The 137637-nt window shown below is 36.7% G+C and overlaps 1 long non-coding RNA gene across 5 annotated transcripts; it reads left to right on the forward strand.

Annotated features, from left to right (window-relative positions):
* Nucleotides 1-36155: 36155 nt before the first annotated feature.
* LOC106557600 lies at nt 36156-111540 on the forward strand. Of its 5 annotated transcripts, none has more exons than XR_005377235.1 (8): nt 36156-36374; nt 50269-50380; nt 70370-70438; nt 86961-87112; nt 87542-87631; nt 98523-98675; nt 107039-107168; nt 110996-111540. It is a non-coding gene; the product is annotated as an uncharacterized LOC106557600 (long non-coding RNA). The 5 variants fall into 5 exon arrangements; XR_005377234.1 differs by lacking the exon at nt 110996-111540 and adding an exon at nt 107503-107887; XR_005377237.1 differs by lacking the exons at nt 36156-36374; nt 110996-111540 and adding exons at nt 38118-38181; nt 107503-107887.
* The last annotated feature ends 26097 nt before the right edge of the window (nt 111541-137637 follow it).

The following is a 137637-nucleotide window of genomic DNA, read 5'->3' on the forward strand; positions in this document are numbered from 1 at the left end:
GTAAGTTTGAAAAACATTTTATAGAGGATCAAATAATCACTAGAACTCACAAGAATTTGAATAAAACATTCCTAATATTACTTACACAATGTGTGTTGGAAAGTGAGTTTATATCTCTTCAGAAATGTTTTACATATATGTAAATGTGATCATGTAAGTTTGTGTATGGTCTCAGAAAACAATGTCCTACAATACCTATTCTTTTGAACCTAGCTTTTTATCTGATAGTATTACTAAGACATTTTTTCATACCATTTTATGGATCTACATTTCTCTGTTAAATTCTGCATTATGCTCCATAATTTATTTAACCAATTCTCAACATTTTGGTTGTTTTAAGTTTTTGTTATTATGTGCAATGTTTCAGTATACATCTATGTATACATATATTTTTCTGTTCTTGTGTAAGTATAATAGTAAAATTTCTAAATAGCTCATTGTACTAAAATAATATTAACTTTAGGGGCACCTGGGTGGCTCAGCAGCTGAACGTCTGTCTTTGGCTCAGGGCGTGATCCCCGGGGTCTGGGATCAAGTCCCATTTCAGGCTCCCTGCAAGGGACCTTCTTCTCTCTCTGTCTGTGTCTGCCTCTCTCTGTGATCTTTCATGAATAAGTAAATAAAATATTTTTAAAAAAAGAATATTAACTTTAATAAACAAAGCCAAATTCCTCTTCAGTTTGTACTCCATTCCTGTGTATGAAAGTGCCTGCTTCATCATATTTTGTCCAATTATTTAATATTTGCAAACTTTTTTGCTTATCTTAGTTATAAGCAAACATCTTTTTATCTTTTATTAATTTTTGAATTATCACTTGCTCACTCTTCTGTTGAGTCTATTTTTTTCTTCTTGATTTCACTCAGAATTGAATTGACGAATATTTACTTATAGCATATACTGTTCCAGGCTCAATTAGAAGCGTAGCATTCAACAAAAACAGATGATACCTTTTCTTTAAGGTATTCAACTCCTGGCTAACTTGTGTAATGATTTCCTTTGGAAAGTGATAGCATATGCAGGAGAAGACATCCATCTTTACTTTTATTTGAAATGTGTATTTCAGTTTGGTTTTTACTGAGAAGAGACAATTTCTCTTCAAGAGAATAAGAGATGACCTTTAAAATATGATGACAGAAGGACTATGTGTACTCGATGAAATTTCCATAATTTAATATTCAGAGATTAATTCAAGGAAGAATTTCTAAGTCTTTAAACCTTCTAGTTTGCCTTTGAGAGCCCAAGGGTGGATTATTGGGAAGTATATCCCAAGCAAAATAGTAAGAGGAGATTTTTATTTATTAACCTTTACAGAATCTGATAAATTGCCCAAGCTCTTCTCTGTTCCTTTTTCTGTTCAACTTTGTCTTATCCTTTAAAATACCAGCTCAAATCTCTTGTCTTCTAACTTCTCCAGGCCTTTGGCATTTACTTCCCCTCTGGATACCTACAGTCTGCACCAAATATCTTAACTTTTAATTCCATTGATTCTGTTTATGACTTTAATCTTCTCACCTGAATTAGATCAAAAGTTCTTGTAGTTCAAAATCATAATGCGTAGTTATTTTCTTGTTCCACATTGCTTAACGTGGTGATGAGTACATGGTTGGTAAATATGTGTTGCTTACTTTTAAACTTTTTATTGTAAAAAATTTCAAAGTAATATGAGGAAGCCATCAATTAATCCATTGCCAGTTGCAATTATCAACTCATTTCCAATTTTATTACATTGTTGTCTCTACATATTTTCCATCTTGGATCATTTTGAAGTTACTGTATAACAACTTATTGTTTATTTTTAAATATTTCATTGTATATCTCTAAATATAAGAATACTTTTAAAAACATAGATGACTATAAGATTATTATACCTAAAAATAAATATAATTACATAACAATATACAACATTTAATCAGTGTTAAAAATTTCCACGAGTGTCTCATTTTATTTTACCGTTTTCTAAAATCGGTATAGAAGATTCATTGATACAAGTTTCTTAAGTCTTTAATAATCTCTAGGTTATTTTCTTCCCATCTCTTTTCTTCTACTTCTTGATATATTTCTTAAAGAAAGTGAATGGTTTGTCCTAGAACCGCCAACATTTGGATTTTGTTAATTATACTCTCATGGTGTCATTTAACAAATTTTTCTTTATATATCCCAAAATATCATAGTTAGATTTAGAACATTAATAAGACTGCCCCCTCCTCCTTTTACCAGAATAATTCAAAGGTGAAAGATATGTTCTTCAACCTGGAGATATAAAATAACTAATTGACAGGGTTGTTTTTTTTTTTTTTTTTTAAGATTTTATGTATTTATTTGACAGAGAGAGAGAGAGCACACAAGCAGGGGGACAGGAGAGGGAAAAGCAGGGTCTTCCTTGAGCAAGGAGCCCAGGACACCAGGATCATGACCTGAGCGAAAGGCAGACATTTAACGTTTAACCCAGGCACCTCTGGCTGACCATTTTTGTGATTTTAGCAGCCTTTGGTATTCATTGTGTAAATCCATTCATTCACTAGAGTAGTAACAATCTATATCTATCATTTATCAGTTGAAAACCATATATAAAAGAAATTTCCTGACAACAACCTGCCCTTAACAAGGTTCCTGACTTCGATTGGATGAGATTGTGTGAAAATTATTCTTTAAATGGAATAATTAGCTAGCAATTAGGTGAGGCTAAAGGTGAAGGAAACCAATCAGAAACTAAATGGGGAGACCAGGGAAAGAGATAGTCAAGGAAAGCAAGTTAAAACCACAGTCATGCCCTGGTGTTCAGGAAGACTACGTGTGGGGCCCACATTACACTGCATCAAGAGTGATGTCAGAGGAACGCCTGGGTGTTCAGTGGTTGATCTTCTGCTTTTGGTCAGGTCACGATCCCAGGACGCTGGGATCAAGTCCCACATCGGCCTCCCTGAAAGAAGTCTGGTCCTCCCTATGTCTGTGTGTGTGTGTCTCTCTCTCTATGTCTCTCATGAATAAATAAATAAAATCTTAAAAAAAAAAAAGAGTGATGTCAGAGACTGAATACTCTGGAGAAAAAAAACTTCATCAAAGTAGTGCAGTCAAGTCACTAAAAAACAACCAAACAATATCAACAAACATGGAAGATGGGCATCAGTATTCAGAGTGGCTTTAATATATTATCAAAGATTTCCTGCTTTTGGCAGAAGATTATGAGATGTGAAAAGAAAAAGGACAGTGTGACTCATACTCAAAAACAAAATCAGGTAATAGAAACTACCTATGAAGAGGTCTAAATATTGTACCTATCAGACAAAGACTTTAAAGAAGCTATAGAAATATGTTTAAAACTAAAGGAAACAATGTTTGATTATAGATAGATATAATGACAATGTCATGTCAAATGGTAAAAATTATTTTAAAAAGAACCATATGAAAATTCTAGATTTGGAAAACACAATAACTGAAATAAAAAGATCACTAGAGGGTTCAAGAGAAGATTTGAGTTTAGAGAAGAAAATCTGTGAACTTGAGGATAGATAAATAAAGATTATGCAATCTAAAGAATAGAGAGGAAAAATAAAGAGAACCTCAATGGTTGCCTTAAAATATGTATAGTGGAAATACCAGAAGAGGGGATCCCTGGGTGGCACAGTGGTTTAGTGCCTGCCTTTGGCCCGGGGTGTGATCCTGGAGACCTAGGATGGAGTCCCGTGTCAGGGCCCCCTGCAAGGAGCCTCCTTCTCCTTCTGCCTGTCTCTCTCTCTCTCTCTCTCTCTCTGTGTGTGTCTCCCATGAATAAATAAATAAAATCTAAATAAATAAATAAATAAATAAATAAATAAATAAATAAATAAATAAAACTGCAAGAGAAAGTGTCTTATCATATCCAAGGAAACACCAATAAGGTTAACAGCTGACTTCTTTCCAAAACTATGTGTTGAGTTGAGAGGAAGATGGCAGAGTAGAAGGACTCTAAGCTCACCTCATCCCATGGATACAACCAGATAACACCCACGTCAGTGTAAATAACCCAGAAAATGACCCAAAGACCCAAAGAACATATTCTCTAAGCTAAATGTATAGAAGAGGGAACATTGAGGAGGGTAGGAAGTGTGGAAAACTGGCCAGAACCTAAATGGACCCATCAGACTGTCCACCAGAGGGAGGGAGGTTGTAGACATAGGGAGGGGAGAGCAACAGACTCTCACACTAGGGAGCTTGCACAGGGAAAACAAATCCCTATAATATACGGCTTTGCAAACCAGAGAGGCATAATTTTGTGAGTTCTTAGGATTAGCAGGGCTTAACCTGGAACTCTAAAACTCAGGTGGCTCAGCTCTGGGAGAGCCAGAAGAGTGAAAGGAAACTGAGTCCCCACCCTTGGAGATAGAACACAACAGACAGCCCTTGGAGATACAGCATAGAAGCAGCAATTTGAAAAATGACTAGGGTGTGCAGGAGGGGGATTTGTTCAATAATTTCAGAGTGTGTCCTGGAAAGGCAGAGATTTGGAGACTTCTCTAGGAACAAAGAACTGGCAGATGCTCTTTCCTTCCCCTTCCCCTGCTCCTCCCTCCCCACCCTAGATACATGGGCACCTGCAGGAACCAGTACAGGGTCTACCCAATTTGCTAACAAAGCAGTCACCTAGGTTCTCCTAGAGACACACCCCTCCATCTAGGCCTCTATCCCAGGTCCCTTCCCAGAGGAGACCTGTGCAAACCTTGCCAACAACCCATGCCCTGCCCCCATGTTCTCCTGCAGATCCGTTCCTTGCAGAATGCCCTTAGCCAGAGCCCATCCAAAGCAGTGCCATAGCCTGGCAGGCTGCAAGCAGCCCTGACAGGAACCAGACCACTCCAGAGTGACTCCTACCCTGGGGAAAGGGTAACCACACATACTAGTCTGACTAAAGCCCCAACTGTGAGTTGGGGGCAGATATCTGGTCTGACTGCAGGCCCCACCCACTGATGGAGCTTCTTGGGAGACAACACAGGGAAAGCACCTACCATTTCGGTGCTACCACATCTCTAGCAAGTGCATGGTTTGACTCAACTCAAGCCTGAGGCGGCCCCAGACTAACCCACTAATGAAACAAGGACCAGACCCCAGGCCCATGAAAGAGCAGCACAAATCACAGCAAGACAGCTAAATGAAACAGAAATCAGTAATTTTCCTGAGAGAATTTAAAGTAATGGTCATAAGATACTGGACTTGAGAAGAGATTAGAGGACCTCATTGAGATGTTTAATAAAGAGATAGAAAATATAAAAAAGAACTAATCAAAGATGAAGAAACTCAATAACTGAAATTAAAATACACTAGATGGAATAAATAGACTAGAGGAAGCAGAAGAATTGATCAGTGACTGGAGGGAGGACAGAGTAATGAAAGTCAATCAAGCTGAACAAGAGAGGAAAAAGCAATAATAAATGAAAATGGACTTAAAGAACTCAGTAAAACCATCAAGCATAATAACATTTGCATTATAAGGATCCCATAAAGAGAAGAGAGAGGAAAGGGGGCAGAAAATTTATTTGAAGAAAAAAATAACTGAAAACTTCTCAGATCTGGGAAAGGAAACAGAAATTCAGATTTGGAGGCACAGAGAACCCCCAACAAAATCAACCTGAGGCTCATACCCAAAAGACAAAGTAATTAAAATGGCAAAAAGTAGTAATAAAGAGAGACTTTTCAAAGCATCAAGAGAAAAGAAAATGATTGCATATAAGGGAAACCCCAAAAAGCTATCAGATAATTTTTCAGCAGAAACTTTGCAAGTCAGAAGAGAATGGCATGACATATTTAAAGCACTGGAAGAAAAAAACCTTCAGCCAAGAATACTCTATCCAGCAAAACTATAATTCAGAATAGGAAAGCTAAAGGGTTTCCAACAAAAAAAGTTGAAGAAATTCATGACCAGTAAACTGGTACTACAAGAAATGCAAAAGAAAACTGAGTAGAAAGGAAAGATCATAAGCAAGAGTAAGAAAAATAGGAAGCAGAAAAGCAGTGAAATTAAGTATATCTATAAAGATAAGTCAAGGGATTCACAAAACAAAAGGATGAAAATTACGACATCATATATCTAAAACATGGAAAGGAGAGAGGCAAGGAATGGGTTCAAACTTAAGCAACCATCAACTTAATATAGACTGCCATATGCGTAAGACCTAATGAGAACGACAAATCAAAAACCAGTAATAGAGATGCAAAAAATAAAGAAAAGGGAATCCAAGAGACTTCTGACAATGATTGTTGGAATAATATTTTTAATAATCCATGAAGATTGGCACAGCATGTGTGTATTAATGGAAGTAGTAAGACTGTCTTCCTTTAATTAACTGGAACAGTTCTAATGATGTTATGGAGGGATACCTGACCTGGTTATAAATGTATAAATTTTTTTCTGCAAAATGTCCAGGTTGTTTGGATAGTAACCAATATTAATTGGTTTAGACACAAGGTTTTCCCTCAGGCTTTGGCTCTTCTAGTATAAAATTTCCCCCCACAGTGTCCCTCTTTGTCATTCTTCTTGTTTCCTTGGAAGTATTGCTATAAAGACACATGCATATGAGCAGATGCATATTTCTATCAGTATTTAATTGTGGTATAGTAGAATGTATAGGCCTTGAAATCATGAAAAGCCAAATTCAAATTTTGGCTTTATTGTTTGTTAACTGAATGACTTGGGCAAATCTTTTGAGTTGTCTGAATGTCAGTTTCTTCATAGGCCAATTACCCAGGTAATTTCTTCAACTACAAATTGATGGTTATAACATCTATGTCGACAAGTTAATGCCTTCTAATTTCCTAACACAGTGCTAGACATAGAGGAATAATGCAGAGTTGTTATCTACATTATTGTTGAGTCATTATGTGTCATAATCACATTATTGTTGAGTCATTATGTGTCGTAATCTGAAATTAAGTGACTAGCTTCCCTGGAAGGATATAGGGGTGGTAGTTGCTATGTGTATGTCTCCTTCAGGAAGTCGTTTGGTAGAGAGAAAACCAGGTTTCTTCCTTCTAATTTGTCACAGACTTCCAATGTTAGTCACTGGTTCATCCTCACACCTCAAATCAGCACTTCCCACAGCTGATCTCTCATCCTGGAAACATTTCTGCACATACCTTCTAGGAGGCTGGTCTAATTATATGTCTAGGTGATCCTTCTCAGCGTCCTTGTTTGCAATGCTCCAAGGCTTAGATTTTTTTTTTTTAATCTGACTTATTTATTCATGAGAGACACAGAAAGAGAGAGAGAGAGAGAAGCAGAGACACAGGAAGAGGGAGAAGCAGGCTCCATGCAGGGAGCCCCATGTGAGACTCAATCCAGGGTCTCCAGGATCACACCCTGGGCTGAGGGCGGCGCTAAACAGCTGAGCCCCCTGGGCAGCCCTACAAGGCTTAGATCTTGACTTCCCTTCTTCCTAACACTCATTCCTTTATGATCCTTTCATCTTTCGCAGCTTTAAGTACCATGTTAATGCTGATCACTTCCCATCTTAAGGCTTAGCCCAGAACTCACTCCCGAGTCTCACCCACAAATATCCAGCTGCTTACTTATCTCTGTACTTTCATTCATAAAATGAGTTTTGCAAAACCATTCCATCTGTTCTCTGACTCATTTTTTGATGATGAAAATGAATTTGTGAATGATACTAGAAAACTCCAAAGGTGACTCAAATATGGGGCTGTAATTATCTTGTAACATTTTAAATATATGCAATATATTATTTAAACATCATAATAACTATACTTTGTAACTCAAAACTAAACAACTAACCTACCAACTAGCATTTTTTCAGTAGCTTTATCTTTAGATGCACTATAGTCATTAAATTGTAAGCTTTAGGCATGATTTAAAGGCTCCTCCAAAGATGTTATTTTTGGTCATAGTTGGTAGGCAAACCATGTTAGCATGTTTTTTTGTCATTACATTTATTTACTTTATTTCCTTTTGGTAATTCACTATAATACAAATGAGTAAGGTTTCCTTATTAAAAGTTAAGAATGTCAGATTGAGTAAAAACAAGATAAAAATAGGATGAGCCATGAAAGTGACTTAAAAATAAAACAAATGACATACAGATATAAAAAAAAATAAAATGCCAACAGAAGGAGAGCAGGATAGCAAGGGACAGGCACTGCAGAGGAGATTCTCGATAATCAGGTGGACAAGGGGACCCATTACATGGATGAGAATCAGGAATATAGATCAGTATAGATCAATCTACTTGCTCAGTAGATTTTAAGTAAAAGATTTGGATAAATATTTTGCATGGCCGAGACTATGGGAATTTCCCTTCACCAAGGCTAATTTGAATAACATCTCTGCAGAGTGCCTACTGCCAACTGCAGAGTCTGGTATTGAGACTTCAGTATGGTACCAATTCCCCCAGGAGTACCAGCCAATCATCTGATACAGGTTGATTGCACTGAGCCATTCTCTAATGAAGAGAACAGTAAATTGGCTTCCCTGGAATAGATAGTTGCTATAGATAAAGGGTTGCTTTTTCTATTTGTCATGTTCTTGCCATCAGTATCATCACAGCAAGGATATTGGCACTGATATAATCAAGATACAGAATATTTTTATCACACAAAGATCCCTTATGTTGCCCTTTTGTAGTCGTACCTACGTCTCTTCCACCCTCTATCCCTGATTCCTGAAATAATCACTAATCTCTCTCCCATTTTTATAATTTTATTTCAAAAATGTGATATAAATGAAATGATATATTCTATGACTTTCTGAGAGTAGCTTTTTCACTTAGCATGGTTCCCTGGGAATTAATACAAATTATTGCATAATTCAGTATTTCATTCCTCTTTATAGCTGAATAATATTCTGTGGTATGGATTCACCACAGTTCCTTTAATGGTTCAGCTATTGAGAGACATCTGCATTGCTTCCATTTTGGGGCTACGAGCAGTCCTGTATAGATTATGTGAATGTGAATGTAAGTTTTTATTTCTCTGGGATAAGTGCCCAAGAATGCAGTTGCTGGGTCACATGGGAATTGCATGTTTAATTTTATAGGAAACTCCCAGACTGTCTTCCAAAGTGGCTATATCATTTTCCATTTCATCAAAAATATATGACAGATTGAGTTTCTCTGCACTCTCCACAGAATTTGGAGTTATCACTACTTTTTATTTTAGCCATTTTGATAAATGCAGAATGATATCTCATTATGATTTTAATTTGTATTTCCCCACTGGTTATTGATGTTGAATATATTGTCATGTCCCTCTTGCTATCTGTATATTTTATTATGTGAAATGTCTGTTCATGGCTTTTGGCCTTTTTCTTTTCTTTTTTCTTTTTTCCTCTTTTTTTTCAACTGTTGAGTTTTGAGAGTTCTTTATATTTTGAAAGTTTGAGATACTAGTCTTTTGTCAGGTATGTGGTTTATAAATTTTTTCTCCCAGAATATAGCTTTTAGTTTTTGTCCTTTTAATAGGGTGTTTCAGAGCAAATAGGATGTTTTTAATTTTCACGGGGTCCAATTGTTCAGTTTTTCCTCCTCTGGTTCATGCTTTAGGGGTCAAGTCTAAAAACTCTTTGCCTAGACTTAGATCCCAAAGAGTTTTTTTCTACTATGTTATTTTTCTAAAAGTCTTATCCTTTTTATTGTACATTTAAGCCTGTGATCTATTTTGAGTTAATTTTTATATAACGTATAATGAGGTTCACTTTCTCTTAATATGAGGTTAACTTTTCTATATGATATTTGTGTATATTAACTAATCTGTATCATCTCTTCTTTCCCTACAATATAATATAAGGTGAATTGGTAGTTGTGAATCTAATAATCTTGAAGTCAAAGGTATCAAAGGGGAATTATGGTTTTACTGGAAGAGGAATGCACATTGCTTCAAGATAGAAAGAGTAACTTGTGGGATTTGGGGTCTTCCCTTTTTGGGAGATGATGAGTGTATCTGATACAAGAGATAGTTGCATTAGGTAGGTGGACCCATAGTTTCTGTTTCAGTTTGTAAGTTGCAATATGGCTGAAGAGTATATGTGAATGCTGAGTGGCTATCAAGGCACTGGCATTCATTATGGGCCTTCTCTTTTCTTACCTTTTTTTATTTGTTAATCCTGAGAGGTTCTTTCCAATTAGTGAAATGGGATGAAGGTAAAGACAATGTTATGGCATTTGATCTTATTTCCTGCCTATCCAGCTCAGTGAAGCCCTGCCTGCTTGTGACCTTTCCCCATTTAAGCCTTCTCTAGGACCTGAAGATGGGCTCATTTTTCTGCTTCCTCACTTGTCAGCATATGGAACTGTAACGGTAGCATAAGTCTGAGCCAGTCTGTGGTGGGGTAGGTCTGGGACCAATCCCAGTGAAAGCTCAGGTTTGTAGATTCAATGAGCCTCGTTAAAAAAAGAGAGAGAGCGAGGTTTTCTGGAGGGCTCTATCCGTTTAGGGAATTAATTTCAGTGTATTGTTTAACCTACCAGTGACTTGGTTTCTGATTCCTTATTTGACTGCCATAGGCGAGCATTGACTCTACAGCTAGAGAAGAAGGAAGCTAGCACAGTTGACAGTTACAGACAGTGGCTGTATGATAATGCAGTGAAATACAGGTGGGCAGCATTCTGTTTTGTCTCTTTATCTTCACCTGGTGATCCTTCTCATCTAAGCTCATAGATGGGAGCCTCTATCTCCTGGAAGGAGGACAGAATCAGAAACTAAAGGAAGTCACATTATTGCCTTAGAAATTAAAAATGAATAGTCTGGAAAAGATTTGAATGGTGATGGGATTCGACAAAACTCGTTTTTAACTTATCCTTCAAATATGTAAGTGTCCTTTGAGCTGGGAAGAAGACAAGCCTATAAGGTCTGTGTATGGAGGGCAAAGGAGGGGACTGCCCCTCCCCTCCTTGGGACTGAAATAAAGAATAAAAAACAGTGTATGGATCTGAGCATTAAAAGAACAAGTATCTTGATCTCCTTGGTTTCCTTCTCCTCGGTGGGTAGAAGAGTAGAACTGGCTGTATAAAAGCAATCTAGATGGAGGTCTGGGTACACCCTCCAAGTCCAAAGAGTCCAAGTCCCCTAAAGTGCTAGTTAAACAGCCAAAGACTTTCTGGTAAGACCAAAGGTGGCCCAGATTTGACAGTCAGTGCTGGAGGGTGAAAGGGACTCTGGGAAGTGGCTAATGGGGTGGTGTGGGCTGTGAGCTGCAGGCCAGGTGGTAGATGCTGCTTCCCCATGGATTCCAGTGTGGGGAAGTTTAAAAACTAAGACATGCATATCTCACCCATTAATTTCACACCACTGAATACACTCATAGCAGAGAATTAGCCTCAGGAAGAATCCTCCATGACTGAGTTTCAAATTTAAATGACTAAAAGAATGGTAGTTTACTACAAGTGACTAGATGAATTTTTCTACCTTCAGGTAGAAATGGAGACTCAAAATAGAAACCAAGTTCATATATGAAAAAACAAAATTAAATATCTGCAGACCTGATACATCAGTGAATATATGCTGTGCTTAGGACAGTTGTATCCTGTTGCAATCATTCTGATGGACTTCTTGGTTTAGAGGGAAGTTGGCAGAAGTTAATATTCTTATTTTCAACAAATGTAAAAGTTACGTTAGTGGTGATGGGCCTGGAAGGGTATTGAGTTTTAAGTCTTTTGAATAGACCTTCCCCAAATGTTAGAATAACATGCATTTGTAATGAGGCATACAACTATTTTAAAAGAGGTTTTGTAATTAGCCCCTTGCAGTGTTTCACATATTTTAATCCACATGCATTATTCAGCAGAGATTTTTACTTCATAATTGGTTTACCTCAATTCTTCAGCTCCTCCATAAGGAGCTTATAAAAATGCTAACATTAATTATATATATTTATATTTTTATGTAATTTAATATATAAAATATATAATTTAATATATAAATATATATTTATATATTTATATTATATATTAACTTGGTTTTTTAGACAAGAAAATTTCTTTTATAAATCATGTTATTTTTGCTATTACAGTTATTAATATTCTCCTGATTTTCCTTTTATTTCAAGAGAGAATGAGGTTATTATAGAGTTCAAATTCTTTCTTTGCAAGAAACTTTTTATTAAAAAAATCATATGGTGAATTTAGCAAAATAAAACAATAACTAACATTTCCCAAGTGATTTGTAGAGCAGAAGTTTCACTTCAAATGTTGTTTCCACAGATGACTTAAAAGTAGTTGGCTTTTTTCAGCTTCTATTTTTTTTCATAAGCAAAATTATGCAAATATTTTATTGTATTATTTTAACTCCTTTCTTCACTAAAAAAACATCTTCTTAAGTTTCTTTTTCCCTTCAAAGGATATGTGATTCTAGAATGCCTAGAGAGGTTCGGGTTCTGCATTATTCTTTGTTTATAAATTGTTAGCTGAAAAGACTTTCTTGCAGAGAACATCACACAGCACTTTCTCTGGAAGAAGAAAGTTTGCCTGCAAAGCAACTTGTAGTTGCCGGAAACCACATCTGTCCCTACAGTGTAGATTCAGTCCGACATTCCAAAATTACAGTCCGTTGAGACCATATTCATTTTACCAGGGAAATATTTTTTTTACTTTAATTCATATTAAAGCCTCATTCTATGTCAGAAAAACAATTATAATAATGGACAACATCTCATCTGCCCCTTGATCATTTCAGTAGTATATGTAAGCACATACACTACACCAGCTCCTGATTAGTCTGCCTACGGATGAGGTTCTTTCCCATTTTTCAATCATTTAGAGACATAAATTGCACATAATACTCAGTACAAAGGAAGAAGATAAGCCGTGTTAGATCCATTTTTAACCATTAAGGAGGGTTATTTATAAAATGGTGGCTAGTGAGGGAGAATAAATGATCTTTATTAAAATGAAGGAAATTGCATGCTCCTAAAAAATCTTAAAATAAATAATTCCAACAGTGGAGGAAGCAAAATCACCCCTTGGCGAATCTTGATAGATTATTTATGCTTTTGGAATAGAGTCATTCAGGCATATGACCATCCTTGATTAATAATGAATGTGGTTTCAGGATGATCATACCACTGTATTGTGTTACAAAGCCAGCACTAATCATTTGGAATAGAAGCAGCAAATGTGATTACTCCGTAATCTGACTAGATCAGCCAATGGTAGCTCATCAAAGGAAAGTGTATAGTATAACTATAATTCTATAAAATAGCTTTATGTAATAAAACATAAAATATAACCAGACTAGCTTCTGCAAATAGCTTTATGTAATAAAACATAAAATATAACCAGACTAGGTTCTGCTCATTGGTTCAGAGATAACCTTAATGTTATCCTCTCAAAGAGGCAACCATGTTGGAGGAACTTCAAAAGGGTTGCAGGACTGAAGGGATGAAGAAATGAGCTCAACAGAATCAGTCAATGTGAGTGGATATTTTGAACCTAAGTTGGATTGCATTCTTCTCTTCTTTGCTCCCCTAAAGGATGCTGTAGCATCTTGCTCTCTAACACCTTGCATCCTTTATCAGTGGATCACAGAGAATACATAAAACTGACTTTGGTGTTTGGGTTTGCATTCATCTTCTCTTCTGTTCACATGGACAATTCATATGCCATAGACAGTACCATCTCTCATATCTTGTGTTCTCTTAGTTTTTTGAGGCAGAGGGTATGTTTTGATAGAGCTGAAAATCTTTACATTTTATGCATGATTTTGCAGGCTTGGTGAATCCTCATCTATTGATGTGGGTCAAGTTCAGAGATGTGGGGTCACCTATCCTGGTACCCATACACAAAGAGCTCAACTGTACCTTGATGGAAAGAAAGAATACACATACACATTGGCCAGTTCATATCAAAGGACCACAAGTTTGGTGGAGAGATCCTTGAGAAGAAAAAAAAAAGACTACTGACCTTCAGGAAAATGTTGAATTTTCTATTTCCCATCTTCCATCTTTTTTTTTTTTTTTTTTTACAATGGCCCTGCAACTATTATACATGGAGGTTAATTCTGGCTCTGAGAACTACTAGAGACCTTACCGTGGGAGAGTCTCTCACCATTCTGTGCTTCCATTTCCTCCTCTATAAGATGGAGAGAATAATAAATCTTATCTTCAATATTGAGGGTGAATTAAGCTAATATAGGTAAACAGTAAGTAGTGCTAGGCATTTACTAAGCATTCATCAATATCAAGTGTAGATATCAGAGCCAATGTTCCAGTTCTATTCTTATTATGTTTTCTTTCGGCAACCAAATTTCAACACTTTCATGCATAAGTGCATATAAACCTTTTTGAAACACCATCCATTTTCTCTTTCTACCACTGGCAAAAGGAACAAGTGCCTCAGTTTCACTATGCTTAATTGTTTATTTGTAGTGCCTTCCAAAATCAAGACACTCCTCTTGTTCTTAGTACTTAGTATGTAGTCCACCATTTGCTAAGTATCCATCTAGTCTAATGTCCTAGTCACTTCTTTGCATGTCCTCAAATGAAAGTTCCTTACTGCTTGCTTGTGCATTTACCCTTTCTCATGTCATGTCTATGTAATACCATCAACCGTGAAATGCATGCTCAGCAAATAGCATATGATTCCATATATGAATGTCCCAATGCCTTGTGGGAATTGATTTTAAGTTTTGTCAAAAGGCAGAAAAGATCTTCATGCACAGCTTTTGAAAAATGTAGCAGTTAAGGCCCAATTCTAATCTCAAGGGACTGAAATTTAGTATTATTGCTTTTTCTTATAGAATGTGCAGATATCTTTCAGGACTACACAATAAATGTCCGGAAAGATCAGAACATTGAAAAGTAGAATTGAGTTTCTTTCCTCTCTTTCATTTAATGTACAGCTAAGGCATTATTTTTCAGTTTATTAAATCACTAGTGTCTACTGAACTTAGAACCATCCAGAGAAAACACTCTAAAAAAATCTTCTGGAATCATCCCATGTTTGAAATTGACTTTATTTCTAGGGTTTTCTCAAACGCACAAATTAAAGTTAGAGGATTTTTAAAAATATGTCAGAAAAAAAGATTTTTTTACCTGTACAAAAGATAGCTATGCCATGCAGATCAGCAACAAACCATACAATACAGTGTCACCATCCAGACAATGGATGAGATTAATAGATTCCTACAATGTAACATGCCACAATCGAGGTTTTCAATATTTGTGTCACATTATGGCCTACGTATCTATTGGCCATTATTTGTAATATGTTTATATGTATGTAATATGCCTTATAAAGCATGGAAAAATATTCCACGACAGTTTATTTTTTTTTTATTTTTTTTTTCCACGACAGTTTAAATCTTAATCAAGTCAGAGGATAAGTCCTAGTATGCAGAAACTCAAGCAAATTGAGTTTAAACAAACAAACTGTAAAGTGGTATTAAAAAAGAATTCCTGAGTAGAACCAGTACTCAAAGAATGCCAACTATTATAGAAAATATAGAACACCTATAGGAAATAATACTTAAGACAGAAGATGAAAGTGTCATAAAAGACAGTTACCCAAATGTTAGGGAAATTCAGATTGGAGAAAGGTTGTGAGGAGATATTTTGATAAAGAAGTATTGTAAGACTCCTTGAGGGGAGGGAACGACATGGATGTGGATTTGGAGAGTGTGAAGGGCACTGAACACAGAAGAGGAGCATCCCCAAAGGTAAGGAGAACTTGTAGTTCTTTTTGAGAAGAGTGGCAGGCAATAACTGTCACCATATGTAAAGGGTCCTGAATGCCATAGGAAAGAGCTTGAGCAGGATCCTCTAGTTAGTGGGAAGCCACTGAAGACCACCTTTGATGAGTGAAAAGGTGGGTGAAAAGATGCGAAAAGATGGGTGATCAGTCTAGCCATGGTATTTGGAATGGATTGGATAAGCAAGGGGCAGGAAGGAAAGAGAATATTTAGGATGAATAGAGAAAGAGACGATAACTCTTATTGAGTATTTACGCTTCCTACTTTCACATCATCTTGTTTCCTATTTAACACAACATATTTACTACCTGGGAAATTACAGGATCAGCACAAGTCCCTCCATGAGAAAATTAAAGTTGGGCCTTGAGAAGTAGTTTGACCAAGGGTGAAGCTTTGCAGAATGTTAGATTTTGAAGTCCTGAGGAAGCTGAGTTCACAGTGTGGCTTAGTCTGACTAACTAGGTTGGTGAAATTGTGGGATTTCTCGCATCAGTGACCTTCCGATCCCCGCCCGCCCCCCATCCCTTCCCCTACCCTCTCGCCAATCTGGAAAAACCTGCTTGTGGAGTTATTGTGAGGATTAATTGAGAAAAGGTGAATTAAAGCCACCAATACATTTTAGAAGCCCAACAAATAACTTCTCCAAGGTCACACAATTAGAACGAAGTGGAGCCAGAAGTCAGACCTGCATCTTTTGCTACTAAACCAAGGTCTCTTGATTTTACCAACCTATCTGGGGAAGCACTAGTGGGTCAGAGATGAGAAAGTGGACCAGAGGAGGAGGAATTGCAAAGAGGACAGACACATTGATATTACAAAGGTAGGATCGCAAGGAATTAACAACGGAGTCTGTGAAACTGCAGTGTGCCTTTTCCATGGACTTTTGGAGGAAACGTTCTAGAATTTGTAAAGGGCATAATATTGATGGCAGGCCACCCTGGCACTCTGTGAGCACTGTGTATCCACATCAGAATGTTCAATGATGACCTCAAGGCCACAGGGGCTATTTGGTTTCTAGTTCATTCAGCCCTCAGTGTTACTTCATGTAACTATGGAACTTTCTATTTCATTTGTGACAAAATTTTGAAGGATACATTTTTAGAGGGTGGGATGACTTCTATCCTGCAGATTCCTCCCTGCTAGGAATCTGCAGTGTCTCCTGTACTTCCTATGAAAGTCAGATGAAGAAAAATGATTTTCTTCTAACAATACATGGCATCTGATTATATTAAAGTTAATAATGAAGAATTGATATTTAATATGAATAACACCACAAAACAATTTGATAATATACTGGCTATGATGTCAAGGGCAATCACTCTCTCTCTCCTCCTATCTTATCTCCTCTTTTTTTAAAGCACCAAACTTCGCTTGTTATTATTAAGGTAAATTAGCCTGCACATTCAAATTAATGAATTCTTCAATCACTATGCTTTGCTCAAAGGAGTTAAGATGCAGCATATTATGTGGTAATTTGGCATACTTTGGCATGATGACAGTTTTCTCTTCTTGTCACCACTCCTTTATACAAGCAGTACTGCTCTCATTGTACCAAGGAAGAGGATCCCCTACACTTCCCACCACTGAGGTGGCCCCTGAAGGTTCCAGCTGCACTGTGCAAGCTGACAGGGGCTAGAATAAGCAGATCCAGAATAAGAAGCAGAATGGGCTGAAATCCTCCCCTCTTTCACATGGATGCCTCCAAAGGCAGAGACTTAGCTTGACTCTTAAGAGAGTTTAATTATGTCTATTGCATCTTTGTTTGTACTATAGGATTATTTAAGAAAGAAAAGAAGGAGGTGAGAGAGAGAGGAAGAGAAAGAGGAAGGACGGAAGAAAAGGAAGGGAGGGAGGGCAGGAGGGAGGTAAGGAAGAAGAAAGAGAAAGTAAGAGAAAGAAGAGAAAGGAAGAAAAGAAAGAAAAGAAAAAAAAAAAAAGGAAAGGAAAAGGGACAACTAGATGGTAGACTGGCACTCCACCTGCAAACTTCATTAAAGAAATTGAATTTCCTACCCTGAGTTGAGTCTCTCCATTAGCAGAATAGAGCAATTTTATTGAGCACAATTTGAAGGCTTTTTTGATACTAACAATGACTGACATTTTACATTTTCTTCCTTGAGAAAAACAAATGCTGATGACATGTTTTTCATTGACTAGAATTTATCTTAGGAATATAGATATTATAGCAAGTCTTCTCATAAGTAACAAATTCACCTTTCAAGAAGGACCTTTAATTCAGTGGCTCTGCAAATTAGGTGTGTAAGGCAAAATATGAATTGTATGTGTTCTAATAACAGGGATACACTTTAATAGTTTTCAGTTATGAGACTAGTAACATTATTCACAATAGCCAAGATCATGGAAATAATCTAAGTATCCACTGGCAGATGAGTACATAAAAAACATTAAATATAAATATTATTTTAAAAATAAATATATTTATTAACATACAATGTTTATATATGTAAAATATTATTCAGCCATAAAAAGGAAAGTCCAAAAAAAAAAAAAAAAAAGAAAGTGCTGCCATTTACAACAACATAGAATGAAACCGGAGGGCATTGAGATAAATGAAATAAGGCAGACAGAGAAAGACATACTATATGATCTCATTTGCATGTAGAATAGTAAAATAAGAAAAGAGTCAAACTCCTAAACAGAGATTATAATAATGGTTGCCAGGGGCTGAAGGTGGGAGGGGGAATGGAATGGGAAAGTGCTGGTCAAAGGGCACAAACTACCTCAAGTTCTGAGGAGGTAATTACAGGATGACTACAGTTAACAGTGCTTTATTATATACTTCAAAGTTGCTAAGAGAGCAGATCCTAAGCATTCTCAACACACACACACACACACACACACACACACACACACAGATACTACGGGGGGGGGTGATGGATATATTAATTAACTTGATTGTGATAACAATTTCGCAGTGTGTCTATACATCAAATCATCACACACGCTTTAAATATAAGTAATTTTATTTGCCAATTTTATGTCACTAAAGCTGGAAAAAATAGAGGCTGGTGAAAATTCCCTTTAGTCTTTAAAAATCAGCAAACTTTAAAAATGTACCTAGCATCTCGCCATCCCAAGTGACCTGAAGCAAATACCACAAATCCAACCTCTCCCATCTCCAGGAATGATTTCTTTGAAAAATGAGTAAAAGCAGATGTGGAGTACATTTAAATGTAACTCGACCAACAATGCACCATTTTAGGTGGGCTCCTTTCTTGATTACCAACAGGATGTTTTTGTTTTCAGGTAGGCCCCAGATTTTTGAGAATTGTTTAATTTCCGTGTTCTCTTTACAGTAAATGGACTCATCATTTACTTCTTAAGTGGTGGATAGTGTACTTAACATCACATGCTGTTGTGATAAATTATGAGTCTCCCGTGCACGTGTTTTCATGCATGTGTACACACAAACACGTATATATTTACATAGGCACACATATATTTTCACATAGATGTATTTCTTCTTGGAAACTTTGTTATTCTGGCTGGTATATTTGAGCTTGAAAGTCCACATAATAGATTATGAAAAGAATCCCCATTTCACCTTTTTATTTTTATTTATTTATTTTTTTAGAGAGGGAGAGGAAGAAAGGTAGAGGGAGAAAGAATATTAAGCAGGCTTGATGCCCAGTGCAGAGCCTGATGCGGGGCTTATCTCACAACCCTGAGATCATGACCTGGGCCGAAATCAAGACTTGAATGCTTAACCGACTGAGCCACCCAGGTGTCCCTCCACGGTTTAAAATCAAGGCCACCTTCATCTTTTGTTTCTGTAAGATGATGCCACTGCAGTATGTTGTATACCTGAAACTAATGTAACATTGTGTCCTAACTATACTTCAATTAAAAAAAAAAAAAAGGATATTAAGATAATTTTACCAAACCTACTGAAAAATCAAAAGAGGTGTTATTTAACAAATAAGACCGTGAAGCTTATGAGTGATTGCAGCTAAAAGATTATCCACTGTAAATGTGAAATCTCTGCTGTGTAATTTTTGCTGTTTTAAAAGAAATAATTTCCATGTTAGAAAGTTCCCTTTAGAAAGAGACTTTCAAAGGGGGGAAAATCGAATAACTTAGGCAGTTAGCGTCATAGAGAAGTACTTCTTGAAATTCAAGGAGAGAATGAGTAACATTTGCTATGCACAGTTCTGGTTACCATAGACATACCAATTCAAGGTTATTTAAAAATAAACAACATGAAAAATTGACAAAAAGCAATGAAGAACATAAATGATTCTAGATATACTTTGTATGTCTGGCATCCTTTACTGAGGACCTATTATAATGTCTTCGGCTTTGTTTTGACCTTCAGAATAATTATGCATATGTAAGCATGTATTAGGGCAGTTTGTAGGTTGCTGCTAAATTGCTCAGAAGATCACAAAAACTCCTAACCGCTGTGTTTGTAAAATTCCTCCTCGATTTGTTTAAATATGAATGACAATAAGATAAAGAGTTAATACTGTCACAATCATGGCATTAACTTTTATGTGAATTTATTCTTTATTCAGTTAATTAATACACACTGAATACCTAGCAGGTGTGGTAAGTACCTTAAAAGTACCTTTTAAATATGAAATCTTCAGAGGCGCCTGGGTGGCTCTGTTGATTAAGCATCTGCCTTTGGTTCAGTTCATGATCCCAGGGTCTTGGGTTTGAGCCCAAGTCACTGGGCTCCCTCCTCAGTGGGGAGGGAGCCTGCTTCTCCCTCTCCCTGCCCCCTGCTCGTGCTCTCTCTTGCCGTCTCTCTCCCTCAAATAAATAAAATCATAAACATTTTAAAGATATGAAATTTTCAAATATAAATAAAGCATGTTACGTAATCTTCAGAAACTAGTCTAGTGGAGGAAGGGATGTATGAAATAAAAACGATGTGATGAATGCTATGAGAGATCTGCACAGAGAGCTGTACAACACAAAGGATTACTTGATTTGGGCAAGGGAGGGAGGAAGGGATAGGGTACTGCAGGCTTTCCATAGGAGGTGCCATTTAATCTAGGCTCCCTCCGATGGGTTTGTAGCAAGAAAAAAAGAGGGATAAAGAGGTCTCAGAGAGAAAAGTCAATCTAAGCAAATTATGGACACCAAGTTTGAGATACAGCAATATTTTGATGTAACCAGAGTGTGTAACATGAAAGAAGCAATCAGGAAAAATAAATTGGTTAAGGCTAGACTATAAAGTGGAGTTTGTTTTTTGTTTTTGTTTTTGTTTTTGTTTTTGTTTTTGTTTTTGTTTTTGTTTTTTGTGCCACACTATGGAATACATTTTTTGATCTTGTGGATAAGCAGAAGCTAGTGAATATTTTAAAAAGAAAATAAACATCGATACAGATATGTACTTACTTACTTTAAAGTAAGATTACCTTACTTTAGAAAGGTAAACAGAATCTGTGTGGATTAAAACTGAAAGACATTGAAAGCAGGGAAATGAGTCAGGAGTGCCAAGTTCAAGTGAGGGATGATGAGAGCTGGAGACAGGTGCTCTAGGTTGATAGAAAGCAGGAGATACTGTAGAGCCTTCCTGGTGCCTAACTATGACGAGAAGAAGAAAGGCAGTCATAGATCAACATAGTTCCTAATACCATACAGATACAATGTCTTTCTTAAATACAGTCTGTAATTTTTATCCAAGAAAGTTATGTGGGCAATTGGAAAAAAATTACTAAGAAAATTTTATGAGGCATGGAAATAGATCAAGCAAAGCAGGTGGTATCTAGATTTTAATTTTAACCAGGATTTTGTTACATCAAAATGCTTTTTTAAAAAACAAAATGGCAACCTGAAAGTCTATCCTTGTTTAAAGAGTTCCAAATTTGGGAGCAGTTTAGAGGCTGGGTCTAGAATGGTAATGATGTTGATTCTGGAGACAGTTATTTGGAGGCTCAAATAAAATGTGACCTAAACTGCCAAGCATCAAGGTTTTACCAGAAAGAGTTCCATAAGAAAGTGAAATGAGGAAACTTGGCTGGTAGTCTCCTATGTATCAAAAACTATAATCTAGAAAGGATGAATGTGGCAAAAATCCCACCATTACACTTTATAATGCACTGGACAATTAATACCAGAGAGGCATTTTATGAATGTCATGATATGAAAAACTTTAACTGAGAAAATTTTTTCAATATCAAAAAAAAAAAAAAATCCAAACTCAGGAGATATCCTCTCAATGTAGTATCACTCCCCAAACCAAACCCATTGCCCATGTTTCTACTTCTCTAAGTCTTCAACCAAGACCATCTTCCTACAAGCTGTCTCATCAGAGATAGAGATGTTGAGATGTTGAACCAGTCATCAGTGAGGCAGTCTCAACCACCTCAGTCTTACATCTCCAGTGGGGGTTAGCACCTCTTAACCCCATGGGGTGGAAAGTCCCATTGCTGACTGCTCCGTGCTGATGAGACTCAGATTCAGAACCACATGCTTCAGCAATGACGACCTGTGTTCCTCCCTGAAGCGCAACTCTTCCTGGACCTTCAGTCTTACTTTTCAGACATGAACTTCTTACCTGGTCCCCTAATTTTTATCATTCTGTCTTCCTTGGAAGGCAGCTCTCCTTTTTCACAGTCTGGAGCTATGTCCCTGAACCAATTTTGGTACGTGGAACTCCAATTTTCTGTGGACAAACACCTGGACAATAACTGGCAGCTTCTGCCCCAAGATTATCCCACCCTGGGCCTTGCCCATCTGTGAGGACCTTTAGCCCCCTACTAGGAGCCACCTATTTTCCTGAATTATGTTCAGTATATTTGTGCTCTTTCTTCACCATGCCTGACCTTTGTAAGTGTTCCACCATTCACCGCCTGACCTGATCCAGTTGATCAGAGGTCAGATCCAATCCTGGCCCTGGTACTGCCCATTTCCCTTTGTCTTCCCTGGTTTGCGATACAGAGACTTCAGGCTTTATACTACAGTTAAAAAGATGAAAAACACAAAAAGTAAAGGAGAGAGAGAAAAGTAGACATGCCTACTTTTATTTTTTTAAAGATTTTATTTATTTATTTGAGAAAGAAAGAGCAGGGGCAGGAGCAGAGGGATAAGCAGACTATGTGCAAGGCACAGAGCCCCACGCTGGGTTCGATCCCACTACCCTGAGATTGCTACCTGAGCTGAAATCTAGTCAGCCACTCAACAGACTGAGCCATCCAGGTGCCCCTAGACATGCCACTTTTAATACATTGTAAGCACATAATCACTCTTCTTACCCCTGCTCTGTAGCCCTAGGCCTGCAGTGACAGATGCCAGAGTCCCCTACCCCCACCCCCCACCAGAATGAATGTTTTGATATTGTTCAAGACCCAGAGGGAACTATGGAGGCTGAATAGGGAGTATTTGTGAGCCTGGCCACCACTCTTATCAGATAAACAGGAAACCCTGGTCTCTCACTCAATGTGGGCAGCAGGGGCTCCATGGAAACATACCAGGAAGCCATTTTCTAAGCACAATTCTGGTTCTGTTTCATGAAGGAATAGTCCTTTCTTTTTTTCTTTTTTTTTTTTTTTTTTTTTGGAATAGTCCTTTCTACCTTAATCTACTTATGCATCCTTGAATGTTGTTTCAGGCCCAGCGTGGAAAAAGAGCAACATGAGGTTGGTGGGTTGGTGGTAAGAAGAGATGAAGCCCACCTATCTCTCAGATGAGGAGATGAGGACTTGATAGCTCAACACTGACATACCTAGTTATCAAGAAGACAGTTCACATAGTTTTGATATTTTCTGAAACAAATAAAGATGACCAGAGGCCCTTGGAGAACATTTTGCATTTTTCTTTTCTCCAATTAAGATAACTGTCTGTGACCAGTCTGCTATTAGACTGTTCTCTTGGATTAATCTTTATCTTAATGTGAAAAATTATAATTATAAACAAAGCCGAAAGCTCTATTCACGCTTCTACAATTACTTTTTAATTATACATTAAAACATGAATGTGTTATCTGTGTGAAAAACTAAAATATAGATAAGGTCAAGATTTAATCATCTCTACCCTATTTACTTTTGAAACTGTAAAATTTATTTCTTTGAGTTACTTCTTTGTATTTTCTCTTCACAATTATTTTATTATCAATTTGGTATATTACACAAAGTAGTCCTCAAGGACCTCTGGAAAATTAAATGTCTGCCCTCTTAAGATTATTTTAGGGTTGCTTTAGGTAACCTGATTTTGATTGTTCTGTGATCCTTTGTAGCAATATGCTTGTGTTGCAACCCTGTGGGGGGAAATGTCAGAAAGGCAGAGGGAGGTGAGATGACAGCTCACAGCTGGATATTGCGTTTGGGCTTCTCTCCAGAAGTAAAGGAATCCACAGAGGTGGTATCTTTGCTAAGATGAGTGGACAAAGACATTCTTTCATTGACAAAAAGTCTCAACTTTACTGTTATTAGGTTCCTAGGGCTGCTTTCACAAGGTACTGCTAAGTGACGTAAAAAAAAACAGAAATTTATTGTCTCGCAGTTTAGATGCTAGAAGTATAGGTTAGCAGGGCTGTTCTTTGAAATCTGTAGAGGAATCTTTTCTTGTCTATTCATAGCTTTTGGTAGTTTTTTGGTCATCTTCAGCATTCCTTGGCTTATAGGTCTATTATTTCAATCCTCTGTCTTCAAGTGACACGTTTCCTGTGTCTCTTCATAGTATCTTCTCTCTGTGCATGTCTGTGTTTGTGCCCAAACTTTCCCTTTTAGAAGGACACTATTCTGATAGATTTAGGGCTCACCTTAACAACCTCATCTCCACGACATCTGCAAAAGCGCTATTTTGAAATAAGGTCACTTTCTGAGGTATTTGGGGTTAGGATTTCAACATATATTTTTGAGGGGACATAATTCAACCCATAGCAACTAGTAAAACAAAAATAGTTCGTTAGGTTATCAGAAAATACTTTTATTTAATAAGAGAAACTTAGGGCAAGTGTGGTTTCAATTAATAACAAAGGATTGCTTTCCAAAGGGAGAAAACAATCATGTTTAAAGTCTGCATGAAGTTGATTAGAATTTTAATAGAATCCTGATTTCTTGAAGACTATATTCGGCATTAAGATATTGACACCTCAGAAGATTTAACACATTACATAAAATGGAAAACCATAAAATTAATACTCCTTTTAGAACTCATTACACTACAAAATCATCATGAAGAGATATTATTCCATTACTCGGGTATAAGTAACCTGTTAAAAGCTCATATATACCCTTGCTATAACGAATGCCAATTTACTTATCCTGGAAAACTAGATCAACTTAAATGATGCTATTTTGTTTTAGGATCTTGTAAGAAGTTATAAAATACGTATTTTAGTCTATAAATTGGTTTCTGACTAATTTTTTTCAATGCAACTAGACAATAAGATGGATGCAATCATATAAGCCTTTGCAGAAGAGCCTTTCACTCTTCTGTGCATTGGTAATAAGTCCATTTTATCAACTAGCAGTAGGCACAGCACGCAGGTATAATGGCAGGTTTCCATGTTAAATTTGTGTGTTGAGTTTGGTATGAAGCAATCCTAACTGATACATGAGCATTTGCTGTGAAGCCCCATCAATTTTGTACTTTTTTCAACAATGCTTTATTCAAACTCCCTATCCAAGGAGTTTGCCCACCCTGAATCCACAAACTGATACTACAGCGGCCTCTAGTTTACAAGAACCAGATTGTAAATAAGTTCTCTCTTCTCAAAAGCATGGGTTTTTCATACTTTGGCATATCAGATGCCTAAATCCAGAACTCTAGGTTTGTACCAAACACACTCCAGCCCATGTGCTATGAACCCAGGCCTGTCCTATCATAAAAACCCCGAGGCTTTTATTTAGTGAAATCATCCCTACTGGCCACATCTGGAATTGTGTCCCATGTTCCTTAAATCCTTAATCTCTTTGCTCTCTTATACCTCCTGTATTTCCTTTTAGATATATATACGGGCCCATCACCTTAATTTCCTTGTTGGATCCTGAATATTCATTATGTATCGAGTCACAGTAATTAGGAGAGTCACTCGAACATTTCTTTCCGTTTCTGTGCAAAGATGTATGCTGAGTTCCAAAATATCAATTTACCAATGGATTTAGAATCACAGTCCACGGTTACATTTTAAATTTTTGAGGCTTTGATTGGAAATCCATTCAATATGTACGAATGAGACATGCTTAGGTAAAGAAAATTTAGCATTATAACCAAATAAACTTGAAGTTCACCCATCATTATTTATTTTAAATTATGTTTTGTAAGCTTCTAAGCTATAGTAAGTGGACGTACATGGCAAACAGCTAACTTAAATGACTAAAAGGCTTTAACTTTGCCCAAACAACTTGTCCACATAATCTTGTAGAAAAGGAGGCTATGCTGAAGTGTCTCTGAAGATTCCCTCCACAATCTGTGTCATTAAGCTCTAACACCAAGGGTATTTCCAATTAAAGAAGGCCTTCTCAGACAGGGGTAAAAGGAACAAAAATCATGGCTTTCACATACTTTCTTTCAGCTAAGGGGACATTTGATTTTAAGCCTCTTGAGTGGTGGGACATTTTGTAGAACAGAAAGCTATTTTAATGTCCAAAGGCAAAATCTTGGATATTTAGCCCATGGCTACTCATCCCTAGTCCTTGAAATATCAGCATTTTATTTACCAAGTACCCTTGGAAGCCATTTCCACACTCTAATTTACATCTTTCTTTCTTAACTTAGTTAAGACGTGCTGCAGAAATTATAGTTTTTGTGATATGTGAGTGTAGAGTTGGGGAAAGATTAGGGATGAGAAAAAGTCATTTTCAGAGCATTGGCTATTGCAGGAATAGATTGGGGTCCTTTGTAGCCAGAAGCTGGAGGGGTGCGAGTGGGCCACATGAGGTATTGAAAATCAAGTGAGACCCAATGTGAATGTCGTGCAGTCCCCTCTGTTCCCTACCCTCTCCAGTGTGAATTTGGTGCTATTACCTTTTGAGAAGAGGCAGATGAAAGTCTGGTCAGTCCAATAAGGGGTATTTTCTGTCCTTTTCTTCACAGCAGAACTGGAGTCTGTAACTAGAAGAGCCATACATATGCTTTTGTTCTCCAGATTTATTTCTTATTTATTTATGTATTTATTTATGTATTTTAAATTTAAATTCAATTAATTAACATATAGTGTATTGTTAGCTTCAGAGATAGAGTTCAGTGATTCATTAGTTGGCTATAACACCCAGTGCTCTTTACATCTCGTGCCCTCCTTAATGCCAGCAATCTGTTACCCTATCCCTCCATCCCTCTCCCCTCCAGCAACCTTCAGTTTGCTTCCTATGGTTAAGAGTCACATCTATTTCTTGATTTCCATTATTTCTTATGAGAGTCTGCTGCCACTCTGATAGTCCTCCCCCGCCCCCTTATGAAATAAACAGAACCAGAAGAGTATTTTGTAGGAAATGACGTTGAGGTGCTGAACAGGACTAAATAGGACTGTTCATTTTCTAGAGCCCTAAAAACTGCTTGCGCCTTGTATAGATGGTGGCACAGGCTGCTCAGTTTAGTTAGCCATGGAAGTAAATAGAGTAATAAGAAAAGTAATAAGTAATAAGAAAAGTTAAACCTGTCTTGACAGAAATTCAGGTGTGCAAAGAAAAACAAAACAAAACATTGTTTCATTTTCTTTAAATCTACAAATTTAATTCTGAGTACCTATCCCTCTGAGTTGGCGACATATTCAAGCTTGGGCTGTCTAGTCTCCAGGTCTCATGCGAGACCAAGGAGGCCCTACCAGTCACTGAGGTACTCTCCAGACGTTTTTATCACCACGATATCTTTTGTGCCAGCCTGCATGTTCCCTTCCATGTCCCACAGTTTCAATGCTTCTAAGCTATGCTTGGGGCATGCAGATTAATGGTTCAATAAATAACTCTTCCGTATTGTTGGTTTTTATACTTTAGGTCTTCATATTTACTGTTAGGTAAATATTAAAGACTATGTAACATTCAAAATATTATCTTAGGCTCTTTCTATAAATTTCAATGTAGCTGATTCGAAAAAATCAATTTAATAGGGTTTTGAGTTTTCTCACTGACTTTACTGGCAATCTTTCTGGATGAACCTGGAACCAAGTTTAGTTGCTCTTACATTTGATTTTAAACCTCTTAAATACTAGAAAATATTTAATATTTCTTTCTCCTCAGATCTCTAGTCTAATAAGCATGATGTTAAGTTGAGATAACCTGACATAGGAGTTGAAGAAAGGTAAAGGATGTGGCTTGGACTAAGAGTAAACCCAGAACTCCGCAGAAACTACACCCAACCACCCCAGTCCATATGGCATAGGGACAAAACCATTAGAGTTGAAGATCTTGCTCTGGAGTAACCCAGCCCCCAAATCCCTGAGATTATATGTAGGTTTAATCTCACTGTGGTTTTTTTTTTTTTTTTTTTTAGTTGCTCTGGGGAATAGGTCTGTGCTCTGGGGAATATGTCTATGGCTTAATTGTCCTGGGGATATTCCTTAATATCTCAAAATTTCCATAGGAGCCCAACATAGGGCTCTCCATAGTATCCCTCCAAGCATTCTCTGTGCTTAGTGAATTATCATGCTCGATGATGTTACTTGGCTCACTCAAGTGTGAATTTAGTATCATGAAGTGATCCTTATAAAATTGATGATTAAACTTGGCAAAGGAGCTTTATTTTCCCTAGTGGAATCTAGACGTCTGAAAATCTGGCTTGCAGTTCTTGTAGTTACTGGCATGAATTCTTTTGGATTCTGAGGTGATTTAGAGTTTTTGTCTAGAAAATAAGAATCATATATTGTTCATTTCTTCAAGTCATGAAAATGAATTGTGATGCAGAAAGTTATTGAGGTTCTATGAAAGAAATATTTGACTGCAAAGTATTTCCATTATCAAGGACCAGAATCATATCTCTGTTATTTAGCTTTTATTTCAAGGAAGAACAAAGTTGTTAAATGTGATCTTGTCCACATATTGCATTCCCACTGGCTCAAGAGGATGCTGCCTGCAATGAATGTAGAACAATTTAGTGGAAACGTTAAGAGCCGGCTGAAAGGGAATTTTAAAATGCACAGGGTAATTTGACAAAATTGAAATCTTTTATAATAGCCCTGCAAAGATTAAAATAATTATAGCACAAGATAGTTCTGTCACACTTTATCATTCCGTTCTTAACATCTGGAGATATTATGAAGTGGATTTGGTATTCTCCTATAATTTCTACCAGCGTGTGCTATTATTTCTTTCAATCAACCATGCAAGGCAAAGCTCGCTCAAGCACATTAAGTCATTCTCCAGTGCACGATTTCTTTCAGTTATTTTAAAGCAGGTAATTTAATGGTGCTGTAGCACTCTCCTGTGACCAGCTGAGCATAACACCTTCAGGTATTCCATATTTTATTCTTATAAGTGGACTTAATGGCATTAATTTGAAAAGGAATCTAAAATTCTCCATAATCTGTCTCTCTCCTCTTTACTCATGCTTGCATATGCATATACACCCACATCTGACTGAGTTATAAAATGCTTTCTAGTTGAAAGCAAAATATTTCCCTTTCATATGTCACTGAAGTGATGTTTAATTACTACATTGTTGGTCATTAAACCAGCGAGTCTATAGGGAAATACCGGGAAAAATGAATGAAAACCTTCTAAGGCTTTTAGTCAAAATATTTTAAATGTGCACTGGTGCTTGTCATAGTAAAATTGTTATTGAATTGCTTATGTATTTTAAGGATATCCACTGTACTTGTGGCCTATTTTGGAATGATGCAGCAGAATTGAAAGATGCAGAAAATAAATACTTATTTTTTCTCAAAATTCCCAGACTGTTGAACTATGAAGCTTTAGATTTAAAAAAACAAAATTGAATATTCTCAGACATTGCACAAATACTCAAAGAACTAAACAATTTTTACATTACAAATGATGTTCATGAAAATGATTTTGTAGCAAAAAATGACTTAGATTTATGTCTGCCTCAAAATTTCATCAACTTTTCTAAATTAAAAAAAAACTTGAAAATGTAAAAATTACATATGTATTTAATTATCAAATTATCCTGTGCCTCTTCTTTCTTCCTTAGGTACAATGGGAATGCCAAAGAGAAAGAAGTGAATAAACAAGTTTGTCTTTTTTTATTTGGGTCCTTATAAAAATGACTGATTTAAATGAGTCCACTGAATAATTTCTTGATGAAACTACCAGGACAAGTCAAAAGAATAGAGAGACAAATCATTTCTTTCACATTTCCATGCATATCTGCCAGCTGTTTTTCCTTATTTCATATCTGTGTCAATTCCCCTGACTTTTAAGATATCCCTCTCTTCGATTCCTCTTTCATCACATTATCTCCACTGTCACTTGGCCACAGAAACCTGTAATGACTGCCTATGACCTAAAGGATAATAGAATTGAAGAATTGTCCGGGAACTTTAGATGTCTTGGGCATTCTAGGTTTACAGGTAACTTTTCAGTATTGTCTACCATGAAGACCAGCTTTCTCAAATCCTCCAACCCATCAGAACTGTATGCCCAGCCTCACATTCATTCCCGATCCATGTGATATTACTCATACGTCCATCCCACCTAGACCACCTCCTCTCTGCTTATCTCATCTTAGCTATGTTTTATTTCTTCCTCTGACTAGGAAGATTCTCTCTTCTTCCACAAAGTCTTAGATCAGTCTTTTAATCCAGGGTGATAGTTCAATAGTGAATTTCATAGCACATTTTTTTTTCTGTTTTCCTTTTTACCTAACCATCATATTCTGCAGCGTGATATTTAAAAGGATGGGGAATTTTACCCACCTGAATTTCAGAAGAACTGTTCTTTTTATGATAAGCAATTGGAGCAAGGAACAGAAAGCACATTCCTGGGGGTTCTACTCCGTAGAGAGGGTCATGGGCTAGAAGCGTGAGTATCAGATGGTGGAAGGCAGAGAACAAGGAGAAGATGGAGGGACTTATGGCAGGGAAGGGACTTTGTGGATAGCAATAAAAGAGCTGCCACAAAAGTGAAATCCTTGAGGGAATCTGGAATATCAGATGATATTTAGCAAATTTTGTAGTGCACTATGTTAGCTAATCTCCTGTGGTATTTCCAAAGGAAAACCTATTGAAAGAATAGCAATATTTTTCAAGGTTATAAAAAATGAGATGTGTGTTTCTTTTGAATGCACTGACTTAAGGCACAAGGGAATGAAGGTTTATAAAGCTTATAAAAGTTGCTAATAATTTTGCACTTGTTGTGATGAGCTGGCTGTTGTATGTAAGTGTTGAATCGCTACATTCTACACCTAAAACTAATATTACATGGTATGTTAACTAATTGAAATTTAAATAAAAACTTGAAAAAGAAAAAAAAAACTACACTGTGTATATGAAGCAAAATTGCAATTTTTTTACCTACCCAAATGTTTTAACTCTTTTCATGAGTTTTTGATATCTTCCTTATTTATATTCATGATAAAGAGAAATGTATTTGCTGCCTCATTATATGTAGTTAAAAAAACAGGATTAATCACATTAAATGCTTCTTAAAAAAGAAAGATTGTTTATTTGAGAGAAAGTGTGTGAGCATGAGTAGGGGGGAGAGGCAAAGGGAGAGGAAGAAGCAGACTCCTTGCTGAGTGTGGAGTCTGATGCAACACAAGACCCGCAGCTCAGGGCTGTATCTCCCAACTCCAAGATTAGGACCCTGAGATCAGGACCTGAGCCTAAACCAGGAGCTGGCTGCTTAACCAACTGAAGCGCCCAGGTGCCCTGAAAAAGTCTTCTTGAGTGCTTCTGTAGAGAGTCCAAAAAAATTTTTTTTGGAATAAAAGATTTCTCAAGTCATAGTTACTTTATAACAGAGTTACATTATGTGAAAAAAAAAATTAAACATATTTAATGACCCAAGGATATATCAACCTACCACTTCTAAGTAAGTGCTTTCTACTCCCCCCTTGCCCCCAGATTAAAAGATCAAAGGACATCCTAGCTAAAATATCCAGGCAAATGTTTAATTCAAGGCAAGAAAGAATGAGGAATGCTTAATCTGCTATTTTAGAAGAATAAAAAGAAAAACAGGCAACAGTTAATTGTTGACATCAATTCTCTTTTGAGTTACTTATGACATTTTTAGTTTGGTTCCCTTATTCAAATACCAGTTCTACAGGAATCTATTCTGGGCATATTGTGCCTAGAATGAAAGAACGTTTCCAAAAAATGCAACTAGAGCATCAAGACCCATTTTTACTCCTAAAGGCCACACAGTGGAGCACAGTAGATAGTTTCTTAAGGGTGGGTAATTTTATGTAAGAAAAATTAAAATCTTTCCATCTTCTGTTGTTAATGAAACAGTGAATCATGGTCTGGGCGTCTGAGGAATAGAAAGGAATGGGAGGGACCAGAATCTATTTCTGGACCAACCCCTGATTCATGCAGTATATTTGGACAAATTTCTAAATACCTCTCTGTCTTAGCATCATTAGAACATTGATTTATTAATTCATTTATTCATTCATGCACATTGTGAGTAGCCATAAGGTACTCACATATAAAGATGAAAAGATATCATTTCCAGAAATCCATAGTCTGGGAAAAGAGAGAAATATATAAAGAAGTCACTATATTTTAGTATCATAGGAATATGACACATGTGCTCAAGGTACAGTGGTAGAACAAAGGATCATGTAGTGGGGTAGGAAGGGCCAGGGAAGGGTTCCAAGAGGAAGCAATACTTGCATGGGTCTTGAATAGTAGGTGGGAGTTTACTAGAAGGGGTTGGGATAAAAGGATTCTAAGTACAGGGAGCAGTATGTGCAAATGCATGGGAACGTGAAAGAACATTTTTGAGAGATGGGACTGTAAATATGGTGCTGTAAATAGTTTAATATGATAAGCATAAGGTGTGTGTATAGCAGGGGAAGCAATAGAGGGTGAAATTGGGGAGAGAAAGGAAATGGCCAATTATTGGAGGACCTTATATCCTATACAAATAGTTGTAGTTGAATGTTTTAATCAGGATAATGATATGACCTTATTTCTCTTTTTCAGGAAGATACTTTGCTGACCATGTGACAAACAGATTGCAAGGTACAGAGACTTAAAGTTAAACAAATCATTTAGAAGGGAATTTCAATAATCCAGGCAGACAATGAGAGCCTGCTCCAAAACAATGGGAATGAAGAGACCGAGACGGATATTAACAGTGTTAAGGAAGTAATATGGATAAGAGATCTATGGGGTCAGTAGAAATGGGAGGAATGAGGGGGAAGGATTAATCCAGAAAGACTCCATTGATTTCTTGTCAAGTTGATAGGTTACTGGCTCATTTCATTAACTTATTATTGGGAGAAAGACAATGAGATTGATATTTATGTGTGTTGAATTTTAGGTGATAAGCAAAAAAATCTTGGGAAATTTCATTTTTCTTCCTCAATTAAGTTTTCTAAAGATTAACCCACACCTTTTTCTAGAGTCTGGAGGTGGTAATCCCAGTGAACTTAATAGTTCTGAACCTTTCTCTTATAGAAAGTCTTACCAGTTCTCGCTTTCTAAAACTTTCCTTTGGTTTACTTTTCCCCATTTAATCTTAATTTTGGCCTCACAGCAAATGACTCTTTGGCAGTCCAGAATTACTACTGGAAAATTTAGAGGATGACATCGACAGTAATTTCATAGGAAACCACTCTGGGCTTTCATATTGCCATTAGCTGTTGTTCATTTTTTTTAAAATAGTATTATTTTTGTTAATATACTAAAATGGCATTCAAGCACTATTTATTTGCTCATGAACTTTCCAGCATTTATAAAAACGCTTCTAGATCTGGGATGGGTTCACTATTTTCAAAATGAAATGGTGTGTGATTGCCCTTTATGTTTTTCATATTTTACAAAATAATCAATTAAAAAAAAACCTATACAAAGGATCTATGAAGAAAAGAAGTGGGAGAAGGAGGGAGAAAGAAAACCTATCTAAACCAGATATAAAAGTTGAATGGGAGATTTATATTCTAATATAAAGCTGTTTTTTTCTGAGTGTCTTCCCATTTCTTATTTATTCTTGAATAAAAGTTCTGACTTAACATTTTCTCTCTGAGTGTATTTTGTCAGTAATCAAGTTGATTTGAGTTGATTGCCCTGAATAAACTATATTCTGTTAATTTGGAATTAATTGTGAAAAGGCATGAGACACCATGAAACTGTTCCCTCCTTTGATATAACAAGAAGAAAGCAAGCAAATCACAGATAATTCAATCTCTAATGGGCTGGCCAAGCGCCCTAAAGGGCAATGTATTTATATACTCCAGCATGTATTACATATACTAAACTTTTAAATCAGAAATAGTTGTGTTTTTAGGAAAAATTACAGCTAAAAATAAGTATCTATTTAAGAGCTGCCTGAAAGAATATCTGTCTTTGTATTTTCCAATTCAACATTCTTAAAAAAAAATCAGCTTTTTAAAATTTCTCCATCATTACGTCAGTTTTCAAATGCAATCAAGCTTCCATTACTTAAGGCCTGATTAGCAAATTCTATTATTCCTGTTCTCTGTTCTCTCTTCCACCTCACTCCTCATGAATCACTATCATCTGATGAAAAAGGAGAGGAATATGAAGTCAACATTAATCAATCTAATCTGCAATTTTAACAATCCTGGAAAAATAATTGGTGTGGAAGACTTTGAAGTGAATGACTCCTCAAAAAGTTACAATAGTATGGAATCGTTGAATCACTATAATTGTATATGTAAAACTAACGTAATACTGTATATTGAGCATATGGGAATTAAAATAAAAACTTGGGCAGCTCAAGTGGCTCAGTGGTTTAGCATCGCCTTCAGCCCAGGACGTGATCCTGGACACCCGGGATCAAGTCCTATGTCAGGCTCCCTGCATGGAGCCTGCTTCTCCCTCTACCTGTGTCTCTGTTTCTCTCTGTCTCTCTGTCTCTCTGTCTCATGAATAAATAAATAAAATCCAAAATAAATAAAATAAAATAAAAACAATAAAATATAAATAAATAAACTAGTTGAAACTGCAAAATAAAATTAAACAACCCCTTTGTGTCTTAAATAAGAACCATAATTAAATTTTGCTAACATATACCAATAGCATAAATAGTTGAGAGTTAGCTTTAGATTCAGTATGAAATGGAAAAGTGTGGTTTTAATATGGGACTTTCTATTCAACAGAAGTTATCTTCCTTTAATTAATCTTTTAACTCAGTATATAAATATAAATTCTTTGTGAAAATTATACACTGACCAAAAAATGTAACTATTTAAAAATCTAGTAAATTATTCAGTTAGTCTTTATTTATTGTCTCTTTATTCTACTTCAATTCTTTTCCTGGAAAGGAGATTATTTTTTCTTTAGTAAGTTAATTACTTAATTAAAGTCTCCTTTATTTCCAGTGGATAAGGTTTATTCCATTTAAAAGGAAAAAAGAATATAGTAAAACACTGCTTGATATTGTGAGCAATGGCAGTAAATTATGCTGTTGGGACAATTTCCAATTGTAACTAATCTAGACCTGTGACATTTTGGTGAGTTTAATTGAATGTAAAAGCACTGAAGTTTAGAGTTTTATAGCAATATATTACATAGCTTAATAGATTATAATACCAGAAATTTTAACACATAATTTAACATGTTTTTTATTCAGTGCAACCAAAAATATTTTTTTCTTTTATTAACTTGTTACCAAGATGCATTTGAACCTCACTTAAGTATAATTTCCCTGAATATTTTATAGTATATTATAGTTTACTACAATATGTTTTACATTTTGTTATATGCTTATTGTACATTGTTTAAAACTGGACTTTCTTAAGTTAAATTAATCAACTCCAATTACATAAAACTACCTGGCACAGGTGATAAAGACAATATGGTATTAGCTAATTCAACGTTATCAAGTGAAGAAAAGGGTGATAAAAGATAATAGGCTTTCTCAGAAAAGATAAATGGGAAAATGAGGCTACCCTGACAAAAAGATTTGGATTTTCTCACACCTTTTCAAAAACCATGCATTTAATCATTTTTATCTGAGCATATGTAATTTATAAAAAGAAACTAATTAGATATCTAGAGTAATATCATGACTGCCTCAGTGTGCTTTGCATACAATTGAAGTTGTATGAACATGTTTATGATATAACCATTTATTTCCAAAGATTAAACACTGGAATGATAAAGTTCTGTTTAGACTTGAAATCTGGCAAACTAATTCAGGTTGAGAAGAGGACTATTTGTAAGAAAACTTAAAAATGTGATAGTTTCTCATAAATGTTGAAGAGAGAAGAATAAAGACTAGAAAAAAGCCCCCCACGGCAGCAGGACTTGGATATTTTACTGTGTTGAGAGAGAGAGAGAGAGAAAAAGCTGGATAAGGTGGCAAAAGATCTCTAGTCAAGGTGCTTGACTTGGTGTCTCCGTTATATAAAGTGAGAGAATGTATGAGATAATCTTAAATTCTTAAATTCTTAAATTCTTTCCAATTATTCTATTTTGGATTCTTTACTGCATGCTTTTTGGTTAGAGGGCCAGCAAAGACCATGTATAAGATTTCTGGGAAAAAAAGAAAACATATTTCCTTTTCTCTAAGACTTGTCTGAAGCGACAAGGAAAGATACAAATAGAAGAAATTCCATGTCATCAGTAGAAGCCAGGTACCATCCACATGCCACCGGCTTTGAAGGCTGTCTGCTGTGACACAGACGGGACCAGGCAACTGAAGTTCGGAAAGTATGTGTCCTGGGGAGCCCGAGAGGGGATTTTCACTGAAAATGTGGGACTTTTCTCAATTTGAGTGACAAGGGAGAGGGGTACGGGCAGGCCGGCCAAGAGCTAGATGAGAGATACTAACCTGCAGGCAGGGAGCTACACAGAGCAAAGGAAAACCCAGTGTGGGTGGCAAGTTTGTCTCTCCAGCATCTTCTCACGAAGCTGTGACTGGAAACTTCTCTCTGATGCAGCAGGCCAGACCTGCTCCCTGCTCTTGCTGGTGGAAGAAAAACCAAACACAAAGGGGCCTTTACTGTTGGCGCCTTCACCGAATTCAAGGGGAAAAAAGAACGCCTGTTTAAAAGAGCCCTGAGACAGATCCACCAGTGACAATTAGTGGACTTTGGATCTTGACTCTAATAAATAGATCATAAAAAAAAATAATAATAAGCTATGAAATTCTTGAAAGAACTGTCCATTTCTAAGGTGATGACATCTAAATGGAGAGTTGAAGGTTGAGCAAAAGTTGGGAGGCATGGTTTATGATATTTAAAAAAAAAACTATTTGTGCACTACTTTAGACAGTGTCTACCAGTTTGCAGCTGAAAACATTCCAACTGAACGGACTTTTGATTTATTTATTTGAGAAAGAGACGAGAGAGAGAGAGAACGATCAAGGGGAGGGGAGGCGGAGAGGGAGAAGCAGGCTCCCCACTGAGCAGAGAGCCCCACATGGGGCTGGATCCCAGGACCCTGGGATCATGGCCTGGGCCAAAGGCAGACGCTTCACCTACTGAGCCACCCGACAGCCCTAAAAAAACTTTTTAAAATAAATATCCTCCCCCCACCAAAAATAAATAAAATAAAATAAATAAAAAATAAAATAAAATAAAATAAAATAAAAATTCTCATACTTACAGAAAACTTAATGTAAATTGTCAAAAAAAAAAAAAAAGCTGCATAACTTTAGTCGGGTTCCAGTGTCACCATGTTGCCACACTTGTTTTCCCCTTCTCTCTCCGTAGGTGTGTGTGTATTTATATACATATATATGCACGTATAAAACACATTTCTGTCCTTTTTGAGAGTAAATTGTACCCATGATGCCTCTTTTCCTATAAATAAGACTCTCTCTTAAATAACCTCAGTACAAGTCACCCAGATCAGGAAATTATCATTGACGGAGTCATTCCATTACTAGGATGTCATGGCACCTAGGTCCTTTGAGCAGAGAGTAGAAAATACACGCATCTGTATTTTCTGTCTATATCAATATCATTTTTAAAAATACTCATGCAGATAACTCAAGTTCTGATTCAACACAAAAGGTTCCAGCCTTCCCCCTTCCTTTGACAACAGGAGACTTTAATGCCACTATATACATTTATTTCCTCAATTTTACAATATGCATTAGTTAATTTCAGACCCATTAACTTGTAACATTGTGAAGAACAAGCCTAGTAATTAGAATTCAATATTAGGTTATAGTTCTTTTATTTTCAGTCTGAAGTTAATCAAATTACTGTTTCCAAATGTGACTTAAGTTACCTCTTTTCCCACTCGCCTCACTTCAGTGTGGTTATGGTATTTATTTGAAATAGATTTACTTTTATTCTGTATTTCGGTTTTTCTTTGTTTCTTTTTCCTCTTTTCTTTCTTTTTTTTTTAAGATTTTATTTATTTATCCATGAGAGACACACAGAGAGGCGGAGACACAGGCAGAGGGAGAAGCAGGCACCTCGCAGGGAGCCCGATGTGGGACTCGAACCCAGGACTCCAGGATCACAGCCAGAGCTGAAGGCAGATGCTCAACCACTGAGCTGCCCAGGTGCCCCCTCTTTCTCTTTTTTGTTAGTCTGCAAAACAAGATTCTAAAAGTTCAATCTTTGCACAAATTTACACTCGTCGAAGTGCTGCTACCCCATCACTTCTACCCCATTCATCCTTCCATTCTTTATCCTCTTTTCTCGCTTATATCCTGTAGATAACCAATCCCATCAGTTTCTTGCTGTGTTGCCTGTGTTTCTTTTTGAGCAAAGGAGCAGATGTGTGTATATTCTTACATCCTAGTCTTTCTTAAACAAAGGTAGCAACTATGGGTTCCCTGACACTTCGCTTTTTTTAAGTTAATATTTCCAGAAATCACTCTAAATCAGTTCACTCTAATCAGAGAGATCTTCCTCATTCTTCTTTATAGTTGCATAGTATGTCATCGTATGGTTATGCCATGGATGGGTCAGCCGCAGTCCTACATATGGCAGTTAGATTCTTTCTTCTGCAATTACAAATAGTGCCACGAGGGGTAACTTTGTATGTATATATGTTCTTAATTTTTTTGGAAAGATTTTATTTATTCATGAGAGACACAGAGAGAAAGAGAGGCAGAGACACAGGCAGAGGGAGAAGCAGGCTCCATGCAGGGAGCATGACACAGGACTCAATTCTGGGACCTTAGGATCACAGCCTGGGCCGAAGGCAGACGCTCAACCGCTGAGCCACCCAGGCACCCCAATATATGTTCTTATTATTGAAGTGTGTGTCCTTAGGGTAAATTCCTAGAAGTAGAATTTCAGGATCAAAATATAATGATACGTAGTTTTGTTAGATATCGTCAAATTCCCTTCCGAAAAATTTGTACCTGTTTTAATTTCTGCCAGCAGTGAATGAGAGTACCCACAACCTCACAAATAGAAAGCGTCATCCCACATTTTAAGTTTTGGCACTGTGACAGGTAAAAATGGTATGTGAAACCATTTTCAGTGAAGCTTTATTTTGCATTTTTCTAATTATAAGTGAGGTGCATCTTTTTTTTTTTTTCATAAATTTAAGGGCCATTATTATTATCTTTGTGAATTTTCTCTTTGTGTTTCTTCCCATTTTTCTTCGTCTTTTTATAAAAGGTATACAAATGCACAAGAAGTATTCCTTAGAAAATATTTTATATTTTAAGCATACCAAATTTTCATCTTACTAACGTGAAATCATAATTTTATAGAATTAACACAATACAAAATTTGTTTTCCTCCATCAGTATTTTTTTAAAAATCAACTTTATGGAGTTATAATCTAGATATGATAAAATCTGCATATTCAGTTGTTTTAACACATGTATATAACATAAGTATTTAGCTTATTTAGGTACCACCACATGAAATTTCTATCACCAAACCTTCTCTAATTTCCCTGTGACTTCCCTGTGTTATTTGGAAGCATGTGGTCATATTCGGAGATTTTTTAAGATATGTTTTTATTGATTTCTAATTTAAATTCATTATGATCAGAGAATATACTCTATGATTTCAGTTCTTCCGAAGTTTTTATGACTTGTGTTAAGAATCAATGTTGGCTAAATCTTGGTGGTGTACACTTGAAAGAAGTATATAACCTGCTCAGTTTGGGTAAACTATTTTATATGTTTCAGATATGTCCATTTTGTTGATACAATTGTTCAGCTTTTCTATATCCTTACTATCTACTTGTTTTATAAATTACAAAAAGGAGAATATTAAATGTCTATCTCTCTTTTTTTCTTCAGTTTTATGTCATTGAGATTTCAGAGTCTCCCACACTCCCATATGTACCATTACTTCTTTCTAAATTATTCTTAATGTATTTTATAGATTCACCTCCCCCCACCACCCCACCCCCACACACTGGAGTAAATGGAATGTGTGGTTTCCCCCAATCTATTACTCAAGAAAAGATATTGGTTTTTGTAATGTTTCTGGTTTCTAGTTACTTGATTCTTTCATTAGTTCTGGTTGTTTTATTTTTATTTATAGTCTCATGAATTTTCTAGGTAGAACTACCATAGTATGTCAGCAAAAAGGGTGAATTTATATTGTCTTTTCTAATACTCAGGTCCATTTTTTTCATATTCTTGTCATATGCATTGGCAAAAATATCCAAAAAAGATGTTGAACAGCTAATACTGAAAGGAAGCTACCTTTATTCATTTTTGATATTAAACACAAGTTTTAGTGGCTCCTGGGTAGCTCAGCCAATTTAAGCATCTGCCTTCTGCTCAGATCATGGTCCCAGGGTCCTGGGATCCAGCCCCGAGTCAGGCTCCTGCCCCAGCGGGGACTCTGCTTCTCCCTCTCCCTTGCCACCTGCCCCCCTTGTGTGCTCACACACTTGTGCATGCGTGTGCTCTCTCTCTCTCTCTTTCTCTCTCCCCCTCAAATTAATAAATAAAATCTTAAAAAATAATAATAAGACAACTTTTAGTATGCCAAACTTAGAATGGTAGTTTGCTCTCGGGTTTGGGTTTATGTCCTTTATCATATTAGGAAGTTTTCTCTTACTTCATTTGATGTAGAAAATATATTTTTCAGAATATATTAAGTATACATTTTTGCTTTAATTTGTTGTTAATATATTTCTGATATTAAACTACCCTTATAGTAAACCCACAAGTTCAGTGTTGTCTTATTCATTCAAAATCTTACTGAATTGTATTTTTAAATATATTTTTTAAGTTTTTTACTTACACCTCACAAGTGACATTGAACTAAAGTTTTGGGGTTTTTTTCCATTCTATTTTTGTTACATGTTGGTATTAATACTATGTTAGCTTCATAAAATCAACTGAAGATTGATTTTTTTTCATCTTTTTCTAGTATCTGGAATATCTTTTTCTAGTATCTGGAATATCTTTTCTGTGTTAATTTGGCTACCAAGTTCTACTTACTCTTAAGTCAATTTTTATAATTAATACTTTTAGGAATAAGCCATTTCTTCTGGAATTTCAAATCTTTCTGATAAAATTGCATGTAGAATTATATTAAGTATTTTTATATTTAGTTCTTTTCTTAATTGTGAATATGTTTTGTCTCTTCCTTTTTTCTTTCTTAAAACTCAGGGAGCTGGTAACTCCCTTTGAGCCTTTTCAAAGTACCAGTTTCTTTCCCTAATTACTACCATCTAATTACTCTGCTACTTTCTACTTAAATATTTCCTCTTTTATGTATTAGTTTTTAAGAGTCATTTTCTTGCATTTTTTTCTCTATATGCATACTTACACATACAAACACACCATACATGCCTACAGACAAAATGTTTTAAAAATTAGCAATAAATATTACCAACCTGCTTTTCAAATGTCTTACTCCTGCCTATAAATTAGTCCTAAAGGGATCAGAGAGACGATGCATTCAAAACTCTGTTTGTGGGGTTTGTCTTTTATATTTTTGCTTGTTTTATGACATACTTTATCTTTTCCTATTTGAGAAAATGCAGACTGTAGATCAAAGGTCCAGGGATCAGCAAACTTTCCACAACTCAAATCCAAGCCACGATTTGTTTTTGTATTACCTGTAAACTAAGAATGATTTCTACATTTCTTAATAGTGAAAAAAATGAATTTTTTGTGACATGAAAATTATGTAAAAATTAAAAATTTCAGTGTCTACAGAATTCATTGAAACTATAGAAAAATACTGTGTTCAATTGGACAGTATGCATTTTCCTTTTTATTATTTAAATTTTAGTTAGTGAGCATACAGTGCAATATTGGTTTCTGGGGTAGAATTCAGTGATTCATCATTTACACACAACACCCAGTGCTCATCCTAAGTGACCTCTTTAATACCATCATCAACCTTTAGTTTGTTCTGTACCCTTAAGAGTTTCCTGTGGTTTGGGAAACTATGCATTTTCTACATGCTGTGCATCTTTAGACTCTAGACTCTCATTTTCCTTGATTTACAACTCTGTGTAAATTATAGGTGACTGACAGACATGCAGACTTCTCTTGCCCAGCAGAGTTTTGATTGACTTCTAATTCCTTTGCAGAAAAAAATGTTTTCATCCACTTGCAAATCAGTCAGTTCATTTATTCTATATAAACTGGTGCCTTTTTTCCCCTTTGAACTATTTGTAACATCTGTCTGTTCACTCATATAAGTAGAATCAAATCTACACAATGTGAGCTTATTTTTATGTCTATGTGAGAGTCAGAGTTTACCTTTTTTTGAAAATTATTTAAAATTTTTTTTAACAGGACATAACTACACTCATGCATCTCTGTGTTGTCTATGCTTAGGTGAGTGGTGGCAACGCAGACCATCTGGCCTGTAAGGCTGAATATATTTACTATTTAGCCCTTTTTGCTTTTGCAGAAAAAGTTACCAATTGCTGGTCTGCATCATACCAACTAAGGCCAAACTTCAGGGGTTCCAGCGAGGAGTCTATTTTTCAATAGCTGTCCGATGTTTCACATTGCTAAAGTTACACATACAAGTTTTCATCCTCAATGATATCAAAGAATATCAAAGCAATTGGATGTTAAAAATGTAAATTTAAGTGACTGTTTTTATGTATAGAAATCAGCATTTTAAAATTCATATTTTTACCTTGAATCATTACCTTCTTTGTTGGATTTTTTAAAAACTCAATTGATTTCTATTGAATACAAAAGAGTTGATTCAGTTGTCTGGGCTTGCCTTTCCCAGGAGCAAACAGAAAAAAATGCATCTGATACACCAGGTCATCCCTATAGTACTATGTTTTTGAAATAGTGTTAAGATCAGAAATATTTCCTTTAAATTTTCATTTATTTATTCATGAGAGACACAGAGAGAGGCGGAGACACAGGCAGAGGGAGAAGCAGGCTCCATGCAGGGAGCCCGGTGCGAGACTTGATCCTCGGACCAGGATCCTGGCCTGAGTGCAAAGCAGACGCTCAACTGCTGAGCCACCCAGGTGTCCCAATAAGAAAGATTGTTAAAGAATGTCTCAGGATGTTGTTAGAATTTTTATCTTCTTTGTAACAAAACTTGATCTTCTCAGGAGTATATTTTGAGATTCAATTCTGAAGAGTTTTATATGCAGAGTCAAGAAAACATTTTGCTTTCTTGGTGAAAAACATGACTGTCATCACTAGAGGGAGCTGGTTTTACATAAAATTATGGTAGGAATGTAGAAAAACAAGAGAAGACTTTGTTATTCGTGTTTAGAAAACACAAACCTTTCCAAAAAACTCTCATTTCCTACCAATAAATTGTTCTTACCAAATACTTTCTTTACGTTATGAATGGAGAATTTTCCTTAAAGAACTGTTAACCTCTATTCCCAAGAGGATATTTGATATTCTTACTTTGATAATGGAATAAACATTTTTATGTGGCATTATTTAATTTCACATAGTAGAATTGATGTCCACAGTCTTTTAATTGTTTTTTAAATTTCCTTCATTTTCTTTAAAACAGAATTCTTTCATTGTTCAGCTGGTACAATATACTAAGCAGAGTTTCAGAATAGAGAACAAGATTTTGGCTAAATTGCCTATTTATTTGATGGAGAAAATAACATTTCTGTGTTACTTTGAAATGCCTAATCTTCAGTGAATACAAAATGAAAATAAAAGTATTTACGTTAAGGCAGTCATTTTACAGAGTTTGAAGAAATTGGACTGAGTTCTTTATCTCTACCAAGGACACTGTGAACTTGTTGACCACAAGTCACATGTTTTAAACAGCTTTGCATTTTATGCAGAACATAAGCATCTACTTCAAAAAAAAAAAAGATTTTATTTATTTATTTATGAGAGAGACAGAGAGAGAGAGGCAGAGACACAGGCAGAGGGAGAAGCAGGCTCCATGCAGGGAGCCCGACGTGGGACTCGATCCCAGGACCCTGGATCATGACCTGGGCTGAAGCTGGCGCTAAACTACTACATTAGGGGGATCCCTTGGTGGCTCAGTGGCTTAGCGCCTCCCTTTGGCCCAGGGTATGATCCTGGAGTCCCGGGATCGGGTCCCCCAGGTCCCAGGATCGAGTCTCACATCGGGCTCCCTGAAGGGAGCCTGCCCCTCTCTCTCTCTCTCTCTCTGTCTCTCTCTCTCTCGTAAATAAATAAAATCTTAAAAAAGAGAGAGAGAGAGAATCTGAGATATTCTTTGAGCCAGCAAATTTTCTTTTTTATAATTCTTGTTTCTATCATACTGATGTATGTGAGAAATACCTATTTTTTTAATAAGTATTCTAATCATACCACCAGCTTAGTATTGCATAGCAGCTTTTCCCTCTAAGGACAAAAGTACTTCTATATATCATCTCATTGAATATCACTGGCCAATAGTCTTGATTAACTAGAACGTATGACATGAAACTTAACTAAATTCACATTGTTTCCTTGAGAATTCTTAGTTGGAACAAAACCTGCTAAATTCCACTATTGGTTGAGCTAATTTGTGTCTCTGCACTTTTCCTGGTACATAGATATCAATACTTACCAGTTCTTTATGAATATCTTTTCAAGCCGAGCAAAACCCTAATTTAGAAATAGAATTGAAATTGGTAGAATGTGTTTGACCAGGAGAGTGAAAACTTAATAGGTAAAATTGTCTTGAGCAATAAAGAACTAGGCTTTAGTCTAAATCAATTTAAACATGTACACACACACACACACACACACACACACAGATTTTCTCTTGCTGACGTCAGTGGCTCACATACATTTTTTAAAATGCAAATGATAACTTCCTTTGATAGTATTTTTGGGCTACTAAGCAGAAATTTTGGCTTTTCTTATATACACCATAACTTTTCACCTTAAGCTTTTACAATCATAAAATATTCTTGTCAGTAACTTTGCAGCTGCTCATGAATCAACTAGAGAAAATTTCAAATATTGCTAAGTTACACAATTGTCCTTTATTTATTCATTAATTATAATTAGACCTATCAACATGAAGTAGGAAAAAAAAGTAAGGATTTTTTTTTTAAGATTTTATTTATTCATGAGAGAGGCAGAGGTAGAGGCAGAGGTAGAGGGAAAGGTAGACTCCATGCAGGGAGCCCGACGTGGGACTCCAACCCGGGACAGGACTCCAGGATCACGCCCTGAGCCAAAGGCAGATGCTCAACCGCTGAGCCACCCAGGGGTCCCAAAAGTAAGGATTTGATTTAAAAGACAATTGCATCTTTTTCAGAGAAACAACCAACTGGACAACAAAACAGAGTTGACAATGCCTTTTCTTTCTCGCTTTCTGGTCTTACTAATCAGTGGTAAACAGTACGGGTTTGCTGTTGTGTCTGCTGGCAAGAATGTGAACAGCTAGTATAAAGCAGAGTTAATTGTTAAGTGGGTTTTCTCTGTCGAACTCGTTGACTTGAGTCACAATGGGGTTTCCAACAACATAAGAACCTTATTCAGAATTTTTAAGCATCAGAAAAAGTGGAGGGATGCACAACTTTGCAGGAAAAGGTTTTCCTTGATGTGGTCCTGAGTGGCGCCATGTTGTGACTCACCCAATGTATTGTAATGAAGAAGGGACGAAGAGATAATTGAGGTCAAAAAGCAAATTTTCAAAAGCTGACAAGATGTGATTCTTGGAACTCAAGATGGCTAGATGCCACCAACCCCTCCAGACTAGTTTTCAAATACTGTATTTTGGATTCCACAAAGACTAAACACTGTGGCCAAACGCTTTTTTCCCTAACTCCATGTTTAACCCTGAATTTATACCTTTAAAACCAATTTGAATATGCGTTTCGGCATAACTCACAGTTAAGCAATCCAAAGTGGTATAAGAGTTTATCCCTAAATAATATGTGTATCTCTCAGCCCTGAAATTGGTAGCTGGGAAGTAGATCACTGTATCTTCAGCCTTATTTCTTGTTGGAAGAGACTGAGGTTTAGGCGACCCAATCAAGTTTGTTAGGCTTTTTGTCAACCTGATGTCCACAAATGGACTTTCTTGAGGTCTATAAAATCTTGGAAATGGCACAATAATTTTTACACTCGGTATATCTAGGCTGGCATATATCAGTGATTTCATCAGATCCTCAAAGCAGTCTGTGAAACTCAAAACATTGACAGTGACAGGTAAGGCTATTAAAACAATTATCTTATGGAAAGGTAAATTGTTCCACTCCATTTTCACGGTAATTCGGTAAATTGGCCAAGTATCATAGTGGAAAGGTTAACACGGATTCTGAAAACAGCCAGCCAGTGTTCCAGTCCCATCTCTGCCACCTGTTAGCTTTACCTCCTAACGTCCTGTACTTCAGTTTCCTCATCTGCACAACGCCATGCGTACCAGTACCTACCCCATAGGGTTGCCGTGAGGAACGAATGGGTTAGTGTTTACAAAGTGCTTAGTCCTTGCTCTGTGATAAATATATTCAATAAAGCTGTCAACAAAAATGCCTGGAATGCAAAGATTTGGTCAGATGCATGGGAAAGCTTTACTGCCTTACAGCTTGCAAACTGGGGAGGCACAGCATTTGGCTACAAACTGAAAATACCACAGGGGAAGGAAGGTTTAGCCGTGGGGTTAAATACGCAGAACCTTCAAGTTTTGCATCCTTAGTGAGGTTGGCCAGGCTCACGTTCCAAAAACTAACTTTAGGAGCCATGTGACAAGAGGATACAGCTCACCTTCCCTGGTAGCAGCAGCCTGCCGATTGGCAGCCTCTGCAGAGCGTGGTAAGATGTGTGGCAAGGGCTTCTCTGCGAATTTTGTGGAATATTGTGCAAGCTGGTCCCTCAGGTTGTACTGACTGGTCATTCAGCCTCATGGTCATTCGACCTGGTGAAGATTTGACTTTCTCTCCCTTGACATGAGGGAACCCATCTTGTCTGTGAGCTGTTGCTGTTCAATTATCAGAATATTTTGTTCTCAAAGTTCACCCCCCAAAAAAGGTGTGTGGGGTGGGGCAAGGACTAAGCATATGTTTATATATACATATATATGTTTATATATAGCACATACATGAAAAACACTCACACGCACACATATATGAGAAAAACACTAAGTAAATACCCTCGGGTTTAGATGATGAAACTTTTTTAAGGATTTGACCTAAAATTACATTATTTGTAAGAGGAAGAAGTAGGCTGGGACCCCTGGGTGGCTCAGCGGTTTGGCACCTACCTCTGGCTCAGGGCATGATCCTGGAGTCCTGGGATGGAGTCCCACATCGGGCTCCCTGCATGGAGCCTGCTTCTCCCTCTGCCTGTGTCTCTGCCTCTCTTTCTGTGTCTCTCATGAATAAATAAATAAAGATCTTTAAAAAAAAATAGTAAGAAGTTGGTCTAAACTTTGGGAGAGTTGTTTAGTTTTTTTCAATCTAAATTTTCCTAGTTATTGGTCCTATGGATGGCTCTTAGCTTCCATTCCTCTTTATTATAATCTGCCCAATGTTTCACTTTAAAATCACCTTCCATAGGTGCCTGGCTGGCTCAATCGAAAGAGCAGGTGACTCTTGATCGTAGGGTTGTGAGTTTGAGCCCTATGTCCTTCATTGAGTTTATTTAAAATTTTTGAAGAATTTTTTTAAATAAAATCACCTTCCACCCCCATTCTGTTTGCAAACCTTCACAATATTCCCTTTATCTAGTTTGGATTGAACTAAATTTTTGACTAGAGCCAGATTAAGGGTAAAATAAGAAATTGTTGGAGTACTTGACTATGAGAGACGGTGGATTTTCAGTGGCATACTAAAATAAAATGTGTTTTTTCCAAACTCATCTCCTGGAAATTAAAATAAAGTACCTGTAATATACCTTTAGAATAAGGCAAAAGGAGAGAATTTCATCCAGATATTCCCTCCCACAGATGCTCACACACATACTTCCACACTACAGCACACACACGCACACACACACACATACATACACACCCCTCCACCTCCAATCATCTCAATTCAAATTGCTTTGGCTAATTTCTGTGATTTTCTTTCGCTAAAAGGAATGTGTTCATTTGTGGCAAACTCTCCATTTTCCTGGACAAGAGAGGAGAGATTTGATCTCCACTGCCTGGGGTCTTCTTTCTCTCTTCTCCACACAGCTCTCAGCCGCAGGACTGTAAACTGTCGAACACCTACTTAAAGAATAAAAGTTTGAAGGGACACCAGTTTTTAACCCACCCAAAAGCCCAACTTATCATCCTTATTGAGTTCCCTTGAATCTTCATCTAGCTCCCCTTCGGACCATGAATTACAAAATCTTTTGCTATATAATCTTGTCTCACCTGGATTATCTCTTATTGCCTGGAGTAAAATTCATGTTCACATTCCAGTCCATCAGGGTCTCTTTCTGTCCCCCAGCCCTCGTTCTTTTTCATCCAAGCTATCCCAAATGTAGGAAGTGGTTTTCTTTTCCATGACTGCCAGAATTATGTAGTAGCACAAAGTCCATCGGTAAAGTCATTACCAAGTAGATGTAGCTTTCAATCCTGGTTCCCCTACCTGCCTGCTGTGTGACCTAGAGAAGGTTATTTACTCTCACTGAGCTCCCTCGTCTTTTTCATCTATAGAACTGGAAAACAAAACAGCATTTACTTCAAGGGTTGATATAAGGATGAAATAAAATAGCATACAAAAAAAGATTCTGGCATAGAGCGGCTACACAATAAATATTAGGTTGTTTCATTAAATTGTAGCTAAATATTCACTCTACAAATATAATCTGTTTTGAGTGTTTTATAGTTTACACAAAGAGTTTTTACAAACATCATTGTATTTGTTCCTCATGATTATCCTGTGAAACAAAAAATATGATTCCTGTCTTATGGATAAGGAAACTGGGTGTCACAATGATTAAATGGTTTGCAGCCGACCACACAGCTAGTGTCAGAGCTGGAACTGAAATATATTTCTTTTGATTTGAAATAGTTTTCCCTTTCAACTCTACCACACTGACATTTAAGAAACTTTTAATGGATTAGACAGTGGCTTTAAACCCAATTTTGGCCCTGTTTATGTCACTTGCATTAAAAATGCTCAGTTTCAAAAAAAAAAAAATGCTCAGTTTCTTCATCTGTTAAATAAAAAGGCAGAACCAGACAATTCTTTAGGCCATTTCCAGGTTTTAAAATGTTTGGTTATTTAGTCCTAATACTAAACAAATTAAAATTCTTCCAACTTCTGCTGCATCTGAGATATTAAAGCTGACATATTTTTCTTATTTAGCATGAAGAATTACTCATGGATAGAGTCGTCTTTAATCATAGTCTTTTCCTACTTAGGAAAAGACTCAAATGGTCTTTTCCTAAGAAAACCTCGATGAACCTCAAAATAGTAGTGCGAGAATATGTAATTATGTGATATAATGTTTTTAAAGCAATTTGTGAAGTTTTCTCGAAAGTTTACTTTCTATTCCATAAAGTTCCTTGGTCTCGATTAAGAATGGAGAACTGAAAACTGGAACTGCCAGGATGTAATGTTATCATAAATTACTGTATATACTAAGTCACTCTCATAAAATTTTTATGCTTAATACGTTCTTTCCAACTGATAATTGCTTTCTATTGCTCCCAAGAATTAATGTGAATAAAACATAAAGTATTACCTTTTTCACTTGGATGGTTTTGGCTTCTCTGTTTACATATAGCCTCTTAAAAGAAGTGGAAGAGAAATATATTACAAGAGAAACACTGGACTATTAGCGTTCTCTTCCTTTTCTTGGCTAATGGTATCATTGTTTATCTGCAGTTTAGAAAACTTGGATCACTCTGAATTTTCCCAATTCCATGACTTTACCTATGCCCAAATATTCCCAAATTTAATCTGCCACTGAAATATTCCTTGAATCTGATGGCTCCTCTGCACCACCAATGCCATAGCCTCTTGTTGGACTATTGAAATTGATTTCTATTGGGCCTTCTTGCCATCAGACTCTCACTCCCTCCTTTTCCAAGTGATCTTCCTAAAACACAAATTAATCATTTCTCTCTGAAAGGCCTTAGTAAACCCTTCCTTGCTTTCTTCCTCTGAACTCTTGCCTTCTAGCTAATGACCAAGCCTCTTAATATGCAGTTTCTTTATGATTTAGTTTTAGGGTCCTTCTCTCTGATCTTATTTCTGGACCTCATTACTATATACCCTATGCATGAATCAGTCACACAAAATTGTACTTAGAGATCCATGTCTTTGCATGTTTTTCTTGTTTGCTATTTCTGCAAAGCTGTCCCTGACAGCCTCCTATTATGAAGAACCCATGCTCATCCTTTCACTGCAACTCAAGCATTAGCTACTTTAAGAAGATTCCTCTGGCCTTCCCTTCTACCAAAGCAGAGGTGAGTAACGGATCTCTGTGATAGTGTTGGTTTTGTGTTATGTGTCTTCTCTAGGATTTCTGCTGCATTTTAATCAATTATTTACCTGTCCATATTTCTCATTAGACTGTGAGATCTTGAACCTATAACTGATTCATTCTATGTCTTGCAGCCAGCAGTGTGCCTTATACACGTTAGGTTGTAAAATAGACACATATTGAATGAATAACAAATGTAAAAATCTAACATTGACCTCAAAGTTTTTCAAGCATGTTCCTCACTGGGTCTCTAAATCAAGGGAAAGAGTCAACAATGTTGGTAACTTAAAATAGTTGGCATGAAAGACACAAATGATGGTAGGAGTATTTAACAATATGGGCCACAAACTGACAAGGCTTATGTATATGACTAATGGCCAACTAAATGCTTCTATAGTAAGAGCTATAAATCCAGGGGCAGAGACTGGTGAACTAGAGTGATTTGGTAAAGGTTTTTGAAGGAGTAATTTAAGCCAAGATGGAAAAACTATCTAGGATTTGAGAGCTAAAGAGGAAGGGAGAAGATATTGGGAAAAGGGGGAAATGTGACAAAAGGCATAGAGACAGGATCGAGTAGGATTCATACAACAGTGAGTTGACAGATTATGCTAGACTGGAAAATGAGGATGTGGCCACATTGTGTATGGCTCTTTGTGCTGTGCTGATAACAACAGATCATATCTGGAAAGCAAAGGTAAGCCATGGCAGTACATTTGGATAGGGAATTATTATAATAGGAATTATGCCACTGAAAGAAAATATTTGAATGCTGATACCACAGGACTTGCCCTTAGGTGGGGTGGACTCAGTAAAAATGATAAAGAAGATGGTGGACCTGAAAGAGTTAGTGTTCAATTAGACAGGGGGCAGTTGGCTAAAGAAAACAACCAAAACCAACTCAAGTTCAAATTGGGAAAATCAAGTAATAGTGGTAATAATGACTAGAACATACTGAGCACCACTATGAGTCACATGTTTTATGTGTATTATTTTTAATCCCTATAAAAAACACTACGAGTTAACTGTTGCCCCATTTTTAAGTAATAAGAAGAGCATTCAGGTAAGCTAAATAACTTGCCTTGATTTAGACTCTGATCTTTTACTTCAGTTCTTATGACAAAATCCTTATCTTACTGCCTATGCCGTAGATATGATCACCTGCCCAGGACCAAAAAGCCTCAAAACCTCAAAACTGCAAAATCAAAACCAAAAACCCTAAACAAAACAAAACTATGAAGCTGAAACCATCTTCTAGAACTTCCAGTATCACTAGGACATTAGATATGGTTTGGCCAAATTTCTTTTCTCTACTTGTTTTTTAGTTATCCCCCTCCCCCAAGCACCACATTTAGCTTCCTCATTCTGGTCACTCCCAGTGTAGCTTATTCTATCTCTCACAAACATATCTTCTGGAGGCAGCATTCAGAAAAACAAAGGCAGTCAAATGGAGCAACCAGTTCACAGAGAATAATGAATTTCATTGTTAATTGTAAGTCACCAATGCAACCTCCAGGCAGAAATATCCCCATATCCCAATGTTGAAAATGTGGGATAGGAGTTTAGGAGGCAGGTCAGAACTATGGAATACAGGTTTTGACCAGGAGGAATTTATTGACGGAGTTGGAGCCCAATGGAAGCTCCAAGGGATAGAAGGGAGCAGGATGGAAGACTGAAACTAAAGCAATACACACCATTAGGGGGCAGCCTAGAAAGAGAAGTCATCAGGAGAAAAGGAGCAAGAGAGGTAAGTGATGCAGAAACTACGGGAGATGTCTTCAATGATAGGGTAGTCAAGAATGTCAGTTCTTGCAAAAGGTCAAGGAGGATAGGAATAAAGAAAAGATGAATTAACTTGTAAATCAGGAAATAATTGGTGACCTTTGAAAATGTGGCTTTCACAGTGTGCCTAAGCTTTGACATCCTCTTAATCTATCCACTATTTAGTTCAATGGTTTAAATAGAAAATTATTTCTAGACTTAAACTGTAAACTGGAAAAGTATCAGCACAAGTCGAACCCTTTGTGCCAGTATAAACCACCATTGGTCCAAAAAAAACTATGAAATAAGTAATGCTTACGTACAGTCCTTGCATGCCAATTCCTCTCTGCAAATTAGTACCCTTCTTTCTGTGACTGCTCACTTGTAAAGCTGTGCCCATTCCAAAACCTATATATCTTCTTCCTCCCTCATCATTCTTTTACTCATCCATCCATTCATTTATTCATTAATTGAGTAAATAAACGTTTATGACTTGTCATTTCTGTCCGTTGTTTCAATAATACAATGAAAATATTTATGTTATTAAGGTTCTCTCATCTCTGCCAAAAACAGTAGAAGCAAAAGAGCTGAACTTTCTTTGACAAACCATAACAATATTGTGTTTTATTTTCCATATGTAGATTAAAAATAAAGTAGAAGGAAATCCTAAGAAAATCCAAGGAGAAAAAATAAAAGATCTTTTCCAACCAAGAATTTATTTTCAGAGAGCATTTATGGCTTTAATTTCAGATTTAATCAGAGGTTTTCTTGGCCAAGATTATTATGTTGACATTTGCCTTTGAGGTCAACAACCTCCCCTTTCTAATATTTAATCTATTTTATTGCATCAAAATGCTTCCCCATTCTCTTGTTTTCTGTCAAAACCTATTCAGCAAGTGGCTGCGTCAGTCATCAACATGTTATTTTAACTAGAAGTCAGTAAGACTATTTGCATTTTATGCCTTCATTCCAATCATTGAATAAATAGGCTTTCTCTCTTTAAAGAAATGTTAGAGTCATCAATGAGATGGGAAAAAAACTATTTTCAAGGAAGTGCTCCCGGAGCACCTAATATTATGTCACAAGAAAGCCAGATCTCCCAATTGGCTATTACTTTCCTCCAGTATAGCAAAATGGGGCCTATACAGTTCATCTTTGCTCACAGAGATGGGAAAATGTAAAGGAGATACTTTCAGGAAAAGCTTCAAAAATGATATAATCCTTTGGGAGGTTGTTTGAGGGCTCACTTTTTAATCACTTATTTTGGATTGTATACAATGTTCTTAGTATATTGACTTATTTTCTCTCATTTTTTGCATCTGAGAGTTATTTCTCCTCAAGATGATGTTACAACCAAGGGTTTTAAAAAATCATCTCATAATTTTTTGTTTAATGATAATAAGGATGGTCCTTTCAGTTGTTATCCCAGAAAACTCTTTGTAGGGAAGTCATCAAGGCCTGTTTTGGGCATGCCAATCTGAACCATGTGCTGCTATTTCTTTTAATGTTTCAACTACAGTTAATAATACTGTTTTACATACTCGAAATACTAAGAGAGTAGATCTTAGTAGATCTTAAAAGTTTCCATAAATTTTTAGTTCTAGATCCTGGAGATAACATGTATCGATATTTTATATGTATTCTAATGATTCTCATTCCCCAAAAACAAAAACAAATGACTTATTTAACCATAATACAAAATTAACAAGTAGGCTGAGTTAACTTGAAATACTATCCTTAGACTACGTGTTTAGCATTTTATTCATTTTACCTTGTATTAATCTGAGAAGTAATTGAGGTCAAATGTCAAGTGTTCTAGTATTGACCTCCACCATAATTGATTTTCCTTTCTGCTCTATTTTCTGGAGTCACTAAAAAATGGAAGTACTTGTAAACCTGGATGAAATTGTACAGAATAATTTATTTATTCATTTATTCAACAAATGTTTACTTAAAATGGTTCTTTGCTATGACACTAGGACAGTTGTTAGGCAATGATATGCCCACTCTCATAAAACTTGAACCTGGTGGAGCTACAACAAAACAAAACAAAGCAGTTAACATCTATTAAGCACTTCCTCTGTGAAGGGCATTGTTAGAAGGGCTCTACATGTTATCTGTACATGTTTAATCCTCACAACTCTATGAGGTAGGGATTATTATTGTCCCCATTTTACAGATGAAGAAGTAACAGTATAATGGATCATAGGGGAAGAGAGGGGAAAAAAGCCAAGATGAAATCAGAGAGGGAGATAAATCATAAGAGACTCTTAATCGTAGGAAACAAACTGAGGGTCACTGGAGGGGAGTAGGATGGGGGGATGGGGTAATGGGTGATGGGCATTAAGGAGGGCATGTGGTGTAATGTGCACTGGGTGTTCTCTGACCTCTACCTCTGAAACTAATAATACATAATCTGTTAATTAATTGAATTTAAATTTTTTTAAAAACCTAAAATAAAAACAAAAGACATAGCAGTATAGAGCTATAAGGCACTTGGTCACCCAGCATTGTAAGTGGTAGAGTCAGAATTTTAACGCTTATAGTTTGGGTCCAGGGCCTGTGCTCTTAAACAAAGGAATCACACACTGAACTATAAAATCACCACTAGGCTAAGCATTATGAAGGAAAGAGGTACAATGCTACAAGAACATATAATGATTGACTTGGGAAAAAGGGGAACCTGGTCAGTAGCTGCTGATATCTTAAGAATGAGCTAAAGCTAACTAATCTCTCTTTTTTTAAAACTGAGGAATAATTGACATATTACCTTATATTAGTTTCAGGTATACAATATACAACATAATGAGTAGATATTTGTGTATATTGCAAAATGATCACCACAATAAGACTAGTGAATGTCACCATACACAGTTATGATTTTTTTTACTGGGATGAGAACTTTTAAGATATATTCTCTTAGCCACTTTCAAAAATGCAATACAGTATTGTTAACTATAGTCACCATGGTGTAGAATATATCCTCATGGTTTAGTTATAAGAAGGAGTTTGTAACTTTTGACCTCCTTCATCCATTTTTCCCACTCTGATTTTTACAGTGAAGTACTTGTGAGTGAGAGCCATTTTTTTTTCTTTCTTTCTTTCTTTCTTTCTTTCTTTCTTTCTTTCTTTCTTTCAGCAGGCCTCACATCCGCCATGGAGCCCAACATGGGGCTTGAACTCACAATCCTGAGGTCAAGACCTAAGCTGAGATTGAGACCTGAGTTGAGATTAAGAGTTGGATACTTAACCGACTGAGTGACCCAGATACCCCAGTAAAAGCCATTTTTTCTTGTTTTGCCTATTTCAGAAAGGAGAAGTCAAAGAAAGGTGGTGCTTAAATTGCCTAAGTATGTTCAAGACACACTTTTCACAGCATACGTCACCTCTCTTGAGCTACAAGTTTCTCTTCTCCTGGAAATCCCACTCTACTTTTTCTTTCCAGAGAAGCTGTTTGCAATGAGCCCATGGTAAAGCAACAGAAAAAACAAAACAAAAAAAAAAAAAACCTATAAAAGAGTGCAGAGTTTCTGGCTCCTTTCTAAGAAACACCTGGCACTGTGGGGATGGAGTGTGCCCCAGCAAGAGAGCAATATTTGTGGTCCAGTAGAACGTGTCTATGCTGAGCTATGAAGTTTTGCCGTAGAAGTCTAGCATATAGCACGCTAAAGCAGACACATTTAGTGATGTAGAAATATGCAATGTCTTTCTTAGAATGTTGGCAGTAAAAAAAAAAAAAAAAAAGAAAGAAGGAAAAAAATGTTGGCAGTAGTCTTGGATTATTTGTTTGAAATCATTCCCCTTTACTCAAGAGCTATCAGCCTTTGTAAGATCTCAAGAGGTGCTCGGAACTTAAAACTCATTAATAGCCCGGGAGATAAGGCTCCACTTGGTGTGTTTACTCAGATTTTGTTCCCCATCAACATTTTGAGATATTAAATAAAGATAAGGCATATTCATATGTGAAAGGAGGGTTCGAACTTGACCTCTTTGCTGAGTCATGAAAGCATTATGATTTTGGAAAGTCCCTCTCCTAAAACAAAGAGTGTTCACATCTTGGACTCATCCCAACCAGTCGATTCTTGCTTCCTCTGTTTGTTCCTCAAGGAGGCTCTTGGCAGAAATGGTGGGCACTGTACTTTAGAGTTAGGAAGTCGTTGCACAATCTTCTTCACCTTGATTTCTCACAACTAAATCACAGGGGGAAAGCAAGTGCTGCTGTGTTTGTTGATGTTATTTCTTGTTGTTGTTGTTGTTGTTGTTAGCTCTACTGTACAAATGGAGAAACTCAGACAGTTAAGTGATCTGACCGAGATTACATGACTCTAAGTAGAGAAACCATGCCTGGCACCAAAGTCTTTTTGTAAATACTATAAATGTAATATAGTACAATAAGTACTATATACTGTAAACACTATGTAATCCCCTCTTTAAGATAATAAACAGTGACAGTTGTACTGGCTCAGGAGGGTCAGTTTGCATTCAATCTCTGCCAAAATAACAGTTCAGCAAAGTACATACGAATAGCGTCCACAGCTTCCACACTGATGGGTTCGAGCATTCCTACAAAACCTGTCTGGTGCTGGAGTGGGAAGAAGTTGCTTCTCAACATTTTGTTAAAGTAAGAGAGACCGTCCGGAAATACTTATCCACTTCTTTCCCACTCAGCTTAGTGTGTAAGCAGAGTTAGGGATGAAAAAGGATGATGCCCTTAATTAAATCTTCGTTTCTTTCATTCACTCATTTCACTGTTTCAGTCAAATAATATTAAGTGCTTATGGCATCCAGCATGTCTAATATGCCAGGTTCCTAATGGTCACCCTGTGGGGAGAAGAGCAGGTAAATCAGGGAGGACAGTGCAGCAGGGTTAGTACTGGGATTGAGATACCCAGGGCAGGAAAGGCAGAAAGAGGAGGCTCATTTGAATCAGCTTGGGGTGGTTGGTCAGGAAAAACCTTGCGGAATAGATACCATTGTGATATATTGCATTTGATTGCTTCAAAATGTTTTTTGTAAAAAAAAGAAGTTGAAAAAAAAAAAAAAAAAAAGCAACCAACCCAGAAAACCTCTAGCCCTAATCTAGTCAGCTACTAGTGTGCCTGAGGGTAAATCCTGTATGTGGCAGGTGGTCACAGCAGGACACGGAGGTCAGTGGTGGTTGGAGGGCAAGGCAAAGCTTAGCCATTGATAGTCATCTCTGCTAGCTCCATAATCCACCCCCTCACAATCTTTTAAGTTGAAATACAGGCAGAGGGAATACCTGGCAAGAGGCTGAGAGAAGCTAATGGCATCTCAGGATAATAAATAGGATCTGGGATTTGGGAGACTAAACGCCAGGTATGGTTCCCTTCCTCAACTTTTTCTAATGATCCACGACAAAGGAAGAAAGAACAGAAAATGTGCTACTGTTTGGACTGACACATTTGCTCTAGCATTTCTTTTATTTAGTTCCTTAAATCTCTTTACACATGATTTCCTTCTCTTGGCCCACATCCAATATTTTAAAAGCACCACTATCTAGATGGAACCTAGTCTTGGAACTCCACCCAATCTCATTCAATCCCCATAACCTGAGCAGCACACTGAGCAACATCGTTTTAAAATGCTGCTTCTGCAGTTGGAGGGAAGGCCCTCTACTCCATCTTCTTGATGTCTTCACAATCTCCTTCAAGTGCCAAGTCACTGAACATATGTCCCTCGTTAGAGTAACTTCTGGACTATATTCACTGAACTCTTCATTTTTACTTTTGGACCAACTGGAGGAGCTAATATCTGATATCCAAGATCCTTTGGAACTGTTACCTGATACATAAATCCTTGAATTCTTCCCTGAAGTATGTTACCACATAAAGACTGTAATAATTTTTCTAATTACTTGGATATGGCTGTCTTGGCAGAGTTTCCTTTGGTTCCCTTTGAAGCCACTGCTGGTCACCGATTCAGCATGTGTTTATAGATGACTTGTGTGTGCCCAGCACTGCGTATACAAGGGTGGCCCTCCAGAAGCTTTCAGTTTGGTGAAGAATACAGACAGGTGAACAGACTTCCGCAATACACTCAACTTCATCGGTCTAGAGGTGGCTTCAAAAGATTAATTGATGATACAGATTATTAAACATAGGCATAGTCCAAGGTATTTTTCATCTAGGCCACAAAACTTGCTTGTGAGTACTCTTGAGAGCACTTCCTGAGGTTTTCCTTGTACTTCTAGAAAAGATAGCAAGGATTTTAGTAATACCTTATAATGGATATTTCTATCTGTACTGAAGTAGAATTATAATTAATCATGTAAGGAAGAAAATCCTGAATAGGATCTTTGGAAAAAGAAATTTTATTTCTTGGGACGCCTGGGTGACTCAGCAGTTGAGCATCTGCCTTTGGCTCAGGTCATGATCCTGGGGTCCTGGGATCGAGTCCCACATCCTGCTCCCTGCATGAAGCCTGCTTCTCCCTCTGCCTGTGTCTCTGCCTCTCTCTCTCATCATAAATAAATAATTTTTTTTAAAAAAAGAAGAAATTTTATTTCATAATAAAAATAGATGGTATAAGGAACAGGCACTCCATGTTGAAAGCGATTGATGAAAGAAACACCAACATGCTTATTTTAGATGGTTGTAAAGCAAAGGAAAAGACTGTTCTAAAAAAGACTAAAAGTCTATGTTGCATAGATGAGCCAGGTCAATCATTATGTGAATTTACCTAGCTTCTACTTTTATGTTTTCCTTCTTGTGGTAGGGAGCCTCAATGATCCCTGCCTCTTGGTATTCATTAACTCTGCTGACTTTTTTCTTATCACTTATCACAATATGACATATATTTTGTGTTTATCTAATTGATTTTAAAGCTTGTTTTTGTTTTTGTTTTGGCCCACCTTGCAGTGGGATACAGGCTTTAAAAGAGCAAGGACTCAGTCTATTTGCTTGTATTCTGTATCCTCAGGAGTTAGAACACTGCCTGGCAAGCAGGGGTATTCAGAAGACATTTCTTGAAAGGAATGAATGAGTGAATAAGTGAATGAGTAAAACAAAGCAACGTCATATGTCCCCAATATATTTAACATAAAGTTCTAAAGTAAGTCATTCTTCTGGTGGAACTCCTCCGGGGTAACTGCATCCTTTGACTCCAGTACAAGCACAACAGGAACAGATTTATCCTTGCCTCTGAGAGAAGTTAACGCTCCTTCGTATCTTCAAATGAACCAAGGGTTTTCACACCAGCTACTCTGGACACACGTTCTCTTTTTAATTTGATTTTTCCAAAGAAAATACTACTGAAGATTAAGGAACAGCTGCCACTCTCCCCCCACCACCACATTCCAGCGCGCTCACATTATTGCTTTGACGTTTTGCTGAAGAATCTGTGGTGAGGTTCACAGGCCAAGCCCGTGTTACAACTCCCCCGCCCCGTTGGCATCTGGAAAGCTTCCAGACCCACAGCTGAGAAAAACAGAACTTGGAGGCAAAGGAGAAGAAGCAAAGTTGCCCAGTTATGTTTGTCCGTCATGTGTGGCTTTGTTTTGCGATAACAGCTTGGAATCCTGGGTTGGGTTTGAAAAGTGATTTGTGAATAATTTCATGGGAAGTGAAGCTAAACCATAGCAAGCAGTGTTAAATGGTCTTCCCGGTGTAGACTGAAAATTGATTCGGGATTGCTGAGCTTCCAAAAATGGCTTGAAATCATTAAGATCAAGTAATACTTATCTGTGTGTGAGAGAGGTGAAATTAAATTATTAAATATTGTAGCTATTGTTCGTCACAATGGCCCTGAATTCCCTTTGTGGATTCAACTGGCTCAAGAGATGCTTAAGACTAAAGATTGTCGCCTCAGCAGTAGAGGTAGACTTGGGGGGGGCGCAGGGGAGACAGTGAGGGGATCTCAGTCCAAGCAGAAGGAATCTCGGATGTTGGCTAGGAGTTCCGGAATGCAAAGACACTTACTTGTTAGATGGCATGGGGGTGCAGTTGTGAGGGCTGGACCACTTTATCACTGTGAGGAAGACCAGCCTGAGGAAGAAGCCAATGCATGAGGAAGAACAGAGCTAAATATAATAGAAAATTGGAGGTGGAGTCCTCTATAAATGGACCCGAAGCATGCTCTATCTCCAAACCTTTTGAGCTCCGTGAGCTAATATATTCCCTTAAATGACGTAGCCACTTTGATATGGACTTTTCATAAGTTGAAACAAAAATAGCCAACTGATAAAGGCCGGATCTATTACCGGGAAGGCTGAGAGTAGTGTCTTTACCCTGGATATCCAAAGATGGGCAGCGAAGAACCTACAATTTGCTGAGTGTCTGTTACTCCCCAGTTACCTTACACTGTCATTAAATTTAATGTCTAAAACAGTCCAACGAGAAGAGGGGATATTATCCCATTTGTCCAATCAGCCAGCAAGGTGAGCAAGCCAGAATTGAACCCTGGGACCACCTGCCTCTAAGATCTGATGATACCCTCAGCATGGCCTGCTGCGCCACCTGTCCTCACACTACACTGTTTTAGTTGACTGGGAGGGGAGCCCACGCCATGTCACGGCATGAGAAGAAAGACACTGACACTATTTCTATGAAAATCAGGCCTCATGCTCATAAGACAAGGGTTTGAGTACAGTATCGGAGGGCTCACAGACCTCTGTGAAAACTGTCAGGGATCTCTCCCAATTTTAAAAATCTAGTGTATCCTTTGTAGAACCACGGGCAATGTTAAGTTAAAGAAGCGACACGATCTGATTTGCATTCTGCAGACTTTATTCTGGTGGCTTCCAGACGACACAAGAGGGGATGGTGGTGGCAGGTAGGAAACTGTGTTAGCAGTCCAGGGCAGAAGTGCCTGTGGCTGGCTGTGAGGGCCAAAGAGCAGAGGACAGCCCATGAGAGGGCAGAGAAGTGTGCAATGGGCAGGATGAGAGCGAAGCAGACAGGTGAGTTGGGGTGGCTCCGGAAGCCTTATCTTAGGCGGCTTGTCAGAGGGAGGGGGCAGAGAAATGTTTTAGGTGTAAGAAAAAGGCATCTGAGAAGATGGAGAATCATGAAGGACTGTCGGCCGAGGGAAAGTTGAAGAGCATGCCTGCTTTTTCTCAAGAGACTATTTCAATTTTTATGTCATCTGCATTTCCCAGGTCATACTGGCCTGGCCCCAAACATAGGAATGGAAAGGAGAAACAAACACTAATTTTCTGGGCCGGCTTTCTTTTAATGCACAGGACACTGCCCATGTAGATGGGAGCCAATCTCTTCCTTTTTCTGGCCTAACTGCTAAGGTAATGCTGGGGAGCCGCCGTGCGCACCCCAGCCTCAGTGGGTCTTGCATCCAGCTCCCTCCCCCACGGCTCGTCCATGTGCTGCTTCTCTCGGTGCTGTCGTCTCTTCTCAGGGACCCAGGGACCCCAAGTGGGTAAAGGACCCTCCCACATCCCCAGGTGATTCATTCAAGGAGGTAAATTTCTTTTTTTTTTCTTTTGTCTGCTCTTTTCTAAGATTTTATTTATTTATTTGAAAGAGAGAGAGAGAGAGAATGAGAGGGAGGGAGTATCTGAAGCAGACTCCACACTGAGCACAGCGCCCAGCGTGGGGCTCCGTCCCCCAACCCCGAGACCATGACCCTGAGCCGAAACCAAGAGCTGGACGCTTACCCGACTGCTCCACGCAGGTGCCCCAAAGAGGTAAATTTCTTTAAAGTCATTTTTATCTTATAGGGTCGCCTGTCCTTTCGGCTGCCTGCCCTTTCCCACCTCTCTTCCACTCCTCCCCAGCAAGGAGACACTCCGCTGTATTCAAAGTTGCCATATGGCCTGTATCTCTGATCAAAGAATTAGCTTGCGTACCTCAAATTTCTTTCCTTCCGATGTCTCCTGACCCCTCCTGCAAGTTGGCCAGTGGAACGCCATTCTGTTGGGTTCCCCTAGAAATCAGTGTCAGGGGTAAAACCCCGGAGGGAAAGCCTTTTGTGTTGACATCCTGCTATATATCCTGATGTGACTCAGTGATAAAAAACACGAGGTGGAGAAACACTGTTTGATGTCGTTAGCTGGTTGTTGGCACAGAATTACGTTTTTGAAAATTCCAGTGTACAACTTTTTTTCCCCCCAACACAGCAGCATGAGCCGCAGAAGGATTGTGTTGATTCATTGTCTGTATGTTTGTTATATGACTAGTTCACTAGCATCCCAAGGAACCAAATCATACGTGGAGAATAGAAACCCAACGCATCTTGGCCCTTGGCTGTAAGCGAGGGTCGAGGACTTTGCTGCTCCTTGCTCCCCGCCAACTTGCCAACGGCACCCCAGCGTCTGTGGTTTCACAGGCCACACTTGCCATTGCTGCAGGGTGCACTGTGCGCGGAGTCTCCTTCCTAGGACATCACTACAGCACTAATTTGCTTTGATGGGGGGAAAAGAAAAAGCACACTGAAAATCCAAAACCCAAAGAAAGGAAGTTTTGCAAGAACAGCAAGATGCCAAATTCATAATTAGAATCAGGCTCCAAACTCCCATTTGGAACTGTCCTTTTAATCCCTGCCCTAAGCTCCCTCAAAACCTATCACTATGGAGTATTTTGCAACTTCGCATCAGACTCTTGAGTCTCCAGCACCAAGAGCAGGGATGGAGAGTCAGAGACCTCAATCTTGAGGCCATTTCACAAAACAAGCAGAAAAAAAAAAAAAAATGAAGACCCAGTAGCATTACACAGCCAAGCCAAAGGTGCCTTGGAGCAGTCAGCAGTGGAGAGGAAGTTTCTGGAGGAAATGCTCAAAGCCAACTGTGAGTGGAATAGAGACTGAGGCACGTGTGGCCGCCGGTGATGCAGCCCCACTGCCCAGATGGCCTGTTAGCTGCTCCTGCAGACTCCATCCCCGGGGCACCCGGGTGGCCGTGCGTGGGTCAGGACAGGGACAGCTGCGACACCTCTGCATCTGACTACGCCCGGGCCCGGAGGGCTGACTTTGAAGTTCAGGAGCCGACACGACTACTACAAAGCATTAAGGGACGCACTTGTCCCTCTGGGTTTATTGAGATATAACCGTAGCACGTGAAGTTTAAAGTGTACAGAGTGACATTTGATGCACGTAGACATCGCAAAATCATTACCAGAACAAGGTTCATCAACACGCCCATCACCTCATAGTTACACAGGTGTGTGTGTGTGTGTGTGTGTGTGTGTGTGGTGAGACCTTTTAAGATAGACTCTCTTAGCACCTACGACACAGCTACAGTCCTCACGCTGTACCTTATATTCCCAGGACTGATTCGTCCTCAAAATCAAGGTGTGAACTCTTTTTCCACCTTCAGCCACTTCCCCCGGTCCAGCCCCAACAACCCCAATCCACTCTCCACTTCTATTAAGTTTGATTTCTTCAGATCCCACATGTCATTGAGATTCATACGGTGTTTGTCTTTCTCCGTCTTATTTCACTTGCCGTAACACCCTCCAGTTTTGTCTGTGTTGCTACAAAATGGAAGGATTTCCTTCTTTTTTATGGATGAATAGTTCTGTGTGTGTATGTGCGTGTGTGAGTGTGTGTGTGTGTGTGTGTGCCCGCGCACGCACCACAGCTTCCTTATCCATTTATCTCTCCATGGACTCAGGTGGTCTCCATGTCTTGGTTATTGTGAATAATGCTGCAGTGAACATTAGGGGGCAGATACTTTTTTTTGAGATGGTGATTTTTTAAAAGATATTTATTTATTTATTTATTTATTTATTTATTTATTTATTCAGGAGGGAGAGAAAGAAAGAGCACAGAGGGAGAAGGAGAAGCAGACTCCTCACTGAGCAGGGATCTCAATGCAGGGCTCGATCCCAGGACCCCGAGATCATGACCTGAGCCCAAGGCAGATGCCTAACGGTCAGAGCTACTCAGGTGCCCCAAACAGTGATTTAATTTCCCATATTACCTTATTTACTTTGACCTCCGTTAATTGACCTCAGCAATGATTATAGTTTTCTGGATAGAGGTCTTAGACATCATTTGTGAGATTTATTCCTAAATATTCATGTTTGTATGCTCTTATGAAAGCACTGTTGTTCAAATGTAACTGTTTGCTGCTACTAAAAATACAATTCACTTTTTGCTGATATTGACCTTCTGTCTACCAAACTTGTAAAACTCACTTATCAGTTTTAATAATTTAGTTATAGATTTGTTTGGGTTGTCTATAGATAACATCCCACCACCTAAAATTCTGAACTTTTTATCTTTGTTTCTTTTTCTTACTTTATCATACTGATGAGGTCTTCCAGTACAGCATTGAATGATTTAAGGGATTTTTGTCAAATTTCATTCTCTGAAATGTAAATTTCACCTGTTTAGGAAAGACACTGTTTTTGAATTTTCCTTTTCAAAAAATTATAGTTGAGCTACAGCAGTTCTATTACTCAAGAAACTGAATACAGATATGTGGGGGTTCTGTAGAGCAATCAATTTAAGTGAAATGATATAAGCATAAGCTCTTCTAGGGAGTGGACGGATTATGTAAATAACCTGTATGTCCAGAAATGTAGGGAAGATAAAGCATGCTTTAATCATGGCACTGCTGGCTTTACGTGGCATTTATTTTCCATGAGAAATTCACAGATCTTTAATACTGCATTTATCTTTATCACATCCTTTGAATAGTCAAGCACAAATTGACATTATTATCTTCCACTTGGGAATGAATACGAAGCCCAGAAACACTGACATTTTCTAAGCTAGCAGCAGAGGCAGCATAGAACACAGGACTCCTGGATCTCAGAAAATTAGCCTTTCCTTTCCTAAATTCTCTTTTGATGCAGCATCAAGATTTTTTTTTCCCTTAAATATTTGAGATACTTACCTTTGTCCCTGAACCCGCCAAGTCAGCCTTAACTACGAGGATGATGAGATAAGGAGATCTTCAAAGAAGCTATACCAACAACTGCTGCAGCATTGTTTCTGGAAGATGTCTTACCCATAGTGACTGCCATCGGTGTGCCCAGGGAATTGAAAAGGCCTGAGAGGCAGCTGAAGGATCTTTGTAGAGTGTGCCAAGGCCATTTTCAGATTGGAGCTGTGCCATTTTGCTTTATGTTTAGTGCTTTTTAGATGCTGTTTAAGGAATCTTTCCTTGTTCTGAGTTTAAGGTGATGTAGATATTCTCCTGGACTGTCTTTTGGAAACTTCAACTTTCACAACTAGATAAATAAGCCGCCTGACTTGATACTTTAGTTTGAGGTAGGAGTGAAGTCCCAATTTTCCCAATGTCGATATTTTCATTGACCTAGTAGTTTTATTGTGGAAACTGTCATTTCTCCATCGGTGTTTGAGTGTCTGTGCGTGTATCGGTTCTTTTGTCTCCTTATCCTAAATCCTTGGGGTATATTAATATTTCACTGTTTTAATTACGGTTGCTTTTAAGTAAGTCTTACTGTACTGTAGTGCAAGTCTGGAGAGGATCTGAGGAACAAGCTCTGTCTATGCTAGGATTCCGGACACTGCTCGGGACCTGGTCCTGGCTTGGGTGCAGTGGGGTGAATGGGAGAGAGACAGGCACAAACACCTTTCTCAGGGATCCATCAGTATCTCAGCTTTCTTTGCTTCTCCTCTGATTCATTTTCTTTCCCAGCCAAGAGACAATCTGGTCTCCAGAATGGAAAACTGGTGCTCTTTGATCATATATCCTTTCCAAATCCGCTTTTTATGTTCTGAGTTCTTCCCTGCATTCTCTGGAGAGATGGACTGTTGAAATGGAAAAGCCCCCAAATTTACTTCTGCTTTCTGTTGCATTATCCCTTCCCTGGGGTAATGAATTACTATGACTCCGTTGTTGGCAGAGCAAAAATTTTAAGAAATGTTGAGAGGAAAAATCTTAAATCTTATCTCAAAATATTATCTTACCCAATTTTCCTAGAGTTCAAAAGAGAAATATGGGTCAAAGATAAACATTGGGAAATCATGAGCAAACTGATAATGCGTTAGAGGAAAATGCTGGGAAACATAATAACATAATATAAATATGTTATGATAAATAACATTAACTAAAATGAATTAATCCATCTTATTTGAAAGTTTGTTGATAGCTATAGCTTGATCATCAATGGCCCCGGAAACTTTTCAATCCAGCAGGTTAAAATAACTATGACATGGCTGTCTTCAATGAACCAAATCAACCGCTTAGTGGTTATTACAGAACTCACCCCTCCTGCCCTAGAGCCTAAATTAGTAGGGGCTACAAGTGGTTTTGTATGAATACTTGGTGATTTCCTAGTTAGAAGTCCTGTTAGAGACAAATTATCTAAGTTTGATAATATGCATTGTTTTAAAGTGTATTTAAATAAATTAAAAATGGAAAAAAATAAGAAAAAATGTGCTTTTAAAATATGATTGATATTCCCATTGATGGTATACATGCAGTCAAATTAATAGTTTTTATAATTTCATAATTCTTAAATAATTACTTTTTAAGCAAATCCATGAAATTAATTAATTCCCTTATGCAGGATTTTCTTGAAAACCAACAAAAGTGAAAAGCTATATTTAAAGCCTAGGGAATTATTAATTTGCCATGTTCTTCCCGTCAAAAGTACTTGCGATGTTTTCTAGTACTAATCCCCATCACAGACAAACCTACATAGCACCATCTCTATGCTGGTGATTCCACTGTGTATATTTGGGCCTTCAGTTTATAGATCTAACTCTTTATTGACTATCCTTAATAGATCATCTACTCAAGCGCTTAGATCTAAATACCATTCTTGAGTCCTCTCCTTTCTTTCACCTCTCACATCCAGAAAATTACCAAAGCTTCTTGATTTAGCCTTTAATGTTCTTGAATCTCTTTTTTTCTCTCCTTACCCACAATCACCACCCTGTCAGGTTATTGACAGAAAGACCTGAAAAACTACAAAAAATATTGTTTCTTTCACTCTTGTCATCCTCTATCATTCATTCACTTTGTAGTCAACAAAGTCTTTCTTAATTGCAAATCTGACCACTCTTCTCCCTTGTTTAAAAAGTTTTAATTGCATTTTATTACAACCCTTTGCCAAAACAACAACCCTTTTCAGGCCATCCCAAACAGGATTATGTATATTTATGAATTACCCTTCTTAGGATCAATTGTAATTTAATTTTCTCTCTTCCTTTCTGTAAGGGAAGAAACTGTGTCTTTCTTGTTTATTATTGCATCCCCAATGCTTAGGGCATAAACTCAAATTTTTGTTAGGTCAATAACAGGCTAAACAAATAGATTGTGTTTTGCACAGCCAATGCTTGGGGAGTTAGAAGGTGAACCTTTTTCCCCTTGATGCAGTAACTATAGTTGAAGTATGTTGTCATAACGGATAATAATTCACTGAGTGAACGTGACCTCTGATGGTCAACTAAGAAAATGAACCATGACTTAAATTCGATGATGTATGTATTAAAATATAGATAACATCACTTTCTGAAAATAGTTGTAAAACTCATAAATCCTTTGCTTTATCAATACAATAACAGGGCGACCCTAATCTTGCATAAGCTCAGTGACTAGAGTCTTCCTGAAGCTTGTCCACCTTGTTGGTTCCAGAATTCTCCATTTACTATGAGCTTTAACTCTTTTGCCAAAAAAGCTTCCAATTAGCAAAGGCTTTTTCACTTTACTAACACTTAGTCTCTCTAAATTTATTGTAAAGAGAAGCCTCATTTTTTTACTCATGAGGCTGACAAGGAATCACACCTATATCATGCATCTGCTCACCAGCAACATGAATATTTGTAGTTGTGTATCTTTCACTAAGAGTATAGTTTATATCCATCTGGACTTTTCTCGGTCTTTATATTTGGAAGTAAATTGCTTCAAGCTTTTTTCTCCTACAGTCAGATCACTGGCTCAGCTGAGAGTCATATAAAATAGCTATTTTGTCTGTTTTCTCAGCAGCCATCGTTAGCAAGGTCAGGTGCTTTTCTTTCTTTTGATAAAAATTCTTCTTTGAGGGCTGGGAAATACATGTCCGAGCTACAACAGAGCATAATTTTGAAAACATATCAAAAGAACAAAAACTTCTTAAGAAACAGATATAAAGCAATTTCTTCATAAATAGTCATTTCAGAACCTCAGCTTTCGGTGAGATAAATTTCCAGCCTCAAAAAAATGCAATATCAGCGCCACTTTAGATACAAATAAACCGAGCCTCAGAAAAGGTACCCGAACATAAGGCTTGATGAGCAACCATGACCTCTATTTCCTCGGAAATCCTACCGTGACCACTGTGGCCATGTGGGACTTGCACTTATAGATCCTCTTCATAAATGAGTCTTGGCTCGGTAAAATGTCATCAGTATAAATGTCATTACCTGGAAATAAATATCCATTTTTTAAATGAATCCATAACTTTTTAATCATAGAAATATGGGTCATATCCTTCATGGAAAAAAAAAAAAAAAATGGGGGTGGGGGAGGGGAAACCAAGCAGGAAAAACAAAAGTTTAAATGAGCAAGACTTGGAGATGGAGTTAAAATAAGGGAAGAACAGAGGTTAAAGGAGAGAATGATTGGGGGCCCCAAGTGGAGGAGGGGAGACTGAAGAGGAGCCCGCTCAAGAAAGACCCTCAGGGAGGGGAAAGAGGCTTGTGACTCATGAGAGCAGGTGCCGCTTGCCCCGCCCACTGCTTTTGTTCTTTCTTAGGCTCTTTCCTGCTCTGCTTTCTGCCCTCTGGTTTCTATTTAAATTCAGTTGCTTCCTTTATTCACAGTGTTCATCCTGGATATAACTATTTCTCTGTTATCAGCATCTGTGTTGCTTCAGATGGTGCTTCCTTGTGTCCTTGAAGCATTTCCTGAGGTATGACTCCAACTGTTCGGATTCCAGGTGTCATCAGTACCAACCATTAATCAAACGTGTACATCCTCGTCTCCCACAGAGGACTGGGCTGGCTGTTTATGGCTCTGTCTGGATGGATTCACTCTAATGACGAGGTAGAGCTTTAATTGCTCCCAAAATGTACAATCATACCTTACACATTCTACAGAAAACCATTTCTAAATAAGAGAATCACAGATTTCTTTATCTATGCACCTAGCTTGTTATCAGAGCACTAGCACATTAGCAAATCTTTAGGGAGATTGAATGAGTTGCCTTAGAAATTTAGAGTATTTTCAAAGCATTTCTGTTAACTCTCCATTTTCATAATTGGCTTCAGTCGCTTGACTATTTATAGTTTTCAACTTTCTTGCTTTGTATCTGTCTCTGTGCCTGCCTTTTCTTTGTATATCAGCTACTAATTTTAAGAGTAAGCTTTCTTATCATCACATATGTAACGAGAGCCATGAGGGACACATTTAGACAACAGCTGCTCAATCATTGTACAGCAAGACCAAGATAGCCACTGTGAACAATCAGGGTAGAAGCAGCTTTATTTTGTTTGTGATATTTCAAACAAAAATAGGTCTGCCTATTTTAACACTGTTTGGGGTATCTTGATTGTCATGCTCACTAGAGCTAAGGACTTTCAGAACCAGGGCCATTGTTGATCTGTCTTGGTATCCTATAATATATCTATTATAGCACAAGACTTCACACACAATTGGTGAGTAATTAAATTTCATTGAATGGAAATATACTTTGCCAAGTAAAAGAAAACAAAATCAATGAGACTGAAATGCATTTAGTTGCCTTTCCATATTACACACTTGCTTTAGTATTCAGCCCAGAATGATTTCTCACAAATAGAGCAATTCATAATTGAGAAGAAATTAATAATATTAAAAGCATTTAGTAAAAAACAAAAACAACAAAAAAAAAAACCTCCCTTAGAAAAGAGAACATGCAATCAATGTTGCTCCACTTGCTTAAAACACAAGTCTGCACCAAAAGACTTTTGAGATATGAGTACACTGGGTTTCCTTTGAAGCACAAAAAGGTAATAGAAATTTTCTGTTCTGTTCAGGAGTTTTTAAATGATACAGTGCAGTTTCTGTTCTAGAATGTGTATTTGTGACTCATGTTGACTCTTCACTCAGGTTACTTATAAGTTGCTTATTTTTTATATGTGGAAAAAAGAAGCAAAACAAAAATAATAAACCACATACGCAAATGATTGATCAGACTTTCCAACACCAAATAGTTTGAGAACTTCAGTGATAAATGTTTCTTTGCTTTATTTATACTACACAGGAAAATTGTATTTCTCTCCTGCTATGAACATTCTGCTGATGTAAAAAAAGCCCTTCCTTCTTAGAATTGAGGAGACTTAAACCAATAATTCTTTTTGGTTTCAGAATCACTAAATTATTTACCAGAATACCAGCACCACATAGGAAGAGGAAGAGTTTCAGAAAAGGCAAGGAGTGAGTTATTGTCCAATTGGTCACCTGTGTTCAGTTAATGTAAAACTTCAGTTTATAAGTAGTGCATTCTTTTTATTCACCATTTTGAATGATTGCACATTATTACAAAATCAGCTACAAATCAAGCTATTTCTATTTGTTTAGATCATATCTAATGAATACCTGGACTCTACCAACTAATCGTAGTATTTCTGAAAGCATCCCTTGTTTTCTCTTCCCGAGATAAAAAGACTCTCTCTGATATCTACAAAGAGAATACTTCTCTATGGTATCTGATTCTTATCACTGACCATCAGCATTTTGAGTGTTGATTTGATACATGCTAGATGTTTTTTATGCTCAGAATGGAATTTTTAATAAATTGTTTTTGTTGCAAATGGATGTAATAAGATGGTGTAGATATGAATATAACAATGAGTTTCAAGTAAAGAGTAAATTGGGTTTGACTAAAGATGATCATTTTTCCATTGTGATTTAAAACTCCTAGTGTTCTTGAACTTGTCCAGATAGGAAAATTTTTAAATAGCTTTTTTTTCATTTTTCATTTTCATATATTCTCCTTAGCCTACCTATATTGAGAACAAAAATCAAAGCTTTATTAACAATTAGATAGCTGTATTTTCCATCCCATTGTCTTGGGATTATATTTTAATTTTGTAATTATAATATTTAAGTTTAATCTATTTTAGTGAGAATATTGTTATCTAAGGGAGCAAGCTCATAAAGATCTATGTATGGCAATTTCTTAATGTTTGCAATCTAAGCCAGAAGTTGGTAAACTTTGTAAGGACCATGTGCTAATACCTTTTCCATTTTTAAAGGATGTTAAAAAAAAGAATCAGATGCAACCAAGATCCCTTAAGTGGCCCACAAAGCCAAGTATATTTACTATCAGCCCCCGGTACAAAAGAATGTTTGCAGACCCCTGATCTGCACATAAGCACTGCCTTTTGGATAATGGTTGAAATATATCTCCAAATTTGTCCTAGAGTCATAGTATCTCAATATGAGGAAATACTGTCAGAGTAATTGACTCTTATTCATTAGTCAGACACATCCCCCTGACAAGTGGACAGATTCTATTAGAATTACAGGTTGTGCTATTTATATCATTGAAAACAAGACGAAAGCTACAGTATCTATACCATTAAGTACTATCACTAAAATCTTTCAGTTCACCAAGAAATAGATCTTACATATTACAAAGGAAGCACGATAATGGAAGTAACGTATTATATCACGTAACACTTCATTCCTTCTAAGACATTCAGACTGGACTATCTGCAGTGAGTGGTCCTCAAGCAGAATTAGAATTAGAATTAGACTCTGAATGCACACCTCTTTCCCTTCATTTAGCCATCCGTTGCCTATAGCAAAATTCAATTATTTACCTTAGGTCACCTTTCTGAGGAGCCTGAATGCAACTTTTCATCTTTTGCCATACTCTTCTGATGGTTGGTCATTATGAATTAATCACAGTTGTCAGTTAACACATGATAGTTCTTTACCACCTTGGTACCTGAAAACTTATGCGCAGTGGAGGGGGAAGGGAAGTTGAAGGGGGTGTCTCAGGTGGCTTGGATGAAGGAAAAAAATCAGAGCATAGGGATATCTCTAGAGGAAGGAAGAAAAGGAGATAGTATCTTTCAGTGAAATGAATTAAAGTCTCCTTTTTTGGTATAACTGGCAAATATTTCAGAGTTATGCTTTAAGAATAGGATAGGTATCTAGCAAATGACTGCATTACTTTAAGTTTCTGAAAGGTAGGATATGGATCAGAAAAAGTTTCAAAACTTAAAAGATGAGACCAGCAATGAGAGGAAGGAGGAACAGAAATTACAAAGACAAATCTGAAGAATGCATGTATGTATATATTTATACCCCAAAGATTAGCCTTAATAAAAAGAACAAGTTGTTTCAAGAATAATGCATCTAGTATCCAGTGTAGCTCTTTAAGAAGATAGAAATCCAGATTGTTCATCAGTATCACAGAAACATAGGATGCAGTAAAGTTAGAATGGAAAATCAAAAGTACCCAAAGGTGTCAGCCGCCTACACAGGGAAATATCATCAACCTTCCTGAGTGAAGCAGTTTAGAAGAGCTGACTCTCTTTATTAGAGAATGGTCAGTGTTTAATAATGAATACATAGATCACCTCATGATTCTCTTAATTAAATATTTTAATTTAGAGCATTTATCATAATTTAGAACTGGATTGAGAAATATCCAGCTTTGGAAATGGCATATTTCAGGGCCCTGTCATAAACTGAATGGTTGTAGAGGTAGAAATGCCCTCAGTGACAATCTAGTCCTGCCTCCCAAGGTCGTAGTTGAAGACCAAAGCTCAAGGGATTGAGACAGAATCCCAGCATTGCCACCCAGTCTCGCTGACTCAACATTGTTTCTATTACACCCTGTGGCCACCGAATCACGGAGATATACAGACTCTCCCACTCCCACCCCTACCCCCAGCCCCTGCCACCATACACACACACACACACACACACACACATCCCAGAGCCTTTGAGGCTATCTACTAGTATTCAGAACTTACTGACTGCTGCCTAAAGTAAGACTATCCTTCACCCACAAGTGAGTTTAAAAACATATTTAGTTTTATATCTACCACATAATAAATGCTATGGTAGCTGCTATAGGATGCTATAAATAGAGAAAACAAGCCATCTTAATATAAAATCTATCTTGGTCTTGCTGTAGAATAAATGAAACAATTTAGGAATGACAATGACAAAATACAACGATGCTCCATTGTTTTTTAGTATCGACATCTTGCAGATTTTCCCAACTCCTTTCAAACATAGATTTATAAAACTCTAAAGAGAAAGCCATGAAAAGAAGAAAACATTTGCCTATGACCAATACTCAATATAAACAAAAAGATGAAAACAATTCTGAGATCAATTGTGTTGGATACCAATGTGTTGTCATCACAATCTATACCATAGGAGTATAGGACTAAGTTCTGTTCATCCCATGGTTACCCAGAAATTTGACCAACCATAGGAAATTGCCTTCCAATCTTATTTCTGAGGTGAACATAAAAAGGCATGGCTACCAAAGATAGGTATTTATGGGAAAGAAGGTGTTGATTTTTAAAGAAGGCTAAAGGGTTAGAAAGTTCTTGCTGAAGAAAATGAACTCCAGTCCTATTACCTTGAGTAATCTATCATTGCTACATCTAAAAAGTGATATGAGAAATAAAATAAATACAAGGTAATAAAACATACATTGGTCATATAAGAGAGACAGTGATAATCCAATGACACTGAGTCCTTATAATAACTATGAATAGTCTTGAGTTCTTAAAAAACCCAAACATCATTAGATAGGTCTATGTGACACTTAAAAACATGATCATTTGTGATGTTAAGATTAATAAGTAACGACAGCAAAAAAAAAAAAAAAAACAGTGATTGGCACCCAAATATAGATATCCCAGTCTATAATATTGACAAAGCAGCTCAAACAAAGCAAGTCCATTTAAAACACACTACATTGCAGCAAAACAAGTTAGATAAATTATTGCAATTATTTTTCAAAATAGGCTACCAAGCGTAAAGTAAAAATACAATTGCTTAAAATGCACTGAGAGATAAATTCCTCACTCCTGTAAGGCTAATTGTAGTAAACTTGCTTCCTTATATCTTTACGCCCCACTAGATTTTATATTTATATTCCTAGCTTTCAGCTGAGTTATCACAGAGATTCTATAGAATGGGTTTGTTTTCGTGCTTGGAGATTCTTGGGGTAGCTCTTTAAGAACCATGAATTTGAAAATGTGTTCTTCAAGTTGCTGTGGAAGATTCTTATTGGGCCGTTAGAAGGGGGAAAAATTAAACCATTTGTTTAAATGAATGAAACAAATTTTCTATTCTAGAAAATTGTTGGCCCTATAAGAAAAAAAAATCAAGAAATCTTTTGTAACCCCCCAAACTCTAAAAATCTAGAGGAAACTACACTATTTTGTGTAAAGTGGGACTAACAATACAAATCAGGGTGAGACTAGCATTTAAAATTTTTATTTGCACCATTCAGACAAGTTGAAAACTTTAGAAAATAATACTCACCAGGCATCTGATTCATGTCTGTTTCTAAAATGTACCAACAGCAACAGTGTGACATGTGATCAGAACTGGAAAAAGTCTTCAAGGCAGGGTGGACATAGCTAGTCCTGTTATTTACTGTTGGCAGAAAACCAACCTAATGATGTCTTTTAAAAAGTACGTGTAAACTGAGAAAACAAGGTCAGATGAAGAAAACAGAAGAACAAAGCCCAACATTGTGTCTTAAAATAAGTATCAATTGAAAGTCTTCTTTATGTTTTGGGAATGAAGAAATGTATATATATATATATATATATATATATATATATATACACACACACACACACACACACACAAATAATGGATTGGGAATAAAAAGTGCTACAGATACTCCTATGATGAACACAGGGAAAAGAAAATACAGAAAACGTTGTGGCAGAGACACTATACTATGTTCACAAAAATCATTTTTTTTTCTTGGGCATTGGCTTTCCCATATATTTCCAGCTTCTTTTATTGTTGCCTAAGGTTACGTGAGTTGTGATTAATGAAATGTAGACAGAATGATAAATGCCACTTTTGGGCATAACTACTACTAAAAGCAGTCTCCTAACAATTCTCTGTGCTGTCTCTCTTCCTGGTCTACAATAAGATACAGAAAACACATAGAGCACTGGAAGGGCCTAGAGCAGCACTGCTTCCTTCACTGAGAAAGTCTGGCTATGAACAATATATTGACCGAATTAAACACTGTGATAAGTAATGCAGTTGATTTATATGTTGCTATAAGCTCCTTATTTTGTTGCTGGCAGATAACAATTTGTAGATTGCTTCACAAAGGGTAGGGTTATAGTGCCCTAAGGAAGTGAAAGGAAGTTGGATCCCTGAATCATTCGAGCAGATTACCAGACTAGTCATAGCCACATTGGACTGTTGAAAGAACAAGAAATAAACTATTGTTTCAGTTAAGCCACTACCATTATTGATTTTTGTAAGCACTTACACAATCTCGATTAATGTAGATTGGTAGAAAAAAGACTGACAAAATAGGCAATATTTTCAGGTGATCTTAAAATGTTGACAAACTTTTAAAAATTTTTATTCATTTATTCATGAGAGACACACACACAGAGAGGCAGAGACACAGGCAGAGGGAGAAGCAGGCTCCATGCAGGGAGCCTGACTCAGGACCCGATTCCGGGTCCCCAGGATCAGGCCCTGGGCCAAAGGCGGCACTCAACCGCTGAGCCACCCGGGTTGCCCCAAATGTTGACAAACTTGAATGCATTCCACAAAACAGAAATTGTGAGCAGATTGTATATTTAATCACACACAATAATCTAGTAATTCGGGGCACCTGGGTGGCTCAGTGGTTGAGCATCTGCCTTCGGCTCAGGGCATGATCCTGGGGTCCAGGGATCCAGTCCCACATCTGGCACCCCACAGGGAGCCTGCTTCTCCCTCTGCCTGTGTCTCTACCTCTCTCTGTCTCTGTGTCTTTCATGAATAAGTAAATAAAATATTTTAAAAAAACAACTAGTAATTAACAAGATGTTTTTAATAAGCAAATTAAATAAAAGGTAAAGATATCATTTTTTATGACTCTTTAGCCAAAGAGGAAATTTAAAACTGTAAATATCTGCGCCAACATTAAGATTGATATCTATCAAAACTCAGGAGATTGAGTACAAAGCTATTCTGAAGTGCATTTATAGCCTTTAATGAAATATATAAAGAACTGAAGGAGTTAGAAAAACAAGCATACAAAGAAGGAAAGCGAGAGGGATAAAGCAACATAAATAAAAGGAGAATATAATATAATGCATTTTTAAAAGAAAAGCTGTAAACTTAAATAATAAATCTAGGAATCAGAGTTTTATGGTAAAACAATAGTAAAGGCAGTATAATAGACCCCTACAGAAGTCTAATCAAGAAAAAAGAAAGAAAGAAAAATCTCTACAAAGACATAAAATGCAGAAGGAAATATTAAGAAATTATTTAATTTGGTGAAAAATATATACTACCAGCATTAACTCAAAAAGAATTGTATCTGACTAGAAAAATACTCATGGGCATATACAAGTTGTTAAACTATAACCTCTACAGATATGTACAGGGAAACATTATATATTGTTTGATTTTTTAATTTACTAATTCAGAAATACGGGTATCCACTTATTATTGAAATAAATAAAAATATATATTCTTTCTAAATTATCAGTGAAGAAATTGAAACAAATAACAATTATATATCAAAGGAAATAGCAGTGAAAAATATTAGAGGTCAACCTGTTAAGCATAAAATGACAAAAGACCCATGCCATAATGATAGCAAATACTCAAATAATGTATGTTCATATCAGTTAGGATTTGAAAAATGGACCATATTATGTCTGTAAGAGGCACACTCGGTTTTGACTTGGGGTCTTTAAAGGTATTTAAATATCTACCAAACAAATGCAATACAAAGAAAGAAGGGCTCAGAGTATTAGAATAAGTCAAGTTTAAATTTAAGGTTTTATTTTTTTTATTTTTAAAAAAAATTTTTTTAATTTAAGGTTTTAAACATAAATTGCACATATGCGGTAACTTTTCACTAAGAAAGCATTCAATAAAATATACTAATAAAGCATAAAACAAAAGCTGTTGAAAACACAAGGAGAAATGGACACAGATATAATAATACTGTTAAGGAAATTTCATAGAATTCTCAGCCTAGCAAATCAAGTGTGAAGTTATAAAATTGAATTGGAGAAGCTTACCAAACTTGATTAAATAAACTGATATTAATATACAGAGATTTCCTCTTTGTTTTAAATAGTCCATGTGTCATTTACGAAAACTGACCATAGTAGCCCACAATGAAGCAGTTAAGTTTTATAAATAGAGAAATTACAGGTGCTTTGTTTGCTCCCAGTACTGTTCTGCTTAGAACTAAATGTGTTAACACTGACTTAATACTGAACCTTTCTGATAACAACACATAGAAATGCTGAATTAAACCAAAATTTGAAATATATGGAACAGTCCAAAAGAAAGAAAGGAATATCCTCAAGTGATAGAAGCCAAGTAAACTGAAAATAGGTAATATAAGCTCAGGGATTGTCACCAGAGTAAAGAGATACTTGGACATAAGACCTAATGTCAGAGCCTGGAGTTTCAATGTCCAATAGGAATAAGAGATATGGCCTTGGGTTCCCAAATGGGAAAGTGGTAACATTGAGATTTTTTTCTAAAGACTTCAGAAAAAGGGTAATTTTTAAAAAAATCTCTAACCACTGAAACATGGAAGCTACAGGGTTCTAGGTAGAATAGAAAGTAAAAATTATTGCATCACAAGTTGGTGGGGAGTTGAAATTTGTATCAGCTGAATGTCGAGGAATCCCCAAGCTGATAAATCAATATATAAACTCCTCTCAGTTTATTTCCTGGTAAGTTAATGCAAAATATTCTCTGGAGAGAAATTACAGTTCAAATGTTATGAGTTTGCTAAAGGAAAAACTGTCTCTACCGAAGATGAGCATGCCACAAAAAATTCCCCATGAACAAGAGTCAGCAGAAACAAATAGGAGGGTTAGCATCCCTTGAACTTAGGACGTAAAACAATATTCTGAGGGCCTCAAAAGGAAGAATGTTTAAAATAACTGAAGATAAATAAAGTAATATAAACCACAAGTAATAAATACGTAGTATAAATAAAGAGATAAATAGTGTACATTTTTAAAACAGTCAACAGATTTTGAGAACATATAAAAAGTATTTCCAGAAATCCAAAAAGTAGTTGCAGAAATAAAAAACAGCATACTTAATGGATTGGTTTAAAAGAAGATTAGAAATAGTTGAAGAGATAATGCATTAGGAGAAATATCTGAGGAAATTACTCTTAGATGCAATATAGAAAGTTGATGAGATGAAAAATATGAAAGAAACATTGAATAAAGGATGAAAAGATCTACTATATTAAAATAGAAATTTCAGAAGGAGAGAATGACAATGTGTGAAAAATCATAATTTTAAAATAATGGCAGAGAACTCTCCACAATTAATAAAAGATATGAATCCTAAAATTGAAAGAGCTAAAAAGTCCTGAGTACAATAATTAAAAAGAAATTAACTGTGACCATATTTTAGTGAAATTATGTATATTAAGAAGATAAAGGGGTAAAGAGAAAAACATAAATGCTACCAGAAAGAAAAGCTACATTACCAACAAAGAAAAAAAAATGATTGGCAACAGCCTCTTGAAAGCAAAAAGAAAAAAATCCAAAAAGATTATAGAATGATATCCTGACAGTGCTGAAGGTAAAAATCTATCAGCCAAGATTTCTATATACAGATAAAAAATATATTGCAAGGGTAAGGATGAAATTGGGCATTCTCAGTCAAAGATTAAAAGAATTTGCCACTCATAGACCCTCACTGTCAGTGTTATTAAAGGATATACTTTAAGAAGAAATTTTTAATAGATGGTTTTTAATGCAAAATAAGCACAAAATTATAAACAGCAAATCCCATTAAAAATAAAATAGAAATAAGATAGCATTCACAAGAGTAATAAAACATATAAAAAAATCCAAGGACAGATTTAGTATAAGTCATTCAATAACTTAATGGAGAAACAGATAATTCATATGCAAGAATTTCTTATATAAGTGAATAACATATCAGCATAGATGCATAATGATAAATTACTTCATTAATAGAGTTGGAATACTTGACTTTCTCTATGGAAAAATAAAATTAATTTCCTGATGCCTATGGTATGTAAAATTCAAATCAAGATGGATTAATACCCCAAAATAAAATGAAATCTTTCTGTTTCAGAGAAATATAATATTTTCATGAAAGTGGGGTAGGAAAGGGTTTCAAAACATGACACAAAACAAATCATAAAGGAAAAGATTAATGAATTAAACTAAAATTTAAAACTTTTCTTTGTAAAGGGTAGCATAAAAATAAAAATGCAGGTATGAGCAATTCATGCAACTGGTATGCATTAATATCCAGAATATATTAAAAACTGTAACAAATCTATAAGAAGCTATCAGGAGAAAAAAACAATAGTAGAATGGTCAAAAAATATGAACAGAAATTTTACAAGAGGAAATCCAGTAGCCAGTACATATGAAGACCAATATTACTACTAAACAGATTAATTCAAATTATAATTTGATAAGATACCAATTATATCTATCTCATTGGCAAAATTTATAATTTATGATAAATTTATAATAAATTCTAACAAAATGTTGATGAACAAGTAAGAAATATCTTGACTCATACTTTACTGGTTGGATATAAATTATTACAACAGAGTGGTAATTTATAGTAAAATTATTATAAGTATATTTTTTAATCTAAAATTTTGTTTTTAGGTAGATACCATTAAAAACGTTTCCCTTTGTGCACTAAGAGGCATGTACAAAGATGTACATCAAAACATTATTTATAAAAGCAAAAAAAAATTGAAAGCAACCTAATCTTACATTTGTAGAATATGAAAAAATAAATTAACTTATGTATGTATGTAAGTGAACGTGATACCAAGGTGAGAATAATTAGATCTACATGAGAACATGAATAAAATTTAAAAACATTACCACAGAGAAAAACAAAAAAAGCTAGGTACATGACACTATTTATGAAAATGTTTTAAACAATAAAATAATCCTATAATAAAGTGAATATTTTTACCTGTATCATAAAATTATTTAAAATAATTTATGTGGAAATGGCACATACCAGACTCAGGATTTGTGTTTACTCTGACCGAAAAGAAGAGCAAGGAAAGACAGATGTTAAGTCATATATTACTTTCTAAAAAATACACAAGTATTGCAGAATAAGTAAATATGTTAAATCTCTGTTTTATGTACATAGTTCTATGCCATATTATTTTGGGGAGTTTCTGAATGTTTAATATAGTTTGCATATGACATAGAAAGCACAAAAAACGAAAGAAAAAATAAATATTTTGAACTCCATCAAAATAAGTTTGTGCTTGTGTTTGTGCTTCTAAGGACACCATCTAGTAAGTGAAAAGACAAGCCATTCAGTGGGAGAAAATATTTATAAATCATATATATAATCAGAGTCTAGTATCCAGAATATATAAAGAACTCATACAGCTCAACAATAAAAAGACAACCCAAAAGATGGACAAAGGATTTGAATAGACATTTCTCCAAAGAAGGCACACAGTTACCAATAATCACGTGAAAAGATGCTTAGCATCAATAGTTATTAGAGAAATGCAAATCAAAATCAAGATACCTTTTCGTACCCACTAGGATGGATTTGAATAGACATTTCTCCAAAGAAGGCACACAGTTACCAATAATCACGAGAAAAGATGCTTAGCATCAATAGTTATTAGAGAAATGCAAATCAAAATCACAAGATACCTTTTCGTACCCACTAGGATGACTATAATAAAAAAATGGAAAATGAGGGTTGATGAGGTTGTGTAGAAATTGGAACTCTCGTACTGGTAGGTATGTGAAATAATGCATCACTCTGAAAAACAATTTGGTAGTTCCTCAAAAAGTTAAATATAGAGTTATCAGGTGACTCAGCAATTCCATTCCTAGTGATATACAAAAGAAAACTGAAATATAAGCCCACAGAAAAAAACTTGTGTTTGAATTTTCATAGTAGTATTGTTCATAATACCCAGAGTAGAAATAACCCAAATGTCCATTAACAGATAAATTCATAAGCAAAATGTGGTATATCCATACAGTGACATATTATTCAACAATGAAGAAGAAATGAAGTAGTGATACATGCTAGGTATGGATAAACTTTGAAAGCATGAGGCTAAATGAAAGAAGCCAAAGTCCCTGTTTTGATGGTTCCCAAGGCCATCCTCAGACTTGATGGTTCACTAGAAAAACTCTTGGGAACTAGATGCTGTTATATTTATGGTTATGATTTCCCACGGCAAAGGATGCTGACTGGAAGAAGGAAAAAGTGTCTGTGAGAAGGTCTGGAAGAGATTAGGGGTAAATTTCCGGGTGCATGCTCTTGGTGATGTCACCTGGAATGTACTCAATTGTCACAGCAACAATGGGCTCCACCAGATGCAAAGTGTTGTCAATCGGGGAAGCTGACAGGAGCCTGGGTATCCAGGACTTTTCCTTGGAGTCAGTCTCACAGGCTACTCACATTCAGCTACTCAGACTCCAGACCTGCAGGGCAAAAAAACAAGCATTCACATTAATCGCATTGTTAACATAAAATATAAGGGGCAAACTGATAGAGCCTGGTGCAAGGCCTTTGGTGTACAAAAACAGTCATCCAGTTGAACATTTTAAGGGCTGAGAACTCAAGACTCAGGAGCTGGTCAAGGGCCAGTTCTGAAAATAGACCTTTCTTGGTCATGTGCACAGTTAAAGTAACCTAAGCCTGATGTGCTTTTTCCTGCACAGTCACGTTCTCTCTGATTCCATTTATATAAAATGTCCAGAACAGGCAAAACCATAAAGATGGAAATTAAATTAGTCATTGACAAGAGAATGGAAGAAAAAGGAATGAGGAGTGTGACTGCTAATAGATACGAAGCACTTCTGATGAAAATTTCCTTGAGTTAGATAGTGGTAACGGTTATATAGTCTTGTGAGTATGCTAAAAACCATTGAATTACATACTACAAATTGCAAATTTTGTATGTAAGTTATATCTAAATTAAAATCTGTTAAAATATTTCAGTTTAAAATTTAAATTTACTGTTATGAGTATTGATTGATAGTAAGTGTAGAAAGAGAAGAGAATTTATGAAGCTATTGCAATACACATAAATTATTAAATTCAATGAAGATAACAATGTAGGAAAAAATTATATAATACCCATTTGGTTGGGGCCTCCATTAGGAAACAAATCTCTTTTATTTTTGTGAAATGTTGATGATGAAATAGTAAGTAATACTTTGGGAGCATGTCACAAAAGTCTTAAAATATAAATGTTTGATCAAAGAGAACCAATTAAATAAATTGTATACTACATGATGACATACTAGACAGTCATTAAATTGCTTTAAGTATAGTTAATGACATGGGAAAATATTCATTGTACAATGACAAATAAAACATAATAAAATGTTACAAAGATCATATATTTAATTATAAGCAATTTTTAAAAACTATCTATAATTACCAGTAATAATTAGATGGGAATGTAACCGAACATCTGTTATTTTGTAGAGGGATTTAATTATTTGTATGTTTGCTTAGAGAATATGATTTATATTCAAAAAATTATTATTAAAAAAATAAATCATCCAGTTGTTATAGAGAATAGGCATAACAAACCTTCACCTCACAATATCATTCCTCCTCTAAATTGCAGTGTATTGGTGAGTTGCCTGTATAGATTAAACTCACTTTTAAAAATTATATTTTTCATCATCTATATAAAGAACCTCAAGTTGTCAAAACATAGCTCACTTTGTGAAATACCAGTTGATCACCTAGAACTATAAATAGCTCAAATAATAAATGCTGAATTACGTGTCTACTCTTTCCTCCAGACTAGATACAGAGAATGTTTAGGGTAGCATCATGAATAATTAGCATCATGATAGCATCATGTAAAGTAGCATTATGAATAATTCTCAAGTGTCTGGGAGCCTATATTTTTATATTGCTTTCAATGTTTTTCTCTGTAGGACTTTACTCTTTAAAGTTATAGATTTGTGAATAGAAAGTAACTTTATAATATCAACATTATTCCATGCTTTTATGATTATCATTGAATATATGTAAGAACATTTGACAATAAAGAATAGTTAAGTTAGAAAATAGATTCTATTCTGAAATGTTTCCACCCATATAGTCATAATAGTAGAACAGGATGACCTAATTTTCTGAAAATCTTTTTTCCTCTATTTTGACTTTATCTGCCCCTCCAGAAATACCTTAGTGAATTTCTTATTTAGAATATATTCTAGGGACACCTGAGTGGCTCAGTGGTTGAGCATCTGCTTTTGGCTCAGGGCATGATTTCAGAGTCCCAGGATCAAGTCCTGCATTGGGCTCCCTGCATGGAGCCTGCTTCTCCCTCTGCCTACATCTCTGCCTCTCTCTTTCTGTGTCTCTCATGACTAAATAAATAAATAATCTTTAAAAAAAGAATATTTTCAATAAATGGTTTGCTGAAGAATAGCTAAGTTTTAGTGGATAGAAGGACATGAAACTTTAATCCGGAAAAAATTAAAAGACCAAACATGAAATTCTGTTATCTTTTTTATTTGTAATAAGAGCAAGATCACCTTAAAGAATAAATTCAACCCTTGTTGAAATTGAATATAGTTTCCTCTTTTTAAACTCTTATTGTCTGATAATATTAAAACAGGCTTGTTATAAAAAATAAAACAGAGATTTTAAATAGGAAAGCTAACTATCTCACCTCTCTCCACTAGATTACCAGATAAATAAAACCTGAAGGACCTTGTCGCTACCAGACCTATACAATAAAAAATATTAGGAAGATCTTAGAGCTGGAGAAAAATGTTAACAGACAGAAACTGAAATCTACTCATAGAAATAAAGAGAGCTAGAGTGTTTAATATGTGGGTAAATATAAAATGCTTTTTCCTCATTATCTTATTTCTTTAAATGTAAGTGGTTGATCATCAAAGTTAAAAACATTTATTTATTAAAAGATACTGTCGAGAAAGTAAAAAGACAACCTCTACAATGGGAGAAAATATTTGTAAATAATATATCTGATAAGGGTCTAGTATCTATATATATAAAGAACACTTAGAGCTCAACAATAAAATACAGAGAACCCAATTTGAAGAAAGGCATAGAATTTGAATAGACATTTTCCCAAAGAATATATGCAAATGTCCTATAAGCACATGGAAAATATGTTAATATCACTAATCAAGAAAATGTAAATCAAAACTACATGAGATGCCACTTAATACCCATTAACTTGGCTACAGTAAAAAAATAAAAAATAAAGGAAAACTAGTATTGGTGAAGGTATGGAGAAATTGGAACAGTAAAATGGTGTAGCCACTTTAGGAAAGTTTAGCAGTTCTTCAAAAAGTGAAACTGGATTTATCATATGACCTAGAAATTCCATTCCTAGGAATATACCCACGACCACTGAAAACATATTTGTAAAAAAAAGTGTTCACATATGTACATAGCAGCATTATTCATAATATCCAAAAAGTAAAACCAACCCAAATGTCCAACAACTGAAAAATAGATGAACAAAATGAGGTATATCCATACAATAAAATATTAAACCATAAAAAGGAATACATACTAGAAAAAACCTAAGTATCTATCAAAATGTAATAGATGAACAAGGAATCTACAGGACTAGTCATACAATGGAATTTTACTCAGAAAGATTGGACTTGATACATGCAACAACATGGATGAGTTTTGGAAACATTAGGGAAGTCTGCGAAACTAAAACAAGGGTTTTTTTCCCCCCACTCCCTTAAATTTTAATTTCTATGTACTTATTACTAGTATACAGAAAAACTATCAATCATTGTATACAGTCAACTGGCATACAGAAATGTATCTAGTTTTCTTTATGATTCAATGAGTTAGTTTTACTAGAGTCCCTCAGATTTATAATTATAACATGATGTAATTTGCAAAACAAGATAATTTCATTTCTTCCTTCCAAATATTTACAGTGGTTATTTTATTTCCCTACCTTATTATACTCATCAGTACGTGGTGTTCTAAAATATGTGATGTTCAAACATATTATTTAAAACAGATAATGCCTTCTGAATTTCTTTATGTTTTATTATACCAGCAGAAATAGGATTTGAGAAATGAGCCCTTTATCCAAACAATTGTTAATCATTAAAATTACCTTTAAAAATGTTTTTAAGTTGCTTTTTTTGCTTAAACTAAGGTATGTCAAAGATTCTTTTAAAGAAAACTTACACCTCTTTTATAAAATTTTTGGCTTACAAAAGAATTTGACTCTGAGGTGAGGATAATGTAGTTTGAGAGGTCAATTTTTAGGGAGAAAAACACATAGTCCATATTTTTCATGAACTAGCAAGTTATATATATCTAAAGGCAGACCTTTTTTCCCTGAAATTAACTTTTTTCTTTCTAAATTAAATGCTTCTTTCTGAATAACTCTATAAAATGGTCCTAATAAACATTTTTTAGATGTTGAGAAAGTATAAGAACTAAGTATGCGGTTTTACGTTTATTAAGGGGATGTCCCCAACTTTTCCATTACAGAGACTATATTTCCATCATTTAAGGAAGAAACTTCATTTAATTTTACTATATGGAGAGAAAGGGAGATAACAGTTAATTAAGTTGCATAAAAATCCGATTTCCATTACAGCAAGCTCCTACACAAAGATTTCTTCCAGGAAGTCATGAAGTCATTATGTCATTGCCTTCATTATTATCCCACAACAAAACATTTCTTTCAGACTTAGGGGAGCCAATATGTAAAACAGAAGATATAAAACTCAGCTAATATTAGTATAAGACTTAAATTGAATTTATAATATACTGTAATCTTTGGCTTATATTGCAAAAAAAAAAATACAAAATGACTTTTTAATTGTGCCAGCTACCTTTGTTGGTAACTTCTATGACTCAAAGTGAAATCCAAAGTTAAGTGTTTCTCATATTAAAAGTCGGTGGCAGAGATAGGGAAGGATCAATATTACACTCCAAAGAAGTTGTTATATGATTATCTGCTTTACTAATCTGAGCAAAGTTAATTCCCATGTGCAAAGAACACCATAAAACACAATATTCTCCCTTAGAGATGGTTTATCTCAATGTCGCTACACTCGTAACCCAATCACTGACTCAAACCAAATTCAGTGGGGTACACAGGCTATGGAATTACAAATGGCAGGAAATCACCAAAGTAGGTCAAATGTCTGCATGCTCGGTAGACATCATGCCCATCTATTCAAAAGAAGCATTCAGCTGTCATGTTTCTACTGTATTACCTTTCCACAAAACAAAATAAAAGAGGCTATGGCGTTTGGTATTATTTGGAGTACAAAAGAAATATCAGCATCTATCTTCAAGAAACTTGTCATCATTCCAGATGTAGGACAGTCATTTTTCAGGTTCGCAGTATTCTAAATTATATTTTCATGTACCCCTAATTATTTCTGATCTGAGAAGTACATCTGGAAAGGCTGAGTTAGTTACCATCGGTAGAAGCAGTGAATGAGAGTTCACTTAATTTGATAGTTCAGGTTCAACCAGTGTTTAGCCCGTCAAGTTTTCATCTCAATAACTTCCAAGTAATTTTGGTATAGAAGTGATATATAAATCACTCACACCAATCCATCTGTCGTATAGTAAAATATCTTTAATCTTACTTGATTTTTACCCTTCTGAAGATCTATCGTGTTACTGCTCACCTATGTCCCAGCTTCCCCTTCTATCTCTTCACTTCACAAAATTCCTCTCTATTCTTTTCCCTTAGGACAAATCAAAATAATTTCTTAGTCTGGAGAAAAGTCGAACTCTATGAGGAACGTAATAGGTGAAATCTACTACAAGTTGGGCAGGACAACAGAGATGTCAAACATTTTTTGTTATTGTGGATAAAGTTCAGAGTTAACCCACTGGCCAAAGGTAATGATTATTATGCTATTAGTAATCAATAACATCACTTTAATTTCTAAGAGCTAGAGCATATCTCTTCCTTGGACTACACTTAATATCTTTCTGACTGAAGCTAACTTTAATAGTTCAAACACATTTTTGGTTTATTATAGCAACTGCTTGGGATATTTGTCTTATTTTGTCTAATTTGAATTCTGCTATTTCTCAGAGCAATCTGGGCTTGTTGTCCCAAATTCCCATTTACTGTGAATTTCTAAAAGGCATTAAGACAAAACAACTTCTGTCCCTGTGCCTCTGCAGGGATAAGACAAGCCCTTGCAAGTGGAGTTAGTTATCCTCACTGTCCACCTGAGCTTTTTAAATTATTTTTTTATTAGAGTATTATGGAAGTACTCCTCAAACTAAATGTGCTCACCAAACTTCTGGGTGTCTTTTTAGGATGCAGATTCTGATTCAGTAGTCTGGGGTGAAGTCTAAGATTCAGTACTTCTCAGATACTTCCAAGTACATCACACTTTGAAGAGCAAGGTATTATACCATAGACTGCATGGTGCAGTGATATTTGTTTCCACAAGTTTTGTCCAATATTGTGCCAATATTCCAATAAAGTTCACTATTTGAGTGGGACTCTCAGCTTTTCTCAAACTTCAAGGTTTCTAAGGCTACTGAGAAATGTCCTCTTGTGAGAAAAGATCATGACACTGACCCAGTGCCATGGTGCTTCCTCATTAACCAATCTTCCACAGGAGACTTGCTTTCAGGAAAAAAGCATAAACAAAGACAGCAGAGTGCAGTTCTAGCACTTAAACCTCGTAGGTATCAGAAATACTGGTGGAACTTCTTAAAAGTATAGCAGTTTTGAGATAGATATTTGAAGTTGGACTTTTTATTCATTTTCTATGCTGTGTAAAAACTGCCACAAACTCAGTGACTTAAAACAACATCCATTAATTAGCATCACAGTTCTGAGGTCCAGGCATGATGTGGCTAGATTTTCCGTTCATGGCTTAAACACCGAAATCAAGATCAGCTGGGCTGACTTGCCCTCCAGAAGTTCTGAGGAAGAATCTGTTTCCAAGTCCATTCATGTTGTTTGAATAATTCCATTCCTTGTGATTGTAGGACTAGGCACCCTATATCCCTGTTGACTGTCAGCTGGGGTCTACCCTCAGCTCCTGGAGATCACCTGCACTCCTTGCCACATGGCCCCTCCATTTTCAGGCCAGTGGTGGCGCACCATCACTGTGCTTCAGATCTCTGGCCTCCTCCATCTTTGACCCCTAGACTCAAATGGTAAGAGCCGGTGTGATTAGATGAGGCCCATCCAGACAGTCCTAGGTGAGCTGATTTGGGACTTTACATCTATAAAATCACTGCCAACAATACCTAGATTCGTGTTAAACTGATAACCAGGAGGAGCATGTACACCAGGGGATGAGAATTTGGGGGCCATCTGAAAATTTTGCCTACCACAGCTTCCAAATTAAAAACTGAGGAAATATGTTTACTTCTTTTCCCTACGCCCCATGGAAATAAAAATAAAAGTTGTACCATTGACATCAAATCCATAGCAACACTGAAAACTGGCAGGGGTGAGATTAGTGCACTGATTATTTTGACAAGTTTCTGGAGATCACACTGAAAAGCTAAAGACTGAATTGAGAAAACAAAAACTACTCTCTGGGCACTCAGGATCCTGCAGCCGAGGGGAAAGCCCATAATCTCTAAGTCCACATGTTTAAAGGGAGATGGGCTTTGGGCTATGCGTTGTATATGGAACAGCCAGACTGAGGGGTCCTGCCTCATTTGCATACCCATATCATGACACAGTTTTAATGATATAACCTGTACACGTTAGTATGTATTTTTTTTAACCACTAGAATAATACAAAGAGAAAAGGATTAAAAAGGATATCTTTGAGTATTGAGAATAGAAGTGGAATGTTAACAGGAAATCACTTTTCATTTAAATCCTCTAAAAAGATTGTGTATATATGCCAATTTTATTATGAATATAAATTAATTTTTCCTGTCATATTTTGATTTGTAAGATTTTTTACATAGTCTAGATATTAATCTTTCAATTCTATGTGCTATATATATTTTTTACTGTGTGAGACTTTGTTTTCCAAATTATGATGACTTTTCACACACATAAGTGCTTAATTTTAGTGTAGACCAGTTAATTAGTCTAATTATTGCTTTTCTGGTGAGTGTTTTTGAATAAAATTAGGTATCAGAATTTGTTCACTTCCAAACAATAGGAAACTCAATTTGAATTGCCATAAACAAGAAAAGGAAAGCAAAATCTTTCAACAATGCTATTTTTCTGGTACAACTTGATTCAGACACAAACGACCATCACGATTCATCTCTCTCTTCTAGCTCATAAGGGGGAATGCCATTCTTCATTCTCCTACTCCAGGTGGTGGGCACTAGCAGCTTTGGACTCATTCTGATCATCACAAAATAACTGCAGCTCCAGAATTCACACTCATAATACAAAATCTGCAGGAAATAGAGAAAGTTTCTCTTCCCCAGGAGGCTGAATGTTAGCTCTGTGTTTCATTGGTCCTCATTTTCATACATGCCTATCTTGAACCCATAACTGTGGCCGAGAAGCTGGGGCATGCTGACCAGTTTTAGGCTAATGTGGGCCAACTTCTATTTCTGAAAATGGAGTTAACCACTGAAGAGCACTTGGGCTGAGAGCCGGGAGATGAGGGTCAGATTACCAAAAAACATTACCACTTTGGGTTCAGGTGGCAAAAAACAAAAAACGACCAAACAATAAATGTCCAGATAATAATTGTTTTGAATTTCACATGTGATACTGAAACATGAGTACTACTACATTTAAGAATACAGACTAGATATCAAATACTAGTCTGGAAGGATGTGGCCCTTCATTCCACATAATAATTATTTACGTTACAATTGCTTCATATTAAAATGGAAATAATAACACTTTTAAGGTTATTATGAATTAAATAGAAATTATATGTAAAGTGCTTGACACGTGCTTGGTAAATGTAGTAGTCTAAATTGTTATTAACATTTGAATGTTAATTGAAAGCTATGTGCTGCCTTTCTTAGGGGTATTTGTATGTGAACTTTCCTCTCTGATTATGGTACTAAAGACATAATCCTCTGTTAATTAGACATCCATTAAGGCAGATGAAGCTAGAATGTAGGGCCCATGCCTGCCCCAGAGAGATCCAGCCCTGGATAGTCTGCTCATAGGCTGATGAAGAGAGGTCCCTCTCAACAGACTTACTACTGTTCTGTTTCAATCTATTAGCTTCAAATTCTTTTTTTTTTTTTTTTTCTGAAAGAAAGTTGAATTTAGGCAATTTAATTAATTTTCCCTCATCGATAAAATGGGCAGTAATATCATCTAACAGAATAAAAATTATGTTCAGTGTCAGCACTTACCCAAAATAGGGACTCAACAAACACTAATCTCTCCCTGCTGTCCTCCCCTATGCTAACTGTGGGGCCTTTCTAGTCCTTCACATTTCTTTCATCGTCTTCCTATATCAACATTTACCAGCAAAAGCGCACATCCTTTCAAGGAAACAACCACACTTAGGATATCTTTAGGAAAATATATTCCCAAGAAAAGCCATCAGCCAAAGAATAGTTAAGGGAAGGGGCACCGAACCTCCCATATACTGTATGAACATCACAAGATGGCAGGGAGACACATTTTAAATTTATTCTGTTTGCGCTGATTTATGGCCAAGTTTGAACTCTTGCTTATTTAGGGAAGCCCCACTTACAACACCCGGACTGAGATGGATTTTTCAGGGCAATTAAGAAACAGATGTATTTAACATAAGTGTTTGAAGCTTTTAAAATAGCCCATTATTTGCTTATGTTTAAGAATGTCCATCATGAAACAAAATCCTACTATAAGTGTTCCATGAGAATATATCATACCATTATCACTAGTGGTCAGTAAGAGAAGTTGATATTTATTTAATCCACCCACTAGAATATTTTATTTTTAAAAATCAATTTCAAAGTACATTTTTACTGAGTGCCATGGATATGCCCAAAACTATGCTAAGATTGTAAGGATAACCAAAGAAATGATCACATCTAAAACCATAAATCATTACGGCATGGAAAAATATTAGCTGATCATATGCAAAAAAAAAAAAAAAAAATGCTAACAATCCAGTGAGGACTGGACTGTTCAAAATAACAATGAGTCCTTTTTTCTCCTTGCTCCATTTTTCCTAAGAGGGGCTTGAAATTCAGGTAGCATAGGATTTCAAAATCCTGTTCTTATATGTTGGATATATTAGGTTTAAAAATGTAGGCAGGGGATCCCTGGGTGGCGCAGCGGTTTGGCGCCTGCCTTTGTCCCAGGGCGCGATCCTGGAGACCCGGGATCGAATCCCACGTCGGGCTCCCGGTGCATGGAGCCTGCTTCTCCCTCTGCCTATGTCTCTGCCTCTCTCTCTCTCTCTCTCTGTGTGACTATCATAAATAAATATTAAAAAAAAAAAAATCACTGGTGAGGCGTCTTCCATTCCTTAAAAAAAAAAAAAAAAAAAAAATGTAGGCAATCTCTACTCACCCAGAATAACTTGAACCAATGATTCATATCATTGAAGTTACAAAAAAAAAAAAAAAAAAAACTACTGAATGTAAAACACTTGAATAATTCAGATGAAAGTAAATTATTCACTTTATAAGATTAATTGGGCTAATTATTTAATCTAAAAATCTTGAGATAGTTGTTTCTTAGTTCCCATACCATCTTGCTCTTGAAGGCCTCAGAGCCCAGAAGGCTGGGAAAGGTGCTCATCTGGGAAGAAAGAGCCCAAGGCATTCTTCCTCTGGGAGGGAGGTCAAACCAGAATAATATTTCAGAAAATTGATAAATTAGAACCTTGAACCACTCTAGTAGCACTCCTGTGTAGCTGTGGAAAGCTTTGTACAACTTTCTAACAACTTCTCCAGGAAAAAGCAGCACAATTGCTTCTACATTGGTAACATCTATCTCTTTGTCAAGGAGACTCAATGGCCATTTGATGATGCATGATTCACTGGTGAACTTTACAGAAATAGTCTAAAAGGGAAAAGCTGGCCTTTCAGTCAATCAGCAACCAATGAATTAGCTGAGATGAGATGGTTCAGAGATTTAATCACTGCTGAGTTCAACCTGGTTTCCAGTGATGGATGGAGGTGGAGATCCAGAGTATGAGGAAAACAGGAAAATGTAAGATGAGAAAAGTTACTATATGAGTGAAGCGAGGAGAGGGGCGGGAGCAGGGGGAAGGACTACTGTAGCATCTTGTTTCCTCGATTAACCACTATTTAAATTCATAATTTAATCCCCTATAGGGAGTCCCAGCAGAAAGTCCTTTTGCCCACTGAGACAGCGCCCATTCTGAGCAATGGAAGGAAATTTTTACAATAGGAATGCAATGGCATATTTTGGAGATGATCAAGGAAGGAGATAGACTGTACTATGAAAATAATAAATACCAATATTGTTTAGCACCCCTTACCTCACCATTTGTGAGTCAATGTTTGTGCAGACTTCTGAGTTCATAAGGTGAGAGTAAATAGAAATAATTACCATTAAATACCAAGCTTTGCAGTCCTCACTCTAAAGGCTGTATTTACAGAAGCAGTCTTAAGCACCTCTCTGAAGAGCCATTAGCCAAACTGACGAAAGAGAAGATCCTAACGGAAAGCACTATAATTCAGCAATCACAGCAACATCTTGATGTTGGAAAGAACATAGAGTAGCACTGGAATAAGATGTACTGAACTACAGTTTCATAGCTCCTTCTTTCCCACAAAGGATATGAAGAATTTATTTATCTTTATTAAGCCACAGTTTCTTTGTTGATAAAAATGGGGATAATAATAGCATTCCCTCAAAGTTGGTATGAGGACAAAGAATAACATGTAAAATTTACATCAAGATACTAGCACATGTTAGAGTTAAAATAAATTGTAGCTGTTACAACGGTGGTCACAAGTAGCCTGTGAAAAGCCCCTGTATTACAATTGCTTTGTGTTCTCTTTCTTACCTTTCGAAATCATTGGCTTTGTGCTAGTATTTAACTTCTTGCTGATTTTTACCTCTCTGACCATCTGAAGAATGATTGGGCTCCATTGTCTACTTGATTTCCCCATCCCAGTTTTACTCCTCAGTGTTCTGTACTATGTCTCCCTTTGGCTCCATGACCTGCATTTAACAAGTAAGTTCCACCCAAATTCTACATCTAGTTTAAAAGTGGATGGTCAGGGAATATCCATGAAAACTTTATGGATGGACTAGAGTATGAACTACATCTTGGGGACAGGCACACTTGAAATTAAAATGGATTCTATGTTTGCTTTTCAGTATTCCATCCATATAAATAAACCACCGAGTTCTGTTTTGCATTTGCCATTATAATTCCACTTTTCCTTACTTCAGCATTTTCATACAGCATTTCAGTTTTCCAAGAATGGGTGACATCATTGTCAAGGACAAAAGAGTTGGTTTGATTTTTATTGATAACAATCTGGGGTGATTATTTCCTAATGACATGATAGTAACATATCATATCATATATCACAGGAATTCAGAGATTCCTGTGCTAGTGGGATCCTGGGTCCAATCGCTTTCAAATTGTGATCTCTGGAGCCCCGAACTACCAAAAAGATAGTGCAGGGCTCTTCTTGGGGAATCTAGAAGGGAAAGGCTGCTTGACTCCAGCCCACGCATTCTACTTTTATTGCTTCATATTGGATTCTGGATAAGATTGTACTTAGAAAATAAAAAGTAATTACAAAGCTCAAAAAACAAACTTTGGAGATCTAGTCTGTAACAAATCCAGTCTGTTAGTGTGCCCAATATTATACTACCTACTTCTAAACTGCTTATGTATTTGGCTCAGCAAATACTTATTGAACATCTACCCAGAGTGCGGTGTGGTGCTCAGGCTTGAGGTTGATACGAGACAGTCCCTGTCCTTGAAGAGGAAATAGCCCAGGGTAGCAAAGACTGCTGGCCATCTACTCAGTATCTCTCCTTACCTTCTTCTTTACAATGTAAAAGCAAGCATCAATGTGCCCTCTTAAAAGATGACATTTCCTGGTCACCCCTGTAGCTAGGGGTAGCCAATAAAAAGTAAGTGAAGTTATTATGTGAGAGTTCCAGGAAAGTGCTGTAGAAGGAAGCTAAACAGCCTAAATTCATCTTTTATCCATTATGTTCTCTTCCTTCCTGCTGTCTAATAGGCAGATGTAACTGCTGGAGTTCTCCTGGACATGTGGCAACTTAGGGATGGAAACCATGTGCTATGTCAGTTCAGAAAGATGTAAGGGGGCCAGAAACCTGATGACCTTGAAGTTATCACACACCAGCCCAAGACTGTCCATTTATGAATTTCCTTTACATAGATAAAAATAAGCCTCCAACTTGTTTAAATCACTGTTACTATTTTTTAAATATTAGCCCAAGCCTAATCCTTATGGAAAAGTAGACAAGTAAAGAGGCAAATTCAGAAAGATGATAAATTATGATGAGGATAGAATTATTAGAGAAGTATGAGGTTCGAATGTAAACCAGGCACAAAGATTTGGGAAAGGTTCTTAAAGAAGTAAAGTCTACACTGAATCCTGAGGGTGCCTAGATGGCTCAGTCAGTTGAGCATCTGACTCTTGATTTTGGCTCAGGTCATGATCTCAAGGTCATGCAATGGAGCCCCACATGGGGCTTCATTCTCAGGGGGAATCTGCTTGAGATTCTTTCCTTCTCCCCACCCCCATGCTCTCTCTCTCTCTCTCTCAAATAAATAAATAAATAAATAAATAAATAAATAAATAAATAAATCTTTAAAAATAAATAAATAAACTGAATCCTGTAAAATGAGTTGGAGTCAGCCAAGCAAAAATATGGAAAGTGGGTATCTGGGATGTGGAGCAGCATGTGCAAAAGCCTGGGGGATAGGGACTAGGGAGAGGATCCAGTGCATTCTGGGAATTTAAAGTATTTCAGTGAAGACAGTAGGAAGAGGGCATGGGGGCGGGGAGTGGTAAAGCATGAGAAGGGGCCATAAAGTGTCTTGCCTGACTGAAAAGGGAGGCGACTAAAGGATTTTAAGCAGGGAGTAATGTGATAATATTTTGATTTTAGACATATCATTCTAAATTGAAGTGATGGAAAACCAATTAGGAATCTGTTTTTAATAATACTGATAAAGTAGAGCAAAAAAAGATTAAGAAAAGGGAAATTTTTAAAAATGTGGTTATTGATCAAATTGGGATGAAATGAATGAATCCATGAGAAAAAGAAGAATCTAGATTAATGTCCGGGTTCCTAGGTGAATAATTTCATTTGCTGATAGAAGGAGTCCAGGGAGAGGAGCAGGCTTGCTCTCTTCAAAGGTCACAAAAGATGACTTAGATCTGCATATGGGAACACTAAGTGCCAGTCATGAAAGGTAAGCCTGAGTCCGCTAGCTCATTCTTCGCATACTTTAGCTGCCTTATTTCCTTTTGTTTCAACTTGCCTACCTACACACTGATCTTCTTTGTATGAGATATAGAATAGTGGATGATTTTCTAAATCTAAATATGTCTCATCCTTTAACATAAAACATCTGTGCAAATTTGTCTGATATGAAAGATACATGATACAACTGAGGAAAACATGTTTCAATGATAATTCTGCTCTTTTCCTGTCACTAAACTTTTTTTTTTCCCTTCTTCTTGTTGGATATCAAAAACCCAAAGATTTTTGTATAGCAGGAATACCTTCATCTCATTGTCCAAATTTCATATTTCTTGTGCTGAACTATTTGCAAACTTTCTCTGCAACGTGCATTCTTATATATTTAAGAGCGGATGTTAGGGAAACTTAGCTTAACCCCAGTCGTAATGAGATCAGATCCAAGAAGGAATTGCTAGTGGAGTTTGGATTGCCATGGTGAAAATAATACGAGATGACTTTGGATGGATGCAGAATGAATAATAAGGACAATCACCAATAGTAGTTACATCCAAACAACTAATATATCTACAGTTCTAAAATCTCAGGAAAGCAGGTAGTCAAGCAGTAAGCAAAGAAAAATCTTAATATATTTTTGCTTTGTTAATTTCTTCAACAATTATGTGTCAAGCAACTACTATGTTCTCGTGAAGTTGGGAATCTAACAATTGAGACAGACCAACATTAGAGTAAATATGTAATTAAAAATTAGAACAAGTACTCTAAAACAATGTCAAATATAATAAAAAAGAGGGCAGCTCGGGTGGCTCAGCGGTTTAGCGCCGCCTTCAGCCCAGGGCCTGATCCTGGAGTCCCGGGATCGAATCCCACGTCGGGCTCCCTGCGTGGGGCCTGCTTCTCCCTCTGCTTGGGTCTCTGCCTCTCTCTCTCTCTCTCTCTCTCTCTCTGTGTGTCTCTCATGAATAAATAAATAAAATCTTTTAAAAAAATAATAAAAGAGTACAACAGAGAGGTCTGATTTAGATTAAGGAAGGACCATGTATCAGTCAAGGTCCAACCATAGATAGCAAAACCTGTGTTAGGCAGCTTAAACACAAAGGTATTCATTGCAGATGTTAAATAGTTTTCAAAATAAGTGAGTTCAGCTACAAGACCCTACAACGAGCTGCCATGAACGGTCCGCAAAGCCACATCACACATGGGGACCATGAAAGGAGCTATTATTTCTGCCAGAATCAGAGAGCTGATATTCTTGCAGCTGACCCCAGAACTATATCCCCAGGACTAAGATCTGCTTCATAAAAATAAATACCTCAAACCCTAATTTCCTCCCCAGTCAACTCAGTTCTGAATTCAAGCCTTCCATGAGAGCTTCTATTTGGTAAACATAAATCACAGTCAAAATTCAGGCAGCAAAGTGATATGAGTAATGTGGTGAGGAGGCTGCACCAAAAGAAAAGTTGGAAGGGGTGATGAACGAGAGAACCGCAATATCTGCCGCAGGTGTAAGGGAAGGCCTTCCCAAGGAAACAAAGACTTAAGGGATGAGTGTTGGCCAGTGAAAAGTGAGAAGAAAAGAATCACAGAGAGAGATTAGCTAACATGTGGGCCTTGAGGTACCAAGGAGTTGGCCAGTGAGTCTGGAGGTCGGTGAGTGAAGCACACAATGTTGAGAGGAAGGCATGGGAGCTGGCCCAGGCCAGGTCATGCAGGAGCCCATACGACATGTTAACACTGTTAACTACTTTCATTTTTAAATTTAGCAACTTTAATTTTTGTCTAAGTAGCATTGGAGGTCATTTAAGGGTTTTAACGTGAGGATTACTATGCTCATATATTCTTTAAAGTAACTGACTACTGTGTGTAGAATGGATTTTGCAGGGGATCCAGATGAAAGATGAGGAAGGCCTTTGGGTGGCTTCTGCTATAGACCCGGTGATGGGAGACAGAAGGAAGCAAAATGCTTCAAGGCATCACCTAAGGGAAGAGAATCAACAGGACTTGGGAGGAATTAAGGGGGGAGACAATGTATTAAGATTTACTATAAATAAGAACTAATTACAGTTGACCCTGAATGTTGTGGGTTTGAACTCCTTGGGTCCACTTATACACGGTTTCTAGGTTGTTGTTGTTGTTTTTTTTTTTCAATAAGTACTGCACCATTATGTAAATGTATTTTCTCCCCCATTACTTTCTTTAAAAAAAAAAAAAAAAAGATTTGTTTATTTGTTAATTTGAGAGAGAGAGAGCACAGGCAGTGGGGAGGGAGAGAAAGAGGGAGAAGCAGGCTCCACAGTGAGGAGGGAGCCGGATATTGGACTCAATCCCGGGACCCCAGGATCATGCCCTGAGCTAAAGGTAGATGCTTAACCACCTGAGCCACCCAGGCACTACCCTCCCTTAAGATTTTCTTAGTAACACTATTTTTTCTGTAGGTTACTTTATTGTAGAAATATAGTATATAGTACATGTAACACAAAATATGTGTTAAATATGTGTTAATGAACTGTTTATGTCATCAGTAAGGCTTCCAGTCAACAACAACTCTTCGTAGTTAAGTTTTGGGAGACTCTAAAGTTACCCAAGGATTTCTGACTGTACAGGAGGAGGAGGAGGTCAACCCTCAGAACCCCCAGCCCCATGTTTATACTACTGTATTGTACAGATTCCCTCCCCTCGCCTCCCCACAAAATGGTAATTCTTCTATCAATATTGGTAAAGAAGGTTGAAAATATAAGCACAACTCATTTATTGCTTGGTTAAATTTCCAGTGTATGCTATTTGTTTACGAAGTGGTATTGACTCTGTGTGGTCTTGTTTCTTTAGTTCATCCTTTGTTGTTCGTTTTTGATGTGCTGTGTTCACTATAAACAAAAATTAACTACTGTATTTTACCTAATAGCCTTTCTACTCAGAACAACTCTAGGTCTCCAGTTTTATTATGTCACACAGGTGCAAAAAGGAAGGAAACAGCAACAGAAAGAAAGAATGAGAAGAGCTGGGCTCAGTGTAAGAGCTGGATGAAAGTCTGCAGGCCATAGAAAAAATAGCAAGCAATTGGGGAACTAGACAGAAACAAGAAGGAGAACATAGAGTGTTAAAAAGGTAAGGATCTGTTTTGAAGAAAAAAAAAACAGCAAAGTAGCATTTAAATCAGTATATTTCATGCTCCAATGCATGGTATTTCTATCTAACATCCTGTTTGTGGATTGTTTTTTGTTGTTGTTATTTTTTAGAGAAGGAGAGAGAGAATCTTAAGTAGTCTCCACATCCAGTGCAGAGCTGGACCTGTGGCTCGATTTTGCAACCCTGACATCATGACCTGACACGAAATCAAGGGTCAGGTGCTTAACTGATGAGCCACCCAGGTGCCCCAGTTTGTGCATTGTTAATCTACATAAACATTGCCTATGCTTGCACTTTGCGAGGGAGTGCTGCAAATCATTTAGTGCAATATGAGCAAGGAAACAGGAAGCAAGACATCATTCCACAGGAGAGGAGATTAATATTGAAATGCAGAAAATGCAGAAAATGCAGAGAAGAGATGAGAAAACTGAAGCAATATGAACGACGTAATGGAATAGGAGAAAAGTAAAAAATAGTCTAAGTTCCAAATTTATCTCTTCTATCTCTTCTTATTCTGTTCTTAAAATCCTACAATCTAGTGGGGGCACTAGATTCCAGGGTCCTGGGATTGAGTCCCACATGAGGCTCCCCACAGGGAGCCTGCTTCTCTCTCTGCCTGTGTCTCTGCCTCTCTCTGTACGTCTCTCATGAATAAATAAATAAAATCTTAAAAAAGAGAGAGAGAGAGAAATATACATTTAAGCAACTTTTCTAACAGCATTTAGAATATTTGCTAAATGTAAAGACATCTTTTAGTCTGGTGATCTGACCACTATACATAAAACTAAGGAAGTAATCCTGCATTACATCAACGCTCATAAATGAAGAGAGTGTGTGCTTTTACTTTGTTGTGCTCTGTCAGTTTTGACGACCAGCATTCTGATATCTTCAACCAAAGAATTCTGATTTCCTTCTCTACATTCTGAAACACTTTGGTAAAAAGGGAGAAACAATGGAACTGTTTTATCAAGAAAAGCAACTGAAATAGGTACAGGAGTATAAATGAAATGGGTGAAGTCAGTGAAGTGGATTAAGAGTACACTTGTGACAAACACTGAGTAATGAATGCATAGAATTGTTGAATTACTATATTCTGCACCTGAAACTAATATAACCCTGTTAATTATACTTCAATTTAAAAAGAGAGATCATTACTTAAGACTGATGATGCAAATCTTTTTTTCTTTTTTTTTTTTAAAGATTTTATTTATTTATTCATGATAGTCACAGAGAGAGAGAGAGAGAGAGAGGCAGAGACACAGGCAGAGGGAGAAGCAGGCTCCATGCACCAGGAGCCCGACGTGGGATTCGATCCCGGGTCTCCAGGATCGCGCCGTGGGCCAAAGGCAGGCGCCAAACCGCTGCGCCACCCAGGGATCCCTGATGATGCAAATCTTTATTGACATTGTTAAATAAAAAAATAAGCAAGTTAGAGAAACAGTATGTAACAGTGCATTGACATAAAATTTCGAGTGTATATCCATGAAAAGAAAAATGTCAAGAAACAGGTTCAATAATAGTTTTTTGCCCTGAACTATGGAATTTAGAGTGATTTTCATTACTTCTTTGAATTGTTTTTGTTTTGTTTTGGAGTTTTTACAAATACTTTGGATAACTTATAATTACTAACATTGTGAAATATTTAAATTTAGGGGAAAAGAGGTATGTCTATATAACACAATTTTATTTTATTTTATTTCTTTATATAACGTAATTTTAAAGTGGAACAGAAGGTAAATAATTATGGAAAAGGCCTTCATGTTGAGAAATTAGCAGGTCACCAAAGTCTGCAATCATTTTATTTATTTTTTCAAGATTTTATTTATTTATTCATGAGAGACACACAGAGAGAGGCAGAGACACAGGCAGAGGGAGAAGCAGGCTCCATGCAGGGAGCCCAACTCAGGTCTGGATTCCAGGACCCCGGGATCACATTCTGAGCCAAAGGCAGATGCTCAATCACTGAGCCATTCAGGCGTCCTTCAAATGTATATTTCACTAAGGTTTCCATAACACTGATTCTCTTTCTCTCTCTGTCCCTCCCTCCACTCACATACTCTCTCTCTCTAAAATAAATATATCTTTAAAAAAATATTTAGCATTTAACTGTAGGACTAAGAACTCTCTTTCAGTCTTCTTTTATGGTCCTTGGTGGTTTCAGAGTTTTCCTCAAACTAGCTCTACATATTTCTAAGTTTAATATTATTTACATAACTTAATATTTTGTTTTTTAATACTATAAATTATATCTTTACTTGTATTATATTTTCTAATTAATTACTGTTTATAAAGAAAACAATTTTGTAGATTAATTTTGTTACTGGCTACCTTTCTAGACTCTTACTTTACATCATAATTTTTAGTGCTTTCTTGAAAATTCCCCATAATTATATTACCTACAAGAATGATAATTTCACTTATCTCTTTTTTATATCAAGATATTGTATTTTATTGTATTATCTAATGGCAATGGCTAACATGACAGTAGTGCTTTTGAATTTAATGGAACTTTTCTAGTACATAAATTCAAAACTGATCATGATGAAAAAACTTTCAGGGCGTATTAATAGGTGTGTTGAGAAAAAAGTCTCAGATTTGTTAGTTGATCCATTAGAGTTAAATAAGTTTCTTTTATACAGTGTCTCAAAAGCTATGTGCTTTTTACATTTTATGAATTGTTAAGAAAGACATTTTTAATGAAGAAATTCCTAAGTTATTTGATATTTTCCAGAATTACTCATCTTGATGCACAGTTAAGCCCAACACAGACTTTTATGTATAAAATACATACCATGAGTGTGTGTATGACTTATAACCCATATAATCTTTTTTTAAAAATCAGAAATAAATAGTTTTACCAAATACTTCTTGGGAAATCACTGGGTAAAATATTTCCTCCCGTGCTCATTATAACAATTGTCTAATAATAAATTGCCTAGGATTCTTGGAAAGAATCTTTGTGATCATGAATTTCTAAGACTTTCCATGTTTTCTTGGATTTTTTTTTTAAGATTTTATTTATTTGACACAGAGAGAGAGAGAGAGAGAGCACAAGCAGGGGGAGCAACAGGAAGAGGGGGAGGGAGAAGCAGGCTCCCCACTGAGCAAGGAGCCCAATGTAGAGCTGAATCCCAGGACCCCGGGATCATGACCTGAGCCAAAGGCAGATGCTTAACCGACTGAGTCACCCAGGAACCCCTGTTTTCCTGGATTCTAATTGCCAACATTTTGTTTAGGATACTTAACATGAATATAAGTGGGGCTGGACTGAAATTTTACTCTTTTTGTAGATTTTTAACAATATATATATATATTTTACATTGTGGTTTTGTGCTCCTTTTTTGACACAAGAATTATTTAGAAAATATTTTGAAATTTCCAAGTATTTGGCTATTCATTTTAATTTCCTAGTTTATTTCTAATTTTATTGTACTACAATGAAATTGGTCTCTACTATTTCCATATGTTAGGATTTGTTGACATTTCCCTTCCTGCCTAATGTATAGATAATTTATATAAATATCTCAAGAGTCTTTGAAAGATATATTCTCTTTTGAAATGGTGTAAATACATATTTGTATTACTCAGAACCTGGTGTGTTTTTCTTTTTATATATATTTTTCCTCCTTTTTCTTGGTCAGTAAGTGCCTTAAAGTTCTTTTGGTGTGTATCTCTTTTTCTCATTATTTTTTATGTTCTTATTTTTCTTATATCCTCCAATTGATTTTCTTCCACTCTTCTCTCTAAAAATAAATGGTAAGACCACAAACCCAGTTACTCCAACCAAAAATTAAAAGAGTTTCCTCATCCAATTCAATACTAAGTCTTATTAAGTCTACCTCCATACAAATTTCAAATCCATCCACTTCTCATCCTATTAACACTATTTTAGCCCAAGCCAGTTCTATCTTGCATGGATTACTGAAATCAACCCTCAAGTAATCTTCTGATTCCATTCCTGAATCTCACATGGAAGTCAGAATGAACTTCCTTGTTCCTCTGCTCAAAATCTCCCAACAGCTTTCCATCTAAATGCTGCTTGGAGTGAATTACACTTTGACTCAGCTCACAAAGTATATAGGTGTGGCCTGAGCCTTTCTCTCAGTGACTTATCCCAGCACCCGCCACCCACGCTGGCCTTCTGTCTCTTCCTCAGGCAAGACAAGCTTACATATTAGGGTGCGTAACTATTCCCACTTTCCAGAATGTTTCTCTTCCTGTCCTGTGCATGGCAGTTTCCCTCTTGTTATTCATAACTTATCTGAAATTAGCAATGCCTCAAAAATCTCTGGATCTGATAGATACTTATTACATTACCCTATTTTACTTCTCTCTACAACACTCACTATTGATCATTTTATCTGGGAGTGTTTATTTATTAATATCTTTCTGCATTCCATTAGAAGCTTTTTGAGAGCAGGAACATTGACTCTCTTTTTAAATTGCCCATAACAGAAAAGTGTTGGCACATGGTAGATAGTCAAAATGAGTGGGATGTTTGAAAGAATTAATTCTGTATAAAAAGTATAAGACAAATATACTTTCATACAGATTATAGTGGTAATAAAATAAGTGTCCATTGTAATGCTTTCTGTCTTGAATTCAAGTTTGTCTGAATTTAATATGAGGACATCTGCTTCTGTACGTGATGGAATAACAGGGATGGGGACTGGTCTTCCACATTGTTCACATAGAAAACCATGCAAAAATGAAGCAATAGTTTTCAGACATTGAACAACAAACAACACAGGATAGTGATTTATAAGAGAAGGAAAACAAGTGACTTTAGACTTATGAGTGCTCCAGCTTATAGCAAGTTTCTGGACTGTACCAGAAAGAAGACCAACTCTGAGCCCAGCAGTCTTGCTGTGGTGAAGAAAGAGTTTACAGTTTATAAAAGCCAAGATGAATAAAATTTTCATGGCAGAGAACCAGGAAGGAGAAAGATGCACAGAAAGAGTCTGAGAGATTTGCTTGAAGGGTCCCTTCAAGTTTTTGGCTCAGTGTTGATATGCACCTGTGTATAAGACAGCAGCCCAAGACTTAGGAAAGAGCCACTGGAAAGGAATAAGCAGAACAATCCCCAGAGCTCAAATGGGACCAAATATAGTTTGTGCTCCCAACTAGCCAAATGGAAAGGACTCCTAATACATAGAGCATTTGTCAGTCCTCATCATGAAAGCATTGCCTCAGTGGTGGGGCCAAACAAGTCCTAGACCAAAGGCTGTCCAGGACTTGCTCTAACAAACCTTAAAAGCAAGATTTGAAAGGATCCATTGTTTCCAAGTCATACTGAGCCCCAGAAAAAAGCCCTCACCCCCAAAAAAGAGTGAGATTCAGCATAGGAGACAGAGAGGAAACAATATCCAGTATCCAGTCAAAACTTAATATGCATGCAAAGAGGCAAGAAAATATGCTCCATAATTAGGAGGGGGAAGTCAATAGAACACATCCTAAAATGACATAGATAATAAAATGAAATGAGAGCATTAAAACATATTTTTTAAAAATTTTCCATGTGTTCAAGAGGGTAGAGAAAAACATGAACATGATGAGGGGAAGATGAAGGATGTAAAAATATCCAAATCAAAATTCTAGAGATGAGAAATGATTCTGCAATTCTAGATTAGATGTTGTGGAAAAAAGATGGAGGACCTTGCAGAAAAGGAAACAGAAACTACTAGGATGAAATGGAGAGGAAAAGAGACAACAAAAGTTAGAACTACAGTGAACTGTGAATCAATATTTATACAGTCTAACACATGCATGCTGTTAGTCCTGGAAAAAAAAAAAAGGGAGAACAGAATAAAATATTTGATGAAATAATGTCCAAAAAAAGCTCCAAATTTGATGAAAATCACAAAGCCAAGAATCAAGAAGCTCAGTGGACCCCAGGAAGAAGAAACATGAAGAAAACTACGTCAAGGCACATCATAAGCAAGTTGTTGAATTGAGCGTTCTTCCTACTTAGTTTCCTGTTTAATTTTCTTTGGACCATTTTTTCTTTTAAATTTTCAAACTTTCTGAAATACTTATTTTCAGTATCTTCTTTGTGGATTGCACATCATTTTTAGTTCTTTGAATAAGAATCATTTTCTCTTAAAAGACTATTGCATTTGTAATTATTACTAAGCAGTTATATTTGGTTTTCCATCCTCCATCTTATTTTTGTTTATTTTTGTTTTCTGTGGTTTGCTATATAATCTGTGGTTTGTTTTTCCATACCCCTGTGTGTCATTAACATCTTCAACTCTTACCCCAAATCCACACACATTATCCTACTCATCTGCAGGATACAGACTCTAGCATGTTCCATTAGTGGTTGCCTTTACTTAAAATTTAAATACATATCTCCATTTATAAACTTGAGAGTAATGATATATTTATTGGTTTTTACCATGAAGGATTAAAAAAAAATAAAGCAATTTTATTACCTTATACTCGCCAGTATTCATTTGCTTAGTTCCTTAGCTTGACCATTTGTGAATTCTTTATTTTAATGCATTTTGTGTGTGTGTGTGTCTGTGGCTAGAATACACCTTCAAATTTTTTATTCAAAAAAATGGAAAACACCATTTTTTAGACTAGAAACATACGGACTTTTTGAATTATTGTTTGAGTCTATTTTCCTCAACTTTGACATATGAAAAACTTGATTAAGTATTTAATTCTTGGCTCAAATTTATACTCAATACTTGTTAACAGCATTGTTCTACTGCTTTCTTTTATTTAAAATTGCTAGAGGGATCCCTGGGTGGCGCAGCGATTTGGCGCCTGCCTTTGGCCCAGGGCGCGATCCTGAAGACCCGGGATCGAATCCCACGTCGGGCTCCCGGTGCATGGAGCCTGCTTCTCCCTCTGCCTGTGTCTCTGCACCTCTCTCTCTCTCTGTGACTATCATAAATAAATAAAAATTAAAAAAAATAAAAAATAAATAAAATTGCTAATGAGAAGTCCGTTGTAAACTTATTTGTTTACCTGAATTATGAATAATCTTTTTAAATAACTGAAGATAAATAATTCACTAGGATAACCTCTCTCTCTTTTTCTACCTTGCTTTTGTCTCTGCCTCTGATTCATCTCTTTCTTTCTCTCTCTATTTCATGGGCAATGAGACTTTCTGAATTAAAGATCATGCCATTTCATTAAAGTATTTATTTATTTTTTTAATTTACCATTTTAACCCATTCTTTAAAAAAAAATTATTTCTTCATGAGACACAGAGAGAGAGAGAGAGAGACATAGAGAGAGAAGCAGGCTCCATGCAGGGAATCTGATGTGGGACTCGATCCAGGAACTCCAGGGTCACCCCCTGGGCCAAAGGCAGATGCTCAACAGCTAAATCACTCAGGCATCCCTTATTTTTATTCTTTATTCTTTTTATTTCTTTGAATACTTTTTTCTGTTCTGTTTTTCAGGAAAGCAATTATCCATATATTGGATTCTAGTATCTTTTTTATACATATTTTTAAAGCTTTATTTATTTATTTGAGAGAAAGAACGTAAGGGAGAGGGACAAAAGGAGAGGGATTGAAGCAGACTCCTCACTAAGCAGAGAGCCTGACATGGGGCTCAATCTCAGGACCCTGAGATCATGACCCAAACAGGTATCAAGAGTTGGATTCTTAACCAACTGAGCTACCTAGGTGTTCCAATTCTAGTATCTATTTTCCAATTCTCATTTAAAAAATTTTTCCTTAGAATTTTTAAAGTTAAGTTCTCAGTTTTGTTATTGATTTTATTTTTTAGCTTACTAATTAGGTGTTCTGATTTAAAATGTATTCTCATATTTTGTAACAACATTGATTTTCTGCATTCTTTGTCAGTACTGATATTTTTAGTGTATCAATTAACCTTTTATATGAAAATTTTGGATTGTTTGTATTTAAAAATTTCATGTTTTCTTTTTTTTTAAAGAGAGGTGGGAAGGGGCCAGAGAGAGAAGGAGAGAGAATCTTAAGCAGGTTCCATGCCTAGTGTGGAGCCTGACACAGGACTCAATCCGATGACCCTGATATCATGACGTGAACAGAAGTCAAGAGTCTGGTGCTTAATTCACTGGGCCACCCAGGCGCCCCTTTAATTTTCTTGATAGTGCAAAACTCTTATTATCAAAACATGTCTCTGGCCATAGGGAATATCATATTGATTTTAGGCACTATATATTTATTTTCTGTGACAGATTTTCTGTCATATTTTGTCTCTCTGCCCTCAGCAGTAGAATTTACCATTATTCTTATTGCTGTACTACTCTGGTCACTACTGCCATGACCATTACTTAGAGTACTCCGTCCACCACTACCACCAGAAGTTCATCCTTTCTCATTATCGCTCTTTTCTAGACTCTGTATCACTCAAAATACTATCGGGAAACAAAATCCAATTCAGAAGATTGAAGACATTTTCATGTAAGTAGACCTTACAGAGACCAACAACGGTGGAAAAATCTTACCACACCTTAGACTTGAAGAGGTAAGAGGAGAAAATAGGGTTACTAGAGAGCCACACTGGCGGGGGGGGGGGGGGGGGGGGGGGGGACCAAAGGGAGAATACGCAGCAGAGTCATGTGCTGAACACCTTAAGTATATTATGTCTTTTAATTCCCACGGTGAGATAGGTGTTATTATTACCTGAATTTTATCTATAAAGATAAAAAAGCATCATATAACTTGTTTACAGACACAAAGGTAAAAAGTTGCCGATCTCAGCCTCTTAACCATATCTGATTTCAACATCCAGACTCTTAGCCTTCTGCAATAATAATTTTTTTTTTTATCAAATCCTTATTGAGCCCTTTCTATCCCAGGTACTGCCAGAGGTATTGACCAAGAATAATGAACAGAACCAACATGATACTTTCTCCCGTACAAGTCCCTTACTGTTGACTGGGGGCAGATCTCTATGTTCTGCTCTTTTCCCTAAAATAGAGTGAGAAACATCTCCTTGACTCCCTTCAGATTTTCCTCTTCATGAACAACATGGAGGTCTGAGTGCTGTTGGCATATTATCATTCATTTTCCTGAGGACCAAAGAAAGCAAGGTGGAGACTTAGGCAGGAGAAATTTCTCCTGCTGTTTTTCTCAAAATCACTGGAACTCAGGCTGGTTGAGAGTCCATCTGGCACCACAATAGCACATACAGTGTTGCTGGGAAGTGGTTTGTTCCCTTGCTCCCGTGAATAAAAAAGGCCACCGGACTGGCACTTTATGCTTCTGATTTTAGGTCCTTGAGTATCTGGTCATTTGTTGTCTGATGTTTGTTTCACAACAGACCCGCTTCTAGATCTTAGCCCACCCGACTAAGGAGCTGCTTAGCTTAGAGCTTTTCTTCTCAATTCTGACTTAGCTGCCATGGAAGAATTGGCTCGAGACAAAATATTTTCTGTTCTTTTCCACAGTTTGTTCATGTGTATAGTCCATGCCTCCCTAGCTGGTGGATATTATTGGAGGCTTTCATATTTGTTTGCTTGTTTCTGCAACACCTTAATTTCTGCAACACTTGCAGAAATGGCACTTGCGGCACTGTGTTGAGAAGCTATACATTAGATTGAACTTGTGTCATGATAATAATTGTTGGGTTTGTAGCATGAGGTTAAGACTTTATAAGGTCAATATAGATCATTTTTGTTGCCTCTTTCTTTCTTTCTTTCTTTCTTTCTTTCTTTCTTTCTTTCTTTCGTTTATTAGTTCTTTTGGTTAGCTTTACTGCTGTGAGGGAGGAGAACCCTTGTAAGTGTGTCTTTTGCCTACAAATTTCCCATACATGTTTGAAAAAACACATGTTTCAGAGAGAATTTTCTATAGAAAATAAAAGAAGAAGTTCCTCTGTAGGTGATGAAATGATGAAGAAAATAAGGAAGTTGGGTAAAAGAGTTATTTTAAAATGACTTTAAATAACTTTAAAGTGACTCAGATTTTCTGTTTTTAAATTTGAAATGAAAATGGATGTGAAAACAGAAATCTCCTGCATATAGCTGCAAACATGGCCTTCACTCAAACTGTAGTGGCGGCTTCAGTGAGAAATGGGATAAATAGAGAATGCTGGGGGAGGAGTAGAAACTTTGGGAGGAGGAGGAGGAGCTGGATTTAGCAGAGAAGATAGAAAGATAGCTGATGGAGTGCTGCGCAATAGTGTATTTCCTTTTATTGGGTTTAATATCAAGAAATCCTTTATCTCGGGTTACAGATTTTTCCTGCCATCACTGATGTTTCTTCATTCTTTACTTTGTATGTGCTTTATCTTTCCCAATTAACTTAGACACATTTCCATTATTAAGATAACATATAAATAAGGTAGCAATTCCAACTGGATATCCTTATCAGAGCAAACCTAGGTATTGTGCGATAAAACCTCCATCATGAAATGAATGTTAACAAATCATTTTCATAGGAAGTGTCCTTTTATTATAGACAAATTTATGCTCAGTGATTAGCCCAGGCATCCGACTCATAAATTAAAAGGGAATTTCATGCCATTTTTCATTTGATGATAAGATACCTTTCATGCTGTTAATTCTCCTCTGGTAGCAATAGTTACAGCCAAGGTCTGCTGGTCACAGATGTACCCCCCCCCCTACTATTAGAACTCTATTCATTTATCCAACATACCTTAATTAAGTGTCTATAACATCATTTGCTATGTGCTAAAAACAATTCAAAAATAATATCCAAGAGTCTCTGTCTTTAAGGAGATTACTGTTCAAGGATATTATTGGTCATTTTTAATTGCTTTCTTTTTATCAAAGTCTTTTGGTCCTCTAGAACCTATGTACCAATGTAGAAATAACTACCATTTTCAAATGGAAAAATCTGATATATTCGAAGGGAAAAAAGAAACATGTATTTAGGAATAAAGGAAACTTAACCTGAACTCTTACCTTTCAAATTAAACATTTCTCTCAGAACTATATCTGGCTTTAATGGAGTCCACTTTGAAGAATATTGGCCTTGAGTCAGTATGCTTTTCGATGGTTGAGAATAACTTCCAAAAATTTTAACTATACAACAGTGATTATTAAGTGAGTCAATAATATAGACCCTCCTTTTGTTCAGCATGGTGCTAGATAAGATAGAATTTTAAAAATAATTATGACATAATTTGAGAACCAGAGGTCATATATGAAATAAGTTTAAATGCATTACACATTACTTGATAGTTTACAAAGCATAACCATGAACACTTACCTTATTTGATTTTATTACTACTCTGTTTTTGAACTGGCATAAATATAATAGAGCAGATAATCAGGACTGATATTGTGGGACAGATTAAAATATTACAGAGAACAAGGAAGGGAGAAACCAATGTGGACTGGAGTAGTAGGCAATGTACTGTTCTTTTTTTATCTTTTAAAAATCCATTACTCCATCTGGGTCCTGTAGATGCTCTTCAATACTGAGTTCTTTAACTCAGTTGTAGTATAGATTTGAATGAACAATTTTTTTTTTTTAATTTTTTTTTTTTTTTTTTTTTATTTATGATAGTCACACACACACAGAGAGAGAGAGAGAGGCAGAGACATAGGCAGAGGGAGAAGCAGGCTCCATGCACCGGGAGCCTGATGTGGGATTCGATCCCGGGTCTCCAGGATCGCGCCCTGGGCCAAAGGCAGGCGCCAAACCGCTGCGCCACCCAGGGATCCCTGAATGAACAATTAAGAGGGAAGAAGACATATTAAAGGCAGGTAGATAGGAAACAAGAAATTCTCATAAAAACTGCCATTGAAAGGAATACAAACGTGAGGTGAATATGTGACACTTCTTTTAGAGCCATTTCCTCATTTTTACTAAACTCACTGTCTGGATTCCTTTGTGTACTGAACATGTTGTGGGCCAAGTCTAATTTTTCATGGATGTTGTGTTCTGGTCATGAATCCTGCCAGAAATTTGGGGAAATGTTGTTCAGATTAACCTGAACAACAATTATGTCCTCCGTGCACATGTTTAACTAAACCAGTGATCAAAAATGACACTTTGCTGCAAAACGGCAAAGTTGGATAGGATGAGCGAACATTCCCTTGGTTTCTTTAATCCTCTGTGGGCCAAACAAAATAACTAAATACACATGTATACACAGCTGAAGGGCTTTTAAATGCCTTTTAAATGTTTTTGTATTTTTGAAATGTTCCCAAGGCAGCTTGAACAAACCATTACATTTAATGGTGATGAGGATGGGTATTAAAATGTGAGGTACCTGTGCTCATAAGAGGTCTCCCCCAAACCTCCCTTTTTCCTTTCTTTTTCTATCTCTACCTTCCTGTGCTGCATTGCGGGCCTCACGTGTGCTGGTCGCTGGTGAAGGTGAGAAGAGACCACCAAGGGGAAACAAGAGAAAGATAAAGGAAATCTTACCACTTCTCAGCTCTTGTGTATAGAAACATTTTCTACTTCTTCAGTCAAGGGGGCATATGGGTCATTCTCTGCCCTCTTATTTGAACTTGATCCTGACAAGTGATTTAGACAAGACAGAAAATGGAGTTTATTTGAGCAGATGCATGTCTTTGTTAAATGCATATACACAATACCAGTACATTTAAAACTTAAAATTAGCATATAAACTGGGCACAGTAAGGTCTTATGGCACTCGCAAAACACAGAACCAACATAAATAGCCAGAGAATAAATACAAGATTGTGCTGTAATTAACTGCTAAATTGTGAATTAAAAGCAATAATAACCCATAATATTATATTTATTTTCTCTCCTATGTAAGTAATATTTAAAAAAAAAACATTTTTATTGGAATAACTATTCAACTCCCAGATTTATCACTATCTTCCAAAATGAAAACCATCCAAATTTCAGCATACAGGATTCAGCTGCAACAGCTGTACCACTCAAAAAAAGAGCAAATACAAAACTTCTATGAACATATTTTGCTAAACAACATTTTTCTTCATTATTGGCTTTTGGTTGTTGTTTTGGCTGAATTTGAGTTGGACAATTGATGTTCAACATCCCAAAATTTCTAACCCCTTCCCAGAGTCTCTGACTGAAAACATAAAAACTAGAAGGTATTCAAAATCAGTAAAACGTTACAAGCCAAGAAAACCTGAAGGGAAAATAAAACTGTTTATAAATCAAGAAAAGAAGGCAAAAGGCAATAGGGTATAGAGAAACCAACAAGACAAATTTGAAGTAGAAGAAAAAATAATAAAATATATCATGTTGCTACAAAAATAAAATAAAGATAAATAAAATAATTGGCATAAGGAAATCAAAAGGAAAAGGAGAAATTCTAGAAAAAGATATTCTATGCAACTCTTTCTTGAAGAAAGGAGAGAGAAGACATGAGTTTTAGCCTCCCCCATGACTAGCTGGTTCTGTGACTTTAGCAGATTATCAAGTCTCCCTGGGTTACACTTCCAGCTCTGTAAAATCAGTTTGCCTCAGAAGTGTAAGATCATTTCAGTTTCTCAAATCCCTTGAGAAGACATTTTTGCCTCTCTCTGTTTCTTCTTTTGCTATTGTTTACTACCAAAAACTTAAAAATAATGAACTTGCTACATTAGGCTGATCGAAACACCAAAGTACTAATTTAATACTGCCTATTTTGATGCATGAAAAGATGCTCAACATCACTCATCATCAGAGTCAATATTACCATGAGGTATCACCTCACAACTGCCAGAATGGCTAACATCAAAAATATAAGAAACAACAAGTGTTGGTGAGGATGTGGATGAACAAGGAATCTTCATGAGCTGCTGGTGGGAAAGCAAACTGGTGTAGCTACTACGGAAAACAGTGTGGAGTTTCCTCCAAAAAAATCAAAAAAAGAATTACTCTATGATCCAGTAAGTCCACCTGGTATTTATCCAAAGAATACAAAAACACTAATTTGAAAAGATATAAGTACCCCTATGTTGACTGCAGCATTATTCCCAATATTCAACCTTTGGCAGCAACCCCAGTGTCCCATCCATAGATGAATGGATAAAGAAGTGGTATTTATACATAATAGAATATTACTCAGCCATAAAAAAAAATGAAATCTTACCATTTGCAGCAACATGGATGGATCTAGAAGATATAATGCTAAGTGAAATAAGTCAGAGAAAGGCAAATACCATATAATTTCACTTTGGTGTGGAACTTAAGAAGCAAAACACATGAACAACAAAAAGGAGACAAATAAAAAAAATAGACTCTTAACTATAGTGGACAGACTGGTGGTTACCAGAGGGGAGGCAGGGGGAGGATGGGTGAAATAGGTGATGGCGATTAAGAGTACATTTATCATGATGAGCACTGAGAAATGTATATAATTGCTGAGTCACTATATTATACACCTGAAACTAGTATATAACTGTATGTTAACTATACTGGAAAATTTTAAAACTCTAAATAAAAAAAAGTACTGCCCATTTTCAGAGTTAAAATAGTTAACAAGTAGGGTGAGTAAATAAGTCTTCTTTTTTTCTAGGTCTAATTTCTCGTAAATATTCACAACTTCCCTGAAGGTGTATGGGGCACTGATACACTAAGAATGTCTGATTGGCATGGTATCCCAGAAATACTAAATATTTCCTTAATGCTCTCTGACTAAAATGAAGGCAAGTAAAGAGGAAGATTAATTTGTCTGTGGTAACTGAAGATCAAGTACAGAATGAGGGCTGTGCTTATATAAGCACAAAAGAAATTATCAGGGTATGCCTATGGCTTATAAATGTATTGCTTCTATTTTGTTTTTAAGTATTTTCATTTAGTGTTTCCATTTTGATGGGAATTCATGACCAAAATGAGAAATCCCTACTAGAGTGCCTGTTACATGATAAGTGTTCAATAAATATTAGCTTATTATTATTAACTTGAAAGTGTGTTTGTATTTCACAGCTTTCTCGTTTCAAGTAAAAAGATGATTTGGCAAAGACATATTCATGCATTAGTAGTAAAGGTAGAAACCATTGAAATAATAAGGAAACAAGATTAGAAAGAGGAAGGAGACGTGGATATATAAATTATGATTAAAAGGAATATTTTGCCGTGACTTGTTCTACTCCAACTCTGTCAATAATTAATGTCTACACACACACACACACATACACACACACTTTAGAAATTCATGTCCACAGCAGAAAGGGATAATTTTAAAAATTCATGAATTAGAGTTTGATTTATCACAAAAGGAAATCTTTTTTAACACTACATTCTCTCTCAGCATATGTAAAAAAAAAAGTTTGTTTTATGTTTTTTTTTGGAGGGGCATTTTCTGCCCTTATTACATTCAGTAGAAAATGGCAGTGCTTCTTTGTGAACAAAAAGCAGGTGTCTGACAAGATCTAGCTTTAAAAATAATGACAGAGTACATGAAGCCCCTTCAATGTCCAGAAGTTTTTGCCATCATGCAGGAGGAGTTGGTACAGTGAGACGCACAACTTGGGCGACCATTTTTGCTCTGACTGGAAAAAGGGGATCATGAAGCTTAGGATGATTAAGAAAAATTAAGTGTCCTTATCTTTATTCATTTTTGGTCACAAAAAAAAATATGGAACCATGAAGGTAGGAAAACATGATTCAAAATCATTCCTTAATTAATAGAATAACAAAAAAAAACCCCTTCTGCCTTTGAAGGAGTTCCAATAAGGGAAGAACAACTAGAGCATTTCAGAGACAGGAGCACTGGGAAGGCATTCAGCATTATCTCACGGATGCGTCTAGTTTAGAGAAAGGGAGGCTATTCAACCCAAAAGTACTTAAAATATTAATACATCAAACCACCAGGCAACTGTAAACACATCAAGTACTAATGCTTTGCAATACTAAAAGCAAATGCATGAAAGAAAGATGGAGATCAATATTAAAGAAGAGTGAGTGAGCCCGAAGAAGGACTAATCAATGATTGACACAGTTGAGTGTGGTTATGAATAAAGAGCCACATAATACTCTTCTTGATATTTCTTTATATATTACTGTAAAGTTTATTCATTTGGTTCATAGTTGAGTCCTGTATACGGCAGACGCTGTGTTCCTCCTCCAAATGGAGTTCAACTTTTGTTGATTAAAAAAAAGATCACAAACGAACAAAAATGAGTCATTAAAGTACTGAGTTATGGGGGTTGCACACATCCACGGTTGGTATAGGATGCAGTGGAAACCCAGGGCAGGAGCCCCCACACTTGTGGGAATGGTGGAGAGGGCATCTCGAGTGGACAACATGTCAGATGGGCCTTGAGAGAGGAGAAGTTCTCTAGGCAGAGAAAAGGGAAGAGGGAGAGAGGACATTCCAGACGGAATAAACAGCATGAACCAAATGGGAAAGAATAAGAGGGCAGAGACTGATGGAGAAAAAGTAAAGGAGGGATCAGAAGCACTGGGAGGAGACCCGAGCCTGGCAGTGGGGCTGCTTCCCCAGCCAGAAATACAAGCACAATAAACGTAAGGAAATAAAAGTTATTCCAGAATTCAGCAAGCCATGCAAAAATCAATAAAGTGAAAGCAATTCCTGCACTATAGGAAATGTTGACTGAACCTAGATCCAGATTGATTTTAAAATGCACGGAATAAGAAATTATTTTATAGCAAACACTAAGGATTAATGAAAATATAGATGCTTAGTCCAGAGAAGTGAATCTGGCAATAAACATGTCAAAGGGTCCAAATTAGTGATGTGCCACGTTTTTCCTTTACCCCAAATACTATTCAAATAAGTACATTGAATAGATGTTATCATACTCTTTCCATCCTTCACAACATGTATGTGTGCACACGTACACACACAGAAGGGATAATGCAGAAGTACTCTGGGTCCGCCGAAGGACATCAAGATAACTATTCAGCTAGGAAAACCTACATGACGTCTCCCTTGTTTCTATTTCCAAAGGAAAAACATTGCACCACACTCACAACTACATGTGTTTTCTCCATCAGTAAATATATGTCATATGTCAAAATAAACTGGCCAAGAGAGTATAAATAAATGATTCAGGACAACCCCATTACCAGTACTGGAAAAAAACAGAATATAAAACTCAGAGTACAACTCCTACAGACTGTGAGTCAGGAACACCGTGTTTTCACATAATGGGTGGTACGAGCCGTGATGAGAAACAGGGGGTGGAGGCAAAGCTGTAACATCAATGGGCGCCATGGTACCCTGTGGACTCAGGCTCGCCGTAGCATAGTGAGATGCCCTACTTTGGAGTTTGTCTCCTCCATGCGGAATTATAATGGTCCTCAAAGGACAACAACAGCTTAATAGTCACTTTTTACCTCAATACCCAACACGGGTTAAACACCAAACAAATCCATTAGACTGAATTGACTTAGAGAACCAACAGGAGAGTCAAGAACTGTGATACAGAAGGTCAGAAGAACTTAGCATAACTGTTCACCATGTCTGAGAAATGATCAAATGGCCCTACGCAAGTGAGACACTGAGGTTGTCTATGGGAAGCCAGGACGAGAAAGAAGAGCAGAGAAGAGAACAAAAAATGTTGTCGGCTACAAGGGCAGGAGTTCTGTTGGGGAAAGGATCTTTGCTTCAACCATGGTAGGCAAGAAAATACCATTCATTCCACTGACCGAGTTCCTAGGCACGCGTCACATTATTTTCTGGATGTATCTTTGTGACACTTTCAGTTATTTTTTTTTTTAACACAGCTCCTCTGACTTTATTAGGTCATGGGAGTTGTCACCGGACAACACAGTGCCTGGCACATGGTGGATATCATGAAAATTATCGAATGAGTATATTTGAGTTCTTCCTCTCAAACAGGCTGTTGTTGACTGCAGGCTACCATGAACTGTCGCTGGAAACTGGCCACATGCCTTTTTTGACTGAGCTCAAGCCAGGGCAATAAAAATACTACCAAGACTGTTCATAACAACCACCAGCAACAGTCTGCTAGCGCCAGGCCCTGCGTTAACTCATGTGAGCCTCACTAACTAGAGCATTTCAGAGACAGGAGCACTGGGAAGGCATTCAGCATTATCTCACTGACCTGTCTAGTTAGAGAAAGGGAGGCTATTCAACCCCAAAGTACTTAAAATATTAATACATCAACCCCCCAGGCAACCGTAAACACATCAAGTACTATGGATGACTGTGCCTATTGTCCTGATGTTGCAGAAGATGAAACTGAGGCAGAGAGCGATATGGAGTGAGGGAAATGTGAAGACAAAGGTCATGGTTCCTCCTCCTCCAAACTCTTCCCGGGGAAGACCTGGCGGTTAATCACCAAGTCACAGGGAGAATGGGTTCATTATTATTAGTTAGAGGTCACCTGTGTATGAGGGGTGACCAAGAGTGGAGGGTGTGGAACCAAGAAAGTCAGTGTGCCAGATGCAGGAGCTGGTAATCCTCCTGGAATGCAGTGAGAAACATCAGAAACAAGGCTGGGTTTTTCCTGGTGTCAGAAAGGCAGCAGCAATTTAGAGAAGTCACAATTCTATGTATAGAAATCAGGCTTGACTAAGCCCCCCATTTGATGGAGGAAGGAGAACGAGCGATACTTTGTCAAGGTGACAGCTCCTCGATTCTGCGGTCTGGCATCCCAGCCTCCATCAGCAACTGGCAGGGACAGGACTAGGTGAAACGAGGGCTGACGGACACCAAGTAGACTTCAGCATTTTCAAGTCATGCACTTAATGCCCTTCGGAGTTGGAGAGCTCCTGGTTACGGGGACTCAGACACTACACAGCGAAATTTCTAATGCATCCTTGAAATTCAGGCCAATTTTTCAAGTGGCATATGAGATGACCCAGTTCACTTCAAACATCTACCCTCTCTCATGAACACCTGCTCAAGTCAACAAATTCTCTTTATATTTAGAAAAGAGCAAGAGTAATTAAGTCCTACAGTTTTATTGATGTAATAAGTAACACATCCAATAAATAAGTGACATTTGTGGCAGGGTCGGGGGACTCCTCCAGCCTGGTAATTAGCCAAAATTTAATTTCCTAAGAAGGTGATGCTATAGGGGAAGATGAGGCTTTAACCTTCTAAGTTACTTGGAACCCATAAGTTTTCTGCAGCTCTAAGCAACAGGAGAGACAGCAGAGCAAGAGAGAGAGAGAACACAATCGGGGGAGGGGCAGAGAGAAGAGGGAGGGAAGAAGCAGGCTCTTCGCTGAGCCGGGAGCCCGACGCAGGACTTGATCCCAGGACCCTGGGATCCTGACCTGAGCCGAAGGCAGATGCTTAACAGACTGAGCCACCCAGGTGCCCTGATGCGCATGTTTTTGTTTTTGTTTTTGTTTTAATGGAAAGAAAACCCTTAGCTTTTGTTTATTTAAAGCAGTCAGGAATGCAGAAAATACTCAGTAGTACAGGTATAAGGGTAATAAATTAGAATTAAGAAAATTTTCCATAATTTAATCTACTGAACTTTCCACATTGAACCAGTGGAATACCAAAAATCCCTTTCACCAGAGCGAGGTTCAGTGATCACTAGTATTCATGCTCTTTCCTTAGAAAATATACATTTATGTTCTAGCAGTACACATCATAATAACCAGATGGAAGCCTGGCCCTGACAGCAGATCCTGGGGTTCAAATCCCAGACCCACTTCTTACTGGCCATATGAACTAGGGAAGTTACCTAACATCTCTGCTCCTCAGAGTTCTCACCAGTGACGTGATTGTGACAATACACCACCTCCTACTGCTGTTGATAGAATTACCTTGAATTAAGTTTACAAAGCCCTTATCAAAGCACCTGGCACTGAAGAAATGTAAGCTAGTGGTTATGATTGCAGAGTTTTGATGAAAGGTTACATTAAAAAAAAAATTTCCCCCAATTTGTGAGGATTTTTTTTTCGGAGATCATGATGGCTTAGCTGCCAGTCTTGAAGAACCAGGTCTCCATCTGCATTTGCCGTATCGCCCTTTTGATTATTTTGTTAGGTACCAAGGAATCCATCAGTGATAAGCTGCTTTCATTTCCCAATGATGACATTTTGCCAGGTTTTTGACAAATTTCCTCAAATATGAGTTGTAACTTAATTTTAAGAAAAACTTGAAACTCTTGGCATCTACATTCCCTTATACTTGGCAAAATAGAACTTCCTATTCTTAAGACAAAATGCTCAAGGAGTTCTTTCCAGTTTTTACAAAACAACATGTGTGTGTGTGTAAGGAACTGTTGGTAATCCAAAATTATATAATTAAATTTTCTTTAAAATACATGTTTCTTTTAGCTCCTTTGTTTTTGATTAGAGGAGAAACATTTCCTAAACATTGAGTTAGTTATCTGAATTCTTAAGGGTCAGATGCGCCAAGGAAAAAAATTAAAACATTTAACCAAAATTGGTTCTTTTTGAAAGTGGATTATGCTGTGTCTTAAGGATTTACCTACAGAGGATAAGAGAGTATATTCATGTGATGGGTTCGTTCATTCCTTGAGAGTCCACAAGCAGCTGGCCTTAAAATCATTGTCCACAAAAACACAGAAAAGATGACCATGTGAAAATGGAGGTATTGAAATCACTAAAACATTTATATATTTTTATATACACACATATAAACACACACACACACACACACACACACACACACACACATCGAGGATCTAGAATACATATCCAGCTCTTTTAACTTCACTGTCATGATCAAAATCCAAGTCCTTTATATCTTCCCTTGCCCTCCTACTCTCTACCTCTTTTTCTTCTCTCTTCTGACATTTACAGATGCACCTGCCTTTACAGCCTCACATCTTACACTATTGTTTAATAAATACCAGCTTTATAGGCCGATCTCTCCTCACGTTCTGGAGCAAGCATCTCAATCTCACAGAAAATGCTCCTACTGTATTCTAGTCATGTGGCTTGAATGAGAACCATCCTACTCGAATGGATTGTGCCCTCCTCAGTAGGTTAAGTCAGGTTGTAGTTGTGTTTTCTACACTTTGCAATCAAAATCAAAAGTCTATTACGTAGCCTAAATTCTGATTAGAATGAAAACATCCACTTTAAAGTTCAGCTCAATGCTGTCTCCTCCAGAAGGCGTTCCTGAGTTTCCCACCTCTAGATAACTAGTCTGCTCAGGTGTAATAGTCTATTTGCATTTCTCCTGTGGCACTCTCCAATTTCTTTCTAAGTTCTATAATAATATTACGATGTGTGCATAGCTTCCTCCCCTACTAAGCTCTTTGGAGAGTCTACAATACATACCTGATAAATGTTTTTTTGAATGAATGAATGGATGGATGGATGGATGGATGGATGGATGGATGGATGGGTGAGAAAAACAATCTTTGCAAAGAATTCTCAAAGCCTTCTTGCTTTCCGTCCAGATGTTTGGCATCACAGAGACACTTCTGAAAAGGAAATAAATTGGTAATAAACGATGTTTTCTCTGAGCTTCCGCTCCCATCATTATACACCAGTCATATCACCACAATGTTCTAGCTGCATATTTGTGCTTCCTCAACGTTCACAGCCAAACACCTGCAGTTAACCAACCACGCATACCAGAGTATTTTTAACATGATTTAAATCGATCTGGGAAGTTAACAACCTCTCAATGTCCAGCTGAAAACCAAATTAAGTGTCAAGATTGTCAGAGACTTCATTAAAAACACGTGAAAGCCAGAGATTTCTCTTCTCTCATTGAGCAACGCATGGGCCTGAGTACACCAACCGTGTCTCTCCTGCTGGAATCACAACATAGACATCTCTATTGGGAATACACTGAGAGGGTCAGGGAGTCCTAGAAGTTTCTATTTTCAAATGCTGTACATTAAAGTGTTTGACCTATTACTGCATCAGCCAACTAGACTGAAAGAAAATGTGACTGATCCTTAGCTTTTATAGTTTCTCTCACAGACCCTCCTTCCATTTCAATCAATGGACTTCAAGTGCGAAATGCTACTAAAATTCTTTTTCCCTTTAGAGCAGCAGTAATACCAGCTCAGCCACTACCTATCACTTTTAAACTAGGCTCTATGGCTTTCGAGATCCAGGTCAAATTGTTCTGTGCTCAAGGCACCAAAAATATTTCCTCTAATAACTTTATGTTAGGACACTCTAAGCCAGCTTTATACTCTTCAAGACTACCTCTGTAAAATCAATAATACATGGCCAAATTTTTATCCTATATAACTAACACTATTTTATAAGGTTTACAGTTGGGTTTTTGTTTGGGTTTTGTTTTGAGGGGTTGTTTTGGTTGTGTTTTGTTCTTTGGCAAGAAGACAAGATGGTATTTCATTTCAGATTTTGGATATCTTGGGAAAACAACAGTAAGAGATTCATCATTTAAATGCACATTGTGAATCAATGAATACATTTTAAATTTAGCAGGGTTATTAATGACCACATAGTAAGAGGGAAAAAAGTCTTTTGATCTGGAGAAAAATATATATACATTTCTCTACTAAGCAAAACTCAAAAGCATATAACGTATTACTGAATAGGAGGTTTGCATATAAGCCTAACCAATATCAAAATCTAACTTCAAAAATATTAAATACATACTTGTATGCATAACAAGTCACTAGGTTTTAAGCAGCATCATGTGGTTGACTTTTGTTTTTTTCACAGGCTAGTTGCGTGTTTGGGAGGGGGGCATGTACAAATAACCATCGTTGTGAATCCTCAAGGAGTTCCTTTAGACATATTTCCTTGGGCTGCCCTTAAAACCAGAAGGTAAATATGAGAAAACATTCTCCATTACTTAATCTAGATTGCTTTTTCCTTGACTTGTTTCTAAGACTATACATACTCAAGATTGTTGCTTATGACCCCTGAAATTTCCTATCCCCTAATCTATGGCCTATCAGCCTGATAATGAGATTAAAATTTTCATCATCATTATTATACTTTTGGATTGTGTTTTTTTTTTTTTTTCACAACATCGGTAAATCTGCAAACTGGGGACAATTGGGGGGTACCAGAAACTCAGAATTTATTTGTAGATCTTTAAGCTCCCAGCATGGTAAGTTGCTAATATTCCACTCAAAAAAAAATTGCATCACACCTTGCTCTTCACTCTATTTCTGGGCTTTTCTGTAATACACAAGTTTTCATTTTTCTCTAAATCTGATATTGGATGCAGGAAAAAGATCTTCACCATGTAGGTAAGGGATCCAGGCTACCTCAAACCCTTCTAACCAAACAACAAGTAATATTGCCTAGGAATATTTTTAGTCTCTCCTTGGGAGCCCACACAGCACAGTGCAGGCTGAGTTTCCTGGGGACTTGGCTTTCTCCAGGTGCTTTTGATAATCCTCACACGAAGCATTATGCTTCACCAGACAGATACCAGCCAGGCACGTGAAAGCCACCATCCTCTGAAACCTGGCAAAAATAAGCCACAAGTTAGTAGTCAGGCTATTGCTGCAATTCAGAGTCATAGCACTTAATGGGTATTTATCCAAAGACTGTATGATAGTGAAGACACCGAACATGACCTCAAGGAGTTTCACACAGTGAGATAAGTCATAATCTCGTAGAAACCTAGATGCTGTGTCTTTCATTAGTTTTTGCCTGTAGAGGAAAGGAGCTAGGGAACAGATATTTGGTTATAATTAATTTTGGTTTCGAGAGATGGGACCCAGGTCTTCCTTGCCTTGAAAGATAAGACCAGCCAAAAAAAGGATGTAATGATTACTATTTATTACTACTATTACTTCTCAATTAAAGCCCCAATATTCTTTCCACCTGTGGGATTTTGCAAACTCAGAGAACTAACATGTACTGGGCAGCTAATTCATGTCAAGCACTATGCTAGGATTGGGCATATATCTATGTGCTCAGAGGAGAAATACACTATACATTACTGTACTATCCATTCCAAATGCTGATAGGGAAATTAATTCCTTTAGAGTCCCATGAAATAAGCTCTAGCTTGTCTGAAGCAAATCCCTAGAACATTGAACACGACTATCTTCAAACCTAAATGTGAGTAGAGGAATTCTGAATTGTCAACTGCTTAGAACTCAATGATCAGTGCTAGGCAGAGAGCCATGTTGGGGGTGAGGCAAAAGAAAAAAAAAACTATATGTGGGGAAAAAAAAGAAAAGAAAAAAGTAAAAATATGTGTGCATCTGTATTTATCAAAATATCCCCTTATAGTTTAAACCATGTGGAAAAAGTTCTACAATCAAAATATTGTTCACACACCATTGTCCATCCTCATCCACACACCTGGCAGGTGCTATGAGGGCCACACTGGCTGGGAACGATGGGCTGATTGGAAACAACTATTCCAGTCATACAATAATACAAGATAGTAAAACACAAACAATAGCTCATCTTTATTTAAAATTTTAATGTTGTACATCATGGATTTTTTGTTTTTAATTTATTTTTAAAATATTATTTTAATTATTGAGTCTCTTCGTGCCCCCCTAAATTTTGCTCCAAGGCAAATGACACTAATCCCAGCCCAGTCTGTCTATTATTGTAATTAATCTAAGACTGATTTAAGTTTCAAAGTTTCTTGCCTATCCAGCCTGTAAATGAACTCAGAAAATTCATTTCATGCACTCATTTCCCACAGCTGATCAAAAATAAAGTCCTAGAATCATAATTTGGGTCTGATTGGTCAGACACTATTAAAGTGTTCTAACACTTGACAATAAAGAATTCCAAAACTTAAAAAAGCGGCAGTCTGTGTTCCCTTGAGTTTCTAAATTTCCTTTTTTATTCCGAAATACCATTGCATTTATATACTACATCTTGCCATTCTTCATTAAAAGGCAAATCACTGCTTTTATTCTGCCCCAGGTGTATTGTGCGTTGTACACAGTTGACTTCGTTCTTCATTGCAGTAATTAATTTTGATCTTCTACATTTAGCTTTCCCCATTTTTCCTGTTTCTTTCAGGAAGAAGAGATCCCCTTTCCACCTTAACACATTTAGTGAATCACTTTTAATTTTGAACCTCTGAGAAAACATTTCAGGAATGTCTTTATAACTTTTATTTCCTGATGAGCTCATCACTGTTGTGAGAGTCAGACCTTATCTGAACCCCAACTCCAACACAGACAAGCTAAGTGACCCTTGTTTAGGCAAATTACATTGCCCTCTGACCTCCTTTCTCATCAGCTTCCTGTGGGTAGTGGCGCTCACCTCAAAGCAGAATTGTAGGGAGTAAAGCAATAACATATCTAAAGTGCCTACTACCTATTACAAGCAATTTCAAATAGTTCAGCTCAACAGATGCTGCCTTCCATCCTTTCCTTGGGAAGAGGATAGTCAGGCAGGACTTACAGGGCAAATGACTTGCCTGAGATGAAATGCAATGTATCTCATGCAAAGTCCATGGAAAACAAGTTGGACTGTAAGCATAGGATACTAACCTCCGTCCTCCATCTAAGGTAGTTGATTTTTTTGCTTTTGTTAGTTTTGGTAGAAAATCAATCAAAAGCTGGCTCTGGCCTCTATTTTTACAGATCTTTCCTAGAGGGATGTAGCAGAATGATTTTCTTTCCACTTCTTTGGTGATTTTCCAGTTCCCTAAAGGTCATATTTGCTGAAATATGCAGTACTTTTAAAAAAATCTTTTCCCCCAGGAAAGAAATCTTAATTTCTTAAACACTGAGTGTTTTGTCAAATTCCCATCACAAGTTTTCATGACCTGTGATAAGGAAAGACTTTTAGAGAAGACCACAGAGACCCCAGGACACTGCTGCTTACAGATAGATACTACTGTTTCTGGAAGGCATTGAATAAAAACTGCCAAATTGTTAACTTCAAACATTGCCTTGGTTTCTACATCAAATAACAAAGATTTCTGAAAAAGTTTTATTTTTTATTCTAACTTCTAGACAGACTTTTTTGCTTTCTTCGACAAAAGCTAACTTTCTTTTCCTTTACTTATTCCCAGTGGGGAAAAATCCTCATTCTGTTCCTAAAACCCATCAGTTCCCTGCCTCGGGGCAAAGCACCATTTGACGTGAAAGGAAGCTCAAATGTGGCCCAAAGTGTGGGGACAAGACACGGGGATGAGACTGTAAACTAGACCGTGAAATTAAATATTCATAAACTCAGATTTACTTCCCATGATATTCAAGTAAGGGAATGAAAATACATAAACATTAAAGAAAAAACTCTTGTTACTCTTGCTAACTTTCTCATTAATTTATTTGGAAGGATAGTTAGCAGAGATGAGAGGGAAGACTGTAGAAACTTGAACTAGATTTACAAGTCCAATCCTGTTTTTCTCTAAAGGATTTAGTCCACCATTTCCCACGTTTTGTTTTCATGAATTTTTCAACCCATCACCAGGTTTAACCACTGTGTGTATCGTATTTTCGCCAAGCCAAAACATTATTGTCACACTCAAAAATCAGCTTTTCTGAATTAAAGCAAAATTGACTCAATCAGTGAAACATAGTAAGTTACATCAATTCTTATAAAAGCCTTTTAATCACAGGTAATCATGATGAAATCCCTGTTCTAGTACTTAAGTCTCAAAGTGATAATAATCGTTTAGTTATCAAATATTTGTGCCCATATTGTTTATATTTTATTTAAGCTTTAAGGAAAAATTAAAGGGAAATATGATGATTTCCCCTTTCAATATCTTAAAATGAAAAATTTCTAACTACCCAAAATGATAATAATGGATACTTCTAGATCATTATGGATGATTTTCCCTTTCTTTCTTTCTTTCTTTCTTTCTTTCTTTCTTTCTTTCTTTCTTTCTTTATACTCATTTTCCTCTGTATTTTCTACAATAAACATGTTCTGTTTTAGTAATAAGTAAAAAATATTTTGGTTAAATAAGGTATAAGCTAATTTTCTCCAAGGACAAAGTTCCCCATTGTTTTGTGGAGATGATATATTTTGAAAGAGATTCTGAATGGAAGTAGTGTTGTCACTTGGCAGAGAAGAAGAAAGAAGCAATGTTCAGAGGGTAATGACAGATAAAGATTATTTCACAGAAAGTATCATCTGGTGGCCAACTTTGAAGCACATTTGAAAGTGCTTAGAACTTATGCAAATTTGTATTCAGCTGTAATTTTCCTAGTGAGACTTGTGCAAAAGCAAATTTGTATTTTACAATGATGACTCCTACAGCAATGTCTGCACAAGCTAGACACTTTGCTAATATATTCTCTTTGATTGATTTGATTGATTACCGCTCAGTTCGTTGGCATTCAAACATTCAAACCCACTGAAAGAAATATATTCTTTATGACAACTCAGTACCCACATACACACATACACATTCCCATTATTACCCAGATCTAATTCGATGCCTATATCAATACTCATCCCCATATCTACTTGAAATTGTTCCATTGCAAAACCGATCCTTGCAACACTCCTGTTTTTTTTTTTTATTCTATTCCATTCCATTCCATTTAAAAATAAATACTGGTCATGTCCTACTAAATTAATTCTATGATGTACTTGTGGATACAGGCCCACAGCTAAAAAAAAAAAAAAAAAAAAAAAAAACAACCTAGTTTAGTACATTCTTAGGTGACAAAGTCCCACTGTCTGAAACTACAAGTATGGCAAATATATTACTGCAGCAGTCCTGGCTTGATTTTAAATGCCTCAGCTCATGAAGATATTAAAGACAAAATTATGTTCTAGAAACAGAACCATCAGAAGTTATTTAAGGACATTTTAATAGAGTCAAGAAAGAGAGAGCTAAGATAACTCTAGTATTATGTACCGAAAGGATCTGAGGCCAGTCACTCTTCAGATAGTGTTGGAAATACTAGAGATGAATAATGATTTGAGGGTATGATATGGCCTTTGACTTTTTACTTCAGACAGAAAATTTTCAGTAATTTTTCATTCATTTTAAAACGATCAAACTACTCGATTTGTCTTTTTTCCTGTTTCACTTTTTATGACTTTTATGTCTCCCCCCTCATTAATTTATAACTGTTACACAGGAATTATTCTGATTTCTACTTCTTTCTTCAGTGAATTTTACAATGAGCATGATATTCTGCAGGGACATGTGCCAGACATGTTGGAAAACAAACTGGTTTCCTGAAATAATACTTCTTAAAAAGTTGCATGTGTGCAATTCTCTCCTCCTTATTCCTCAGCTCTCAGTAGCAATTGAAAGGCATATTCTCTACTTGAAAGAGGGAATAGTCTGTCCTAAAATAGAACTGAGTTCAAATCCCAGATCCTAATAATTAATAGTCTCATAATCTTGGAGAAGTTCATAGCTTCTTATTCAGTCAGAATGTTTTGAGTGGCAAGTGACACAATCCGAAATCAACCTGGTTTGAGTGAAAAGGAAAATTGTTGGCTTTCAGGGCTGACTACCTTGTAAATATTGATTCTAGAAATATCTAGCTCTCTTTGTCAGTCCTCCTTTCCTCTCTGTTGGCTTTATTCTCAGTCTCAGGATATCTCTCCTCAAGGTGGGAGAGAAAGATTCCTAACAGCTCCAAATTCACATTTGATAGCTTAACAACTCCAAGGGGAAAAGAACTGCATTCCCATGAGTTCCAGAAAAATGTCCTGAGGCTAATGCTGATTGGTTGTAATTTACCTGAGTTGGGTCATATGCCCATCTCTGAACCAATTGCTGCAGCAAAAGGGATGCCCTGCCCTCATTTGCTAAGCCCGGAACAGGAATGCCATAGAGCCAGGGAAGGAGCCAACCATCTGAACCACGTGGATGAAGAATACAAGTTCTCCAATGGAAAATGAGGACATACTTTTAAGGTGAAGAGGCAAAAAAATCACACGTCCACTTTATCTTTTAAAGCCTAGTTCCCTTATATCTTAGATATAGATGATATTGCACCTTATGCAATATAATCCATATCTAGGGTAAGATTAGAAATAGCAAGCAGATAAAGACCATGGCAAAAGAGTAGGTACTCAATGAGAGAGCAGATGACGAATGATAAAGTCAATGAGATAAGACAGTAACAAGAGGTGAACCTGCATAAAAGGATAATATAAGTTTTCCTTTTACTATTTCTATTACACTTTTTAAAATTCAAAATTACTAGGGCACCTGGGTGGCTCAGTCGGTTAAGCATCTCCCTTCAGCTTGGATCATGGTCTCAGGGTCCTGGGATACAGCCCTCCCTGTTCAGTGGGGAGCCTGCTTTTCCCTGTCCCTCTGCTAACCCCCCTACTTGAGATCTCTTGCTCCCTGTCATCAAATGAGTAAATAAAAAATATTTAAAAAATTTTTTAAATAAAACTTGAAATTATTTCAATTTGGTAAGTTTTTTATTTTTATTTTATTTATTTCTTAATATAATAAATTTTTTAGAGAGTATTTTCTCAAAAGTTACTATTAATATTTCTCCCAGGCCTAGCTCATCAATATACATGGTTATGAAAAGTTTATAAGAGGTTTTGCTTTTGGTCCTCCTAGGTGTGTTAGAATCTTACACTATCAACAAAAGCAAATTAATACAGATGTTGGATGCTAGTATATTTAAACAAACAATTATTTTAAATTCACTGAAGCCAGATGAATCTAGAGATACTGTCCTAGTCATGATTTGTTATCAATCATCATAAATATTATAAAATACTACTCTGGGGGAAATTCTGTTGCTTGCCAGAGATACCTAGAGATTTGGAGAAATGATTTCACTCCAAAAATGAAGCTTTTGGTTTTAGGTTTAGAAACCCAATCAGCCACACAAGTGATAGGACATTAAGTGAGCAACAAGGATTTGGAGGTGCATCCAAGAATAAAAGAGCAGGGGTTTCCCATTCTTTCTCAAGACAAAAAGGCAAGGAATAGCAAATGTTTAGGAACCACCAGGACTTGCCTAAGGATTTTAAAAAACCATTCTATTTAAATTTACAAAGGAAGAAAAATTTCTATGGGTCATAAAAAAATGAATGTAATACTATATGGAATCTTGATTTGCCTAGGGAGTCAAATTCATGATGTGTCACATAATCAGATGTGGTTTGTACTACATGATGTGAACCACTCTGGAATCCCTCTTCTTGCTGAGAAATAAGTGACTAAATCCTCAGAATGTGGAAGCAGCCAACTATACAAATCTTGAGATCATCTGATTCACAGCTTCAGTGGAGAAGTCCATTTTCTCATAGTTGAAAGCCAAATCACAACTATGGGTCTTGGAATTACAGTGAGATTTGAGCAACCTGAGAAAAAAAAGTGGGATTCAGGACGTAATGTCTGTATTCCTAAGACTTACTCTCCTAAAATATGTGTCCATTCACTTTTTGTATTACTGAGCTCACTCAGGGGGAAAATGGGTAATGTGGAAATGGGCATGAAGAACAGGAAAACAAAACAAAACAAAAAACTAACAGGAAAACAAAAGGTATAGAGGGTAAGCACCAGAGTTAAACTTGACCGACTCTCAATTATTTTTTCCCCTGAGCCAATCTGACTAAGGTTCATGAAGGAAGGTAAGGACTTGTCTGTCTGTGGAAGTATATAGACCAGAAGAGATCATTTTACTTATATTGGCCTATTGCCTATTTGGTAAGTGAGAAAAATTAGGCTTAAAGATGTTGAATGATGTAGCCATCATACTGCCCAAAAGAATGAGGACCCCGAGGTGAGGGAACACACTTTTCTGAATTAAAGGGGAAAAAAATTACTTAGAAAAACTACACAATTCAGCACAGATGCACAGATAAAAAGCAAATGAATCCTTAGAAGACCACAAAGCCAAAAGCATGACTTGTTTAAGGATCCTGTGGCTTACTCATCCGCAGTCCGCCTAATTTACTACTACACATCAGCAACGCGTTTGTGGACATGCATTTCCGGATTCCTCCTGAGCCGACACCAGGGCAAATGAGAGGAATCGGGGAGCAGAAGAGAGTTAATCCTTCTGGAAATAACCTAAAGTAAGAATTCCCCTTTTAAAAAAGTTCCAGAACCTAGACATGAAAGGCCTTTTTGTGTCTTGTCATGCATAATGTATGTTTGTTGGGTTTGGTTGTCTGCATTTGTTTCTCTCGATTGGGTGACGCATTCTCATCCCCTCTGAGTGTGTTCCCACTTCATTGATGTGTGGGCTGAGATCATGTATCCAAATGGCTATAGTCAAGTGGTAGGCCCATGACGCAGGCTAAACCAGTTGGGTTCTCCTTTGAAGGACTTTAAATCATGAGTCAAAATGCAAAGACCTAAAGTCTATAGAGGTGTTTACTTTTAGGATGGAAAAGACTGCCCTCCCTTTCCTACCACCTGGACTCCTCATTCCTGTCTTTCCCTGAATCTCCACCTTTGCTTTAGTTCAGCAGAGCTATGCAATATCACTTTAATTCATGTATTTTCTGTTTAAATCTTAGCCCTCAGGTTACAGCTTAGTACTTGGTCTTGAGGTAGGTGTAGGGAAGGAATAATATGATTGAATAAGTCATCTTTTTTACCTCCCACAGTGCCTTACGCAGAGTAGGTGCTCAATAAATATTTGAATTAAAAACATGAAATCCTATAAAAATGTGTTTCAGTGAGACTCAAACTGATATAATTTCACTAACCCCTTTTTACAACCTTCTAAGATTTGTCGTATTGTACTGAACAAGCCAACACAGACAGGAAAAAAATGAGATCCTGCCAGAGTTGGGAGTGTTCACCTCCCCTGCACGTTTGCCATCGAGTAGTTTTGCCATCCTCTGAGAGCAACAGTTGAGTCCTTTCTCATCCAGGTCTAGGGAATAATAAACAGCTCTGCCTTTCTTTGAGTGCCAGAGCCAGTAACAGAAAAAGCTAGAGAAAATTCTCAGGAGGAAATGCTAATTTGACCCCTCTCCACTAAATGTTGACACTTGACAGCTCTGTTTTTTCAGAGTCTGACACCAAGGTGTTATCTGGGTAAAGGAGGTCTTTTTAAGTTATAAACAGGGCTTGGAGTTCTTTGTCGAGAGCCAACATGGGCTCTGGGACTGGAAATGTTTACTGGGTCTATGAAGATTTGGAGAACTGTGACAATGCATTTTGTGCCCATAACCTTCTTAGTCTTTGCTTCTGGGCCTAAAATAACATTTTTTTTTCCTTTTTTTACTACCAAAAGTAAGCACTGGAAAAAACTGTGTGTTTATGGGGACTATATCAAGAAAGTCTTAAGGGTACAATATTGCCAACGGTCTGCCACTTTAGTATAGTGGAAATAGATTAAAATAATGTCCCAGACGCAAGCAACAGCTCTCTGTCAGAGTCCTTCCTATCCCACTCAGACTCCCGCATGTTATAAGCATCTATAAATAGAATACCAAGGTGGCCAAAAGAAGCTTTTGGGACACACCTGAGTGTGAGCAAAGTCAGCCCCAGGATTTTGTCATTTGGGACAGTTGACATGATAAGGCATGTCAATTCTAGAACCAAATGGATGAACGAGGGTCAGAAAACACAAATTTGAGTAGCTTTCTGGAAAAATCACTTATCTCTGAGTTTTGGTTTCCTCATCTCTACAAAGATAATAATTTTTATAGGGTTCCTGTGAAGATTAAATGGAATAGTGCACATGAAAGCATTTTGTCGAGCATCACAGCAGATGATGATGATGACGGTCATGAACAAAGAGCAGTAAAGAAAAAGATGTTCACAAATAGGGCAAAGGATTCGTACCACACCAAAGTCTCTACAGAACTCAACTATCTTTGCTGAATATCTTTGTGGTTTTTTTTCCTGCCAAAACTGGAGGTTTTCTGCTACAGCTCTGTTTTTCTTTAAACAACAGCTCTTCTCATGACTCCTAGGTGAGGGCTCAAGCTTCAGCACAGAAAATGAGAGTGGTGGACGAGAGAACTTTGTGAGAGTGCTGTGGTTTCACATCACAGTTGAGTGGCCCCAGGAAACCAGTCCTCTGAACATGACAGTCTCTACTCCTGGAAGGAAGGGGAGAAACCAAGATAAGGCTCTGGGCACTGGGTAAAATTACAGCCAGCAATGGTTCTGCAGCTTCTTAACCATCTTCTGATTCTACCCACTTGGATCTGTTCCAGAATATTCAGGCGCTGTCTTAGAGCCTCATCTTGGCGAATGGTGATGACAAGGCCAATGACTTTAAGATTGGGAAGCTGTTGTAGGGGCAGCCCAACTAAGTTTCACCTCCTTTCTAGATCCAGCTGCAGAAATCTACCCCTGTCACTCTCCAAGGAAATATCCTGGGGTCTTGGAAGCTGTACAACTTCCACCTGTCCTGGATGCTGCCAGGGACCACTCTTGGAGCTTTTACTTTAGCTTCTGATGGCCTCTTCATATTTTCCTTCCTTGTCCTTCAAGGCTTCTCTTTCTTTGTCCCCTTACATCTATCTGCTTCTAGGTCTATAAAAACTCACATAATGTAGTGTGCTGATTTTTATCAGACACAGTAGCCTCATTAAACAAAAAAGAAAGAAAGAAAAAGAAAGGAGGAATCAGAAAAAGACTCATATATATGTATTAAAGAACTCATAATTTTTTCATTTGCTCTGCTTAACTACTAAAATTTAAACCTTTAAAGATTTCATCAACCAGTCTGTTGGTATGTCAAAACTCATAATACAAACGTTCACAGAGTACAAAGCCTTCTACTAAGTGAGGCACATTATTAAAAACAGACAGTCCCCTTGTTCAGACATTTTAGAATCCCCAAAGCATTTACAAAAATTAAAATTCCCACTGGATTTCCATTTGCAGGGAGTATTTTATAAAACTACTATGTTGTCCATGTCCACTTAAAAAATATATTTTTTCATTAAGATTATGAATTAACAGGCTCAGTGCAGAAAAAAATATTGATTTAGATATAGATAAATGTAGAGATCACCCAAAGTCTTACCTCCAAAAGCTCAAGTAAATTTGCTCTGTTTTTCAGAGTTGTGCCTGTACTATGTATACAATTTTCTAGTCTGTTTTCTTCACTAATGTTAGGATCATTTCCATTCAACAGAAAACATTTATATGGAGAGTTTTGATGAATATCTATTAAATAAAAAGTAACTGATGTTATATTAGTAGATAAAATAATAAACATTCATTGAAATTCAAGAAAAATTTTCTAATTAATTACATATTTAAATATATATGTCAGCAAATTCAATATATTTTAATGTATATATTTAATGCATTTAATATATATTTAAATACATTTATATATGTATATCTTTAATAAATATTTTACATATTAAGTATATATGTTCAATATGTATTTTAATATAATTTTTACTAGTACATCAATATATATTCATATATAAGGGAAAGATACATCTAGAGGTGGCTTTATGCTCTTTGAAATAATTGAAGTAGTGAATATTTCTGTGCTATGTTTGTCTGCATCTTAAATTATTTCCTTAGGATACATCTCCCAAGTGGAAATATTAGATCAAATCATTAGAACTTTCTTCGTGCGTTATAATTATCTGGGGATCTTGATACAGGGGACTATAGCAAATCCTAAGCCAATTTCACATCAATCTTCATTGAAGCCATGAAAGAATGTGAATCCTTTTTAATAATAGATAATGTATTTAGCATTTTACCTGAGCTCTTCTAAATCCATTATATGCTGGATCTCGTTTAATCCTACCAGCAACCCTGACAGGTAGGCACTATCTAAAATCCAATTTAACAGAAAAGGAGAGTGAGGCCCAGAGAGTTTAAATAAGTGGCTCAAGGTCACAGGTAGGGGTGGTCAAGGTTAGCATTCGAACCTACGCAACCTGACTCCAGGACTTTCATGCTTCACTACTACCTGCTCATTAAAAAGATAGAAATTCGTCAGCTCTCAGGCAGAAAAGTAGCAAAGCTTCCCCTGATAGAATGTTAACTTACTGTTCATTATCTGCTTCCTTCCATGAACGAGAATGCTCTAACATGGGTGTCAGCAACGTACCACGAAAGCCATCATGGAGCCTGCTGGCCAGAGAGGCCGAGTTAGGATGTTGCTGAAAGCAGCAGAAGTTCTGAGAAGGAAGTTTCCAGGGAAAACCACAGAAGACTGTGGTAGAAACTCCCTTCAGATATTCAGACATTGCTGTCAACTAATGTCTCGAGGTTTAACTAAGGATAACCAAGCAGACAGGGTGACCAGGAGGAAAATTCGGTTTGGATGGACTGTGGGAACCAGAAAATAAGAGTCAGATAGGAAAAGCGCATCTGCTGACTGTAAGTTCCCTAGGAAAGGACACTCGTCTTCCTATATTTATACCCCAGCCAGCACTCAACACGCTGCCTGGCATAGAGAAGAGCTCAATAAATGGTGGTTGAATGACAATGAACTATGCTATTTGAGAGAGAAGCTCCAAGGCCAACCCTCCAAAGGAGGACGAGGGAAATGGTCCTACTTAGACGTGACCATTATGAGATGGAAGGAGCGGCTTTGTAGAAAGCCAGTGCAGCTGCAGGAAGAGTGAGTGAAAGTTAAAGTTATGCCCAGATGAAGAAACAAAGACCTAAATAAAAGAGATCATTTCTTATTTCAGAGATGTAAGAAAGAATGCTTTAGGATTTAGTAATCATGAGGTGAAAACCAGAGGCTAACGGAATTTCTACCCTGTCCTTGAATCCAAGATTTTCACACAGAAAATATTTTGGTTCTATTTATGAATTCAGATATTTTAATGAGAATTATAGTAACATTTAATGTTTTTATTTAAGTAGAGTTTCTTGTGCAAATCGTCATTAAAAGAGAAGGGAAGGGACTGACAACAAAGGAGGAAGGGAAAGGTCAAGGTAGAGGAGCTAAACCCCTTAAGGGGCTTAAGCCAGGGCAAGCCTGGAGTTCTAAAAGGAAAGTTATGCATGTGATTAACTTCTTATGATTTATGGAGTTTTAAGAAATTACACCTATCTAATTTTTACAGACTGAAATTTTTGGCTTTATCACCTGATATGTTATGTCATTTGCCATTGGTAACTATGGCTTCTAGGCTGGTTTGGCCCATAAATCTTAATATGGTACCATATGTCACTACATTTTCAATGATGCTGATAGGATCACAGTAATGATAATGGAGAACTGTTTCCAAATCCATCTGCTTATCTCCCAAACAATTCAAAGTTAACCTGAAAACATGCAACAATTTTATATGCCTGCTCTTCTCAAGGTTGTTGGTGTTTTTTTTTGTGTTTTTTTTTCTTTTGGCTTAAGTTTTTATTTTAATTCCAGTTAGTTAACATACAGTGCTATATCAGTTTCAGGTGTACAATATAGTGATTCAACAACTCGATACATCACCCCGTGTTCATCATGATGACATGATGTGGAGTTTACTTAAAATTTTTTTAAAATGTTATAAAAAAAGGCACTCCTTAATCCGCTTCACCTATTCCATCCATTTCCCCGCACCCCTTTGGTAATCATCAATTTGTTCTCTATAGTCAAAAGTCTGTTTCTTGGTTTGTCTCTCTCTCTTTTTTTCCCCTTTGCTCATTTGTTTTGTTTCTTAAATTCCACATATGACTGAAATCTTATATTTTCTTCAAACTTTTCTTAAATAAAAACATTAAAATGACCTATTTCACTTAGCATTATACTCTCTAGCCCCATCCATGTAATTGCAAATGGCAAGATTTCATTCTTTTTTATGGCTGAGTAATAGTCCACTGTGTATATGCACAGTATCATTGTGTATATTCACTAATCGATGGACTCTTAAGCTGCTTCCATATCTTGGCTATTGCAAATAATGCTGTCGTAAACATAGGGGTGCGTGTACTCCTTTGAATTAGTGTTTTTGTATTCTTCGGATAAATAGCCATTAGTGCAGTTGCTGGATCATAGGATACTTCTACTTTTAACTTTTTGAGGAACCTCCATACTGTTTTCCACAGTGGCTGCACCTACCAACAGTTTGCATTTCTACCAACAGTACACTAGTATTTCTTTTTCTCCACATCCTCGCCAACACCTGTTGTTTCTTGTGTTGTTGATTTTAATCATTCTGTTAGGTGCAAAGTGATATCTCATTGTAGTTTTGATTTGCTTTCCCTGATGATAAGTGATGTTGGGCATCTTTCCATGTGTCTAATGGCCGTCTGTATGTCTTCTTTGGAGGAATGTCTGTTCATGTCTTCTGCCCATTTTTTAATTGGATTATTTGGGTTTGGGGTGTTGAGTTTTATAAATTCTTTATCTATTTTGGATACTTACCCTTTATTGGATACATCATTTGCAAATATCTTCCCCCAATCAGTAGGTTGTCTTTTAGTTTTGTTGATTCCTTTGCTGTGCAGAAGCTTTTTATTGTGATGTCATCCCAATAGTTTATTTTTGCTTTTATTTCCCTTGCCTGAGGAGATGTATCTAGAAAAAAAGTTGTTATGGCCAATGTCAAAGAAGTTACTGCCTGTGTCTTAGGGTTTTTATGGTTTCAGATTCATATTTAATATGTTGGCAAATCGAACTTCAATAAAAACAAATTTAAAAATAAAATAAAATAGAAAATAAATAAAAGTTCTTCATCCATTTTGAATTTATTTTTATGGACGGTGTAAGAAAGTGGTCCAGTTTCTTTCTTTTGCATGTTGCTGTCCAGTTTTCCCAGCAGCATTCGTTAAAGAGACTATCTTTTTCCTACTGGTTATTCTTTCCTGCTTTGTTGACGATTAATTGACCATATAGCTGTGGGTTTATTTCTGGGTTTTCTATTCTGTTCCATCAATCTATGTGTCTGTTTTTGTGCCAGTACCATACTGTCTTGATGATCACAGCTTTGTAATGAAGCTTGAAGTCCAGAATTGTGATGATGCCTCTAGCTTTTCTTTTCTTTTTCAAGATAATTTTGGCTGTTTGGGGTCTTTTGTGGTTCCATACAAACTTTAGGATTGTTTGTTTTAGTTCTGTGAAAGATGCTGTTGTATTTGTAAAGAGATTACATTAAATGTGCAGAATTCTCTGGGTAGTATAGACATTTTGACAATGTGTTCTAATCTATGAACATGCAACGTCTTTCCATTTCTTTGTCTTATCTTCAATTTCTTTCATCAGTGTTTTATAGTTTTCCAAGTGTAGATCTTTCACTTCTTTGGTTAGTTAAGTTTATTTGCAGGTATCTCATTATTTTTGGTGCAATTATAAATGGAATTGATTCTTGAGTTCTCTTTCTGTTACTTCATTATTGACGCATTGAAATGTAACAGATTTCTGTAGATTGACTTTGTATCCTGTGACTTCACATAATTTATTTATTCATTCATTTATCAGCTCTAGTTGTTTTTTGGTGGAGTCTTTTGGGTTTTCTACATAAGTATCATGTCATCTGCAAATAGTGAAAGTTTTACATCTTCCTTACCAATTTGGATGCCTTTTATTTTATTTTATTTTGCTTTATTTTATTTTACTTTTTATTGTCTGATTGCTGTGGCTAGGACTTCCAGTATTATGTTGAATAGAAGTGGTGAGACTGGACATTCCTGTCTTATTCCTGGCCTTAGAGGAAAACTCTCAGTTTTTCCCCCATTAAAGATTCTTCTTAGAGTTTAAGTATTCAGAATTTTGCTGTACTTATTGGGGGCAGTGTTAACTGGTAGTTAATGTAGCCTTGGGGCACCTGGGTGGCTCAATATGGTGAGTGGCCAACTTTTTATTTCAGCTCAGGTCAGGATCTCAGAAGTCATTAGATTAAGCCCCTGAGTCAGGCTCTTTACTAGGTCGGGAGTCTGCTTGAGATTCTCTCTCTCTCTCTCCCTCGGCCCACCCCCCATGCTCAAGCACTCTGTCTGTCTGTCTGTCTCTCTCTCTCTCTCAAACAAACAAACAAATCTTAAAAAAGAAAAAAAAAAAAGGAATATAGCATTTAGGACCTGAATTCCAGTCCCATTTCTGCCACTTACTGGCTATATGACCTTGAGGTAAGTTAACTGAGTTTCAGAGTTCTCCTTAGAAAATGGAGAAATAATACCTATTTAATAGAGCTGTTGTAAGACATAAATGGCATGATACATAAAAAGTGCTTAGCACAGTGTCTGGTACTTGGTGAGTAACAAATAAATAGTGGCTGCTGCTGACCCCAATTCAACTCTTTAGAGCTTGCAAAATGGACCATAACTATTACAAGAACAGGATTCCTCATGAGACTCCCATAACTTCCTGGATATGGGTAGGCCAGAAATTCTCTGGGAACTGTTGAAACAT

The sequence above is a fragment of the Canis lupus genome, chromosome 23, assembly GCF_011100685.1.
Source record: "Canis lupus familiaris isolate Mischka breed German Shepherd chromosome 23, alternate assembly UU_Cfam_GSD_1.0, whole genome shotgun sequence".
Taxonomy (NCBI): domain Eukaryota; kingdom Metazoa; phylum Chordata; class Mammalia; order Carnivora; family Canidae; genus Canis; species Canis lupus.